The sequence below is a fragment of the Scophthalmus maximus genome, chromosome 20, assembly GCF_022379125.1.
Source record: "Scophthalmus maximus strain ysfricsl-2021 chromosome 20, ASM2237912v1, whole genome shotgun sequence".
In the NCBI taxonomy this organism is placed as follows: Eukaryota; Metazoa; Chordata; class Actinopteri; order Pleuronectiformes; family Scophthalmidae; genus Scophthalmus; species Scophthalmus maximus.
This window is the reverse complement of record NC_061534.1, coordinates 14635518-14760283: the sequence shown is the minus strand read 5'-3', so window position 1 is coordinate 14760283 and position 124766 is coordinate 14635518. Positions and strand designations below refer to the sequence as shown.

Below are 124766 nucleotides of genomic sequence, written 5' to 3'. Positions count from 1 at the left end.
GTAATAATCCATTCAAACACACAGTCTCAAACAGATAAGTGGGCCAACGTCAGCACACACTCTCCCACCACAAGCTGTGAAGTGACACTGAGGGATTGACATAGATGGAACCAGAGGCTCAGCTGCGAGATAAGAGTTAACCGCCTTGAGTTTCCTGATGGAGATGGAGAGCACGAGGTCGCTAAAACCATCGGCAACCTTTAAACTTCATGACTCTGGGAATCCTTTTCTATTACTCCCCCCCTCCTTTACGCTTTGACCCCCCCCCCCCCCCCCCCCCCCCCCCCACACACACACACACCCTTCAAGAATTACACACACAAAACGCACAAACAGAGATACTAAACAGAGAGAGTGAGTCACAAGTTCTGATTGGTCTGTGAAAGTGCAGACAGCCAATGGACCAAGACACTGATAAGGGCTGCTAGTGAAGCTGATGATCAATGGTCACACACACACACACACACACACACACACACACACAAACCATCTGTACAAGTGTGTGACTGGATGTTTGTGCTCCTGTTTAAACTCACTGCACTGATAAACTCCCACCCACAAAGTATCCACTTCATACAAGAACAATAATGAATGATGTTACTGGACGCATCTGATAAGTTGCAGAATGATAGCGCTGATATGCAGAGATCAGTGAAACTACAGAATTTCATTCTCTTTCCACTTTTGCTACTTCAGCATGCATGCTTACATTTTTTTTTTATAGTTATCACAGCCCTACACCCCCCCAACCTTACCCAAAGCCTCTCGGTTACATAAATCTAATCACATGGGGGTCTCTGGTGTCAAGTCCTGCTTTTTGTATTCCCACTGGTCACCCCGACATCCTACCTATGATTTGTGCAGTACAAAAATGCAACGTCTCCTAAAACATGCAGTGATCATAATCTAATTTCCTCCCAGAACATGATTGGCAGTAAGAATTAGGAGTATTATAAATGTTATTTAGGAAACGGGGTCATCAGACAGTCGCCCAATCATTAGATGGTTATTAAATCCATTAAAAGGGTGACGGGTAAATCACTGGCTAGGATGTAAAGCCACAGAAACTGATTTACACATTAGTGTAGGGACAAGGTTGTTCGGTTTAGCTCGGCTGGAGCCGAGTCAGGCGACAGCTGAGCAGCAGCTCAGTGACGGCGACATTCAAACTCACGTTAGGCCCCTTTGTGCCCAGGAGCCTCTGATGGCGCCTTTTCATGCAAGACCCCGGTTCATTTTTCAGCCTGATAAGTCCCTGTGCGCAGACTGACAGGCTCTCTGGGAAGACGGATGAGCCTGCAGAGACTTGTTAAGAGGGGGAACCTCACCGCACTCCTTTGGGCAGGGGCAGGAGGGGGGAGTCGCAGTGGGGATCATTGTCGTGGCCTTTTAAATCTTACCACCAGTCAGAAAGCGCAACATGTATTTATATAGTATAGACTCTTATAGGGAAACCTGAACTCATATTAGTGTGTGTGCTCATGTGCAAGCATGATTTAACCATGGTCCCCCCCCCCCCCCCCCCCCCCCAAATGGGATGTCAGCACTTCATTATGTTTTTCACTGAGAGCTTTGCTTCTTGGGAGATTGTGTTTTTCAGTGTATACATTACATGCTGGGAAATGGTGCAGATGGTGCCAACGACGGAGACCCGCGCGCGAGAGAATAATTAAGAGGTGGAGAGACAGAAACACGAACGTCTGCATCCATGGGGCAGGAAACCCAGTCATCGAGCTTGTCTTGTGTCCTTGAATGCAACCCGATCCCGACCCGGTGTGGTCGGGGAGGAACTGATTTTGTTTGTGTATTTATTTTAGTTCGATTCAAAAGTGCGACGACGGCAGGGTTGACCGGCACATCTGCGTACCTCCTGCAGTGAGTGTCGTCTCTCTTTCGCTCACTATGAGGCCTTGGCTCAACAGGTTACATGAACAATCGATGTGCAAAATGAACTCATGCAGAAGAAACAACAAAAGAGTATATTTTTTACACCTTTTAACTGTTATCAGAACATCTACAGGTCAGCAGGTGATGTTTCTGCCCAAACAGATCCCCCTCTCTGCCTATCTGCTCTTCTGTATCGCACCAGATTTCCAAGTCCACTCCTGCGTTGTGCGGCTTTTATCCCCGTCTCAGTCCGCCCTCCCCTCTCGTCCATCTCCCCATCTATCAGCCTGTGTTGTGACTCATGTATTATTGTAGCGTTAACACAGGGAAGCACCCGTTGACCGGAAGATCTGCTCCTGGAGATTGAGCCAGTAGCTAAACGACGCTTCCTGTCTCTACCGCTCCCTTTTCCCCCGTCTAATGTTGCCTAGAGAACCATTATATCAACATTAAAAGTCACATGCTATAGTTTTGCAAAATAATTTCTCGCCAATTGAAGGGCAGATTAGAGCCGTGTGCGTATATAACCGACACCCAAAACAATAATTAATTCTGTGCTGTAGCAAATATATCATACAGTCAACCAACTGGACCTGCTGGGATTGAAAATAAAACAGTGCTATTTTCCATTATGGGAACAGTCAAGGTTAGCATATTTTACTATATTTAAAAAAAGTACTTTACATGATGAACATTTGTCACATTCCAGTAAATCACCAAAAAATAAACAGTCGAGGGGAAAGCACTTGAGAACAGCAAATCCAATGTGAGACACTCTCCTTCAGCTCAGCCAAAGACATGTTGCTCACCGCATTTTGCCCACCGAGGTCCCTGCAGCAGAATGCCATATGAATCGAAAGGTCACAGGCCACAGAAGGTTTGCATTGAATCAAGCGCCAAATACACCCTGACACATGTTACAGATGTATCCTCCACTTCTCACCACCAATACATCTACATTTACGTCAAAGGGTCGGGGAGAGATTTAAGTTTGGGCCAAGCTGGGCGGATAATCACAACCAGGCCGGTTAGGCTAAAAGAATACGCGAAGGCCTCACGATGATGAGGATCAAAGAGGGGTAACGATTGGAAGTTGTTGCCTTGCTCGATGTCAAATGTGCGGGGGTAAACCGAACTGTGCATGGATAAAAAGGTTGGAGTGGCAAATCTGCCCGCCGTGTCCCATGCCGCTTTTTTTCTGGGCGCGGCCGAGCAAGTCTGCAGGATTGAGATAAATTCAGAGGGGAGTCGATAGGAAGTGCTATCACATCACTTCCTTGCTTTGTTTTAGCCGCTATTTTCAAGGCTCGGAATGTAGTTCCTGCAAGAGGTGAAAGAATTCAAAACAAGTTCATTAACCTCTGCGTAGGAGAGCGGCTGGGAAAGGACTCTGGGCGTGCGCGTTGTTGTTGTTGCCATGTTTGTGAATGAGTCTGCGTAGTATGGCAAGATTTTAGAGCATAAATTACATATCCTTGATATCAGACTTTAATTTCCTCCACTAGTTGGCTCTTTGTCAGAACTAGTTGGACACTTACTTGTACTAGTTGGACATTGTGTCATACTAGTTGAACAAAAACTCTTACTTGTCACATTTTCTCAGCAACTATTGGAACATTTGTCCAACTAGTTCCGGCAGAAGTCTTACTAGTGACGCAGGGCAGCTTACTAGTAGCACCAAAGTCCAAACTAGTCAGCTGTTTGACGCACTAGTGGTCCTTTGGACCGAACTAGTAACACTAAAAGTCCTACTAATTAACTAGTGAGCTGCAAAAGCGCTCACATGTTAACTAGTTAACGTGGATTCAGCTTACTGGTGAGCTACAGTTATCTGCACTAGATAACTAGTGAGAGACAAAATTGCTTACTAGTTAACTAGTGCAAGTCAAATGTTTACTTGTTAACATGTTGAAGCCTCTTCTGACTTTACAAGTTAACTAGTGGAGGAACCTGACGTCTGAGATCAAGTTTATGTAATATATGCTCAAAAGGCTTCCCATAGAGGAGAGGGCCTCTACAAGAGTGCGCGTGTTTCATTATTTCTGTTTTGCTTTTTCTGGGAACTTTTTCTGTCGTCGGTGTGAAGCAACCCAATCAAGTTCAACTGGAGTCTTCACAACTGTGTGTGTGTGTGTGTGTGTGTGTGGGTGTGTGTGTGGGTGTGTGTGTTGTGTGTCCTTAATGTGTCTCAGGATCTGTGGGAGAATGAGAAAACTCGAGCACCACACCCTCATCACATCCTGTGGCAGGCCTGTCCTTGTGTGTCTCAGGCTGGAGTCCAGAGACAAATCAAAGCCCCAGGACACCGATAGAAACACTGACCCTCAAAAGTGTGTATATGTATACCTATTTGTGTGTGTGTACATGTGTGTACTTGCAGGCTTATATGCCTGTGTTTAAACTATGTTATATTATCAAGTCACATGTCCAAACTAGACCAAAGCTCATTTGGCTCAAAAAATGAAGTATATTTCCATAGCTCCACACCTGTCATTTCCATTGTGCCGCATTTGTTAGACAGGATGTCAGTCATGTCTTTTATTAGTAAGTGTGTGTACATCTCTCTTGAGGATATCTCAATGCCCAATCCTCTGCCCACAGACATCCCAAAAGAAGGCCCCAGCCCCGCTATAATGACTCTCTAGGAAGCTGCAGTCAGCAGCAGAAGGATTTGGAGTAGAGTCCACCAAAATCCAGTTTGACGTCCTCTCAGAAATGTGAGAGGAATGAATTCCCCGACTTTTTGGCCCTGCTGCGCCAGTTAATACAATGCAATGTAATTCGGTATTGTTCTACAAACAGTCAAAACTACAGTAGACAGTTTTAGTTGTAGCTCCAAACAGCTCCTTGTTTTCCCTCCACACAACGCCCTTTTTGATGTATATCCGTACAAGTTTACTCATCGTGAATTGGCCCGTCTTCGAACCATGTTGACCACAAACTGGAGGGAAACATGAGCCATGATTGAGGCCGTGTTCCAGGCTCACAGCCTGATAAGAGATCACAACGTGATTGGTTGTACACTCTTCTTCGTTTTTAATTGTGGTTGGCAACCAGCATAAAAGGTACATTATCGGTACGTTCTGATCCGGAGTTTAACCTCACGCTATCCCGATTGAAGTTAAAAGCAGCATTTAAATGCCTTGAACGTGTAAAATCAGAGAAAATACATGGGATGTTACGTCATTGCCCGCCATCTTTGAGATTTGGGGAGAAGCGGTGGACCAATGAACAAGTTCATTCCGAACTCGTTGATGGTACCGTTTTGTCGGCCTCGGACATACCTCGGAAACGTTTATGACATCAGCTTTGATTTTTTGAGCTTTTGATATTTGAAAGTAGAAATATAGTCGGGGCAAACAGTTTTTCAAACAAGCGACACGTTCCTCGGCCCGTTCGCTGACGCACAGACATTTTCACTGGGAAACACAGAAACAATTTCGATGCAAACTCTCTCGCTTGCTCTTCCTCATCACTTCAAGTTAAGATCCCAGGTCGGGCAAAAGAAGAAAAAAAAAATCAATTAACCACATCAATGGGAATCGAGTTATAACCTGACCGAAAGAGCAGGGTGGGGGTCTCATACACACACAGAGCTGGATTCTCATAAACATCTCATCAGAACAGAGGAGTCGTGCTGCTCCTCCTCTGGCAGCAGTTCACTCTAAACGTACGCTCCTGCATGTTCCATCAGATGTTCTCTCCCACAACGCCAACACGAGAGGGGAAACCGAGACAGTGCTGCAGCGTGGTATCGAAGCAGAGCGGGGAAGGGACGCCTTCTTTCCGAGATTAAACCTCAAAAGTATATATGAGATGCAATCATGTTGCACAATCAATGTTCATGTCTTGGTTATGACAGTTGCAGATGAAGCAATAAATAACTATGACTCAGAAGTTGCTTTTAGTCTGGCAGGGTTAAATGCATGAAGTGTTTGTACTATGTTTTTTTTGTTTTTGACGACAGCTAGAGGAACCCATTGGGAAAAAAAGGAAAACCAGATACAAGCTTACAATTGTTTTGCTGACGGTTCTGTTTATCCCGCATGCGAGCTCAGCCTCCGTTCCCCTTGTTTTATCACCCTCCTTTGTCCACATTGATTTCATCGTGCCGTGCCATTCTTAATTTTTCCCCCTTCGCGGTCATCTCCTCTGTGTCGTCAGTGCTGTTGAACTGGAAACAGTTTGTTGACGGGGTATTGCCACTCACTCTTATGTGGGCATGTTAGGGCCCCCGTTGCTAATGTCTCTGACATAGTTATGGGAGCGCCTTGCCTCATAAAGCATGTGTGCAGCAGCGTGCAGTAGCTGGAAGCCCCACCGGAGAGAGCCTCCATTTGTCAGGCTATAGTCCGCTGACAGGCTAGTTTATGGAAACCAGTTGAACTGCATCATGCTGCTGTTTATTCTGGGCCCATCGAAGCATACAAGGGCTGTGATTTTTGTTTTCACGCTCTTATTAAAATGATTGACGCCGTTAGGGAAGCAATGCGAAACCCATGGGTGTATTTTGCGATCGTTTCCGATCTCCGGAGGTACAGGGTCTGATGCCCCGTGCGGGTTACCCCCTCAGCTCAGCAGGCACTTTCACAGAAATGCTGGACCAACATGTCACTTTTGATTTGCTCCGATTTGCACTCCGTAGCTACACTGAGTAATCACATTTATACTAAATGGACGTCAAGGACGGTGGAGCTTTGGATCTCGTGTACAACCGGAGACAGACAGCAGATCAAATAGCTGTAATGCTGAGATGGTTGCACAGTGAGCCCGGGGTTCAGCTGCGGTGGGACATAAATCGCCTCCAGAGTCTGTCGGATACACCGAAGCTGCTTCTTGGCCATCTGTGCTTAGTTAGCGAGCTAGATACCTTTTTAATGAACCCATCATTACAACGTTAGGACAAAGTGACGGCTTTGGGCTGGTATTCCTCCTCTGTGGTCCACTTATGGCTCCCCTACATACAACGATTCACAACAGCACTGTACTTCATTATAGAGCTGCATTGCAGGACCGGGTTCTCCGCACAAGCTGTACTACTCCAAGCTCGGGCAAAAGAAGAAAAAGGAAAGAAAAGAAAAAAATCAATTAACCACATCAATGGGAATCGAGTTATAACCTGACCGAAAAAGCAGGGTGGGGGTCTCATACACACACAGAGCTGGATTCTCATAAACATCTCATCAGAACAGAGGAGTCGTGCTGCTCCTCCTCTGGCAGCAGTTCACTCTAAACGTACGCTCCTGCATGTTCCATCAGATGTTCTCTCCCACAACGCCAACACGAGAGGGGAAACCGAGACAGTGCTGCAGCGTGGTATCGAAGCAGAGCGGGGAAGGGACGCCTTCTTTCCGAGATTAAACCTCAAAAGTATATATGAGATGCAATCATGTTGCACAATCAATGTTCATGTCTTGGTTATGACAGTTGCAGATTAGGCAATAAATAACTATGACTCAGAAGTTGTTTTTTTCTGAGAGGCAACATCCTGAAGACATTTTTTTAAATGATTTCACAGATGCAAAGAAAGGTTGCTCATTTTGTAAAAAAAAAAGGATGATTTTGGTTGGACTATAATGGGCCCCATGAGCAAAGACGGGTAAAAGGCCCCCCACCCTGCTGATAGGACCCCCCAGACTGAAAGAGACGAGGCGACTACAAACACCACAACCTCTTTATGGTCATATAGTGTCTCTTTGGGGTCGTTTTTATCTCCTCCGTGTCGTTTTGCGTGTCTGTGGTAATTTTACATCTCTGTGTGGTTGTTTTGTCTCTCTTTAACAGACAGTCACTTAATGCAGAGGTCAGGGGGGGCCCCCTTGTGCCTTGTAGATCCAATGGATAATCCAGCCGTGCCCCAAAGGAAGATTCAAACAGAGCTTGATACACTGGGAGGTTGTCATTTTAAGTGAATAGCTACCACTCAATTATTCATATACATGTTTATCATTTGAAACTGTGTGAGGCTCCGAAGGCAAAGAGCAGACGTTACACATCATCCTTCAGATCAGCAACGATTAAACTGGTGGATTATCAATAAACAATTCCACGATTGTGATCCTTCATTGATTGTTTAAAACTGCGAGAATCACAATGTCTGTCTTAAACAATTGATCATATGGATGCTTGGGTGTCAAAGGGGAGGGGCCTGAAGTGACTACCTAGCTGGTGAAGCCAGTGGTGCATTTTAAATAGTGGGATTTTGAAGGACATTTAAAGCAGGGTGAACATGAATGGAAATGTTAATGTGCTTTAAAAAAAACAGTTACTTGCAGCCCTAATAATGAACAACTTTGTAGCCAGAGCTAAACAGGCTCGTGAACAGTGATACTTCTGAGGAAAGAGCTGTGGATGCGTTGGGTGGTCTTGGTCTAAATGGACCAGGACTCTCCCTCCCTGAGGACGGCTCCGAGGCAGATGGCCGCCCGGCTGAACAGACACCGTCCCGCTCTCCGCTCCGCCCCGATGTCACTCAGCCCCACTTTGATGTAGGGAGTGGATGTGATAGTTGTGGCCGTCATCAGAGCTGCCCCAGCCTGGCAAGGATCAACACGCTAGGAAATCCTCTGGGCGATGCTCAGGTGCTTGCAGGAAGAGAATCGCCTGCGTCGTGCCTTGTAGTTAAAGCAGATTTACAACAACAAGTTTGTAGGTCATTTTATCAAGCACGCAAATGTTGCGCGTGGAGGAAAAACACATGGGTGGAAGCCAACGGGATGAATCTGTGAGAGCAGATGAAAACAGGATTGCAGGAAGTTCCGTGAAAAGTAATTAAAAAAGGATGATTCCTAATGTTTTGACCTGAACTCTACACCATGAAGTACAAACAATAAGGCGGCAGATGTACTTTCTGACAGAACTGTTCTTAATGGTTCCAGTGGAGCTTTGATGAGTCTTTTTAATTTACTGTATATTTCGTAGAGGTTCCGGCCTCTTTACAGGAACATTAACAGACCCATGGCAGTTTTTTTGACCCACAACACAACAATTACAATTCGCTTTGAGAAACAACAGAAAGCTTTGCCGGCAGGACGATAGAAAATCCTTTTTCAGCCACACTAACATTGCGTCTGTAGTGGTGGACAGGGTTAGTGGGTCAGTCCACCGCTTGGGTTCAGACTGAAATATCTCCAAAAACTATTGGATGGATGCTCTGAAATCTTGTAAGTTCATGGTCTCCAGAGGAGGAGCACGACTAACGTTATAGTCCCCTGATACTTCCCGTAGCTCCAATATTAGGTTTGCATAAAGTCTTATATAAATATCTTTGCCATCAAATTTGGTGCACACATTAATGCCCCCCTCAGGATGAAATGTAATCATAGCGGCGATCCCCTGACTTTTCATTCGGCTCCACTGTCGGGTCAACATTTACATTTTTGACCAAATACCTGCAAAACTATAGCCTGCATGAGACCCAGATGAATTCTGGGAGCTCATTTAAATTCACTCTGCCAGAACACGGTCTGGATCCCTTCCATTGGCAAAGTGATTTCCCCCGGCAGAAAACTTGCCGGTCCAATCACAACAAGATTATCTGCTAATGGGCGGGGTTTATACCATGACGAGGAGCGAAGCGAAGCAAAAAGTGCAGCACTGGTTGCCTCGCTCAACGGACGCCACATGATTCGCATGCGTCCGTTGGTGACGCCTCTTGGAAATCGAAAATGAGCCGAGAGGTCCCAGACTATTCGGCATTTGAGTATTAATCTGGCTACGCCAGGCTAGCAAAACTAATGACACCCACTAAGCATCATCATATCAGCATTATCATTATGAGCATGTTCATACACTGACCTGTCAACAAAACGGGCAAAGTTAATTACTATCCGATGAAATAATCTTCAAAACTAGAAAGGCGGTCGGAGAGCACAGACCTCTGTCACGGATAATGTATTATTCTGCCATGTTAAAGGAAGTGAAAAAATAGAAATCCTGGATCCACCTATTTATCCAGATCCACATTAATGGGTTTGGGGGTCATACGCACCCCTCCTTAGAAATCGGTTCAGCTGTTTTTTTTAGTAATCCTGCTGAAAGACAGACAAACAAACAGTGATGGAAACATAACCTCCTGGGCAGAGGTAATAAATTGGCACATTCATGGTTAAAGATGATGTATCCTGACTTTCCCTCTTCTTTTGAAAACATTTACGAGCACAGCTCTTTTATTTCAAAACACATTTGATTAGATGCTAACAGTTATTAAAACCTACGTGTTTCATGTCCCCTTAACCACTCTTGAAATTTATAATGTTCTCACGCTGGTATCATTTTTCCTGTTTAGTCTACCTCTGCAAAAGTTGGATTATAAACCACATGGGAAATCTAAGGATAACCCTCGTGGAAACAACACACAAGAAGAAAAGGAGGGGGAAAAAACCCAGCAGCATGCCTAGTGCTGCGGCTGACAAGCCATCATAAAAGCTGGCAACCCTATGACAAATTTTACAGCCAAGAAATATTATATTTCTTCTTGTAACAAAAACATTTGATCGCTCTGGAAGAGGCTGGAGAAAATATTTCAGGGATCATTGCGGCAGCGTGTTGAGTGTGTCCACACTTTACACTCTTGCAGCCTCAAAGAGAAACACATCTTGGGAGACTTTGGGACCGCGGTTGACATGGCCACTATTTCAAACTCTCGCCTCGGAGCGGGAGCATTTAATTACTGTGGTAAATCAGACTCACGTGCTTCTGAGACGCAGTTCGGTGGAATGTGTGTAACTCCCTAATCTCTCCGCACTGCTGATGACAGACTGACAAGGAGAGCCGGCAGCAGGGGGGGCGGCGGAAATACTGTTCGAAGGAGTTGGCCGTCAAAAGGGCCACCACGACATGGATTTGTGAAACGAAAACGAGCACTTGAGACAAAATTTGTCAGGGATATATTTGGTCTGTTAGGGTCTCCCAGAAGTCTACTGCAGGTTTGAATGATGTATTTTAAAATGACCAGTGGAACGCTGAAGTGGAGCACGGGAAGTGGTCTCATTTCCAGGAGGGCCGCGGACGAGTGTCTGGTGCGGAGGGTGACAGGGGAGTGAGGGTATGGTGGCAGGCCTTGGACAACAGGATGTCCTGTTTGGCTGCTCAGCATGGAAATCCTACGGAGCAGAGACACATATTACACCCGTCGTGTTGTTCCCCGGGTCACTTGTGAATCAGCAAAGTGGATGAACATCGGACATAGTGGTAGTTTGCCAGTGCAACATTTATTGTGAACAATAAAAAAGAGCACTTCACAGACACATTAGATGTGAGGAAAGGTCGGAATGTGGCTGCACAACTGCAGCGAGTATCCACGTTGTCATACACATACTTTACACTAAACCACAGTCTCTCCGCCTGGCTTCACTTCTCCAGACAGAAGTGCATGTTACAAAACCCATTAAAGTATCAAATCTCCAAAAAAGCTGCAGATATATAGAACACCGTTCCTCCTCCTCCTTCTACTACTACTGCTACAGCTGTTGTGCATATCTTTTTGGATATTGAACACACAGCATACAGACTTCCACACTCGGGGCAACAGCCGAGTGACAGCTCCGGGAGACGTGCCGTCAGCTCCTGAGGTGTCGCTGACGTGACTTAAGAAAAAGTCACATTGTTGATCTTAAAAAACATGAAAGGAGTGGTTTTCCAGCTCTCAATAAATCAACACATAGTTTGCTTTCGACTGTTGGTGATTTGACGATTCCAGGAAAATGGTTGTGCGTGTATTATTTGTTGAAATGGCATATTTCATGTTGCTCTTGGGCAACACAAATACTGTAAAACTGACAGTGTCCACAGGGGTGATAAATGAAAATTGAAAACATGCAAAGAAAGTGCAAATTGCTTCCTCCCTGCTATGGTATTTCATAGTCACCAGATTTTGGAAGGTCACGTTAGACAGCGCCCAACATGTTCAGAAACATCAGTATGTAGGTCGGAAGCTCTTGTTTGGATATATTCATGAAGAACAATGATATTTAATCTCTATTATGCTGCCTACCTCTTTATTCTCACTTTTCAAGAATTCCCATTATTGCTGCAGCTTTTATTTCCTCTTGTCATGAAACTTAACTGTGTTTATTGTAAAGACATCAGCTCCCCTCTGTGCTGTCACACAGATACACCCCATAATGATGCTAACATGTACTGTATGAACTTACATTTTTTTTTTTCAACCTTTTCAGCGTTATTGTTGCGGGCAGCTGCCCTCTTGTCCGTGCCGCGAGGGTCACCGCGACGGCCCTTTAGCGAAATCTGTCAGGCCCTCTTTGACGCAGATCCGTTTTCCTGTCAGAGTGAGATTTTTATTGTTCCACGGGTGCAGGCTGCACAATCTCGTTCCCCCAGCCTCTTCCCGTTTCCTCTTAAAGAGGAAGTTGCCGCTATGCTGCAGTTTTTTTTTCGTCTTTCTTCCCTCTCCCCCTCCCACATCTTCTCTGGGACAAATCTAGAACACTGACTGCAAAACTTTGCTTGTGTCAGCCAAGTCTTGATTTCAAAGAATGAAGAGAGTTCCTTAAAACACACACGTACACACACACACACACACATGCGCGCGCGCGTACACACACACACACACGGACTGTTGTATTCACAAACAGGCAAACACTGATATTGTATTCTATATTCTATTCTCTGAGGCTCGAAGGTGTGTGTTGGCTTGTGTTCACCTGAAGTGAAGTGTTCCCATGGTTCCTCGGCACGTAGCTCACACAAATAGCTCTCTGTGCGCAGGAAGGGCCATAACGATCACCTAACATCACACACTCTGTCGTTGCATAGAAAACAGAAACAAAATTGAAACTGAACGTGGAGTCGTTTCTCATCATCGGCGTGAGCAGAGAGGCAAAAGTCCGTGTTCTGGTTCGTGCCCTCTGAATCCTCAGCCACCGCAGCACAAGCACACGCTCGCGCACAAGTGAAAGGCTCTGCGTGAGTATGTGTGCACGCTCGCGGGCACATTTGACCGTGTGAGTATATTCGCCGTGGCCCTGCGCGTACTTAGAGTGACAAATGAGTCCTGGTTGTCAGACTTAGCTCAGTCGAGCTCTGCTTCCAGGCAGAGGAGGAGCAGCCTGTCTGACTTTGGTGCAGAGCGGCTGCAGCGACTGAAAGCTTTCAGCCTCTGCACATTAGGTACCTCATCTGAGCCTGGGTGGCCCGAGCCCTTCAGGACAAACGCCACAGCCCTTAACTAGACTGGGAAACATAAAAAGAGACCTGGTCTCATAGGAGGCCTGTTGCTCTGTCAACCCGAACAAGTTTGCATTGCTGAACTTCGACTAAGTGAGTGAGAACTACGGAAAAACCAGATAGCCTGAAGAGCCTAACGTCATTAATAAAGTTGTGTGCAGGACCATTTGTGGTTCCTCAACCACTGAATCACTAAGCTGTGCGGGGCCAAAAGATTGTCGGTTAATTAGTGAATCTGGAAAACGGCAGTGGAGGAAAAACAATCTCTCACACATGGTTCCTTGAGCAGCTGCTCTGTTCTGCTTGAAAAGCTCCAGAACCACTTTCACGGACCTCACTGTAAGACTATATATATATATATATATATATATATATATATATATATATATATATATGCCAATATCACAGACACGGCCTTTGCAATCCACAAAACCTGTCTCAGTGCGGTTGACTGACAGAATGTATATGACTGGGCTAAAACAGCAGCACACGAGGCGAGAGGGAGGGAAAAGAAAAACGGACTCCTTACCGTTTGGCTCTAACAAGCTGCAATTTCATAGATCTGATCTCACAGTGACCTTAACCTCTGTGAACACCAGCCTATACGAGCAGCCGGCTGATGGGCCGTCGGCTCGAGCATTTGAAACTACAGCAAGGTGTGTTGTTAAGCTCGGTGTAAGGCTCAGTAAATACAACCAAACTCCCGGCACTGTTGATTCCCGCGCTCCCCTCTGGACTGTGAAGGCAGCAGCAGGCCCTGAGGTGCCGAGGCCAGAGGCCAGAGGCTGGAGCCACTCGTTGACGACCCCCCCCCCCCCCCCCCCCCCCCCCCCCCCCCCCCCCACCACCACCTTCAAGATGTCTGCACCACAATGGAGGGAGGGGAGGGGTGGCAGAAAAAAAATGCTTCAAAATCAGATTCGCGAAGCGGTTTGAGCAGGATGGAGAGTGTTTGTGCAGGAGGGGGGTTTTATCAGCGGCGAACACTCACAGGAAGTCCGGTTTGGGATTGTCCGTCCAATTCCTGCATTCCACAGGAAGCGCTGCATAAAAAGCAAGTGAAAAACGCCCAAAGACATGTCATTTGTCGCCAGTCGACTCTCGGCGAGCACCTCGAATCGGCCCGCGAGAGCTTTTTCTGCATTTGCAAAACCGGCAAAAGCCGAGCTTTAAAAGACACTGGCACCATGGAAGAGCCCTCTAGTCCACCGGTCCGGCGGCTCGTGCCCATGGCCGCCGCCAAGCCAGCGTGCGCACGCGCTCCTGATGACCCCGTACTGCGAGGGTAAGATCTTCTATCTTTAAATGCATTCATTTATTTTTGTTCTGCACATTTATTCCACTGGCCCGTGTCCCCTGCCAGGCATACACGTGCCTTGCAATTGGAAAAGTTTATTTTCCTTTTCAAATAAATTTTCCAAGATGCAGGAGGTTTAATTTAAGATCTCAATCAATTCTAGTGACCGAATACTGTCTATTCATTGGCTCTCAAGACGCACAGAGAATAATCAGACATACCAATAATAACAAGCTAATACAATCAAAAATATGAACAACAAACTATCCAGATAGCTACAGCTCCGATACTGAGTGCTGTATATGTACAATATTTAAACCATCCTGTATGACAGTAAAATGGTCATTCTGTGCACGTTGCTGCACAGTGTGTGTGTTACACTGACATACAGTACAGTAAAAAGTATCGCTGTACCTTTCATTTTAAGGTATAAATCATACCACAATATTGTTAGTGATTTCCCCTCCCTCTTAAAACATGTAATTAACAATAAAGGCCTGTTCAACTGTCATAATTCACTTATGGGACTAATGGTCATGAAGTGTATTAGCAGTCTGCATTAGTGAACCAAAGCCTGTCATAAAAATAGACCTGACCTTCATCTTTTTGGCTGAAGATTGTTCTCGTTTGTTAATTTAAGCCTGTCAAATTTTAATTTGCTTTAAACATAATTTCGGAGGACAATGATTGGCCCCAGAAAAAAAACCAACAACATTTAATGACTCTAATTTCAAATGAAATTAACTTTGACAGATATGTGTTTCTTTTGCACACACGGGGCACAATCCACAGTGTGTGAAAAAACTTTTAAAAATGAAATGACGAGGTCTCAGCACATGCACTAACAGACGGGACCTCTGGAAGACGCTCACATCGGAAGCAGGGGTCTCTCCCTGCTCACTGTGGAGGCGAGGAATGGTCGCAGCGAACTCAAGGAGTCGTTTTTAACACAGACGTGGAAAAAAAATGTTTTCCCTTTAATTACACCAGATTGTTGGGTCTAAAAAGATGAAATCAAAGTGAAGTCGTGACGTCACAGACGGGTCCCCCCCCCCCCCCCCCCCCCCCCCCCCCCCCCCCCCCCCCCCCCGACAGCGGGGTGCAGTGTGAGCCGCGGGACACCCAGCTGGAGGAGAAGTAGTAGGAGGAGGTGCTTCCATCACCCCCCGCGCTCTCTGACACTCTTCGGAGCTCCAGGAGAAACCTGACGAGCAGCGGACTTTTTCTATCACCGGACCTCAGCGACTCGAGCAGCGGACTGTAGCGGCTCTCCACCTCCGGCACTGTGTACGACTGTGGTGTTTTTTGTTGTTGTTGTTGTTGCTGCTGCTGCTGCAGGGATTCATTTCTAGGAAAAGCTGATTGCTCATTTGCACGGTTTGTGATTATTAATGTATCAATGTGCATGATGCGCCCCCCCCCCTCCTGGCTACTGGCCCGCGTTGGCTTGTGCGTGCGTGTCCTGCAGCATCTCTTGGTGTTCAAGCGTAGGAATTTGGTTGTTGTTGTATTTCCCTCCTTTCGCGTGTATTTCTTCATTTGAGGACCCATTGGGCTCGCGTGTGCTCGTAGCTTAACTTTGCGTGCGCGTGTGTACGCGGGCTGGTGCTCGGGGGAGTGAAGCGTGTCGCCCTGCAAGCGCCGCTCCCCTGAGATGTGCAGCGCTGTGAAACGGCGCCCTCTTGTGGCGAGTGGAGGGCACGCGTCTGCTGAACTTGCTCTTTGTCCGCACGCCAGAAAATCTAATCATAATTTTTTTTTTTCAAATACACACACACACACACACACACGCACATAGAAACACACACGCACGCGCGCGCACACACACACACACACATAGAAACACACACGCACGCACACACACACACACACACACAAATGCAGATGCGATCACAATTGTCTTCTAGATTACAAGCACCATTTAGAATTCATTTTTATTTACTTAATTGTAATATTTTGTACATTTATTCTGTTGTTCAGTGACGTGTGAGTAATCACATGAGTTTTTGATATTTTAATTGCTATCCAGAACATCATGATATTAAAATGACATAACAGCCAAAGTTTTTTTGGGGATGTTACAACCAAACTTTTTGAGAAAAAGTTTTGCCCTGCAGCACCTTTTTATCACTCCCTATTCTCACACACACACAAACACACACACACACACACACACACACACACACACACACACACACACACGCTCTCTGTGGTGATTTGTGAATGAACTACGGCTTTAGATGTGCGTGTCCTGTCTCCAGGCTCCACGCCAGCAGGGGATCAGAGAGACATGCAAGCCGTCCACCGAGGCTCAGCATCCCCCTCCGGGACAAGTGAAGACTCCCCTGCAGGCTACACACCTGTAGCACTGCGATCACTCCCGGCTGGCTTTGAGGCCATGTTCGTGGGTTCCCCAGGGTTCAGTACGAGCCTCTGATGCAGGGTAGCATCAGAGCCGGTGGCAGGGCCAAGCTGACGCTCACGCACTCTGGAAACTCCTGCACTGTGACCCCTCTTCCTTCCTTACAGACAGATGGCTCAGCCCGTCTTTTAATCCTCTACAGTATGTTATAATCTAACACGGTGCGAAGGGATCAGAGCATTTCCCGTGAAAAGGCGAGCCCCCCAGTCTTTTCTGTCCTCGTCTTTTGTCTCTTTGAGTCCCGGAGTCTCTGCAGGTGCAGGTCAGCGAGAGTTCAGCCTCCCCTTTTGTCCACGAGAACTCATGACCGCCTCAAGTTCAGCCCGGAGAGCCACTAAAAGCCGAAAAACGTCCCGGTCCACATCATCTCGACTCCTGTGCCTGTTGCCAGGGACGAGGGCGCATCCAAACGAGTGCCTAGCAACAGGTTATCTAGTGCAGGAGTCCAGCTTTTTCAGTGTGTGTAGTCAGTGACCATTAACTTCACTCCAGAGATTAGTGCACAAAACAGATCTTTACTGCTGCCCGTAAAAGGGTTTTAGACTTGATGATGTAAGTGCAACTAAACATGTAACACACACACACACACACACACACATGCACACACTGCACTCAGTTTTCCGGCCTTTAAAATTGCTCACGAGGGAAAGACAAAATAAAATGTTGCAATATTGGGGGGAAAAGAAGTTAGAGCAAAAATTGTTATGGTTAACTATGTATCATTTAAAAAAAACAAAAAACTAAACATGACCAAAGCAGGAAACCATAGAGCATCCTCCTTCCTTCCTGTTCTTGACCACCCACCACACCACAGCGGCTCTCCTTCTCACACATATAGAACCACGTCGCACCGCTTCGAATCCATTCCTGGCCTCGCCGATGTGAGCACAGTTTTTCCATTTCGCTGTGTGGCGTGACGACTTCCGCCCCTTTCATGTGGGGGTTCAAGAGGAGAGGACCACGTCTGCGCTTTCTCACCCTCTTACCTCACCTGCCCTCGTCAGCCACTAATCGTAAATGACGGAGCTCCATATAGATGCTTTTTTTCCCCCTTTCTTTTTCTTCCCTAAACCCCAGATTTAATGTGCACTAATGCTTCTGAAAGGGCCCGGTCTGGTCTGGTCTGGTCGGGTCTCACAGACATGCCTCAGCTGACTCTTGACAAGTGCTGTGGGTCTGCCTCTTCAAAGGGAAGGAGTTTGGAAACTGTGGCTGCAGGGGAATTCACTTTTTTTTTCTAGTCCCACCTTCGGAATCCGTTCACACGGATTGACTGGACGCCAAACGGTGCCAGACGTCCATCTTAATTCATACTAATCTCACGTTTCCTCTCCTCACAGGTAGCTGGAGTGATCCTCCTGGAGGGAAAACGTACGCAGTCAGCGCGAGGAGACGTTAGCGTCGATCCAGGAGCTCCTCCTCTTCCTCCTCCTCCTCCTCCTCCTCCTCCTCCTCCTCCTCCCTCCAACGGGCACAGAGAAGAGTGTGAGAGACCGAGCGAGGGAACGTGGGAAAGAGGAGGACAATGTACCAAGCCCTGCTTCTCTCCTCCTCCCTCTTCATCCTTCATGTGATGGGCACTCCCCAGTTCTTCGCTCACCGCGGGTAACAGCTCACTTTAATCCTCTTCCTGTGTTTTGGTTATGGCCATTAGGGTAATTGAGGCTCTCGAGCGTCAGACGTCCACTCCACGCCGTCACTCAGGACCCGCTCGTTTCAGCGACTCGACTCTCTCACCCACTGGGAATGTGTACAGATTGGTGACATTTAAAAAAACCTTTGAGAGAGTGCACCCTGTCTGGACCCCAGCTCGGATCAGGGGGAGTCTGCAGGCCCATGCTGTCATTTTCACATGATTTGCGCAGACTCCAAAAATAAACCGAAAGCTAAATGAAAGGTCAAAGATCAGCTCTCAACTGTGACACATTTGACAAGTGCTTACGCGGGTTAGTCAGGAACAATTAGACCGCGTGCCAGCTTTTGGCAGGGGGCATATATATGTTAACACATATCTGTCACAGGCAGGAAATCGTCTTCATTTAAACCCAGATGCTGTTTGCAGCCCGAGGTCTCGAGTTCTCAGGTCAGGAGTTAATATTTGATTCGCACGTCGTCTCCCTCTCTGCAGGAGGAGGGTTTGTGGCCGAGACCTCCGCCACAGCGTTGTCACGGCGACAGAGTCCTACGTCCACGCGGTGCACAAGCCCTACATCGCCCTGTGTCAGGGCCATCGCCTCTGCAGCACCTACAAGTAAGACACTGTGTCCGCGTACACCAGGACGACAAGCACACACTGTGAACATCCTCGTCAGGCCCCCGGGTTCTACAGGCCTGTAGTTCTAATAAAGCCACGATAAGAGTTTTGTTTGATCAAGGGGTAAACAATGCTCGACATGTTTAGGAAGGGAAAGGGTTAGGAGCGCAGTCATAACTGGATCTTGACTTCCTCACACACGCACACACGCAGAGGGAGAACTGGGTCACGGTGGCACATATTTTGGGTGGAATCTAAATATCGAGTACTTTGTGTAACAACGGGAAATGAAGTGCCTGCCTGCTGAGACCGCGGTGGTGTTTATTTTGGACAGCGTCTGCCTCCATACTTTCACTCGACCTCTCTCCGGCTCCGATGCTTTCGATCCCCCCGCCCCCCTTCCCTCCCCTTCACATTCCCTCCAAACTTTCCTTTTTAACTCTTCCCTCACAAAACAAAGTTCAGTTTTACTATTAGATGTTTTGATTTTTTTTTACATTCTTGTGCTTATTATGTGAGCAAGGTCTCACACAATTACAGGGCCTCCGATCCCATGGCGACTCTCCTGGCTTTGATGAAACCATTTGCCTTAAGCACTCGGTCTGTCTCCCTGTGTCTGCCTTCACCAACCAAACATACCAGAGTCTCAGCAGCCTGCAGCGAAATCTCAAATTTGACATCTGACTGTGCATCTCGCCTCCTGCCTCCTGCCTCCTGCCTCCCGCTCCCTCCCCCTCCCTCTCCCTCCATCAACATCTCATCTCTTGAAACACTCTTGGAAGTCGGTGGTCCGTGGTTTTGATTCCACCAAATGCCCCGTTCTTTCATCAGCGCGCTGGCGGCCTGACAAGAGTGCCGGGGAAAGACTTGGAACGGCTCTCCGCCGCACACATGGCGGCGGTGACGGCGTGATTACCCAGAAAAGCCTATTAACTGCTGTGGGCGTCTGTGTTTGGTCTCCGCAGGACTGTGTACGCGGTGGCGTACCGGCAGGTGAGCAGAGTGACGCCTCCTTCCCATTCGTACCCAGAGTGTTGCCCGGGCTGGCGGAGATTTCACTCTCACAACTGCAACCGAGGTAACCTGGGCCAGGGGGTTAATCTTAGTTGAACATAAAGTCTGGGCGCAGGGGGAAACAGCTAGCCCAGTCCGATCTCAACATGAGACCAAAAACAGATTTTTTTTTTTGGTCTATACTGGCTTTGACCAGGTGATGAGCAAAACAATCTAGGAAGTCACTGCTTCCGGCCGAGAAATATTTCAGCACATAACAACACACAATGAAAGGAATGTAGGGAGTAAACAAAAAAAGAAAGATGAGCTTCCGACGTGCTCGTTGCCCAGCGACACACTCACTGTGGCTTCATCTTTAAAGGACACTCGGCCAACAAATCGTCACCCCACATGTCACAGCTCCCGATAAAAAAACAAAACCCCCACCACCACCCTGAGACTTGCCTCTGAATGTGTCTCCCAGCTCTGTGTGGAGACGCCTGCGTGAACGGAGGAACCTGCCTCCGCCCCGACCAGTGCGCCTGTCCGCCAGGATGGACGGGCCGCCGGTGCCAGTCAGGTGACCCGCGTTCACTTGCACAACCACTTATGGGCTCTGTGTGCGTGTTCACGCACACACACACACACACACACCAACAACCTGTGTCCTCGTCTCTCTCCCCCTCCTTGTCTTGTCAGATGTGGACGAGTGCAGCGAGCAGAGGCCGTGCGCCCAGGGCTGCGTGAACACGGCCGGCAGCTACCGCTGCACGTGCACTGGCGGCTTCGGGCCCGCCGGGGACGGCCGCTCATGTCAAAGGCTCCCCCCACCACCTCCTCCTCCTCCTCCTGCCACCACGCCGCCCGCGCCCCCCCAACCCCGTCAGACAGCAGTGGGTGGTCACTCCGATGCGGGTAAATGAGCGGCTCAGAAGTGTGCGTGTGTGTGTGTGTGTGTGTGTGTGTGTGGTGTGCGGTCATATGGTATATGTATATATTTGCGTGTGTGTTGCAGCAGCAGCAGATGGTTTCTGGAGCGCAGAAGAAAGGAACATAGCCAGCCTCGCGGTCCATTATTACTTTTGGTACGCGCTATGCCACTCTCAACTCGTACCGTGAGTAATAATGCACTGCGACTGGTGCCGACTCCAGACAGATGTGTCCCGCGGTCTGGGCCCCCGTGCAGCGAGGGCCCGGGACCGGTCCGACTTTGATAACGACTCAGTCGACTCGTCTGTGAGTCCTGTGAGTGAGTGAAGCAAAAAAAACATCTGACTCTAATAGAGCTCCAATGCCAATACAGACATATTTTTAGCCCGCACACACACACACGCTTATTAGTTTCCTTAAATATGTTGCAATGTTGTCTCTCACCGTGTATCTTAGCAACAAGATAAAACACAACCTCCCCCCCTCTTACATGTCTACAAATGTGGTTGTTGACCCCAAGATATTCTTCTTCTTCTTCTTTTTTAAATCCCTGTTCTCTTTCAGTATCATTGCTGTTTAGGGAAATTGATGTAGCGTGAAACCTAAAATGAGTCTTATCCTGATTTCTCTCAAACCTCTGGGGATTTTTTTTGGGGGGGGGGGGGGGGGGGGGGGGATCACTGCAAATCTGTCTGCGACACGGTCTCATGTACAAGAGTAATATATCTCAATAATAATGCGAGCTTGCCAAATTTCTCAGGCTCCGCTCCAAACCCCCTCCTATTAATAAGTGTTCCTCTCCGACCAAAAAAATACAAGAAAGTTTGCACAAAGTGAAGCTCCCGACTGTTCGCTCGCCCCCATGACTCGGAATGATGGGGGGTCTTGCGAGTATTGCCGAGTCATCAAAAACTTATAACAAAAAACACACAAGGAAAAGGGGGAAGTGGGTTCCAAATGACGACGGATATTTGTCCTCGGTGTTTCACTGCTCGGCTCTCATATGCAAAAATTCAAGGCCAGCAGAGATGGGGTTTTTTTTTTCTCGCATTTTGTTATCTGTTTCGTAGATGTGTTGTTAAGTAGATCATTGCTCTGACCCCGCCGAGCTGCCGTGGAGGAGTGTTGGACTACTCTCCCCCCCACACGTCTCCCTTTTTTTTTTCTCCTCTCTGCTCTTGGCCAGCACTTGTGTTCTCATTCCAGCTTCCATCAACCCTGTCTGCTGGGGGTCATCGCCGCTACACCCCTCCTTCTTTTCCCCTCCTCCTCCTCCTCCTCCTCCTCCTCCTCACCCTGTTTCTCAACTCCTTCTTGTCTCATTAATGGACCACATCTGGGAGAGATTGAGCTGCACTCGCTCTGTTTGCCGACGCGCAGCCAGAGAACGTGAGGGGGGGGGGGGGGGGGGGGGGGGGGGTTCCGAATTCGGCAACTGGGTCCCGCTTGCCCCGGGGACATTCCCCTTGCCCGGAGGCAGGCGGACACTTCCCCGTGCTGGTCTATTTCTAGTGACCCCCCCCCCCCCGGTGCCCTAAATTCCCCCTGACCTCCCTGCAGCTCTGCGGCCTTCGTCCTGGATTCTGCCACGAATCAGTTCGATGAGAGGGATTGATGAGAGCAGGGGGCTCCAGGGAATCTTTTTAGATTTAAACTTGAGATCTTATAAAAGACAAAAGAGAAAAGAGGATTAAACATACATCATTCTGCTGGTCTTAGATTTATGCCCTCGCAATAAACACAGCGCTTCCTGTCCTCTGATGTGCGTTTCTGTGTGTGTCTGGCTTCGCGCAGGTGGAGGCTTCAGCCTGGCGGAGAACGTGACGGAGGAGGTCCAGAGCCTGAGGGACCGAGTGGAGCTCCTGGAAAAGGTATGAAAGCATGAGCACATGGTGAGACGTAAAGGCCACCGACCCTGGTGCCCCCCAGCCGTGCTCACCATGAACACCTGTGGTCCTTCTTTGGCTGCTGTGATTTTAAATCATTGTTTTTCTTTTCTTTATTTTAATCCCCACGCCAAAGATCCGTGGAAATGCCAGCCCTTTTTAAAAAAGATTTCTATGCATTTGTGTGATTTGAGTGATGGTCCTGTTCTTTCCCCTCATCTCCTCTCCCCTCCCTCGCTCCGTGCAGAAGTTGCAGTTGGTCCTGGCCCCCTTCAGCAGCGTCTACCCGCTGTCGCTGGACGAGGGCGTGTCCGAGAAAACCACCCTGCTGTCCCACTCCTTCCAGCAGCTAGACCGCATCGACTCCCTGAGCGAGCAGATCGGCTTCCTGGAGGAGCGGCTGGGCACATGTGAGTGACCGCGGGGCTGACCTGTGACCACTGAGACCGAAAACTGAAAGAAAAGGGAAAAAATCCCACACGTGGTTGAACACCATCGAAAGCAGGAATTCCAACTTCCTCAAAAAAGATCAGAGACCCACATACTGTAAAAGGCCACATGCTACGGATGCCCGTAATTGAATAAAACCAACTGCAGTCAAGCTCATATTTATAGAAATCCAATAACATAATACAATCTGAGAGTGAAACGACACACTGCCGCTCAAAGTTTAACGTCATTAAGACATAAAAGATTGTTTTACATTTATTTGGCCATAAAAGAGAATAGTGGAGAAGTTTGACCCGACTGACTTCTGACAATTCGCCCCGAGGAGTCTGTGCGCTCCCGTCCAGTGGCTGGTGAGTCTGTCCCGCTACACCACAGATGTCGACCTCAGGGCGGCGCTGTGGGAGCAGCAGAGCATCATCGAAGTCACCCGACGTCACCGGGGAAACCGTGAATGTCTTGGAAAGTCCCACTTTCCCGTGAGACATCCTCACAACCCCACGTCTGATCGTCTCTGCACCAAAAGGCTTCGGCTTCAGATTTTCTCGGAGCTTGATCGCATTTGACTTTATTCCGTAATGTTCCAATTATTGGTATTTCGGGACCTTTGGATCATGAAGCTCCAAGCTTCGAAAGTCACAGAGGCCAGTAATCATTCGGTTTGAAAAAAATCCCTCTCAGTTATGATCACGTTTCATGTCAGTACTGGTGAACACCAAGGTGCAATTCTGCCTCCGGTGTTGAGCACCGTGCCGTGCGCATGGATGAATCATAGAAACCCTTGAATAGGTGTAACAGCCAGAGGACAGGAAATGAGTTTCTCCCCCCAAGTTTCACTTGTGTGCAATATTCCTCTCGTGACATACCATCATCGAGAGGTGTTTTCAGCTGAGCCTTGGAGCCGGATGGCATCGTGCCAGTCAGCTGCTGCCTGGTGCTCCTAAGACATCTGTTGTAGAAATGTCATGTGTCGCTCGGATGAGTCGGACTCATCGTGGCTTTAACCAGCCGTAGAGAATAATCGACAGTGCATATGAGCGTTCTCATTTAAAAAAATAAATAACTGACGAGTTATAGTGGTTTTATCTCATCTTGTTGTTTTCTTATAATTGCTATGGACCCTTTTGTGAGTCTTGAATGACGTTTGATTGAACGAGTATGAAATTCGTTCAATGGCCTTTGACAGAGAGTAACCTTTTCCTGCTCTCCGCTGCAGGCTCCTGCCAGGAGAACTAGCCGCAGGACGATGGCCATCATTAATTTCAGACGTCTCCCCCGTGAAGTCCGGAATGACACCAACCTGCCAGGGAGTGTTGCACACCAGAGCGACGCACACGGGCGCGCGTGTGTGAGAGGAATGGCAGAAAGCCGACAGCCTCGGCCCGTGGTACACTGTGACGCAATCACGACACTATTCCAAACACACGAGGGTCATTTTACTTTTCTCGTTGAATCACTGTCAAATTCTCAATTTCGTAACAGTACCTGCGGCACGCTCAGTTTCAGCCTGACGTCATCCCCGTAGCATCTGAATCAAACCGCCTGAGGGGTCAAAGGTTAAAACTGGCCTTTTTGTGTTTTTGTTTTGCATCAGTGCATGTGTGTCCTCTGTCTGAGCCCCCCGACCGTCCTGGGACAGGTGTGGACGTCTGTGATTATCTATTTAACTTATGATTACTTTCACTTATTTCTCAGACATTTTTTACCTTCTTTTGTAACTTTTTGTAATAAAAAGAAAAACTTAATCGAAACGTGTCGTGTTGTCTCTCTAATGTGAAAAAAGTTCACAGAATAACGTTTGCGAACAAATGATCACGTCTCCGCTGCTGATGGAAGATTATACAAACTACCCGTAAAGCTAATACAACACTGGAGGTCTACCGCTCACCTCTGCTATGCATGTTCTCTCATCGCTGGTGGACGTTTGAGGTGTTTAGTTTCTTTACTTAAGAGAAAGTAAGGACACTGCTGCAGAGGGAAATTACTTCAAAACAAGTACAAGTCCTGCATAACAGCTATGTTATTATAAATTGAGTCTTCTAAAAAATCTTCTAGCCTAGAAAAAAACTGGAAAAGACAAAACATGGCATCGCTGCTTTTAAAAGGTGGAAGAATTTTTAAGAAAAAGATCTCACCTTGTTCTTAAAAAAACAATAAAACTGACTTCTAAGTGAAAAAGGGTTCATTTGTCCTCAGTGCAATGGAAGATGTCTGGAAATGACTGGACAAACAAGTTAAGATTATGACTCCTGCAGTGTTCGCAATATGTAAAGCGTAATTCTACAATTCTTTTCCAAAAGACTCTTTCAGCTTCACTGTCACAAGGAGCGTTACAGGAAATCTCTCCTGCCACAAGACATTAGACTGTACCACACTTCACCTCTGTCTGACAGAGACACTCTGAACTCCGTTTAACACAAATCCCAGCTCATGTTACTAGGTTCCTATGCACATTTCTGGCAACCGATTGCACACACTGCACTATTTCATGCACTTTATTTATATTTATTTTCCTTGTTCTTTATGTTTTTGCAATTTGTATAATTTTTACATTTGTTCTTTGTATATATTGTATATTTCGTAACGTGTGTTGCGTGATACCTGCTGCTGTAACACCGGACATTCCCAGTTTGAGATCAATAAAGTACCCATCTTATCTTATCTCTTACAATCAAGCAAGCAGATAAATGTAATGTCTCCAAGTATGAAGTAGCAAAAAACACTCAAGTAAAGTAGCATTTCTTGAGTGAATTTATTTAGCATCTCTGATTTCTCCCCAGAATAACTGATTCAAGAACACTAGATCACACACACACACACACAAGCACGCACACGCACGCACGCACACGCACGCACACAGCAGGATGTTACCTCCGGTTCTCATATCCATTCTAAAGCGACCACCAATTACACTTTAATAGCTTTGGTGAAAATCAGAAAACTTGAAGTCCTTTTTGTTTTTCAACCCAAACTCAGCATGAAAACTGCTTTATTAAGGTTTAGAATACTTTGAATCGTTTTCACCCCAATATCTTACATATTAGTTTGTAAAATGGGGGAATAACAAAAATAAAAATAAACATAAAAATAGCAGGGTTATTGCAGAGCCTGTTGGCCGGCGGTTTGGTTCAAGGCCATGAAACAAATCACACATTTGTATTACAAAGTAACCAAGAAATGAACAGTTTAAAAAAAAATTATAATAATCAATGGTACAGTTCATAATTTTTTGGGATGAAACCAATTTGGTGAAGTACATTTTAAACATTCAAATGACTTGTTGCGAAGGTAAAAGCGGCTCTTACTGATAACAAAAAGTCAATAAATATATTTTAACTAAGAACAAATTACAGAATTTGTTCTATCATCATTAGTGTGAGTATGGGGGGGGGGGGGGGTTGTTATATTTTATACCAGCCTTGAACATGAATAAAGGTATCTGAAAAACTAGTGACGCGCTGAAATATGAACAGCAGTGTACAGGCTTCGAATAAAAGTTGCAATTGGTACAATAATCTATCTGAAATACATTCTCAGATGGTGTTTGACGGGCGAAAGAAGTGATTCTGAGAACCATGTAAAGGCAGCGGGTAAGACCTGGTTGTAAACTTAAAAAGCAATTCAGTCAATTCGGTGTGGACAGAGGTCGCCGTCCGTACAAATTACAAAAACAAAAAGTGATCATGAGCAAACAAGCCGAACAATCCAAAGTGCAGCAAAAACAACAACAACAACAACCACCAATCAAACTTAAGGCCAAAATTCCCATTATTATTAAAAAAATAATAATAATCAAAATTTTCTCTATGAGGTTAAGTAATAACTGAAACTGAAGATCACAACAAAAACAATGTTATTTACTTTCATATTAATTAAAAAAAAAACAACCTTAACATTTCCATTTAAAAATACATCTGATGTAATCACACTCTTCTGAGATGCAGAGTTGAGAATGTTTGGGTGTTAGTAATTAGTGAATCGTCAAGTACATCAACGAAATAATCAGACCAAGCGAAAACGATTCTTCAGATCTAAATAATTCCTCACCTCTTTCTTGCAGCGAGAACCACCTGATATAATCGGTAACACTAACTCTTTTCTTGGTAAATCGCCATCGTGATTCAGAAGGTCGCCGTCAGTCGGGAAGTAGGACTCGCATTGGAAACCTCCCAGAAACCACGTCGTCATGGCACAGCAGGTGGCTTGCACTTTGGAACAGTCATGTTAAAAAACATTGGACATTGCACTTCATGAAAAAAAAATTTTGTTGTTTTTTTTGACACATCTTAAAATAGGTTCACTTGTGAGTTTCCTCCGAGGAGCAGATCACATATAAAAAACAACTGACAAAACTATCTGACATGGAAATAAATAGAGAACAAAAAACACTGAATTCAGCCAAAAGACACTCGCTGCTTAATGCTGCACTCGGGTCATTTCCAATCCTTTGGAGAGACAAACTGAAAGAAAAAGCACAATGGTACATAGACAACGCTGAAAACCGATGGGTCCATTAATCCAGTACAGATGGGCGCCATTGTTTTTCCACTGCATCCCGTAACCTTGAATTCCTCGCCTTCCGGCATCATTAGGCGATGTCACGGAGCTATTGGTCGTAAGAGTTCAGAGAGCCGACGCGGAGACGGAGTTTAATTTACAGCGACAGAACTAAAGAAGTCCACGGCCGACTGGTGTCGACCCCTCACCTCCCCGCGCTCTCCGCTGCTCGGAGACCCCACTCATTTTGTCTTTAGGCAAGAAACTGGAATGCTGAAAGAGGGAAAGGAAGGAGATGGGGTATGTTGAACGTGTGTTTGTGTCCAAAGATAACTAAAACAAAGGCCGCATGAGAGAAACACATAAATAGCCTCTGACATTTATGAACGGGTTTATATGTTCGAAAGAAAGTAAGAGGAGCAAAAGAAAAAAAGGCCAAAAAAAAAGGAAAAGAAAAAGCAAATGGTGGTAAATTAAGAAAATAACTAAAACAGGCTTCCAAAGCAAGGTGGACGGTGGACAGAGCCGTCCAGAAGGCATGCATGAAGAACAATACACATCCATACTGTTGGGCTCGCCGTCCGTCACTCCGCTCACGGCTGCAGACAGTGAGGGTCGGGACGGCCTGTGCTGTATGGGGCAGGCCAAGATGCGGACTGGACCAGAAGAGATTTCATGACAAGAGACCTGCGTCATGTAGTTTCCTGGCCAGGTAAATGGGACCACCTGGGGGGGAGGGGGGGAGGTCTGGGGTGCGGGTCGGGTCTCAAATAGGTTCTCACATAGGAGAAAGAGAGGCCGGAGCGTGGTGAATGTTCAGTGCCTCAACGGCCCGTTGCTGTGGGTTACGGGGGCAGAGATGTCCCGGAAGGCAGAGAGCATCAGGTTGAAGGATTTGTCGGAGAGCGACGCCACGTCATCTGACGTCATCCCCTTCGTCTCGATCTTTGGAAGGATCTTCAATCGGATGGTCCCTGGGGAGGCACAAAAACGTTCACGAAGTCGCGCAGAAGAACTTAAAAGCGGCAGTTTGCACACAGATGTGGATTCGTCATACACGTTGGGAAAACACCACGTGCAGCGAGCCTGATTTACCTGATTTGAACTGCTTTTCTTTCCGTAGGTAGAAGTTGTTGTAGGAGGAGAAAACGATGGGAATGATGGGCGCCTGGAAAACAAGAAAGAGAAGTGGACTCACACACTGTCCCAAAATATGTACCATCCCCTCTTTATTTCCCAAGTCAAGAATAAAACTTTAAATGAATTCAATTCCTAGGCTAAATCCTAGCTCGTCCCATTTTAGTTTGAAAACTCCTGGGGCTGCATTGCAGTATGGACGGGCAAAAACAGACATTTGGGGACAATGACGCAGTAACCAGCATTCACCTCCTGATTGGTTCTCATCAGTCACAATTCAACTACCAGCCGTGAAGACAAAACATTGTAAATTCTTACTTTTAGTACTAGTTCCACCACGTCAAAGAGATCCCTGCTCTTACTTATCACCATTGTTGTTTCTCGATCATAGTATTTTAGTTTTTTAGCAGAGGAGACAATCTACTGCCTGTTTACACCGGCACGCACATGCTCAGTGTACAATTGTCACGCGATATATACGTTTTCAGATGTGTTAGTATGGACGGAGATCGTTTCAGTAGTAGTATGATGTACTGTAGCCCCAGACTTTACAATTTGACCGTAGTTTTTCTCCAAAGCATCTCAAGAGATGAGAAACAAACAGGCAGAAATGCTTCACTAAAGCAGTATCACATTCTCTCTCTCCCTCTCTCCTTCTCTCACATACACTCACACTCAGCATGACACAAAGAATCCCCATCTCCTTCAGTGCTACTAATAGAGGCCGAGTTGCTCTCTCGAGGCCCCGAGTGGCCCTTCAACGGGACTGAGCCAAACGTGGCCCCCCCTGGGGGCTGTCCCGCTTCCACTCGATCCGGGGCCGGCTGGGTACAAATGGAGAGGCTGCTGCACAGTAATTCGGCCGAGGCGAGTGTAACGCAGAGTCAACAGGGGAAGATCGACAACACGCACGGACCTCAAATTAAGTTATTCTGCCACCTTGTGCTGACGCGCACGTTCTGAAAAAGGGAGAGAGCAGGGCAAGAAGGGGCTGGGTGAATCAATGCTCTATGGTGAAAGAAGATTTTACTCATTTGATAAATTTAAAATGAATCAATATCAGTGTGGCCACAAACAAATCAATGTGAGAAACACAGAGAAGTATAAAGATAATTTCGGTTCACTATGAAACTGTAGCAGGTCAGAGGACGCTGGCTGAGTGCAGTAGGTCGGCCCTTCAAGGTGGCCCAGGATGCATTTGCATTCACACTGCTGAAAGAATGTGGTCACATGGGTCCCAGACCAGCTCCCAATGTGGTTGGAGTGATCGGATCTGGAATCCGTCCAGATGTGTTCTGGGTGCGTTCCCACCTCCACCCGGAGTCGCTCACCTGCGATCAAATCACCTGAGACTTGGCAGATGTTGTTGCCAGGTCTGTGTTTGCTAATGGGGAGCAGCAGGGTTTTTATTTTTGTAGCCTCTTAGACCTGGGGCATGTTTTAACCAAAGTGATATTCATCTTTAGCAGCAAATTACAACATAATGGCCTCACTATTCAAATACACACTTTTGCAGTGGGTGAAACAATTTGCAGTTCCTGGCCAGATCCCATTTAACAGTGTTTTTTGAAAAATTCATACCACCTGTCTGACCCAGAGTTTGCACTATGAAACATCAGCTGAAGAACAAAAAGGAGTTGGGGAATAAGTGACATCGCATAGAACGAACAACAATTCAGAAAATACTAAAACACAACCGTCAGGAAGAAAGCGCTCATAATTGGAAAGAAAGCGAAAACTAACAAAACTACTCAAAGCACTGAGTAGAGATTCAGTGCCATGTTTGCGTATTCTCATGTGTGTGTTACATGTGGCGAAATCCTGCTGTTGCCCTGGGTCATTTCAGGTTGCTAGCTCCCCCATGTGTCTAGAAGTGGCACAATGCAGAAAACACAACCCCCCTCGCTCTTGGGGGAGACAACGGTTGCCAGGAAACTCCTGAAATACAGCCAGTATCATCACGGCCCTTCTGAGGAGGAGCGTGCACAATTACAACTGATGAGATATTGACTTCACTCACACGTAGCTCTGGATACAGTTAGGACGGCTTGAACTCTCTCTCTCTCTCTCTCTCTCTCTCTCTCTCTCTCTCTCTCTCTCTCTCTCTCTCTCTCTCTCTCTCTCTCTCTCTCTCTCTCTCTCTCTCTCTCTCTCTCTCTCTCTCTCTCTCTCTCTCTCTCTCTCTCTCTCTCTCTCTCTCTGTCTGTCTGTATATAAAAAAGGGAAACGAAAGAAAGTGAAGTTGAAAGGAATGGGAGAAGAGCTACTTACTTGTGCCTGCACTGCCAGGTGGAAAGCACCTTTTTTAAAGGGCAGCAGGTCGCCTCTCTGGTTTCTCGTTCCTTCTGGGAACACCCACAGACGAATCTGTGAGGGTCAGAGGTGAGGTAGATTTACTCATTATGTATCATTATACATCGTCCCCCCATGAGACAAAAACTTGGGACAGATTCAGTAGTGAAACAAAAACCACTATATATGTTATATATACAACCATAATAGATGTCATATATAACAATATGATATCACTAAAACTCTGAATTTATAATTAATTTTATTCATCTGCAAATAAAAGACATTTAACAGTGTTTCAAAGTTAGGCTGTGCCGGTGAGATTCAAAAAGCACGTTGTAATGGTTTTGAAATGTGCTGTATAAAACAAGTTCATTTTATTATAATTATGATTTTTTCTCCCTTAAAAAGAGAAATCTAAAAATGAATTATCATCATATTATCACATTAGCACAACACACACAAGAACAATTAAACAAAAAAGTCAAGTCATAAGATACATAAGGAAAATGCAGAAAAATAAGTCAACTGTACAAGATGAATGAGGCGGCAGGATACAATATTCAAGTGGTCAGACTTTCCAAACGAGCTCCGGGCCGGAATGTTAAGTTTGTGAGAGGAGGTGGAGTATTGTGTTGCAACAAAATGGTATTTATTCCACAGCTGCCCTCCCCCTAAACTGAACACAATACTGACAGCGAGTTGTTCTAAATCTTGGAAGATGTACATCATGTCCACGTCTGGTATTATATGTGTATGTGTGTGTATGTGTGTGTATGAGTATGTGTGATTACTGAATTTGCCAGAAAATAATCTATTAACACACATCTGTAGTTAAAAATACATTTATAACAGAAGTAGAAAGAATATTTGATATCCAAACTGTAAACCGCTTTTGATTCTGCACTCTGTTGCATCTCCCACCATCATCACTGATTTAACTGCGACCCGTTTCGACAAGAGTCAGATTACCTGGTCGTCCAACATAGTTTTGGCAGCGTCAGCCATGACGCTCTTGGCGTCGCTCGTCTTCTTGCGGTTGATGAAGACGATGCCGCCCAGCCAGCAGATGAGGCCAACGGTACCAGCGTAGACTAACTCCTTCTTGGCAATCATGGTGCAGCGGTCTGGTAAGATCTCCATCAGGCCTGAGGTACACAGGAAAACAAAGTCAGTCGTTTTTTAACTTTTCAATTCAATTCAATTCAATTTTATTTGTATAGCGCCATATCACAACATTCATTGTCTCGAGGCACTTTAGATAGTGAGGTCAATATTACAATATTACAGGGAAAACCCAACAAATCCCACAATGAGCAAAGCACTTGGCGACGGTGGAGAGAAAAACTCCCTTTAACAGGAAGAAATCTCTGACAGAACCAGACTCAGTTGTGGGCGGTCATCTGTCTCGACCGGTTGGGGTGAGGAGAGAAATGAGGAAGAGAGAAGAGGTGGGCAGAAAGAGGGTGGGAGGAGAGACAGTAGGAGAGAATAGAGAGAGAGGACAGTTGTACAACCGCCGCTGTAATCTCTACCAGACTACTTTCAAACGTGTGAGGCGGACAGAGCTACTGTATGCAGACAACACTCTTTCAAACAACGTGTCAGAAGTGAGAACCACTAATGTCAATGTTCTAATACTTGTCCAATTTTAAAACGTTATCTGAAATAAAATTAAGCCAGAGTGAGTTCAGTTTGTGAACCAGAAGCCACTGAGAAATAAAGCAAAATTAATGAGGATGTTAAATACATTCTGCATTAAAAGTAGAAGTAGTAGAAGTAGTAACTATCAAGGATCATTTAAAATCTCCTTAGTTACAATTAATATCATGGCACCTTTTTGCTCTTTAAATTTATATTTCGGTACGTTCATAAACACTGCAACTTAAATGGTTTAACGGGACTCTAAAGAGCCAAACAAGATAAAAGAAATATGATATTCAACAGACTTCTCTACCTTTAATTGTAATTACAACATTTGATGGCATTTTTAACGCAAAAAGGAGCAATAAAAATTAAAGGATGAATGATCCGCAATTCTGTAATTTTGATTAGTATGACAAAATGGGAGCCATGCGAAATGTTGGCAAATCGTGTACTATAAGCCCGGTCCTATCCCCATCAAGCCTTGATTCGACAATGACTGGTTTAGTTTCTCCTCCTCTTTCTAGAATATAAGTATTGTCCACTGAATGAAGAAACAGCTTTCTTTTTTTTATCTCAGCCAGAGGAATCTTTTAGTATAATTATCCAGTTTGTAAAAGCTGCTCCAGCATTAGTGACACAAATGAAGAACACAAAGACAAATGGTGCCTGATGCAGGTGTGTCAAATGCGCTACACTCTGCACAAAGGACGACACAGTTGATTCACCACCTTTCAAAAGGTTTCAGGAAAAACTTAATATAACCTTCATGAAGGGAGGATTTAGTTACTGGCTGTTGCATTTATGCTGCATTAGTTGAATTGATACTTTGTGTTACCATAAAGTATAAGTCCTATCAGACAGAGTGCTTAAAAACAAGCCGTAAAGGTGAGAGGAGGATTTTAGCTCCTGCCGCTCTCATCACATCAGCTCCGGGATGAGCAGATATTAATGGCTGGGTGTAGCTGTCGGCATGGCAACTTGGACGCCGAATCGGGCTCCTGCAGAGTTTCCTCAGCACTAATTAGATGCTTCTCTCTCTCTCCCCCCCCCCCCTCCCTCCCTCCCTGCTGTCACCACCTTGGCCTTGAGCCTGGCCCCATCAACACACACTCTTTCCCTTCCCGGGCACCGATGGAGACAAAACATACCTCCGCTAATACGCTTAGTGTCATCAACATTGACATTTAAGACTGAGAGGAATGACGCCATGTTGAAAGTCATGCCCCACACTGGCACACAATCAAAACATGGGATATAATAAGAATCAAAACCGTACTACAACTTGCCGTTATTCAATCCACACTCATGTTAAATAGTGGCCAGTAAACTTAAAAAACAGCTTTTATCGCAGACTGGGTCCTCTGGGCCAGTGATGCATTCATTTTTTTAGTGGTGTGTGTATTGATCAGTGCGTTGCGTTCTATGATCTTCAGTGCCCAATCCAAACCACTTATTATAATGTTAAAATCATTTCTGTGGGTGCATGGTACTCTGTTGCACGTCGTTCTACATTTTGTCAGCACAAAGCTGGTACAATTTTACATTTGTCCCAGTTTTAGCAGGATTATTTACAAACATTGTCAACAATTTGATTTAGACACCAAAACCATCTTAGTTCTTAGAATAAGTTTAACGTTTGGACATGATTAACCTTTCTGTGCTGACCAGCCCTCACTGAACTTAGAGAGGTATAAAAGGGGCAGTAAGTTATTATAAAGCAATATACGTTTTGTAAAAATCAGCGAATATTTCCTCATGGTCAACTAGCTGTCGGTTCTAGTGCTGCGGTCACCCATACGTGAAGTTGCGGGGTTGCCGGCCAGAACAGTAAAAGCACACAACGACAAAGAGAGAAATTAGCTTTCTCCAAAATCACTTACTGCCCCTTTAAGTCTGGGATGTCTGCTCTTTTATGGTTTGGTGGCCAAGCCAATGAAATGCAGATGAAATTACTCAGTTGGCTATTAATTCTGTGGACCAGCAGTCAGGTTGTTAACCCTACAGTCACATACATCCAGGTCATCGGTCAGTTAACTGTTGTCTAAAGTGTGTGTGTGTGTGTGTGTGTGTGTGTGTGTGTGTGTGTGGGGGGGGGGGGGGGGGGGGGGGGGGGGGGGGGGGGGGGGGTTGTTTTACTGTGTCACAGTGTCAGTGAGCTCAGTGAGCTCATCCGGGTCAACAGTCAGCGCCACAAACAGAGTCTGTGGTCGTGGCTTTAACTCGCTGGGTCATTTGTCAGTTGTGGCCACACACACTTTGCAAACTGTCTGACGAGCCTCACACAGAATCAAGGCAGGACGTTAGCACTGAGCAGAATGAAAGGTCAGCTTAAAAAGTGACAAAATTCTTCCACTCTGTGACGTCGACATTCATTAGGAGCGCAATGGCCCTCCACTTGCATCCTTGATATGAAAACTGTCCAGGAAACATTCCCCTCCCCAGGTTTGCGTGAGGCGCAGAGCAGCAGTGAGAATAATCCTTGTTAGTTCCATTGAGCAGTAGCAGCTTGTCCATTACTTTAGGGATTTATGAATGAGCTCCAGAGTGCTCGTGTAGGGAATCTCCACTCCGTGGCCACAGTCTGAGCTTCGCCTGTGCTTTTGCTATGCTTCTTCCATCTGTGACTCCTGCATCAGACTGTGGCTGCTTCAACGGAAGTGTCCATCAGTGTCAGTTCTGGTGTCAAATCGTTGTGCTCAGGGTGAAGTGCTGAATGTACAAATCTCATCTTATTTAAGTCACTGAAGACCAAAGATAAACAAACAAACAAAAATAAAAACTACGGCTGAGGAAAAGCTGCCATCTGTGCAACCATCTTGCATCATCCCTCATTATCTGACGAAACATTTCAGTCAGTATTGAAAAATAGATGCAACGGGCTGCATTTCCAAACCTCTGCTCTAAAATTGGTTCAGACTCACTTGTAAACTAAAATAACTATGAAAATAAGTTAATTATAATCATGCAAGAAAACAAGGACAAGATTTTAAAAGTGTTGACGTCCACTTTATGTACTGCCTGAACAATCTAAGAATCATTGTGAGCCCTTTCTGTACATAGTCCCTTCATAGAGGATTTTAATAGGCTAAAATCAAAGCCTTAAAGTTAGAGTTTCATTTCAGATCAAATAAAACAGGAGCACCTGACACAAGAAAGAAAAACTCTGTGTAGAACTACAGTACCCACCCAGTACATCCAGGGAACTCTGATGGTTGGAGATGATGACATAGGGTCCCTCTGTCTGCAGATGCTCTGAACCGCTCACTTCAAACCGAAGACCTAGGAAGTACTTCACGTGGCGAACCAGGAACCGGACAATCCTGCAAGGGGGGGGGGGGGTAATTACAGTCGTGAATAAGTACAGGTTACCCTTCAGTCATGTGAGTGCAGCAGGAGACATTTTATCAACAAAAACCTTGACAGTAACACCCTACATTATAAGGATGCCAACTCAGATATTTTAAATTTGACCTTGGTCAGAATACATAGTCGTGAATGTCTTTTAGCGCAAGACATCTGGTAACCGAACCACGTGCAACATTGCAAACATCAGCTTTGTTTGCTTCGTGGTTGGTTGGTTAAATAATGGCCTGAAGTGAGTAAAACGCTCTCATAATCTTTGAGAACATCTGCCGGTCAGCTTTATGCATTTCCGTTCAGTGTCAGTGGCAAAGTTATGACATATTTTATACTAGTGTTAAATAGGGTTGGGAGTCATCAATCACGATGATGTGAGAAAAGGTGACCCCCCCCTTTACTATAAAAAAAGAAGACGTTAGAGCTGCTTTGATTGATTTGACTAGGGTGCATAAAAAAAACTTTTAATCAGGCTGTCAAATTTACGACCATCACCAGCTTATGTTGTTGCTAAGGGAAACAGCAGCCAACTTCTGCACAGTGTATAGCCGACAGGAAGCAATATTACCAATGTTGACAAGTCAATATTCACTCTACTGTTAGCCGTTTTATCCTCACCAACTCTATGATAGTAAAAAAGTATGTGGGACTTGAGCTTCTCAACTTCTTACCAGCCTGTTGGCAACTTTCTGGAGTCGAGCAGCGTAGTGTGCAGAAGGGTTTAATCAAAGCTTGTTTGTGGAGTACAGCTGTTGCAAAAGTTGTTTATATATAATTAAGAATATAATTTTTTAAAGGAGCACTATTTCCTGTTTACATCCTCTCTGGTCAGGGCTTCTATTTATCACTCAACCTTTATAGTGGTAGAGATAACATCTCTGAGTTGTGTTAAGACAAATCCGAGGGGAACTCAGCCCTGACAAGGTAAACTTTCATTGTAATGGTAAACATCACGCTGCAGGGTACATGCTTTTGAGCAGCGCTGTGGGACTCCAGCCACACTGGTACATTTCACTTTTAAAACGCATCATTGCTGCTATGCTACGAGTTTTTTCAAGTGCCTAAAAAAACGCAGCAGGCCTTATTTGGTAGAAGTTTGACTCTTATTCCTCTCTGAGCCAAAGGCAGTCATATCAGCAAAAGAAATGAAATGATTCCAAACTGTGTGTATGGCTGTATGTATCTTTAGATTTATCTATAAAATTATGGAATATTTGAACTTTGTGAAAGTAGGGAAAGAAACGTGTGTCACAATATTATGAATGATGTCTTCATTTAATTTATGTTTTTAGTATGCACCTAATTTACATCTGAATTATTCCTGAAGCTGCAGTTGAATACAGATTCCACAGCCACAGTTCATTCTGCGAGTGTAGAGCTACTCAAATGTACCAATCACAAATGTAATGCATTAGATTAGAAATCTTTAAAAAATAAATTGTAACTTTTTCATGAAGAAAAAAAACTTTGAAAATTGTTACTAAGAATACATATAAACTCAGAGCGAGTCTATAAGAGATCACATAATAAATAAAAACAAAAAAAGGATCACTTATATGTAGAATGCAACGATCTTTCATCCAAAACGCACTGTCCAAGCCGGGAGGGCAGGAAATTTTGCCATGCAAAAACTGAACCACCAATTTTGCATACCAACCAGCTGCTTGTCCTTGTGTAACTAACACTGGTCCCTGTTACGCCACCAACTTGAATGACCTTCCCTCAGAGTCACTCGGAGAGAAATCGTCACTTCAAAAAATAACTCATGTCCCTTCCTCATCAATGAATCATATCCTCTCTCAAACCTGTTCCCCCTCCTCCTGTTGTTGTTGTCCCGCGATGCCCTAGTTTTGAAGATGCCTTCTAACAATCTTCTTTTCAAGTTTATTTTCCCTGACACTTCTTCAGCAGTAATTCAGTTTTACGGTCGTCATCTTAGGAGCCACATTAAATTTCAAACTTGAGTGTCATGCATGCTGCTACCTATTTGCAACAGTCACACGTTTCCAATATCCTGTTGCGAATGAAAGGAAACGAACCGAGCGAGGTTTGGTAATTGTGTGTGGTTTTGCCTGCGATAATTACGGGAACGAAAACTGCAAAGAGCCACTTAGTACATTTCAATAGGCTTTTCACCCTGATGCCCGCCCTGATAATTTTTCACTCAATAAACGAGAGCAGACAGACAACACCTGAGAGCTTACGGCTAACAGAGTCCACTGTAAAGCTGTGTTGTCTGGAGGCAAGATATTAACATAATGACAACCAAACATGAAAAAGTCGTTTTGGGAATGAGCATAAATCTCACCATATGCGCACTAGAATTTAAATAAATTACTTGTTGAGAACTACCACCTCAAATCATCAGTTCTCCTTTAAAAAAAAACCTAATTTCTAACTATACATCAAATGATAAACATTCAACCAATCTCATTCCAAGCTTTAGGTTTGGGGCAACTAATGATGAGCTAGTTGGTGTAGAAAAACATGTTTATGTTTGATTGTATCCCTATAGTAATATAAAGTAACCTTTAAACCAGGATACGGTCTCTGGGTTATCTTGCAGAAGTACAGTGATAAAACACTCAGTGTAGTGCAAAAGCCACTGGTTATGCAATGACTCGGCCAGCGTTGCAGCAAATGCGAGATTGTTCAAGGGGAATTAAATGGTCTCGGTTGGATTCTTTTTATGACCAATCCACTGAGCTTTTCTTCTAGTTCATTCCATGATAAATCTCTAAATAATTTCCTTTTGAACCTACAAGTGCACACTGACATTTAGGTTGAGCTGATACCAGAACAGGTTTCACGCAACCTGGGCTTCTCACAGAAAAAAAATATGAGTCTGGCATAACATGCATACAAAATTTGTAGCGACAAACCAAGTGCTGAAGCTAAATTATGAGCTGAATGTTAGCGGGCTGGTCTGTAACAGGGGGCTAGTCGCTGGACCAGAATGACACAGCAGAGGATAGATTCACTCAGAATCACAGCGACAGCGGGTAGAAGATGTGAAATTTTCACAATGTAGGTTTTAAAAGGTCAGTTATCCAACGGTTACAACATGACTGCTAAGTAAAACAGACAGCAACACTGGTCGTCTCACACCGATGTTGGAAGTCACTACACAGAATGGCATCTGTGGAATCTCTCGACTGTGAGTGAGAGAACTATGTCTCTGTCCTTTATCTGTCGTCATGAGATCCTACCTGATAAATTACGTTTGGAGCCAAAAGCAGTTGTTCACAATAATGACAGATATACGCGTCTGCATATACAATAAATTGAAAACTAAAAAGAGTGTTTGGGGAAACGCCATCACAGCATTCACTGAAACTTGAATTCTTTGGATGCCTTTTGCCAACTGCACATGTAGAGGCTTATAACTTGGTGCCATTCTAGTTCTCAATGTCAGCTGTGTAGCAAGTAGTCAACCCCAGAATTCAGGCCATTGTGGACTGGGGAAATAAAAGAGCTTTGTGATTCATTAAGGAGAGGGCAGTCGGAGTCAGAGCCGGCTGGTGTGAAGAATGTGCATCCAAAACTCTATTCATTCCCTGTCCAAGGTCTGACCTCGGTGCAGTCACTTTGTCAGAGTCAACATGTGCCGATAACCTTTGAGCTGTCAGAATGGTACAGTGGTGCAACATGACACGACACGGTTCCCTCCAAAGAGCAGCGGAGGCAGCGAGCTCTGCTGTTGGGGCTGACGGGGCTGTCGCCAGCGGCTCAAGGGCAAGCGGGTTTGCGCCGAGGACGGGCCTCATGACAACTGTCCCAAGTAACCCAACTCGAATCAGTGGGAACTGATTACGGAAATGCGGTCGTTTGTGTTTGGCAATCCATCCACACAGTCTAGGTTTAACTACAACAATAAAAAGCCCACCCCCTCCGGCAACAAAGTGGACACTGACCCTAAAGGCACACTACATTTCCCAGGTATCACGTGACCGGGTCAGTGTGTGTGTGTGTGTGTCAAGTATACAATAACATATTTCCGCCAGTGATATGGCTGAGGGGTCCTTCCTATAGAGCAACTATACTCATCCAAGCCGTGTCACTGACTATTAGAGTTGTAGTTGTTGCTGTATTAAAAATGCATCAAATTTTTAAAGACATGTTTCCGATAATCTGCCCCCTTACATTTATGTAAGCGTGTGTATAACTATACATGAAGACATAGAGTTGTTATGACGACCACAGGGGAGAGGACGCTGGCACTGACCTTTGCCGCTTTTCCCTCTGAAATCCATTTGTTGCTCTTTTGTGTCTCTCTCTACACCCCTAGAAACCTTCTTTGATACCTAGTCATATTTTCTGATATCAACTTTGTGGAGTTTTTTGCACGGATTTGTACGGATGTTTGTAACCGACCTGTTGTCGCTGGGACCTTCCTCCTACACCGTCGCACTTTGACATTGCTTTTCGCAATGAAAAGTGCTCTATAAATAAAAAGCATTATTATCATTATAAAAGTAGGCTGATAAACACGTTTAAATTGCACCTATCACCGCCGCGATTGAAGCAAAAAAAAAAAATGCATAAGACACATAAAGACCAGATTTTTTGCAGGGGTGTTGTTATGATGGCTTCCACATCTGAGGGGTTGCACACGTGACAACTGCACGTCGCTAACACCTCTGCATCGTCTGAAGAGTTGCAACTCGCACGATCGCGATCGACGGCTCGTCAAGACAAAAACACAAAATGCAGCCGAGACGGTGATGTGGCGATGTGTGGTGTTGTGATGTTCGCCGGGCAGACGGACGAAGCGGCTTCTGACCGGGGGGGAAGTAGCGGGCATGCTTGTAGAGAAATCACGAGGAAGTTGAGGGTAGGCGTTTATCTAACACTGCTGCTGCTGCTGCTGCTGCGAATAACAACCAGAGCTAACACGAACGTAAACATGTTCGCTCCCCCGTCGTCAGCTAACACATTGCCCCTGCCAAGTTGTGTGTGTGTGTGTGTGTGTGGGGGGGGGGGGGGGGGGGGGGGGGGGGCTAACGTTAGCATGTGTGTGATTTTGGTTTTAACGAGCGTTTCGCCAGTTCTTACGATGTCTTGCCTTCCAACGCGAGACAGACGAGCCGAGCGGAGTGTGTCCCCGAGGCCGCAGAGGCATTAGACCGACGCGGGAGAAAGGGGAACATCTGCAACGAGAAAGGTGTTGCCAGCGAAGCCTTTTATGAATGTTTAATAAGCAACCGCGGCTGCTTCTGCCGCTAGCCAGCTAGCAAGCAAGCTAGCTAGCTAGCGGCGGCTAGCGGTTTTGGACGGCGCTGGCATGCGAGCGACATTTAATATGCACACACACACACACACACTCTCTCTCTCTCTCTCTCTCTCTCTCTCTCTCACACACACACACACACTCACAAACTCACCTCATGTTTTCTACGTCCCTGCCGCCGCTCTTCAGTATGCTCAGCGGGATGGCCACCAGGGCCAGGCACATCATCCAGGCGACGTAAAAGCACTTTTTGAAATAGAAAACGAACGCGCTGCTGGTCCACAGCAGCAGCGGGAGCAGCAGCAGCAGCGGCGCCATCCACAGCACGTCCATCGCGATCCGCCACAGAAAGTCGGGACACACGGGCAGGCTGGCTGGCGCACGAGCACGCGCGCGCGTGCGGGGGGTGGGGTTTGGTGGAGTGGGGGGCGGCGGGGGTCCGGCTACGGTGCGAGAGGGGAGGGGGGCGCCGACACGTTGACAAACATGACACGGTCTGACAGTGTCCGTCGGCGCTGGCTGCCCGAAAAAGAACATGTAGCGGCGCTCATCTGTTGCTAGCCGGCATCACGAGGAGGAGTCACATCGTCATCGGTTGTATATATTTTTTTTCTATTTCCGGTTGCTGGACCACTGGGTCTGATGTCACCAATCACAGACTATCAACGCTGGTATTGGTTCTGTCAACGCATTGGTCGTTTATTTATTTTTTTAATCTTGTAGGATACGTGACGTCATGGCCAAAACGACCGAACCCATGTGGATTCACTCTCTCGAAAAATGCAGACCAGATTGGCAGATTACATGTATAATTGGATTAGGAATGATAATCCAACCCTTGGCCATAATCTGACACTGTCCAGGCGTCTTGACTATGTTTCAGCCGTGGCGGAGAGCTCTACTTGACATGATTTGGAAAGATTAGGATCCACTGGTCCTTTATCCTGCACGTTGGCACATCAGGGTGCAGAGTACAATGTAGTAAACACCATATGTTGGTGATACCACTGGCCCAGGTGAGGTATGATCAAATGGTTGATTGCATGGAACTGACAATATGTTCATGTATTGTGTCTCTGCCAAGTTAAAAGGAGCTTTGACATATCTGACTGCATGGGGGTTTATTCGACCCTGATGGCAGTGTAAACTGTATGTGGTGGCAACATGAAGACATATATTTAACATACTCTTACATTTTGAGTAAGATTGTTTGAAATGTAATCAAAGATAACAAAGTTTATTTCATCTTCCCTGGCTTCATATTTCAGACATGCAGTAAGATCAAATACGATAAGATAAGGTAAGATAAGATAAGATCCCATAGGGAAATTCAAATCTGACACAGCGGCACTGAAGTGAAGCAGCACAAGGGGGAAAATGTAATAAGAAATAATGTAAGAATAGAAAACAGAATCTAGGGTAAATAACATAAAAAGAAATTGTGCAATACAAACATTAAGGTAAACTTCACTAACCATTCAGAATTGAAATCTAGATCCAGAATATCTAATTCATGCAGGAACCTTTTTTTTTAAGTTTTGAAAAAAGTTAAAGCTAAATTAAAACACTGATTTCCTCTAAAAAGATTTATCACAAAACAAATAGAGAAACTGATACTCTAGGTTCTGCAAGTCGCACCACTGTATTTACAATACATTACAACACAATCGCACTTTTTTACCTTAAAAACAATTAATTGGGTTGGTTATAATGTAATAAAAGTGGGAAAAGAACCTCCCGTAAAAACATTTTGATGCGTCCTGCATCAACAAATTATCACAGAGGGTTTGAAAAGAGAGAAGATCTGCACACCCAAAAGCTCCCGTTGAAGGATTTTATTTGCCGTAGTGACATTTCCAACACAAGTCTCTTCCTCAGACATGCATAAAAAAAATCCACAGATGGACGAAACTTGATGGACGGATACAGTTATAACAACCAGAACAGAGTTACATCAACCAGCATGGGGGAGCCTCTATTGCATATGAGTGTGTTTGTTTTGAACGTGGGCGTGTGCTTTCGGTTTATATGGCACGTGGGGTTGTGGTATATTTGTATCTTTGCTATGGGATGATTGCTAAGAGACAATGCATCAGTGCATCTAATGCGCTTGTATGCATTTTGGAGGATCATAGAAAATACACCCGGGGGATGTATTAACAAAAATGAACATGTCCACATGAATTTAGACGAATACATCTGACAGATTATTAGAAAATATGATCCAAGTTGCCGTTTCCTTTTTTTCTCACCACAAATGGAATCTGCTGTCACACTCTTTCACTTCTGCTTGTTTCGCATAAAACCACTGCCCGCGGAAGCTGGAAGCTTGCTGGAGGGAACAGGCCATTCAGTGAAAGTGTCCTGGGGAAATTAAGGAGATATATCAGATGAAACTACATTAACGCTACATTTGTGTTGTCATTGATATTTACTACATCAGCATTTCTGGTGAAAGATTTATGTAGCCCTCACCTCGCACAAGTCACTATCGGATAGCTTTGGCTGCCCATTATTGAAGTGTAAATGTGCAGTTTACTGAAATCCCGAACCACATCAGGTGGACCATCATTAAACCATTACGTTTCCTGATAACACGGTGTATTAGCATAGATTCATCTCTTCCTGACAGTTTACAGGTGTTCAACAGGGTAATCTGGAGCGGGATGCAGAGCTAAAGGCTTGTTTCAGGCTGCAGAACTCTGTGGATCAAGTGTATTCTCGAAAACTCTTGTACGAATTTGCTGTCAGAGTTAAGGCAACCCTGTTTTAACTTAAACTTCTGAATCCCCATAAAGCGAGCCAGGTGAAACCTGAGGGTGCACATGCTTGCTAGAAACTGGCAGTCTAAATGTGGAATAGAGCCTGTGCTAGTGGAGAGGATCCAGCTCTTGCGTGATAGATTGAGAGGTGGGGGTCATGGGGTCACAGAGGTGTAGAGTACTCAGCAGCCTTCAGTGCCCCTACAGGAAAACTCTGGAGAAACCCTGAGAGAAGTGACGAAGAGAAACAGGTTAGTCATGAACATGGCTTGTTGTGATTGGACATGTGTATGTGGGAGCCATTAACTGTTCAACCTGAACATCACACGGACACACAGGTGGATCCAAAAATGTATGATATCAGCAAAAATCTTGCGCCAAAGAGAGTTGTTTACTGATGACTAGTTAATTTGTTTGTGGTAGCATCTCAAAAATACTTTTGGGGTTTTGTGTTTGCAGACCTTGTGTTTGACATTGTCAGTGAAAGTCCTTGTGCACCACCTGTTGGTGAGACAAACACATTTCAAATGCTCCGACAGCCTTTGTCTGATGGCACCATCATCCAAATGAATGAATCCAAACCAAGAAAGGTTGGTCTAGTCCCGAAAAAGAAAAAGCTACAACTCCCAACGGCAGCCAAATAAAAGTGGTTTGTTATCTGTCAGAGATTCTTTTGTTGTTGTTCTTTTAATTCATTAATAGTTGTGGACACTATAGTAAAATAGTTTCAATCATCAACAGTTTTAAGAAAATCTCCAGCTACATATGCAAATACAGCTGCAACATATGTCGATATATTTGGATTGTGCTGTTAATGAACATTATTTCCACTTAAATTTCGGACTTCTTTGGTTTTACATGCGCTGCACATGTATATTAACTATAATGCTTTTATCTAGCAAAGCTGAACAGTTGAATACGTAAATTTTCTTGGCAGACATGTCAAAATGTCTGCCATGAAAAACTTACATGACCCGAAAACTTTTTACATACTTAGAAATTACCTACAGTTTTGTCAAGTTAAGTCTTGAAGATAATTCATTTTGTAGAGTTACTTCATGGAAACAAGTGGATTACAAGTGGAAAAGAGTATTTGATTTAGGACTTGGTCAGTAGCAATCTTACGTGAACATGATTTCTTGAAAATTAGCTAAATGTGCTCGAACGGGGCAGATTTTGAGTACAGTAGATTACAACTTTGCAATTTTGGAAGCAAAAACCATGAAGTCATTGCATATCTTTAATAATTTGGTCCCACTGAATAATTTCAAAAGAACCGCTTACTTTGAACTACATTTCTAAAATATTTTACCAAAATTGGGGCGGTTTATGTCTGTGGTTTATGTCCTTTATGAACGCTAGGCCTAAAACCAATGCTGGCACGCATTGGTATTTTTTTTAGCCACAAATGGTGCAACTATGCCACAACGCAGACAGTTGAATTGGATTCTGATGGATGTTAGTGTGTTTTTGCAAGCAGCTACCAAAAGCAGACATCCGCACTTCAGCACTGGTGTAAGTAGTGGAGTTAAATGTGGCACTGTTCCAACAAGCCACACTCAGTTCCATGGTATTTATTACACTTGTCTTGGACAAGTAAAAATACATCTTCTCCGAGACAGGACAGAGAAGCACATTACGCATGTACCACCAATACTAATGATTGATTGGTTAGTTATATCTGGGCATCCTGATCCCAATTATTATTATTATTATTAATATGAACCTTCCCCCCACACTCAGCGCCCCCCTCAGTGATGTCTCTGTTTTGTACAGGTCTAACCACTAGATGGTAGTGTTGTTGTACTAATAATACTGGTCATAGCGGTGGCCATAATTCATCATAATAAAAATGGAGGCCATGATGACTGCAGCTATGGTGAACGTATCACGTCTGGATGACATGTTGAGAAATATAAATACGGAACATTGGGGTATCTGATTATCGGGCCTTCTTCACATCAGACATTAGCCGGTGTCACTGGTAACATTAAAGATGGCTCAGAGTTGTGCGAGCCACGACAGGATGCACTGTACCATCGATTTTTATTATGTACACGTGTGCTTGTTCTACTGTGAGATTCCAAAATGCCTTCCTTGTATTTGCCATCACAACATATGAGAACTGAACATTTGCAAAGCCAGAGGACACTGTAGATATAGAAGACATATGTTTTCATAACCAGATTGACATTCAGTAGTGTATACAGTACCTCTGCCCAGGCCGAACAACTACACATGACTGTCTTGTTCTTACAGTTGCAATATAAAGGAAAAAAAGGGAAAGGAAAGGAAAATGGGTTCTTCCCAGGCCTAGACCTCACCCCTCCAGTGTTTTTCTGTGTAGACCTGCTATCAAACTAACCAACATACAGACACAGGTGAAAACATAACCTCCTTGGTGGAGGTAACAACAACTGAGTGCTGTTAGAGGATACAGGAACTCCTATCTATCTATCGATCTATCGATCTATATCTAAAGAAAAGAAGTAAACGCATGGAATAGGTTCATTTTTTATTAAATCTGGGGATGTCTCAAATTTTCCATGTTACTGCCGACATGTGGTCACAGCTCACTCTCTGCACCTTGCAACGCAACATCCTGTGTGCAAAGTGGAAGCTGGTGGCTGTTGTGTGGGTACAAGTTTCAAACTCCACTCTATTAGGGTGAGAGAGAGAGAGAGAGAGAGAGAGAGAGAGAGATTTTTGAAATCAACTTTATTAAGAGAGAGATTTTTGATTTTTAAAAAAACAATGTTTATTAAGATTTACCGGAGAACATCACGGTCCTCCACAAATGAAATGAAAAAAACAACAACACACAACAACAACAACACAAAACAAAAACAAATAACTGAAAAAAACGTAAATAAATCAGGTCATAAAAACAGAGTGAAAGACGAGCTCTCCCTCCTTCACTGCACACACAGCCGTGGTGAAACACCCCCTGCTTTTAGAGGAAAGAAAGAAGAAGAGCAAGTGGGACTGCTCACTTGTGAAGTTGGTGTGGAGCCCTGTGGGGCAGGGTGGTGACCCCCTTGTGAACCACCCACCGCCTCACCGGCAGTGAGCGAGTGAGTGAGTGAGCTGGGATCTTGGTAAAGGATTGACCGGACAACCCTGCACGGGACCCCCCCCCCCCCCCCCCCCCCCCCCCCCCCCCCCCCCCCCCCCCTCACCCCTTCCAACACCACCACCACCATCTACCCCTTCTCTGCCCCCCCTCTCGCCTGTGCGCGCGCATCGGCAGCTGTCACCGGGGTCCAGGCGGGTGCCCGCGCGCGGCGCTCACTCACAGCAGCGGAGAGAGAGAGAGAGAGAGAGAGAGAGAGAGAGACTCTCCTGTGTGAGGATCGTGCGCGCAGCTCCTGGCCATCTTGTACCAACCGGGCAGGATGCGACTCTGAGGGGAAGGGGTAGCTACACGAGCCGAAGAAGCGAGCCTGTTCCCGACACGCACGACGGCACCGACAGCGAACGGAGAAGAAAGGAAACGCGCGTCCGCCGCTGCGCGCCCAGCGGAAGAAAAAAACAACACCTCGACACGAGTTGTGGATTATTCCGAGGACGCCGCACTGAAACCATGAGCTGGGGGTCGGAGCTCTGGGTGAGTCTCGCACGCTGCGCTCGTAAGCGATCAGATGAGACGCGCTCCATTTCTTCCCTTTCCGTCATTTGCCGCTAAAACGACGTTGTGTGTTTGCGCCGCTCGGAGGATGGTCTGCCCCCCCGTGATGTTAGCCTGCAGGGGGCTAATGAGAGGCGGTTACGACCAGTGCTCGTGTATTTCAAATGTCTGATTCAAAAAAAATTAATATATAAATATACACACACACACACCACACCACACATATTTATGACCTCCCTTTAATGTCACCGTTGTAACACGGTGTTGTTAGCAAGAGGGGGTGTCGGCGAATGTCCGCAGTTTGCACATCCATTTTTACTGGAGCATTTCTAAACCACGCTTTGCACACACACACACACACACACACACAAACCCGCACACACACACCCACAAACCTGCACACACACACACACACGCACGCACACACACACACACACGCACACACACACACACACAGACCCCCCCCCACACACACACACCCAGACCCACACACACACTCACACTCACACACACACCAACACACCCACACACACACCCAGACCCGCCCCCCCCCCACACACACACACACTCTCACTCACACACACACACACACACACGCTCACACACACACACACGCTCACACACACTCACACACACACACACACACACACTCACACTCACACACACACACTCACACACACACTCTCACATACACACACACACACACCCGAGCACGTAACGTCGCTGCGCTGCGGCGGCTCCGTGCTCGTGTCGCAGTGACGCTCCGTGCGTCCGCTGCAACCGTCCGATCTGATCGTGGGTCTCATCTCGGCCTGGGGGAGGAAGTGGACGAGGAGGCTGAGTCCTCCCGTCGATCTGCACCACACACACACACACACACACACACACACGTGCTGTAACTCACCAGTCATCGACGACAACGCGAATGGCCTCGTCGTGTCTCTCCAGATGTTAGTCTCAGACCTTGGGAGACATCGTGTGTCGTCTTATGCCAAACATTTTCTTTTAAAATTTCACTAAATCAGGGGCTAATAAGCGTTTTGCATCTACACAGTAAGCCTCCAGTCATGTCACATGACAGGATTACCTCATATACCTATTTTCTTTAGTCTTGTTTGAATAGAAGTCATCAGGCAACCACAACCTACCACTCTTTGTGAGCAACACTAGAAGTTTAAGCATGGAGCTCTGTGACCTTACTGCAACAAATTCCTGTGCATTGATGTCACCTATTTCTCCTTCTTTAAATAACAAAAAATCCCACTTCCACTGCCTCTAAAGTGAAGCTGAGCTTATTAGAACAATGCAGTGTTTCCCCTACCATTGAATTGGGAGGGGCGCCCCGTATATGTTGGACTTTACACATGTCAAGCAGTAGTCATTTCAGGTCACTTTAATTAATTCACCTTATTCCACATTCCTGTACGAAAGATTGTGGATGAAACTTAATGTGATTTGTGAACCCTAACCCTAAGGAGCCCTAACCCTAACCCCCCCCCAAACCAGTAAACCTAGGGGAAACACTGCAATGTATTAGCCCCCATCAAACCCGCGACTGCATCAGTGCTTATCTCCCCCCCCCCCCCCCCCCCCCCCCCCCACACACACACACATTTAAAAGGCAGCTTGCTGTAAACTGCAGCACGGCAACAGTGAAGATTACAGGAGTGTGTCAAACTATTTTTACGACTCGATAATCAGCGGTTGTGTTGAGTGGAATTCCTGCTGTCAGGGTTTTGTTTCGGGCGGCTCGTGTTGTTGTTTTGTTGTGGAAATGATCCGCCGGGGAGGCCGGCGTCCTGCTGCCCCTGTGTGTGTGTGTGTGTGTGTGTGTGTGTGTCTGTGTGTGTGTGTGCTGACAAACAGAGGTGAACAGAAGGCAGATGCGCAGGCTTGTTGTCGCAGGACACGGCAGATTGGGACTGAATAGTTCCAATAGTGGGACTGTATGTTTAGTGCACATATACAGGTGCACACGTGTGTGAGTTACCACATGGAGTTGGCGTTCGAGCCTGCAGGAATGGACACATTGCATTTACTTAAACTTGTGTTAAGCCGCATATACATCAGGCAACAACATGTATTGAACTTGGTTTTGATCCGGACTCCACCGTCTCTGCACAACCACCGATCACAACACTTTTCTCTGATAAAACTGTGGCCCTACAGTCAATATTTTCTTTCAGCAAAAGGGGTCTGGAGAAAGTTCGAGTCAGGGATGTGTTTTCCTTTTCTGAGAACAAGAGGAGGGGGAGGTACTTCCCCGAACTCTCCGGTAATTTACCTGGTCCAAAGTTCACGGACAAAACCACCAGTGCTCCACATTCTTTGCATTTTCCCAGTGTTGTCGGCGGAGTTCGGCTTTACCGCTGCACTGCTCTACAGAGAAACACCCCTGCCCAGGTAGTCATGCGAAGCGAGCACACAGCCTGAAGGCACTTTGCGGGTGTACCTGAAGTCTGGAAAGGGTTTGCAAGTTTTTCTTTTTTTCAACAGAGCCTGAGCTTTTTTGCAGAGAATAATGTATTACAACCAGATGCTGTTTTTTTTTCTTTCTTTCCCTTTTGCGGGTTGAATGGAATCCAGACACTTGTTGCTTTAATCTCAGTCCCGTCTAAAGGGCAGCAGACAGAGCTGCTGAGCTGTGACTCTACAGGTGGCTGCTGCTGCTACTGGAGAATGCACAGCAGTTTATTTTCACGATGAATCAATTTGGGTCTGTGAAATGTCAAAAGAAAGTTCGTAGCAATGTGCAAAACCTAAAGAGATGTGTTTCACATTGATATGAAACGATATGAAGCAAATCTCCACATTTGAGGAGTAAAAAACACGTCTTTTTTTTTAGCATAAAACCGATCCTAATGGTTGCTGATGAATTCCTCTTATGCGTGTTTTAAGGGCAAGCGCCGGTATTTTGGACTTCAAATTCATTTTTACAGTGTTTATAGTCACTAAACACAAAAAAGTAGACGGTGCAACATGACAGACGGAGGGTGAGGCGCCACACATTTGATCGTGCTCGTCGTGTTGTTCCTCTCTGCCCACAGGAAAGTATGTCACGTTATTTCAGTTAGTGATGTCACATTTGAGCAGCGTTTCTCAACCGCTCACAAACACGACTGCTGTAAGTTGTGAGCTCATGTCATATTCTTCCCCTTTTGGTAAGTGAAAAGCCTGGAATGACAATTGTATTAACACATAACTCAATCCCATTATATTGACCAACGTGGATGAATATGGGGAAAGGAAACAGCTGGAAAAGCGTGTGTTCACATTCAGACAAACTAACAGGGTGAATAAATAAACAGAAATGAGTGCGCTGGACCTCTATTGTTTAGCCCTTGTGAGTCACCACGAGTAAATCACCACATTCAGCTGATAGACTCCAAAATGCCGAAATGCCTTTGGTGTTACATCATTGCACTGATCACAGACCTCACTGTGTTCTTAAAGAGAGACTCCGGGGATGTGTGCCGCCATGAAAATTATGACCATCACTGTCCTGTCCCTGTAGCATTAGCACAAAATTGTTCCAAAACATCATTGCACGTGAAGTTGTGTGTGCAGAGCCCTGAAGTGGTCCGGGGAGACAGCAGAGTTTGATCAGATTCTTAGGAAATGCAACCAGGAAGAAGGAGGTCGAATGTGACTGTTCCTTCGAAATGAATGAAATCATGAAAGATAGTTGTGTAATAGAGGCATTACACTTAGAATAACCATTCTACTAAATCAAGTTCAAATGTGTGTGAAGAAAGTCTGAGGAGAGGGGAGACCGTAACATCTCAGAAGTGTTTCCTTTTGGGGCATCGGTTTCAGCGCCAGAGCTGCTAGTGTGAGATGCAGAGGTGCCGCTCATCAGGCCAAACTGGTGTGGTGGAAGGAAAATCAGATAGGTGGTTGGACCCCAAACACACACACACACGCACACACTAGCTAACAATGAAAGTAAAACAACGTCATCTATGACACCTTGAAAGTCTCACTTCTCTTGTGTAAAATGTGGGAACTGGGTGTTAGGGGTTAGGATGTGTTTGCACATTTGCACACTCCAACTCTTCGTAGGCTGCAGGATGTCAAACTTGTCTTTTTCCTGCGACACAAATTATTGACGAAGCAACATGGACAAGGCTGACACTCTTCTCAAAGAACAGCTGCTGAAAGTGAGTTGAGCTACGCAGGGGCCGTCAGAATCGGCTCATGGGTGGTCCGTCGCTGAACCTACGTTGACAGATAGGCCGTTTGTTATTTGGTGGTGCTGTGAATATCTGTCTCGTCACAGGGGAGTCAATTGTTTAGTTTGTTTCGTCTTCATGATTGTAGGCACATGTCAATCTGTTGCCCATCGATCCCGATGTAATTGAGAAAGGGACAGTGGTATTGTCTGGAGACGCCTTTTTAAATGCCACTTGTTTTCTCTTGTGTCGTCAAGCGTGCATTTCCGACCTTGCCCGAGGGGGAACAGACACAGAAAAGTTCAGTCAAAAACCTCATAGTCTGGTCTGTGTGGATTTCAGCCATGCAGTGAGATGTCCAGGCCCATCTCCCAGTGTAGCGTCATTTTGAGCTTGAAACATCCCGGTGTTAGACGGAGATTTCCTTGCTTACGTATCTCATCTTGACTCAGACTCCCCCGGGGTCCTGCCTCTTCCCCCTGCTGCTCACTTGACATTCAGGCCACTTCCAAGGCTGAAACCTGAGCTAGTTTGTTTCCTTCTGTCAGTGTGTTGGACTGGGGGGGACTGAAACATTTGGCAGACTACTACAGACACCATTGCACCACAACCCCCCCTCCCACATTGAATCTCAGACTCACCACCACCCACCTGCTGACTCGGTGAAACCGCCCCAAGCCCATTTTCTCCTCAGCTCTTTCTTTGAGGCCCTTCGACGGTAAAATGCAGATGAATGGATCCACATTTGATCCGAACGACCCAGGCTGCACCCCGGGGAGTACTGGGCAGAGAGAAAGGAGAAAGAGAGGGGGTATGTGATGGGGGTACTCAAGCAGAGAAGGCTCACATTGACTAATGCGAGGCATTTATTGCTGCTTTTTTGTTTGAGGTATTTTGTCCCAGTGTAGTCACTCCACTTCCTCGAAACAGAATAGGGCAGGTCAGCTATTTTGTCATCCCGTCCATGAAAAGGTGACTCAACCCTTCCCACCACAGACTGCTGCAGCCTCTAATTTTTGTGTCATGGCCTCTTCTGCTATTTGTAAAGTCAGCCTCTAATCACCGCTGAGACGGCGGACATTATACCTCTGAAGGGCCTCAGTCACATGAGCTCTTACACACGTCACCTACTGTCACCTTCTTCTGATTACTGCTCTATTGCACTACATCCTGTAAGTGACATCGGTCTGTCGTTGTTTGTGTCCTTTAACAGAGTCATAGAGTAACGCTAGTATCCATATCGACATGTTACTGCTTTGTCGGCTGTTACATGGAAAAGTGGAGGATGCAGCATCCTCTCCTTTGAAACTACGCCTGCTCATTGTAGGAAGACCATGTAGGATATAAACACGTAGTAAATGCAGTGATAGCATGTGCGTAGCATGAGCGAAGTATTCAGCTACAGAAAAAAAAGGCAAAGAAGTCTCACTTGACCAAGATCAATGTCAGTCAAATGTGAGTCAGTGAAATTCCCTGTATGTGTTCACATACTTGGCCAATAAAGCCGATTCAGACTCTAATTTCAGTTTATTTTGCAAAAAAAAAGAACTATAATACTTGATGCCTTTCAAACAATCTCATCTCTTCATGTATAAAGTAACAAATGAGCAAGAAACACCCCAGTGTGCTTATGGAAATAATAAAAGAAATAACAAGACTGCACAGGTTTTGGTAAAAAAAGTAGCAGGCAAACACATGCACTGCAAATTTTTGTGTGTGTGTGTGTGTGTGTGTGTGTGTGTGTGTGTGCCAAAGTGCTAGAGATTATATCTCAAATTATTTCTCCATCTGTCATCTTTTGGTGTCATTAAGTCAGTGGACGTCTCTGAGGCCAAGAAACGGCAGGTTTGTGTCACAGCAAACGGTCTGATGCTTTGCTTCCTAAAAATACAGCAGATGTGGTCAATAGACGCGTCGTAGCTATGTTAAGGCTTGTAGTTGTTACTTTACGGCGTCTTGATGTGAAATGAGTCAAAGCCACAATCGAAAACTGGCTCAAGCAGCCAACACATATTATTATATCATATTTTCCACTGCTTGGAAATATTAACTGCTAAAGAGTGGTCCAGCGTTTACTGCAACCCCCTCATGCTCTCTGTTTACATCATGCAGACTCACTTGCTTCACTCCCCCCCCCCCCGGCTCTCTGAGACAGATGTTCACGGAGGGAGGAACTCAAGTCCTAATCTCTCTCTGGAGGAACTACTGGCATGTTAAAGGTGCAACGACGGCGAGAGGTGTAGTGTAGAAACAGCTATTAGGATCGGTTACATATGTATTTTTCGTCGAGCAGTACAAGTACAAGTACGGCACTGAAGGCGTTTCTCGATGGAAAAGATGTTTTCGCTCTTCTCGTGACTAGCTTTGGCGGCTGTGATAAACAGCGATAGACAGATGGTTCATCCAATCACCTGCCAAGTGATTTTTGCCTGCCCTTTTCCAAAAAAATTCTACCGATGCCTTCCCAGATGGTTCCATGTAACAAACCATCTGGTCACGTCAGGTTAGATTTTTCCTCTTGTAGTGGAGGAACAAGCTTCGCATTTTTGTAATCATTAAGAGGCTGTGTGAACTTTTGGAGGCCTCCTGGCAACATCATTGTGTTGCAGGTTGCAGACTATAATGTGTCAAAGTTTTTATTTGCTCTAGCTTGAATATCAAGCTTACTTTAGGAGTTATTTTAATAGGGACGTGGACGTGTATTAGTGGGTATGATGCCAGGCAGAGAGAGTGGAGGTGGTTGATTGTATTCAAAAATGGTTGTAGCAGTAAATGGCTTTTGAAATGATATCAATCACTTCCCTTAGTGAAGCCTGGCGACATATAGTAACAAACACAGCAAAAGGCAGCGGTTTTGAAACTGAGACCAAAACTGTGATATAAACGTCCACACTCTTACATTGTGATGAAGGGATACGAACCGTGATTGATGGATATTAACAATGAGACTACAGACCCCCGGGTGTGGGAACATTTTAATGGTTTTGCTTATTAAATAAAATGAGTTATGAACGGAACTGTGGCGCTGAAATCGAGGTCTGAACAGAACCGTGGTTTTGGAGAATAGTTACATCCCTCTTGATCTTTACTCATATCCTGTAGATGAGGCATGTCAGGGTGAAGTGAAAAGTGCTGCAACACATTTCAGAGAAGCAGCCTGAAAAAAAAAAATTGTCAGGGCTGGCAGCATAAAAAGGACCACACCGAAATGTGGGCGATACAGTGGATGTGCTTATGAATCCCAAGTCCTCCGAGGCCAACCCTCCCGCCCAAAAAAAGGATTGTAATTATTCTAGCATCGGCATAAACCTTTTTTGTTGTTTGCAATGGAGAACAGAGCTATGGTCTCCAAGTCCTTGTGGGGTGTTAGCAGGTTCAAATGTTAGCTTTTCATCCAGCAGAACAAAAGCAGCCGAGGAACTCAAATAGCAAACTCTATGTGGTGAAAGAGGAGGAGATCTGACATAATATCTTTGTCTATAGAGCCTTATTCTACAAAATCATTTCAGTTGTGTTGGCTTTACTATAGATTTGCCCAGTACACTGTCTATCACTTGTGCCGTCAACCACAGCAGCTACAGTATACATTTGGCAGTGTGAACTATACTAGCCATGACTTTGATCTTGACTCATGACATCGGTGTCTGAACTCAAAAAGCTAAATTAGGTAGATACAACAACAGCAAGACAAATAGAGTGCCACACTCTTGCTTTCCTGGAGTGTAAAACAAGTGGTTGGAGATTCAAAGAGAAATGTAATACATGGTTGGCACATGGCCGAATGAGTTCTACCGCAGTATGTGCTGTATGACGTGATCTTCATTTGACTCTTGTCATTTGAAGCTCAGTTATTAAGCCGTAGCCGTAGTGAGAAAAGAGCCACTGCAGGAAGAGATGTCGTATGTGTCACAGAAAAGTATCCAGCAGATCTATTTATGGACTGAAACTGTAAGGAAGACATACAGCAAGTGTAAAACACATACGTTTAATCTAGTCTCTCATTTAGCACCATCATGTGTGCCAACGCACCTAATTACAAGCTGCTGCTGTTTGAAATGTTGTTGTTTTTTTTTCTTCTTCTTCAAATTCCACAAGATCCACAACAGCTCTGATTACATTTATACACTGACACCTATTGGCAAGGAAGTCTAGTAATTATAAAGGCAGCAGTTTGACCAACTGCACAGGAACATGTACTTACTATGTTTGTCTGCATGGCAGCACATAGCATGAGTGCCTGGCCAAAAGTTTCACCGGCACCATGTATAGCATCTATACTATAAGTAGAGCAGCAGAGAAGGGGTGTCATTTACAGGAACGCTTAAGTCAGTGTTAACTCTCATCCCGCCATGTGTTAGCGTTTCCTGACTGGACGTTGATGTTATAGCCTGACTGATACTGGATATTTGAGGCCGATGTTAATATTTGGGGGAAAATATCAGAACAATGTAGATATACTTTTTAAAGAAAATTTACATAACTGACAATCTTGGTGTAGAAATAAAAAAAAAATATTGATTTGTGAGATACTGACTGATCATGACATATTACAATGTAAAAATCAACGTTGTCCAATGGTGGACAATTCATGTAACAGCTGCCGTCAGTGTTACTAAATTACCTTGTACCTTGTTTGGCAATTTCTTGTCACTCATCAGTAACATTGATACCAATATATCGGCAAAAAGTTTTTGATATTAGCTGAAGAACATGGGCTTGCAATCTAACTTCATCAGCTTGAAGGGTTGGGGTTAGTTCACTGCAGTTAACTCACACCGGCCATGTCAGCCGGTGTCACTACTGATATGGCTACCCTTCTCCACTAGGATCCCACTTGCCTTAACTGCCCCATCCCGATAATATTATCAATCTCATTAGCTCAGAAATGGCCTATCACAGGCAAATCTGGATTGCAGGCCAACGGCTCTGTGTATTTTAGAAGTTTAGTACAAAAAAAGTGTCATATTGGGCAAAGTTTTCCTCAATTTCAGGGCAAATGTTATATAACAAGTAGAGAGCTTTATCCTCCAAAAAGAACAAAATCAGGCAGCTTAACAGGAACAATGGCTAATGTGTGTTTGCTTGGCTGAGTAGGATTAGTCCACAGAGCAGCCCATTGGTCGGTAAAGGCCAGTTACAAGGGAGGTGTAGTAATCAGATTAATAATGGCGTCATTTAATCAGGTTTTGTGCTGGTTGAAGTATTTCTGTTGTTCCCTCTCAGCACACCTTGTATTCTGCCTGGACTCTGTGTGCTTCGAGTGATCAATATGTTCTTGGATTAGGTGTAACCAGGATATAGGATGTGTTTGGATGCAGCTTCTGCATTACTGTATACAGGATCTGTTAACTGTTCACGCTGTTCCGCTTGACCAAGACTTGTTTCTTCCCACTCTGAGATGGATTAACTTCCTTCTGGGCTCCTTTTTTTTCTTGCTTTTAAAAACACGACCATGTTGCGCCGAAGAAGTGAGTTTTTTGTTTTCATGGACAGCGTTCGTTCTGTGAAATCAGACCAGGAAGAGCAGAAGGAAGAGAACCCGCTGAGCCCTTATGAACAGTATCTGCAGGTGCTACTGCAGATGAAGATGACCAGTGATGTAAGTGAGCAGAGAAGTAAAATGATTCTTGATAATGTTGTTATTCAAATATACAGTATCACAATTAACCATGAGCAACAGTGGCTGTGTGCCAGTCTGTGGTGTGTGGGCTGCAGTGAGGAGAAGAAGATGAGGAAGAAGAGAGGTTCCACTTTGTATAATTAAGAGCTCATTACTCGCCAGCTAATTCAGTTCACAAGGGGCAGAGCCTGAAAGAGAAGCAGCAGTAAAAGTTTATTTTTGATGTGAATGAATGAGTTGATCACTCTTCCAGTCATTGTGACTCACAACTGAGAGGCAGCATATTTCATGTTGCTCACCTACCATTGGAAGGTTCGGTGGAGTGACCTGACGACTCGCGACTCTTTAAGTGACACCGGCAGGGGTGGAGGGATTAAATAGCAACTGGGGCCGTGTACAGGCAGGCACCGAGAAGAAACATTTTGAGGACACATGAGCGTGATGCGCGTATGCATACGACAACACGCATTCTTAAATTTCAGACAGGCAGAGGCGTTGTTTCTATAAATATCTGCATGGCATGCAAACAAGAGCTCTTACACATAAGGTCACCCACTGCCCCGGACAGCTGTTCACATCCTGCACAAAGTTTGTGAGCCTGTACATGTGGACATGGTATTTGCCTCCATGAGCACGTATGTGTGTGTGTGTTTTGTTCTTGCAGAGGAATATTTTTGCGTATCACTTAACACACAATATTTAGCAAAATTGCAGCCCTTAATTAGCTAATGGAAAAAAATACTGCAATCATCATAAAAATAGAACCTTACTGACATCAAAAAATCGGATATTGATATTTTGATATATTGGCCGATGTCCTTTCCAGGTTTATGTATTTCACAAACTAGTTTTCAACTTGCGTGACTTAACAATGGAGATCGAGCATGCTCTCCTGGAAAAATCTGTGATGATGTTTCTTAGATCTTTCGCATATCGCTACCAATATATCTTTGATAAGCCAATATTGGCTGATTAAATCTTTCCTTTTTACTCAAAACTCTCTTGCATCAGGATACATTTATTTGTTGTTGTTTGTAAATGAGCTATCAAGAAATAATTTGTTTGTATAATCCTCATTTGGGGTGGGTGGGCAAGTGGACGGTTGAGTCTTTAGCTGTTTTCAGACATGATCTTTCCAGAAATTTAGGTACGGACATTTTCCGAAGTTTGCGTTTCACATTTGTCAGACGCGTTCCCACCAACGTGAACATTTCTGGACCATTCTGTGTCATCTGGGTAAAACATGCAGGAGGCAGGACCCTTGCAGTGGAAAGCGGTGTTATTGTTAACAGTCGTTAACACCCCCACTCGCTCGCTGTGAATTTTCCGCAGATTTTCCTGCCGTATTCTCACATGGGCTTCTTACTCTGACATTTCTCGGAAAATGTCCGGACTTCAGTGCATGTCCGAAGGGCTCAACCTTTAATAACCTGAGGTTTGAAAAGCCGTGGGCGGCTATTCAGAGGTCCGGCACATCATCATCATCATCATCATCATCAGTCTTTGTTTGTGTGTGTGCACATGTGTTTGTGCTCACTGTCTCTTTTCCTGCGACTCGTCTCTGACACGGGGGTTACACCCGGCTATGGCTCCCTTGTTCCGCCCTCCCTTCCTTTGACAAAGCCCGTTGTGTGTCACAGAGAGGGCTTGGCATCTCCCCCAGATATTTGTTCTCGCTGCTCAACACCCACCGTTGCGGGATACAGTGAAGCGCCACAATGACCAACTCAAGGACGACAGCAGATCTCTGTGGTTCTGCTTCACTGAACGCAGAGCATCGAGCTTTGGAACATCACAAGGAGAACAACCCCAGAACTTTAAACTTTTCCTCCTCTTTGCGTTATCCGTCAAGGAAGAGAAATTTCTCCCCAGAACAATTCGGCTAGTTATTAGTATCTGACTTGGCGGGACCTTCACAGTCTAATGAACATTTTTTGGATGAACGCACTTTCTCGTTCTCACTGCAAAATAACTCATTCATTTTTACATTGCTAATTCTTTTAGACAAAAGTATTGAAACCAGAGACTAAAGAGAAAAGTTCAATTTTAATAGGAGTATGCTTGGGTATGAGGCAATCACCCCTACCATAGTTTTACGACACACCACTTTTTCTTCTTTCTCAAACGATTAAGTACATGTTCTGTGTGGGGTTTCTGTCCCCCGAAAAGAATTCCAGCTCAGTTGGAAAGAAGTGAGCTCTCCCACTAAGCTGTTTGTCAACCGCCCCCCTTAACCGAGCCAACTATCCTTGCTCCTTGCTCAAGACGCTGAAAAAGAAAAAGACAAAAGCATCTAGCGGCCCCTGTGCCCCATTGTCCTTCCTCCAGCAGAACATCTGTCCCCTCAGCCTCTGTGGATTAACCCCTGCTCTGGCGTGACGTCCGCTTTTCTTTGTCTCAACAGGTTTCCTGTCAGCGGTGAGATCTCATATTGTCACCACTGACGCAAACCGAGAGCTCGAAGCAAAGTTTGGAAAGTGTGACACTCTTTTTTTAAAGTCCTTTCATACTACTATGTCAAATAGTTAAAATTCGTACTTTTATTAATTTAAATACATGTTAACAGCGCATGTATACAAATGCAATTTCTTTAAATTATATGTTTGGTGTCTGGTGATAACTGTGTCATGCCTGTGCTCTTGTTCAGCCAGGCATCAATGAAATCCTCTGTACATCAATATAGGGCTGCAACAGTTAATCGATTAATCGATTAGTAATCGACTCCTAAATTAATCGCAACATTTTTTGGGGGTCACAAATCATGTTAAGTTTCATCCACTATCTTTTATACAGGAGCCCACAGGAATGAGGGATAAGGCGTATAGGGAGATTGACCTTAAATTACTATTTTTTGGGGGGGATGGGGGGGGGGGGGGGTTTCAGAGGGGGCTTCCTTTTCCTGTCATCTGTTCAATCCCCGCAGCCGACCAATGAAACGACTCCTTTTTCCCCCCTCTTCTCTTGGGTTTTTAATAGTGGTATTGATTTTTGCTCTGATCATCAGAGCAGCAAACCGACCCCCGCAGAGGTGGTGAGGCTGTGATAAAACAAGAAACGTCCCCTGGAGCATTTTGTTCAGAGGTTTTGAAACCAACGCAGTCCTTCTTGTTTTCTGACTTATCTGAATCAAACATCCAATTTCTGGATCTGTGTTTGGAAGTTCATTATCTTGCATTTGTCATCTTGATAGGAGGATTTTATCTTGTGCTCTCTCTCTCTCTCTCTCTTTCTCTCTCTCTTTCTCTCTCTCTCTCTCTCTCTCTCTCTCTCTCTCTCTCTCTCTATGCATGTCCTCTCTGTAACTGCTGCTGATGTTGAAGGAGTGTTGATGCTCTCTACTGCCCCCTGTGACAGAAAGGAGAAGAACAAGAAGAAGCTAGAAAACGATTTACCTGCTTTTACTGTGAAACTTAGATATGTTTTGTATTTGGTATCAAAAGCCTCACAACATTTTTCTGACAGTGAAAATTATCACAGACTGTTAAGGGGACTTAAGTATTGTATTATTCCCCATCATTTAGGATAAAATGTAAATAAAAGGAAAGTTAGACGCATTTCATTTCTAAACCCTAAACACCCTACTAGTCGGAATACTATATAACATATACCCAAAAAAATAAATATATAATGCTATATAATAGTATAATAGTATTTGTGTTATGATATATAATGCTATATATGATACATTTAGAACAACCTAGATAAATACATAATGTAAGGTTGTACCATTTTCCTAACTATTAAATCAGGCTGATGCTCAGCTTCCCAACTCAGATCTAAATATTTGTTTACCTGAAGATTTTAGAGGTTCACCAGCTTCTTTTTCCATGTGTCAAATATTAAAATTGATTTTCATGATTTTCACATCTTGTTAGCCTGTGGCTTCTTCACCACAAAATCCACCATCTGTTCCACCAGTTGAACTCTTTTATTGTGAAGCAGTGGCAGTGGGATCCTCTGTGTGCATCAACATGGTGCAGAGAGAGAGAACTCAGGGAGGCTGTTGGTTAATAATGCACTGGATTCTATGCTGCACACCAATCAGGGTATTGACTGATCAGATACTGTGTGAAGATGACCAGGACATGGGATTAATATGGGACTGTGTCTCCTCTGTCATTGTTAAGCAGAGAGAAAAGAGAAAACCCCCTGTGTTGTAGGGGATACGGGTCAATGGGCCCTATGGTATGTCCGAGATCTGGAATGGTGGCTAAATAATGTGCAGTAGTTCAGATTAACTGGCAGGCCAATACATTAAACTGCACCATAATCCACATCAGCTGTTGGGAAGGGTTGGAGGTCAGGAGGCTGATCCTTAAACAAACGTGTATTTGTGTTTTTCACAGCACACATGCAGCCTAAATATATGTAGTAACCATCAGGTGTCTCCTTTGTTCTCAGCTTGAGCCTGCTTTTTCCATATCCTGGATAACAAAAAAATGTTGAGCGAAGTAGTTGTATTTATTTTTCTTCATGTCCTACCACAACAGTACATCGCAGGGAGTGGGAGTGTGTCCTGAAATAACAAGCAGAGTGGGGCTGGGTCGTCCCCTGAAGGGGTCCCCCACTTCTTCCATCCTGCAGGAACAAGGTCAGGTGTCAGAGGCCCCCAGATGACGCAGTGGAAGTACGAGTCGGAGCAGAAGCGAGAATTATTCCTCTTCAGTACAGACACATAAATGAGGAGGTTAACAAAAAATGAATGTGCAGTTTGGACTTTGACTGTATCTACTCTAAAGTCTGATGCTGTACAATTTGCATGCAGTACACATGCTAACTAGAGTAATTGGAAAGAAGATTTAATATTTCCCTACTGGAAATATTTTTTCCAAAATAAAAGAGAATCCCGATTTTAACTGGAGCAACAACAGGAAAGAAAGTAGGGACATGGAATGTGTGGGAAATGATTTTGTCTGCTAGAAATGTTGAAGAGCTGCATCATAGCATTTGAAGGAATTCTTGTTTTCTTTTAGTAGTTTTCTTTACATTTGAACGTCTCTCATCATCACTTTCATCATTTCAACCTAGAATTTGTTGTTCAGCTACAATTTATTCCAGTATCCATTAATCTGCCGATTATTTTTCTCAGTGACAATTGACGAGGACATTTAGCAATTTTCACATTAAGAAAACATCTTTAACAAATATCAAAATGACAGTCGGCTAAAAGTTAGATTTTTCTTTCCATCCACCGTGTGCTTTGCCATGTTTCCTCACAGACCTATGTCCTAATGTCTCTGTCAGAGAAACGCATCAAGCGAATAGAGAAAGATGGTTCACAAGCCGGAGTTGCTCAGACGGTGTACGGCCCACGTCTGACACAGTTTCCCATAAGGTTTTGTTTTCTGCGATATTTCCTCTCACTCAGATTCATAATTAATTCATATCTGCGCTCTCTCTCTCTTGTTGCCGGGGGAAAATCTATGTGGGACGAATTCATTTTCCATTTCACCCGAGCACCTGCCTCCTCTGTCCCGTCTGATCTGAGCAAAGCTTCATGAGCCCAGTGACTCATCGTGTTGCACATCATAACCTTTTTATGCTGTCGTTTGATTTTCTGTATATTTATCACATTTGAAATATGGTACAGTGAAGGCGGCAGCAGAGTGTCTGAGGCCCCGGGCAGCATTGACCCCCCCGCCCCCCCCCCCTCTAAATGTAATCCCCTCCCATGTAATCCCGCCTCTTCTGTCATTTCTACTCCTTTCAAGCCCCCTCTCTCTATTTTTCCGCTCTCTCTCTCTTTCCCTCTCTCACTATCCTCCTTTCCCATCCCACTTATTCCACCTTACGCCTGATGGAGCATTAAGCACGAAAGCTGTGGGCAGCCGTGGCCTCAGATCCCGAGTGGTGTGTGTGTGTGTGTGTGAGTGAGTGAGTGAACCAGCGCTGCATCGCTTCCTCCCCTGCTCTCTGGGATCCTTCCTTCCTCCATACATTTCGGGATTTACTTGCTACAAACTGTACAGTGTCTTTGTTAGCGCGTGGGAGTGGAGGGGGTCAGCGGACATTGTTCCTCCGAACCCAAGCGCGCTCTCACCAAACTGCACTGGCGCCGCTTTGGATATAATACCTGGGGACTGGTCTTGTGGATGCCCTCTTGAAGCCAACGTCCGCCTTTCTTTGTTGCGCTGCTTCGGGAGGAGGACGAGTTGGATGGACTTTTTTCCGGCATTGGATGTTTCAAAAGGATACACATTCTGCGCCGAGACACATTGGAGAAAATGGTGCCCCTGCATAAAAGGGTAATCTGAGTTATGTGTGCGGAGGAGTGTGTGTGTGTTTGTGTGTCTGTTAGGGAGGGGAGGGTTTCATGCTTGTGCATGATGTGGCTGCAGTGACGTGTGGCAATTGTTGTGCGTTTTCTTCCTCGACTGGCTGCCCAGCCTAGTCATTATGAAGTAAATGCTGTTTGATTACTTTTCATCGGCCCGTGGCTCTGACGGTGAGCATGCTCTTGAGCATTGAAGGGGAAGAGATGCTTGTTGTAGAAACAAGAAACATAAGAAATAGGTGTCTGTAGGCTGAGAAACAGAAGAAAAAAACAGTGTGGAGACGTGACAAGGCTCAGGAGTGGCTTCACTGTTTGAGAAAAATGTCTTAATTGTTTGGTGTTATCTCGTCATTCTTCTGTTGAGTGGCTTGCTGATGAGTGATTGCTCATTGAAACTGACTAACAATGCTGGGACCCCCCCCCACTCCAAGCACTCTATTGTTTTTTTCTTGAGTACTTCAATTGGGAGTAGTTGAATTTGTGAATGCAGTTTCAACAGGAGATCTTACACTTCACAAGTCTGCAGTGCAATAGCGCATTTTAACACAAAAACACCGTCAGTTATAATTAAAAGCTCCCCGAAAGTGCTGCACTGCTGCAAAGGCTACGGTATACCTTTTCATCACCACAACCCAACCGCTTCCTGTGTCTCTGATACCAAAGTGCTTTTAGTGCAAAGATGCTTAAAGAAGCTACAGACTGCATCGCAGGGTCTGTTCAGAGAATCAGTCGAACAAAATTTCCGTGCGACACTTCTCACGCTTCTGCTGGTGGATCTGTTTGCCCGGGAAGAATCCAGACATGGTAGAAGAGAGGATGGGGGACTGTTGGAGCTACACCAAGGTCATTCTGTTTATGCTCCATCTTTAGAATTATATCAACACTGTCGTAGGAAAATTGTTAAGAAGAAACAATACGATTGTCTGTAAAATCATAGCAGTGTGTGTGTGTGTGTGTGTGTGTGTGTGTGTGTGTGTGTGTGTGTGTGTGTGTGTGTGTGTGTGTGTGTGTGTGTGTGTGTGTGTGTGTGTGTGTGTGTGTGTGTGTGTGTGTGTGTGTGTGTGTGTGTGTGTGTGTGTGTGTGTGTGTGTGTGTGTGTGTGTGTGTGTGGTAATTGATATTCCAGGTGAAATCCTGTCTCTTTCTGAACAGATGAATTTCAACACATCAGCCAACCAGTGGTTCATTTTTTCCCCCCACAAGTCATGAGCCGATCATGAACAATGAGTTCAAGCCTGAGCAGCTGTATTTGTTTATCAGAAGTGTGGGCTGTTGGTTAGTGACTGTGTGTCTGTGTTTGAGAACGCATATGTCTCCAGACATATTTCGGAACTTTCCTGCTGGGCCTAACTTTTCAGGAAAAAATTGAAGATTTACGGCGAGCAAGTGGGTGCTCCACCTAGACGCCACCCCTCGCCAAACACGGGGTCCTCCGTGGCAGACCTCACTTTATAAACATATGAAGGATTTCAAGAGAAAACTCACAGCAGTCGCTTGTATTGCTCACATCTTCATAGGGACAGTGTCGGTCTGAGGCTCAGCTCGCCACCTTTGAAGTTGTTGAATGACTGAACTGCAGCCAACACTGTGGCGCGCGTGTATATGCCTGATTGGTTTGGTTGACGGGAGCCAGATGAACAATATTTCCACCATACACGAGGCACAAAGCTGAAGCTCATTTTTAAGATTATTACAAATCTCCCTCTGTGATGCTCAATTAGCAGTTGATAGTATTTGATCAAAATTTGCGTAGACTCCCTGCGATGGACAACACAATGTGCTATGCGATGTGCTCATCAAGTTAATTGAATCTGTTCATGTGCTCTCTCTTGAATGCAAATGATGATAAACTGCCCTCTCCCTTGTACTTGAATGATTTAATCATAACGTTGTCTTCTTCTTCTTCTTCTTCTTCTCCGCAGGATCAGTTTGACAACTTGGAGAAGCACACACAGTGGGGGATCGAGTTCGTGGAGAAGTACACCAAATTTGTCAAGGAAAGATCGGAGATCGAAACCAACTATGCAAAACAAATTAGGTGAGCGCCCTAGCCGACTTTTGACGTTTAGGGTTTGCGGGGCAGTGTAGTTGCTGTGACCGTCTTCCACCCAGATGGCTTGGGTAAAGAAAGCAGGATCTGAACTACTGAAGTGTCCTTGAAACCAGAGACAGGATCCTCATCAGCTCATTATGTAGCTGACCGTGACCTCTGACCTCCCTCTGGAGGGGTGGTAACTGAAAACGAGAGTTCCCATATGGTCCATAGTGCTAAAAGAGATATGTTACTAATAAAAAAAAGAAAAGAAAATCATAGCAGCACTGCTGTTGCTCCGCAGTGAAGCAGAACTGATTCATGCAAGTGTAGAGGAAGGTAAACAAGCAGAAGTAGGACGTCTGCTCCCCCGTCCAACCTCCTCCCTTTTTTTTTGGTCTGTAGAGAATCTCCCTGTCGACCTCTGTCATGCGTGCGTGCTGTCTGTTTGTGTTGCTGGATTCTGCCTCAGACAAGGGGAAGTCAGGTTGTGGGGGGATGGGGTGGAGCTTGTGTTTCCATGGAGGCTAGAAGGTATCAGCATTATCAACCCCAGGTCTGACCCAGATTTCTCTCCCTTTTTTTCTCTTCTCCAACCACAAGTGTGCGCTCCACCCCCTCCCCCCCTCCAGTTCTCTCCGCGCACACTCTGTTTTGATCACATATTTTTGAAGGGAAGTGATGGGAGTGGGGGCAGCCGTCCCCCTCAGGCCTCCTTCATCCTGACACAGTGGGAGATACCAACAGATCCACAATCTTTATCTCTAAAGAGGCCACTGCAATATGGCTAATGCTCTAAGTATTGACCCCAACCCCCCATTTCATAGCGACGAGCCAATACCGATCAAGCATTCGCATAGCAACCCCCTGTAATGAATCCCCTGCAGTCCACTCCTCTTTTTGAGAATTAAGGCAGCTTGAGATAATGGGACTAGATGTCTGTGTTTACATGCATGCGTTGCCCTCGTACATCTGCACCCATGAACTCTTCACAAGTAGTCGCATATCAAACTGAAATATTTATTTTCTTACTGATATATGTGGATTGTTTTGACATATATATTTTTTTGATTCTTTTTTTGTCCTTCTATATGCATTTGAAACATCTGAACTAAGAGAAACAATGTCCAACTTATTAAAAGCAAATTAGAGTGATGAACAGAAAGTATTTAATTGCAGTCATTAAATTTGGATTTGTCCTCTGGATATTTTTGATAATTATTCTATCCTGAATACTTTGCCTAAAAAGCCGACAACCTCACAGATTTACCCTTGCATTTGAGCAAGCAAGCATACACGCACGCATGCACGCACACACACACACACACACACACACATGCACACACACACGTGCACACACACACACACACCATGATTTCATTAGTCAGCATCTGTCTACAGTGTGTTTGACAAAAGGACAGGGATAACCTCATCTTGCCATGGAAGGTTCGGCTTTTATTGAACCTCAGTCCACACAGATGGTGCGGATGTTTTCAGTCGCTGCGATTACACAGAGGACCCGCAGTCCAACTGGGGCTGTTATCTGGTAGACACACACACGCAGACACACACACAGTATGCCGCCATTAGGGCACTTTTCCGAAGAGGCTAAAATGAGGAAATCAGGACGTGTTGGCGGGATGGCGTGAGTCATAAGGTTTTTCCGGTGTTTCTCGCACACTATGCTTCTTTGTTGTTGTGCTACTTGGCCGTGCCTCAGGACTAATTATCCCTCGTAATCAACTTAGCTCATGGAATCAGGTTTAATGTAACGGGCTCACTCAGACCAAAAGAAACGCAGGGCCGCTGGACCTAATGAACCAATGGAATTGGCCCTTTGACTTAGTCCCCTTTTCTCTCGTCCACGTTGTCGGGAAGGTCATTTTAAAATATATCAAGCAATTTGTGATTTCAGTTTATTCCCTGTGAGGATTTGTTTCTTTTCATTGCCCAATAGGAAAGTAAATTCAATTTGAAGAAATTTGAAGATGTCTCACAGGGTCAGAGAGAGAGAGAAGGGCAGAGAGAGAAGGAGAGAGAGAGAATTATGAGAAATTGAGGTCTAACATTTAATACACCAAATGATTCATCAAGAAAATAGCTGCAGAACAGGTCTGGCTTGAGGACAGTAATTATTGATCACCAGCTGCATCGTTCAGCATTTTTCATACAATTGCAAAAAAAAAATTGTTTTTTAAACTATAGTGGTCCACATTCTTTGCCAATGTTTAATCAAATCTATGGCTGTAGCACTACTTTGTAGCATTCCTATCACCTCATGAACCACTCGCGGCACTAATCCATCAATAATCCTCTTCTGTTGCATTGGTGTAAACATGCACAATGCTTCGGTCAAGTCATCGCAGGGCCATGCAGTAATGCCTCCTCTTCCTCTTCCTCCTCCTCCTCCTCCTCCTCCCCCTCCTCCCGCCTCCTCCCCCAAATTCCAGTCTGGAATAATCCATAACTCAGTGGGAATAAGGCCCAGCTAACAAAAGAGACTGGGGTGAGGCTGTGGTCATACTGTCAACCAGTATTTATAGACATTTCCTATCAGGAAGTTTTTCAACAAGACATGGATTAATGTCGAATCATCAGATACATAACCAGCCTCACGTTCACAACTTGTAATCACAGTTAAATGCAAAACTGCAACAGTCATTTTCAATACGTACAGTTCAATACTGTACGTGGTTAAAGTGAGCAGCCTGATACAATCTGACAGTTGGCATGTGACTGTGAGTGGATGAATGAGTGAGTGGGAACCAGGACTATAATTAGAGATGGGCTGAGAAGGACATGGAGTGAGATACTGTAGACAGATAGATCTACCTAGCAACAGTGCAAACACCATCACGGAGGAGAGGCGTGTGTGTGTGAGAGAAGGGGTGCGGGCAGGGAGAGTTGGATGGAGTGCACATAGACATTACATTACATTTTTTTAAAACACATGCATAATTTATTCCAGCAGCACTTAAGCATGCCTGTTAACATCATGTACAATTTAGATTCCATCAGTGAGTGAGGGGCTCAAACAACAAGGCAACTTCCCCCGACTGTTACTAGCTCTTTGAAAGTAATTAACACTTTATAATATTTTTTATGGTAATATGAAATATGGATAGTGGAATAATGCATTTTGAAAGATATTTGAACATCCGTCCATCCCTTATCTGTACCTTATTTGGTACAGGCCTCAGATCTCAGTTAGAATATGATATATTTGTTTTTTTCTTGTTAGCGTGGGTTGTTTTGTGTGTGTGTGTGTGTGTGTGTGTGTGTGTGTGTGTGTGTGTGTGTGTGTGTGTGTGTGTGTGTGTGTGTGTGTGTGTGTGTGTGTGTGTGTGTGTGTGTGTGTGTGTGTGTGTGTGTGTGTGTGTGTGTGTGTGTGTGTGTGTGTGTGTGTGTGTGTGTGTGTGCGTTCGTAACCACATTTAATTTTGAAATTGACAACAATGGTCTTCATTTACACAAAGGACCCTGGAGGCATATATGTACACAATGTGCACTCAAATCCATCAGAGCATGGTGCTTATTATTATTATTATTATTATTATTATTATTATTATTATAATTATGTGTTGCTGACAGAGATGCACTGTCATGATGAAACTAACGTGACATGCTCAGCTGTAGCCACCCAGACAACACAACAGTTGCCGGGCTGCGAGAAGGAATAGCACAGGGTGATATTTTCTTTCATCCATACACAACTCTCTCCAGCATACAAGTCACTTCCCCCCCGTCTCCTCCTCATACTGCACTCATCTCATGCCACTAACACACACACAGCCAGAGTCAAAACGAGGGCAACGGCCGCATAAGAAAAGCACAAGTTGCTTCTGGTGACTGGTTCTGCATGCATACTCCTGGGGTGGGGGGCCGATGATTCATGACCTGAGGAGAGAGGGGAATGGAGGGGCAGCAGCAGAAAGCACTCTGCTGGATTGAATGGTTGTGCTGGATGATCCTTTGGCAGGTCCATAAGGGCAGTGTCCGGGAAATATAATGGGAACGGTGCACTAACCATCTGTGGGCTGGGGCTCTTTAGGAAAAGAGACTGTAAGAAAAAACGTCTGACAACGCTGAACTCTTTGTGCCTACAGGAATTTATCAAAGAAGTATCAACCCAAGAAGAACCCACGAGAAGAGGAGGAGAGCAAGTGAGTCAAAGAGACCCGGCACACAAAATATATATATTTTTAAAAAGGATCAATACCACTCTCATATCCGTCTGTTAAGTAGAAATGACAATCAACAGTCGATTAGTTTAGCACATTAAGAACAATATATATATGATAATCAATAAAAGTATAATATATAAATATATAAATATAAATATATATATATATATTTTGACCGATGTATCGGTATCTGGAATCTTGTACTCCCAAATGGCATCGGCCCCAAAAAATCCATATCGGTCGGTGTTATTACTTGACAAGAATAAATTGAATAAATTTGAACAAACACAAAACAAATGATAATACAACTATGCAGCTAATTAAAAATTGTAGACCCAGATAAGTTGGAGTAAATGGAGCTTTTAGTGGCCCCTGGGCAGTTGCCCGGTTGAATCTAGTCTTGGTACACACCTTAGGACCATATTCATTTGACGTTTTTCGACCATTTTTTTCAACCAGACACAACTTGATGATTAGTGGGTGTAGCCGTGTATTTAATGGACATACGAGAGTTGTGTCGACCATCTCATTCTACTCCTGAAAGCAAGTCATTAAAAACCAAATTGTAACTACTACTACTCCTGCTATTATTACTACAATTGCTGAACAAAATGATTGTATTGGCGACCAATGCTGTCTTTCCTCTCACACCCCTTCCTGTGTCCCACCAGGTACACCTTCTGTCGAGCCTTCCTGACGACGCTTAATGAGTTAAACGACTATGCGGGTCAACACGAGGTCATAGCGGAGAACCTGACATCGCAAATCATCACCGAGCTTTCGCGCTACCTGCAGGAAATCAAGACCGAGAGAAAATCGGTGAGGCGCCTTTATTTAATAATATATCTCTGTTGGAGTTGCACTCTTTACATATCCAGTGTTTTTTTTTTCCTAACTGTCTGAATTCTGTCTACATCATCTCGTCATTTTCGCCCATTTAAGTGCTTTAAGTTAAATATTTTGTTAAGACGGCAGTGCGTGGATTCTGTTAAGGAAACGGACACACTGGCATACAAGACATTAAGTAGCCCGCTGCCTCCATCCTCTCCATTCTCCCTCCACTGAGGTCATCGCTGAGTAAATATAGATGCACCCAGAGGCCTTGCCAGGAGTGCAGAACGTGACTGAATGAGTCTTTCTCGTGGAACAAAGTCTCTCTATCATTACAGCCTTAATATATCCTTTTTAAGCCAACTTACAAAAATAAAAAGGAAATTGGTGCACCACGCGCTATTCCTAAAAGGTTGAAGTCACTTTCCTTCCTCGTCATTAGAAAGGGATTTGGAAGAGAGGTCGACCCGCATGTGCATGGTTCATAGATAACAGCGTAGTGCCCATGACATCCCACAGAGCTGGTGAAGGAGCAGACAGAAAGCTGCTCAGCTGGGAGGGAAAAAAAGTACAGAGCTGAAAAATGTGTCATGGACTCTTGTGTCACAGAAGTCCAGCTGAGGGAACTGGAGTGGAAAACCAAAAAACCAGAGGGCTCAAAGGCACAGTGACCTTTAAAAAAAAAAAAAGAAGGTCTGAGTATATGTTCAAGTGCACAGCTGGTGACATCTCTGCCTCAACACAGGAAGCCCTGGGTCACATTATTAGTGATCAGTTTTGATTTGAAGCTGGGTGTTAGTTGCAGTAAACGCATGAGAAACGGGGGGGATTTCCAATGCTTCTGAAGGGGGATGGGGGGACTTCTGGCTGTAGTTTGGCTTGGCTCGGTTTGGCCTGAGATAACAGCCGTCTCTGTCTACTGTCCAGATTCGTCTCTTGTCATTAGGAGGGTCATCGGACAGACCGCCGCTGTCCGGAGGCTGCAGGATGTCACTCTGACACCCCTCTTCCTCCTCACTTCTCTGCACTCGTCCTCTTCTCTTCCTCTGCTCCGTTCATCCACGTCTCTTCTGTTCCCCTCCCCTCCGTCCTCCTCATTATACCCACATAGTTGTCTCCGTCACAAATGTCGCACTCCCTTGTTTTCTCAGTACTCTCAGCAGTTTTTTTGTTGAAGCTGATATTGTGAATAGCTCGTCATGTGTCTCGGCTAGAGAAGACCACAACAGTGTTCATTCTGTTAGACAGTGTAGGGGGTGGGGGTGATTATGACCCCATAAATTACAGTATATTGTGTGAACAGAGGATTCTTTCATCTGATTGCATTGAGCAAATGGTGTCTCTGACATATTCAGAATAGTGTCCTTGTTGGGTAAATATATCCCATGAAGCTTTTATTTTTTTTCCCACTTGTGCATGAAGGGAACTCTCATGATGTCCAAGGCTACTGGGAATAGCAGCAACCCCAAGCTACAAAGAACAAGACCTTCGTGAAAGCTGGTCTTTATTTATAAAAAAAAACATTATGGTTCAGAGCAGTTCGCACTGTTGACTAGGCCTGTCATGATAGCTATTTTTTGTTGTACGATGTATCGTCCCAGAAATTATTGCGATGAATGATATTATCGTCATTTTAAGACAATTTTTTGATACTGAATTGTGTGAGCTTGCAGTGTAGGCCCATTGGTTGTTGGAAGTCCTACGCGATTTGTGTTGCTGCTGAGAGAAAGTTTGGACTTGAGTTTTGGCCTCAGACAAAACTAGCAATTTTGAAGACATGGTACCTTTAGAAAAATACTAAGAAATCCCTGTTTTCTGACATTTTATGGACCAAACCAGGAAATTGATTCATCATACGACGAAAATAGATGAGATACACTTGATGAGATAGAAGGCCTACTGTTGACTTTATTCTTCACCCGATCTCCTTCACTTTGTCTTACTGAACATATTTAGCACCTAATGCTTCCTTCAAGGTGTCCTATTGCACTGGAGCTCAATTGTTTTGTAAGTTGCTTTAGATCATAGTAAATGTAAAAGGTTTCATAGCAGATCTGTCTATAATAATACTGTTACAGAGAGCGTGGTATGATATTCTGTAAGGCGATTGCGATGCGGTCATGCCTCATGACTTCCGAAGCCTCCTTTCATTATTTCCCCGCCGGTTTCATTCACATGCATTTTTAAGCACCCACTCATTTTGTTTAAAGTTTTTTCGGTTGTAGCTTTTTTCATTCGCGTCTATGTCAGACACAGTTATGCAGGCAAACCCAGACGGCGGGATTAGAAGGAGGGCCCGGGCCTCCTGGGTTTTATCGAGAGCTTATCGGACAGGTACAGTCCACTCTGCAAATCCAGAATGGGGGAAGAAAACAATAATACCTCATTAGTTTCCCATGTGGGCTTTTTGTAACCCTCCCTCGCCTCCCTTCGCTGTTTCCCCCAAGTGAACCTCTCGCTGAGCTCGGCCTGGGGTGGCACGGGAGGTGAGGCCAAGAATGTTGACTTAAACGATTTCATTTCAGAGCGCATACACTTGTTTTTTTACAAAAGTGGAAGCTGGTTTTATAAGAGATTTATGTGTTATGCATGTTTTATTATAGAAAATAGATTATTTCCTATCAAAAATATATACATTCTCATATGCTGTGCATTGCTTGTTTATACTGTACTTAATATTATAATGAGTGAGCATTAAGAGCAGGCAGAGTTAATATGGGATGAAGAGCCTGAGTCTCATTGGACTGTGATTGTGCAGAGGAGTCATATTAAGGTGTTAGCTCTGCATACTGATACCCTTAAACAATCTGTAAGACCCCCCATGACCACACATTTGCTGTAACACTTGTAACATGAATGTCACTACACAATATTTACTGTGTGTATCAGCGTGTGTTATCGGAGAAGTCCATGTTCAGCCACAGCACAGGAGCACATAGTGATACAGTATCTTCTCCCTCTCCTCTCCTCTGTTCAACCATCCCCAGCTCAGGCGCTCGTCCGGCTGCTCCCGGCCCCGAGAAAAAAAATGAAGCGCTGCATTTACAGGGAAAAGTCAGCTGAGAAACCATAATGCGCTGTAAAATAACCGTCGGTGGGTTTTTGGCTGAGGATACTGTCTCGTTTGTCTCTTTGAGAAGCGGAAAAGAAAAGATACAGGCGCTGTGTGAGAACAAAGCGTCTCTCTGGAGTGGCCTCACATGCCTTCTTGTGTTGAGAGTGGAAAGACAAATAGGAAGCTGAGAGGAAGAACTGAGCGTTGGATCCTCCCATAGCCGCCGAATGCACACGCCAATCAAAATAATGACTTCGGTATGAATAACTAATGCAATATCGCTCAGTTTGAATCATCACCTAATAGTCGAAACACGAGGAGAAACGTCTCGCCGGAGCTTTCATGAGGTTTCATCGTCTCTTTTGTCTCTAGATCTCAGATGAGTTGTGGCTATATTTCTGGTGCCTTATGATTATGTGTGTTGAAGTCTGCACAGGACGTCAGGTGCACATTCCTCTGAACCAAGTCACGTCGGCGAACGACTAACAGACCCTGCTCGTTTAGGGTTTGTGCGCGCAGATGCACAAAACAAAAAAACTTTACACGTGTGCAAAGGTTTTGTTCCTCTCTTATTTTTCAGACACTTGACTCGAGGATGTTTGTTTCTTTTACCTCTTGTCTTTGTTTGGACCAAAGTGTGGTTTACACCTATCTTCGTAGGGTCAGCAACTTGTGGTTGGATCAATATTACTACGTTTTTGTTTTAAAAACGCATAAACTGTTGCTACGGTTACGCCTGCCGTCCACACTACGCCTTCGTTTTAGAGTTTTAGTATTACAGTCACCCGCACTGCTTCCTGGTTCTTATCAGTCACAACTCAGCTACCAGTGATGAAGGCAAAACGTTGCAAATATCCACTGTCAGTAACAGTTCCACCTCGTCGTCACTCCAACGGAAGAAATCCCTCATTTTACACTCATTATTGTTGTTTAGCAAGCAACTCTGCAGTAAGCGACTATGTTTTCAGGTGTGTCAGTATAGACGGTGGGTTCAAACTGATGCTGAGTTAAAATCGACACGTTTGTGTGTTGTAAAACGCCATTTAAAAAAGAAAAAGTAGTAGTATCGATGTAGCCCGTGGAGTCCCACAGGGTGTATGTCCCACTCAGCCCCACCAGAGCACGTCTTTCCCACCTCAGCTCAGTCTGGCACAAGGATGACGCTGAAAAGTAGCAAGGCAGACGCGGTGGGGAGTAGACCAGGGAGACGGGAGACCATGCTGGAGACACTGATTCACTCACACTCGGAATAGGAACAACGTTTGTGTTTGTGTGTGAACAGCAGGATTCTGTTTGTGGTGTTGAATTACGTTGACTGAAACCTGTCAGAATGAGATTCTACAAAATCACAGTTTTATGTTACTTCATCGTTTTTTAACTTTTTAGCCTTTATCCCCTTGCCTTAACTAGCATGCACTGGACTTACCTTTTTTCATTCTTCTTCTTCTTCTCTCGCTCTAACGAAACCCAATTTCCCGCATGGATCAATATCTGATTCTGGTTCATTACCACATCTATGTTCTTTGTATTCACACATGACGTGGTTCTGTTTCGAGGCGTTTGGTACCCGGTGCACACAGTGCCTGACTGCAGGGCCTTGGCTTGAAGAACTCCTTATGTCCATGAAGATGTGTAGTCACAGCACACAGGGCATGGCCTGCTTCATGCTATTAAGCAAATATTACATCTGCCGGGTCTGATCTAATGTGTTTGGACCGATAACGATCATATTTTTTCCAATCCCACTTTTATAGATTGATTTGGTTAAAGTTTGGAGTCAAGCATGTGAAAGTGTGATAAGGCTATAGAGTTGTTTTTTTGTCCTCTCGCTGTCTTTTAACTGGGTAAGTGAGAGTGGCAGCTCCGGGTCACCTGTTGAAGGAACCCAGACGTCCCTGACAGCGTCGGCAGCCGCTCGCCGTTACTGAGAGGGATGAGTGGAAGACAGACAGGGGGTGTCTTTTCTCTCTTTTCTATTGCCGAGCCAAGTGCTGTCTGAGAATTCAAACACAGCGAGACCAACGCTGCGGAACATCTGCTGCATTTAAACCTACATCCCAGATGGCCGATGACTCTGTTTGAACCTGAACGAGCTCCCGCTCTCTTAGGTCCGGTTTGGTCACAGCAAACAACGACGTGGTCAGGAGAAGCTGAATGTGATGGGCCTGTTCGGGTGAAGGGTGTCAGCCGAGTTTGTTTATCTTCGTCGTGATGGAACGCTTGTTGATGCAGACGGAAGGAGACTTGGAGATTTTTCAGATATGTTGTTATGGAGACAAATATTTGGTCGAAACAAGAATGCTTCACAGTAACAATGATGTCAACCCTGTCTGGTGCGGTGTGTGTGTGTGTGTGTGTGTGTGTGTATGGTGAAAGGGTTTTGTGGCATCTTCGCTGCGTCTTATCATTGACATTTTTAGAGTTCGTCATTGAAACGGTTGCACCTATCTCACAGGAATTCGAAGGTCAGGGTCTTCGCAGCAGTTAAAATAAAAAGGAAGAAGAAGCTGCTCTCGATTGGTTTGACAGGACGTCGCCTGCTCCACACTGTTACGTTTTCTGTTCGAGCTCAAATACTTCCTCCGAAACACTGGAGCACTTCCTAATTTTACTCAGCTTCCCTCTGAAACAATTGGGAAATGAGAAGTGCGACTACACTTGAGGTAAACCCATGAGCACATTCTCACTAACCGCTCTCAGGTCCAGTGTTCAGGTGAGATTTTCCTCGAGGCCTCCTGCATCAGTCTTCCTTTCACATCTCCGTGTGTGAGTTCATACGCAGAATACTAAGGAGGTCCTTGTGCCGTCCGAGCACTGAAGCACAAGCAAACCGCTTTCTGTTCTCTCTAATGGTTCTTCATAAAAGGCTTGGGTCCGTTAATTCATCGATATTCAGCTCAGGTTGTGTAACCAGGGGATACTTCATTAATATTCAGGTGTCATTTGCTGTGGTTCTTTTTTGGATTTTTTTTTTTAGCTGATTAACTTGACAGCAGGCAACAGAGGAATTGTTTGCATGTGTTATAAGCAATCACAACTCTGATTTGAACCAACAAAGCTTTGGAATTAGCACTCTGTGTTTGAACATCCAGGGGATCGGGCTGTGGAGGGATGTGCTCTGCCTCCGGGCCGAGAGTCCTCTGCTCTCCTGGAGTGTAACAGGCCAACCGAGGCCTGTTACAAAACCACATGGCGTATGTGTGCATGTGTTCAGATCAGCTGCTGCCACCTAGCCATGTCACAGTTTATATATTCCAGAATCCGCTGTGGCCTGCCGTCCTCCCTGTATAGTTTACTGTAGCTGGCTCCTCATGCACCTCCATGTTTTATCTGGTGGTATGTTTACAGTGAGCTTCTTGTTTCATGTCCAGCCACTGTTCATACTCTTACCAGTTAGTTTCACTGTTACTTATTCTACCTTCATACGTTCTCAGTCTAATGATGACTGTGGAGCAGAAAGTCCCGGGGATCACCAGTGGTTGTTGAAACTTTTACCACAAATGTCAATCTCATTGTGGCCCTTAAGAGAAAACGTTTTGGGAACTCCAAACTTGTCATACCATAGAACCATTACCACCTTTTGCACTGAAGCTATTATGTGTATTTATGTGTTTATATTTTTGTATTTACCATTATTGACTGCTATCTGTAAGCCAAATCGTTCCTTTTAGGACACTGAAGACGTATTTTTACTTAACTATTTAAAGAATTGCATAGATTCCATTGATGTTACTTATACTGATATCATGTAATTACTGAAATGTACCTTGAATCAATGGCACGACAAAAACCTAGGCTCCATGCTCTTTACAGGACATGTGATTTTTATAGCTTCATAAAACAGCGTACGCTCTCTGTCTCTAACTGTTTCCCTTGGTCACCGTTGTTACCTCATCTCCGGTACGTTTGACCTTTTTGATTTTGGTGGAATCTTTTCACTTGGTGTCTTCTTTCAGTGGTTTTTTTTTTAATGCGTGTTAGTTTTAAACACAGCCCTTCTGCACCTGTGTTGAACCGGTGGGATCTAATCTGGTTGCTCTTTAATCAAACGGACGTATATATCCATCTGCTGGTGCCTGTACAAATCTCTGGGCGTTAAGCCTGCAGGGTTATGCCTTCAGGATTTTTAATATAGTCACAGCATAGTATTTATTTGGTTTTATCCTACTTCCCCAGTTCACATTAATACCTTCCTGTCACAGCGTGAGTAATATTCTTGGTGTTTAACGGTACGGTTGAGACTCTCTTCCCCACTTGCTTTAATTTATCACCCTGACTATGTCAAGGTCAAGTTCACCTGCTTTTTAAATCCCTCTCAGCTTGTAAAGGGACTGTTAATATTTCTGTGTTCTCTTTCCCCTTCTCCAGCACTTCCACGATGGGCGCAAGGCACAGCAGCACGTGGAGAGCTCGTGGAAACAGCTGGAGTCGGTGAGTGTGTTAATGTGCAGTGTGCAGCATCACAGTGGTTCATAAGTCGCTCCAGAAACACAAAATCAAGAAAAGGCGACAAGGCTAACTGCCCCTTCATTTTTAGTGGAATGTTTTAAAAATTACTTTTTTTAAATTTAAATGATTTGCCACACTTACTTAAGATAGGTTCAATCTATATCAATACATTTAATTTAAGAGGTACTAAAAATATGTGTTTTTTGTCCACTCACCAAAGATATTTTGTTTACTGGCATAGAGGAGCAAAGAGACCAGAAATGTTCAAATTTAAAACATATTTTTTCTATTATCAAAATAGTTGGCGATTAATTTTGTACCAATTACTTATCGATTATTCAATTAACTGTTGCAGCTCTAATATAAATCCAGGAACTTAGTCATTAACTTTTAAAGTTAATAAGTCAACCAAAGACGATATAATCTGCTGCCGGTGATATGTTGGCCGGCTAAAGACGAGAGGCTCGCTAACCTGAAAGTTTTCTGCATTGTTGTTTGGCATTAAAAAAGAAGGATGAGAGGTAAAACATTTGATGTCTAACTTTGTTAGCTCAGATGACTGTGGGTGTTTTGCCTTTTTTTCCAAAGTGAAACCAGCTATCAGAACCCAAACCTAGTTATGAAATAAAAAGTGGTATAACATTGTATTCAAAGAGAACGCTATACACAAGACCACGGTAATTACATTTTCAACATATTAGTAGTAGCTTTCAGTTACTGTAAGTATTCATCAAATTAATATATCAAACACATCAAGGCCCACCACTGCACGATAACATAATATAAACCTACAGAATATATAAAACTGTGCAGAGATGATCTATTGACCTTTCTCGCTCAAGGCCTTATCTTCATCAACATCAGTGGCGTGTAATTCAAAAGCACATGATATAACAGGGAGGAGCCCAGTCTTTATGAAGTATAATATAATCAAAAAATAAGGGGGAACGGTCTGTAAATGGAAAAAAAGAGAGGGCTGTGTACAGAGCCCTGAGGGACGTCCTGTTCTGTCCTCAACTTCGAACTGTGTTTCCTTTCTTTTCGTTGAAATGGAGGCAGAGCAGACTTTTAGACGTGTATGACTAATACACACAACCGGCATGACATGAAGATGAAATTATAGAATATGAATACGGTTTAGATGAAGCTACAACTAACTTTTAGGGCATGTGTTATCGCATAATGTATGTTTTCCGATGACCGAGGTAAATGCGGATTGAAAGACAAAGCTTCCCTGAAAATCAGTTGAATCATTCGTTGCAGATCAAACTCTGTTTGATATTACTGTATATACTACTACATCTACTACTAAGAACTAGATAAGAGCAGGCCCCGGAGAGTTTGTCATGTGTTTTAGCGGTGGAGCTAAAAGAGAGATTGCAAAGAACACCAGCTCTTATCTCCGCCTGCCCCCATTTGGTGGGGAGAGAAAGAGTGCCAGAGAGACGCAGGACCGCCTCGTCCTGCAACTTCTCTGCGCGTTCAATGATCCCATTGTGTGTGCACGAGGCAGATAGGCACAGTTCAGAGTGCACACCGGCCCAACAAATACTGATTGTTCGGTTTCAAGGGGTCGAAAGAGGGTTGGATGAATGCTTGTTTTTCCGCGCACAGATGACCACTATGAACATTTGTTTAATGTGCAGACAGCAGACTTTGACAGACCCCGCGGTTGTGTCGGTGACATAAACTACCCCTCTGTCGCTCATAGAGCTGGGCATGAAATGTATATGACGTATGCATACATGTTATGACGTCTATCACAATGCTTGTGTAAAGGTCAATTATATGGTGCTTACTGCTACAGCTCATGGCAGGATTCTACTGATTTAATATCTGTGATCACATTAAATCTGGTTCTCCCTCCTTTTTTTTAGTGTAAAAGACGATTCGAGAGGGACTGCAAAGAGGCCGACAGAGCACAGCAATACTTTGAGAAGATGGACGCTGACATTAACGTGACTAAGGCTGACGTGGAGAAGGTATGTGTCATCTCACGCCTGTGCAGCGGCCACCGATCACAAGAGCTTGTCCCATACTTGCTTAAAAACAGAGCTTCCCTGTCGATTGCCTGGCCTCCCTCACTCACTCACTCTCCCAATCAGCACCCTCCACAAGCTTTTTCCATCTCTTCCCCCTTCCACCCTCCCCCCCAGGCCTGATTCCTGTTTCCACTGAGCTTCGAAAGACAGTGAAGATTGAGTGACCGTGCGTTCGATGCCAGGGCCTGTGTGTGTGTAAAAAGCTGACATTGTCTCAGCAGCGCAGTGATCTGCTGCTTTACAAAGCTGATAGCGGCACCGAGTCCTCATTATCACTGTGGCGCAGCCACCAGAACACTTTGTGGGCCTTAGCAACAAAGAGGAAAAGAGGACAGTGTGTTCATGGTGGTGCTTGTGTGTGTTTATGTGGATATGCATTGTACCGATACACTTCGGCTTTGCTTTCTCTCTATCTCGGTCCGTTTTTTGATGTTTTTTTGCGGCGATACGTCCCCTTCGATAAATCAACGCACGCAGCGAACAACTCTTAAGACTCGTACACCAGAGCCCCTAGGGGCCCCGTAGCTGACGTCACTTCCTGTTGTCACAGCCACTACGAGCGCTCAAAATCTCCTTTAACCCACACAGCTCCCACGCCCGCAAGGCATCATGGGTCAGTGGCGCGTGCTCCCGCTGCCTCATCAGCTGCTGGAGCAGAGCTCGGGCTCCGAGTTGACACAGTTCAGACCCGATTATTATGCAAATGCAGGCTTGAATAAAGAGCCTTTCTGCGCCCTGGACTTGCAGCCAGAGAGCTACAGTAGGCTCAGGCGAACACTGAACTCGACTCGAAAGAACTCGACACAGCAGCTCAGAATCAAAACAAAAAAAAGGTCTCGGAACAAGAGTCGTGTTGTCTCTGATTACAGTTGTTCCATTTATTGAAGCATGAAAGACTCACACTTCTCAAGAATTCTGCAAAAGGAAGAGAAACAACATCTGCATTTTTTTTTGTTCTCATTTACTTAGTGTCACTGTTTGTGTAAAGTGATCGTGTAAACAACTCTTTAATATGCTGGATGCGTCGCTGAAAACTCTCAAGGACCATACTGGTACTTTAGGTTTGTTAACGCCAAAATGGGCATTCATCACATTTCTATTGAATTAAATGACCCCGTTATTTTTCCTTTTTTTCTTTCTGTGCCATTCTGACCACTGGTTATAATAATTTGCACTCCATTCCTTTGGTGTGGAGAAGTAGAGTTGGAAAAGAAAAGACTCAGAGAAAAGCTCTTGATATTATTTAAGTAAGATTTAAGTTGAGTCGTTCGCAAATCTGCATAATGAAGGTGATAAAGTTATGACCCATAGCGAGAGTGTGGCTGAAAAATGCCCAGGCTGGACATTTTCACAAATGTCCTCTTAAAGGTGACATATTATGCAAAAATCCCTTTTTTAGTATTTTTCTGCACATACATGTGTTTTTCTCTGGAGCCTTCCGGCTCACAAACGTGTGAAAAAAGACCACCCTGTCATTTTTTTGTGAGCTGGATAAAACCTTACAGTCGGGCTCTGAACAACTGGTTCAGATTTCTCTCCCGCTCTGATGTCACAGTTGGACTCTTTGGGGTAACTCCGCCTGCAATCTGAGAATCTACACTTCTCTGTTGTGACACTTCCTACAGGTTTTGAAAGCGGTGAACCAATCACAACAGACTGGGCCAGCTGGCCAATCAGAGCAGACTGGGGTTTATCGGGAGGCGGGGCTAAAATAAATCCAGGCGTTTTAGACAGAGGGTGAAAAAAGGACCTGCAAAAATGGACAGTATGAGAACACTTTCCCCTTTTCTGAACATTAGAGCATGTAAACCTTTTCAAGTGTTGACCCAAATTTAAAGTATGAACCTGAATATGAGCATAATATGTCACCTTTAAGGTTTGAGCGACAGAATAGTGGTGGTCAATGATGTGATATCTTACTCTCCGATAAGCCTCTGATTGATCCTAGAAAAAACTCAATTCTTCAAAAAACATTTTTTACAAACAATAAAGGTGACAAAAAGTCAAATATTAGCTTCCTCAGTTGTTATTCCTTTCTGTGTGGGCGTGTTGACCGACCTCAGCTCTCCTTTTTCGCCCACTCGCATTTCCATTGTTCAGAAATGAACAACTCCAAACAGAAAAGACTGAATCCATCTCATATCAGTCTCTGTGGCATAATGATTAAATTGTTGTCCAACACACAAAATTATGTCTTTCTGACGTTTTCCCCTGGTTGTATTTGTTAGTATCAGTTCTAAAGACTGTGTGCTCAGTGTTAAAGGTTACTTTATATATGTAGCATATAGACTGTATACTGTAGATGTACAGTGCCATTGTTGCTTCCTCATGTTTACATTTAAACAATGTTAATAGTCACGTGCTCCGATGTTTCCCTTCGCAGAGATGTATTCCGGCACCTCTTTTACAGCACCTCTGAGTATTTAAATGTAACAACCTCAGCTGAGTTCGTATGGTGGTCATAGTTAAAGCCTCAGGATGTGAGTAGGTCTGGGGCAGACAGATTATATGCATGATGGGAGAAAAAAAGAAGAGAAGAAAACATTGTTTACACATGATTATGGGCATAGTTGTGTGTGTGGCATTCTGCAGCTGAAGGCCACTTAAGAATTTGATGAGTAACAAGTGAAGAAATAACTTCCTTTAACCATCTCCCCATATGTACTTGTCACTGACAATTAACAAGAAACAGCCAATACAGATTTATTTTTTCCAGGAGTTTATTTTACATGCGGCGATGTGATGAGGTCTCCCGTTTTAATGCAGAAGAGCTGCTGTTTGTTGAGCTGAGGTCTTGTGGTTTTACCTCCTCCGCTGCTTCAACGGTTGCCTCTTCACTTCTGGCAAACAGAATCCCTCAATTTGGGGTTTGGATTCACAGCCCAGATATCCACAAAGCCTGCTCCACTTCTTTGAGGGACCCCCCTGGCCCACACACGATACACACACTAATGCACACTTGACAGATTCCACAATTGTGGAGACCCTTAGTCATAAAGCAGTAGAAAAATAACACTCTTCTGCATTTACTCAAAGCACAAGGCAGCGTTTCTTTCTTTTTTTATACCAGTCATTTTATGTTTAGTTACTGTGTTTGTTAACCCAGATACCAGCTTCCCCTTTTCACTGACGACAGGCCCGGGGGTTCAGGAAGTGCTTCTATGGCAACTTCTTGTTTAGCTAACAAACTTTTTTTTGTTTGTTTGTGTGTGTGTGTTTCTATATTTATTTTGTGCCATGCCTTGAAGCGAAGTTCCCTCAAGGTAGGTCCAGCGGACGGCGAGCCTGTTATGTCTGTGGGGTCGCTCACTGTGTCTCACTGGGTCTCTACCCAGCCTCAACCAGATCCCTGTAAAAACACGCCCTGTCCTGTCTGCCCGTTATCAGTGGCTTGCCTCTCTGTCTCCGTGTCACCCCGAGGTTTCTATGTGCGGTGTGAAGAAGAATTAGACGGGCGAAATGCTGATAGACAGAGTAGGCGCGAGTAGCAGCGGAACGGGTCGTATCCAGGAAATGAAAACAGGATGTGATGCGGCCGCAGGCGCGTCAGCTCGACTCAAGTCTTCGTTTGCCGCCAGGTTACCATAGCGATGTTTCTTTATCCTTTATCATTTCTCAACAAACTCAGAGCACTTTGCACGCACCTACACCAGTGCAGCACATCATCCACGTTTTGCATGCTCACAGGGCTGCAAGATTTTAAAACAGCTGGACTTGCACACGTGCTTTTTAGCTTTCCCCTGGATCCCTTTTCTTTTTTTCGTAGGCTGTGACTCTTATTTTCCACCGAGGTATTATCTGTCATCCCTGCCAGATGTAATGTTCCTTTGTGTCTGAGGAGCATCTAGGCTCTGATCTCCTATTTTTTCTTCTAATATATAATTTATTACTTACCCATATGTGTGTGTGAGTGCGAGTGTGAGAGACTTAACTCTTGCCTCAGCTGTGTGGAAGCCCTTGGATGAAGTCCTTTAAATGTTCCCCCCCCCCAGGACTATGACAGACCGGGGTTATGTCCCCTCTCTTCTGCCCCTTGCAGTTATTTGACTCCAGGTTTATTACATTTTTTTTTTATTCATCTGCATCCGGCAGACCAAATGCTGATTGCAATCACAGGTTCATAAGGTGACTCTTTGTTATAGACGAACCTATGAAAGGGCGATTTATATGTGGACCGGCCTCAGATCTAATGGAAAAGGGAAACAGATATGAGTACTCAGCTACATGAACACACACACACACGCACACGAAAAGGCACACACACGCTGTCTCGCTGAGATAATCTCATCTCCATCTGTTTGCCGGGGATCTGTAATAGGCTTCTCCTGCTGCGTTTCTGACCGCCCGCCTTCCCTCCTTTAGACGCAACTAGCTTAAAATAATCAACATTATCAACAGTAAAGATGGGCTAGACTGGGCGGGCTATCCAAATCCAAATCCCTCCTCTCCGCCGCCAGTGCAGGCTGTAATCTATCGTTTTATACCTTTCATGTTCTGGCCTACTTATAGTCCAACGCCAAAGGCCGTTGCTGCCGGCCCGACTCGGATGCGTAGCTGTGACGTGCGCGAGCTCTGTGTTTATGTGTGTACATCAGCATGCATGAACACTCGTATGAACAAATGTGTCAACACATGTAGGATGTTATGCTCTAGCTGTGCGTGTGTGTGTGTGTGTGTGTGTGTGTGTGTGTGTGTGTGTGTGTGTGTGTGTGTGTGTGTGTGTGTATAACCCATGTGTGTGTGTGTTAACCAGGGGAACACTGAGGTATAGTGAGCAGAGCGTGTGTGTGTGATGCGCATGTTTGTGTGATTTGTTTCTCTCCAGGCACGGCAGCAAGCTCAGATGAGACACCAGATGGCTGGTGACAGTAAGAGCGAGTATTCCTCCTACCTGCAAAAGTTCAACCAGGAGCAGAATGACCATTACTACACCATTATCCCCAACATATTCCAGGTGAATGCAGCCGCATCGCAAACAAATGACGCGCTTCAACCGATACGGCTGTTTCTGGGCGGATTTTTACATTTCTTTCTTTCAAAACTCTGTGCAAATCTATCCGAAAGTGCCGACTGTTAAACAGTTGGCCAGAAAGGTGCATTCATGTGTAATCATTAGTTAGCTTGTGAATTCCGCGCTGTTTGCTGCCCCCCCCCCCCCCCCCCCCAACCTCTGAGCCAAACTACTAAAAATACATTCTCAAAATCTGAGAAACACTGAGGCCAACATTATAAAGAAAGCAGCTATTTTGTGTGTTGTTCATTTTGACAGATTGTGAACTTGGAATCACAGAGTCAAGTGATTAAGGAAATAAAAAACAGACAGAAAAGAGATTTACCAGATGCTCATTATCAATAGCTCTTGTTATTCCACAGTGAGTGTATCAAGTCGTGCCCACTCAAACTTCATCCTATTACTCTTTTGTTTTACGTGTGGAAACTTGTGTGCCCCCGTTTCGATGCAGAAACTTCAAGACATGGAGGAGAAAAGAATTGAGCGGATAGGAGTGTGCATGAAGACGTTTGCAGACGTGGACCGCCAAGTGCTGCCCATCGTAGGGAAGTGTTTAGATGGCATGACGAAAGCCGCCGAGTGCATCGAGCCCAAGACGGTGAGTAAACTGAATGAGATAAAAGTGCACACACCAGCGCGCACACACACACACCAGCATATTAGTCACTCAACGAAGCCGTCAGTCACAACCCACACACCGCTGATTAGGCTTTCACTTAGGCAACAAATGTGCTGGAGGGTCGCTACCAGGCCCGGACTGGCCATTGGGAGCACCGGGAAGTTTCCCGGCTGCCTGGCCCGCTGGCCTGAGTTTTTTTTAAGTAAATCTTGTGAACGCAACGCAGATATGACTGACAGTGAGTCTGAAAATTCACTTAATTTCTTTGAAGAACACAAAACATTATAGTGGAAATTAAAGGAAAATAATAATAAAGAGCGTTTATAAAAGTTAATAAAATAGAAGCTACTAAGTAGAAATAGAAGCTGCTAAAAGTTTTCAATGGAAACTTCTTTCCTCTTTTATGTAAATGTGGGTGGTGGTCAGTGTCCATACAACACATATATAGGTTGTAAAGATATTAATAGTGTTTAAGATTTAATTCTTTACTACAGCACACAATTGTTTACTAGTATAGTATAAATATCTAGCCTCCTAAATGTATATCAAAGTTCACCAGATTGATGGATTTTACTTTGAAATGTACAAAATGTTCTTCTAGGGGAGCATGCCCCCGGACCCCCGACAGGGTCTGACATCCACCCACATTAGTCTCTCACAATCCTTTGGGAAACACTTATGGACTGTTAGCTTTAACAAAACTACAGATTTCTCTGAGTTTGAACATTGTTGGAAAGATATGTCATCTAATTTCTTTCTTTTTAAATGATTAAATGTGTTTGGGATTGAGGTATGAAGGACTAAATCTGCCAAAATAGATTATAAAAAGGGCCCCCACTTAAAAAGTGGCCTGGCTGGGGCTATTTTTCCCGGACCAATGATTGTCCCAGTCCGGGCCCCGGTCGGTACACCTGTGAACAACACAGTGGCGTGGGAGGGCAGTTAGTTTGGTGGCTGAGAGAATTCAATTTATGTTGACTTCCCTTTATAGTAAGAAAATCAATGTGCTGCGAACTCACTGCATTTCCCCCATGACATACTGTCAGAGCTTTGTGTTACTGAAGCAAACACACTCAATAGTTCCCCCCTTAAAGGGACGTTCCACAGATTTTACAGGAAGTTCAGTTAACTGGTGTTTTCACTCGGTGTGTGAAAACAGTCGCATGATGTCTCCTGCTGGCCCTAAGAGAGATTTACGAAAACTGAAAAAAAAAGAAAAAATATTGATGATGAAATCAGGGTTATCTCAGTTTGAGATTTAAAACTTTTGAAGAAGCCCAGAGTTACAAACTGGAGGTGTGGGGGTTGAAAGATATATATTATATAAAGATAGATATATAGAGTATATTTTAGCCAGTGCTGTATACTCTGATGCATCATGGGAAAGGATGGAAAAGCTCTTTTGAACGTAGGAAGAAAGGGTTGGAATATCCCCAAAAACAAGGAAAAGTTTCTGATTGTAGCTTCATATGACTCAATCAGTGATTACACACACACTCAGCTTCCTCAGAGTTGCTTCCTCTTCAGGGCTTATCAACAAGATCATAGCTGCATCAGATTATCGCCCCGAAATGATGCGGAAGGTCTGAGGCAAACAGCTGAAACTAAGGAGGGTTAACCTAATCACATATAGGCTGCGATGGCCTTCCTCCAAAGGACTTTTTGCTCTTGATACACTCTTGATACACACACACATACACACACACACACACACACACACACACACACACACACACACACAGGGATACCCAGGGCAGTGCACTCAAGCGTGGTTCGCTGCAGTCCATTAAACTTGAGCATTATAGTTTGATATTTTGGGAAATGCCCTTACTCACTTTCTGACAGAGAGCTGAGAAAATATAACACCACTCCCTACAACGTCTCCTGCGAGCAGTCTGCTAACGTAGCTTAGCACAAAGAAACGGGGGGGGGGGGCAGCACGTCTGGATCTGTTCAGTGGTTTGCTGTCTTACTACGTCATGCGTGCTTTGTTCAACCCATATGGAAACCAAACTGTAAAAAACACAACTTTCAATATTAATATAAAGTTATTGGCATACTATGGTCTGTCCCGTGGCTTCTTGTTCATAATATGGTTTCTGAGAAAAAAAGCCTAATTTGCTTATGATATAGAGAAAAATGGGGGGGAAATAATCAGTGTGATTTATTGAGATGTGACATGCTGGCTGCCTGTTGTATGACAAAAAAATGAGATTAGCCCCAGGGATCACATGTGTGTGTGTGTGTGTGTGTGTGTGTGTGTGTGTGTGTGTGTGTGTGTGTGTGTGTGTGTGTGTGTGTGTGTGTGTGTGTGTGTGTGTGTGTGTGTGTGTGTGTGTGTGTGTGTGCGCGCGGCTCCATGGCTCGGCTCCAGGGAGATGACTCCAGCCTGTGACTGTCTGCAGCTGTAAACAACAGCAGTGAAATAACACATCACATGCTCCTCTCTCCTCCGTATCTCTCCTTCTTTTCCCATGTCTCATGCGCACAGTGCACGACAGCGGATCTATGAACCCCTCTGATCCTAACTCTGACCAGACCCTCCGCCCTTATCGGTGCAGGTCTAGGTCGACGCTCACTGTACTTGATTAATGTGCCTCTTCCTGTGTCTGACGAGCCCGGTCGCGTCCCCGACCTTCGGCGTTTTGTCATAACTCTTGCCCCGACAGATTTAGGTCTTTTCCCGTTTTCATCTGCGGCCCCCGAACTAAACAACAAGAGCCCCTCTCCTACACTTACAAACTGTTATCAGCAGACCACTATTGTGTTGCATCTTATCTCCAGACCTGCTGATGAGCCGGACAGGCTTCTGAAAAAACGAAGATCTTTTAAACATTGCTTGCATTTAAAAGTTTTTAAAAGATAGTGTGATATGTTTTAAATGTATCAGGAATAAGTCCGTCACTGACTGCCCCCCCGTTCCCTCACCAGGACTCGAAGCAGGTGGTGGAGTCCTACAAGTCTGGGTTCGAGCCCCCAGGGGATGTGGAGTTCGAGGACTACGGCCAGGCCATGAAGAGGACGGCGTCCGACACCAGTCTGTCCAACTCCAGAGAGGCCAAGGAGAGGCCTACCGGCAAGAGCAAGGGCAAACTGTGGCCTTTCATTAAGAACAAGAACAAGGTAACACGTGAATGCACGCACACGACCCAGAGCCACATTTACACCGGCCTCACAACGCCTCACCGGCCGCAGTGAATTTCACTTTGCACATCTGGTCACATTGGGGAGATTTTTATGGGGCAGGAGGGCTGGGTGGATGTTTTAGGTTATGTTACTTTATGTTGGTTATGTCTCGTGATATAGTGGCTATAAAATGTGTTCAGCGTAGTATCTGTTGCATTGCTTTTATTATCCTTTGACTTTGGTTGACTTCTGTTGAGGTCTCTCTTTAGTGTTGCCACTTTTTGTTGTTATTTTTTGCTGCCCCCCTTTTCCTCCTCCCCCGGCAAATCACCCTCGCCGATTACGGAGCCGCCCTTCTGTAACACACACTAATGTATTTCTTACCTTCAACTCGTGGACGGACTCATCTGGCAGATATTAACTTGACCTAAAGTAACAGTCTCTCCTTCACCGTCCCCCCCCCCCCCCCATCAACTTGGTGATCGGCACCGAGTCGCCTCCTTCAGTTTCCTGCTTCTGAACAGCAAAACTGATCTCTGACTGCTTCATGGGCTGGTGGCACTGTTGATTCTGGATTAAATTAGAGTGTGTGTGTGTGTGTGTGTGTGTGTGTGTGTGTGTGTGTGTGTGTGTGTGTGTGTGTGTGTGTGTGTGTGTGTGTGTGTGTGTGTGTGTGTGTGTGTGTGTGTGTGTGTGTGTGTGTGTGTGTGTGTGTGTGTGTGTGTGTGTGTGTGTGTGTGTGTGTGTGTGTGTGTGTGTGTGTGTGTGTGTGTGTGTGTGTGTGTGTGCGTGCGTGCGTGCGTGCGGAAGAGGGAGATGAAGGATGGAAGCAAGGGTGTGTAATTCTAGCGTACTGACAGAAAATGGTGTGCGTAAACTCCCAAATATAAAGTTTACTTATTCAGAACAGTGTGTTTCTATTATCTGTGCTTGATGCCACACACACAAACACACATGGAACCTATGCTGTGCATTCACACACCTGCATGCAAGCATAACAGATCACTTGCATAAATACAAAACTGACATTTCAGTATAAAAGCACCATAAATGTTCTGAAAGAACCAAGTCATAGAGGCATTTTTTTATAAATGCCCATGCATGTGCATCGTGTGGTAGCGTCAAACGTGTCACTGCTTCTCTCTCTTAACCGCTTAACTGCAGTCAGATGTTTCAGGACAGCCATAAGAAATTAGCTTTCTCTGATGAGGGTGACCTCACACTCAGCTGTCGACTCTTCTGGGATGTAGTGAACTTCTCGTCCCAGCTGGCATGTTTCAAAGTCGGGAAAGAAAATGAAAAAACTAAAGAAAGGAAAAGGGATTTCTCTAAAACGGACGCCTGCATGTGCTTTGACTGAAACTCTTTGCTGTTCGCTTCGTCGCAGCCGTCGCTTGCTCTAACACAATTTAAGCTGCCACGCTCACTCTGGTCGTTTTTCCTCTTTTTAACTGTTTTTTTGTTTTGTTTTATGTGTTTGAGTTTTTCCACAACATAACTTACTGAAACACTAGGTTTGATATTCCTTCAGTTGTCTTTTACTTTGTGTTTGGGTTTTCTTTTGTGTGATTATTTTTTAATATTTGTGGGAGGCTTATTTATTTCGTTTTGTGTTCCCTCCTCCTTTTCCTCCTTTTGTCTTTTTTCGTTGGTTTCTCGCCCCTCTTGTGCTTCTTCTTCCTCCTCCTCCATGTTTTTCCTCCTCCTCTCCGTCACGGCTCCCCATCTTACTGGTAGCTTATGTCCCTGTTAACGTCCCCCCACCAGCCCCCACCTGCCCCCCCAGCCTCATCCCCGCCCTCACCCTCTGCTGTTCCCAACGACCCCCAGTCTCCCAAGCAGCAAAAGGAGCCCCTCTCCCACCGCCTCAACGACTTCATGAGCTCCAAACCCAAAATGCACTGCCTCCGGAGCCTGAGGCGAGGGGTAAGTGTGTGTGTGTTGTGTGTGTCCGGCAGGCTTTGTTGTGCATGTTAGTCTGTATGAGCACAGAGCTGTGAACCTGCTGCACTGTCTGGGCGAAATAGTGGATGACTGAACATTACCTGTTAATTACACTTATGTAATCTAAATTGATGCAATTATTAAAAACGACTAAAGAAAAATAGAATAAAGTTAGAACAACAGGCCCGTCCCCTTCACTCACACAGTGCTCAGGCTTTGTGCTTCTCTAGCATGCTTCCGTAGCGCATAGCTGTGAATCCATCGTACTTGTCTGACTCACCAGCAGTATCTCCATCTTGTCCCTTCACTCTTCATATTAACCGTGCTCACAATGACAATCACAATGTCCCTCCCACCCGCCTTACCCTCCTTCTTGACAGAAATTAGCAAGACCCCCTGAGCATGGAGATGCCATTTGCTCCCCGCGCACTTCTCTGCAGTCTGTGCTGCAGGCAGATATTTGGGTTTTTTTGCATTTCATACAAGGAAAAGAACAGAAAGAGAAGGATTAAATATCACAATAAAGAATCGAGTCAAGGGTTGTGGGTGTGGCCGCAGGTGGTTACTTCTGTGTGGAGTGAGATGGCCGGGAGAGTCCAAGAAGGCTTCCTGGAGGGCGACTGTGTCAGCCCAAGCGCAGTGTCCTGCTGGGTGTCTTCACCCGTTCCTCCTCTAGAGTCCAGAGTGTGTACAAACAGGGGCGGCTGGGCTGGGGCAGGTCATAGCATTCCTTCCCGTCATGCGCCTCGCCCTCCAGCTCCCCCCTGACCTCAGGAACGGGCGGCTGCTCACGTGTTCCTTCCGGACCCCCACACAAATATAGTTTTTTGTTTGTTTACATTCGTATTTTTGAAAGGGTAGAAAAACACTGGTGTGAATTGATGCTCATGTGACGTCTGAAAAAAGGCTACCGGACAATAAAGTGCCCCAGTGCAGTGTGTGTGAGCGTATCGTAAAGGAAACGATTGAAGGTCAGCAGAAAAAAGGGGAAGTGTGTGTTTTCTCAAGCGCCAGATGAATCTAGCAGGAAGTGCCCCGTTTTTCTCAAAGCGGAAGTGCTGCGACAACTCTCGAGAAGAGCGATAAAGAAAGAAGAAAATGTTCAAAGTTAAATCGGACGCATTGTTTTCGACGGTGAATACATTCAAAAGCTTGAAGTTTGACCTTACTGTAACATTTCACAGCACAAGTAAAAGGATGAATGGTGTTTTTAAAGGCCATGAGGTCAGCAGCTGTATCATAGTAGAAAGCTCTAGTTTAGTATTTCCATATATCATAACAATACATTTGATCAGTGTGTACTCCTTTGCATGTCTCACAGTTTCCTGTTTGCTTTTCATGTATATAGATGTTGTATGATTTAGAGTTCATTTGATAAATCTACCATATATTACAGGTAAATCAAAGGCGACAGAAGGTGCACGGTAAATCCAGTGAAATGACAAAGAGGTCCTTTAGTGACACCGGCCCCCACTGCTTCACTGGCACAGACAGTTTGGGCTAAAGCCTCTGAACAACTGCAGGTAGAGGGCGGGGCAGGGCTCCACCTCCATCTGGTCAAATCAAGCTTACTAGCCCCAACACTTTATCCCCAGTACCACAGACTCTTTTGTTCTTCATTGAAGGAGCTTATTCTTGAACGGGGTATCTGCAGGTCTTACTGACTTTGTGAGGAATTTAGAGTATCTTCATTTAAATTCACAAAGGTCTTAAAGGGGCAGTACGCGATTGTAAAGCAATACCCGTTTTGGACAAATCAGCGAATATTTCCTCACTGTCCACTAGCTGTCGCGTTTATGTGTGCGCCGGAACAAAAAATCTGGGCCCAGCCCAGGGTCTGTAAATCGTCTCACAACACTGCGAGTGCAGCTGGTAAACATCACTGTCGACGCCTCAAGAGACGTGCTGGCGGGTGGCGCTGCAACTCCGCGGTTTTTTCCTAGTGGTTAGTGCTCCAGACTCCCAATACCGGAGGGCGGTAGACAACAAGCTCTCTCCAAAATTGCTTACTGACCCTCACATTATGTTAGTTATCAAGTCTTTTTCTGATCTGATTGCAGACTGTGATATCACATTCTACATGTAGTTAATCCAAGTAGGATTGTTGTGGCCTCCAAGAACCGGTGGCAAACTCAGACCTGTGGTAAACTCTGTCACTACTGCTAGCAACAGTGGCTTGGAAGCCAATTGACTCCTAATGGGCAATTTTAGCAGTGATCATTAATCATCATCAGGCAGGAAAATAAAGACGATACTAAAGTTTCCCCTCTTCTACCTGCTGCAAGGAGAACGCGGTATCACATCAGGGATTAGAGTCGTTTTACTGGTGGTGATATTGTGGCTTGTCTCTCTGCACGGTGGAACGTTGTCTACCTCTGCAGGAGAGCCTTTGTGTGTTCCACATTAGCTGTGTAATCCATCCACAGTCACTGTGTACAGTATGTGCGCGCGCGTGTGTGTATCAGTGTTTTTGGGAGTCGAATTTCCGACGACCTGCAGTGTTAAAACTTTAAGACGTCAGTTGCTGTTGTCTGAGTTCTCACTGACGAAGCTGTGTTCTCTCCGACGACCACCACAGCAGCAATCCCCGCGCTCGCTCAGTTGTCACAAAGAGCTCATGAAGAGGACTTTGGGCCGGCCCACGTATGCTTTCGAAGCCAGGCAATATGTTGTAAGTGTGTGTGTGATGGGTGTCCGTGAGTACCAGCGTGGGGGGTGTGTGTGTGTGTGTGTGTGTGTGTGTGTGTGTGTGTGTGTGTGTGTGTGTGTCCCGAAGTATGGATGAACATTAAGTGTGTGTGGACATGTGTGATTAGTAAAATCCATGAACAACACAGACAGTAGCCTCATCGATAACAATTTGTTGTGTTTGTTTGTCACAATTAATTAGGAAACTTTTCCTCACAATGGAAGCTAGTGTCTGTGTCTGGCTCACTACTGATCACGTGGCCCCCGACACATGCAAAAAACAGAAGCGAATGATCGGAGAAGACGGCGACTTCATCCCATCATCACATGTATCAGCTTGAGGTTTCCTGTTGCTCGATGCGTCCCGCAGCATTTTCAGGGCCAAGGGGTCAATTCACAAAGTGTCACGAGCACCTGTGGGACGTGGGGAATTACGGATCAATCGTCCCCCCCCCCCCCCTCCGACTAAACCTCACCGTCAGGTGTGTTATAACATTAGGCGAGGTGTTGGTCACACTTTGGATCTGGGTTCAGCCTACAGTACCCAGAATTCACCCCTCCATGGCTTTCTATGTGCTGGTGTGTCATAGAGCAGCACCGCTATCTGTCTGTAAGTAACTCAATATACCTGTTTATCTCTGTGAGTCTGGGTGGTTGGGACGAGCTCTGGTTTTTTATTGTATTTATTCAACTTTGAAGAAGCGCATGTCAACAGATGAGGAGAGATTTATTCTACTGAGAGTTTATAATAAAGGTACTTATCATGTGACTTACTCATGCTTACAACCACACGCAGCTTTCAAGTGATTGCATGATTCATTACGTTTAGAGCAGGCAGCCACTCAGAGACGAGGATTTGCTCAGCATCTGCAGCAATCATTGTTTTTTTTTTAATAAGGGTCAATTTATTTGTGTGAAATGACAAATGCGAGACGATCAAAAATATAGGTTCAGAAGACATACATACATAAATAGGGATGAAATAGTTGGAAATGGAAACTAAAAAGGATATTAAGCTAGACCATGAAAGAAATTTGGTTGCAGGTAGATGAGGTACAATTTTTTATATATATATTTAAAGTGGTATTGCATCCTATCCAATGTAGGCAAATTGTATGATCAAACAACCCCATTTTGATATTTATTCTTAGGTTGATATGTAGGAAGAATTTTTTTTTACTTTTTCCTTTTATTTCCATTTAGGTCCAAAAACGTTTATAGGTAGAGATTAATTTCTTCCAGTTTTTTTTTAATTCCAGGATTTTAAGCGTAGATTATCAGAATTGCTCTAACACACAGGGTCATTACAACATCCAGTCCACATCTCTGACCCTGTCCAACAATGTTTGATTACCGATACAGAAAGTATTCAGGAATTGGCTCAGATCATGCGAGAGAGATGTATTAGCGGGGAGGTGAGTTGGCGTCATAGTGAGGACTCGAAGAGGCCCTTTTTCCAGGTGGATGATTTGATTAGTGGGCCAAAGGGAGTGGAGCTCCCCAGTGCACCGGGCTGTGAGCTTCTAACAGGATTACAAGTCATCCGCTCCAGCTCTACCAGCAAGTGGTCGTTAACCTTCTCCCTCCTCTCGTTCTTTGTGTCCAAAACACCAGCGCGTCCTCTCGGGACGTCCATTCAGGCCATAATGATTCAACACTTCTGACAAACTCCTTTTCTTCGTTTTTTTACACTATTTTAGTCTCGACGGCTTCTTTACCTTCACTCAGCTGCTTTCATCTGAAGTGTATCATAGAACTGGATGTGTAGATTTCTTAACATTAACAAGGGAGTGTTTTTTTGTTTTGATTGTTCAGGTTTTTCAAATTGTCTCTGCAGTTTGTCTGTGCTCAGTATCCGCCTCCATGTCAACGTATGGGAACTGCTGATTTGATATGTGCTTTTGGCGCCCCCTGCCGCCACTCGCGTGCCATTGTAACGGCAGCATGGCAGGGATGGAAAAGCAAAGGGTGCATCCATCGCTGTCGCAGCGCCCATATCCCTCCACGTCTTCCCCCTCCACATTTATTTTCACCCGTCGTCCCCTTAATTGTTTTCATACTTTACTCCACTTGCTTGTGCATTAGGTTGGTCCCTTATTGCCAACTTATTTCTCATTTTTCATTCATTCATCGCGTAAGAGATGCCAAACTTCACCACAGTAGAGAAGAGGTGGGGGCGCTCTATTCTTGACATTGCAACACAACAAGCCTTTAAGGTTGGGCTGCAACAGTCAATCAATTACTAAATTAATTGCCAACTGTTTTGATAATCGATTAATCGTTTCAAGTAGTTTTTATGAAAAAAAAAGGTTCAAACATCTCTGATATCAGCTTCTTAAATGTGAATTTCTTTGTTCCTCTATGACAGTAAAACTGAATATCTTTGGTTTATGGACCAAACAACTTATCAATCAATTATTCGAGAAAATAATCAACAGATTAATGGAAAATGAAAAGAATCGTTAGTTGCAGCCCCGCTTTAAGAGCTTATACCCTCTTTGACTTCAATGGTGAAGTTTGGCAAAGCGATATCATGAAATACATGTTAACAATTTGTGTTGAAAGGACAATGAAAACAAAATGCTCATGAGTTTCTCCTGATATATTATTTGACTTGTGTCTGTTGTCTCTTTCTCTCTCCTGCTCCTCGCCATTTCTATCTCCTCTCCTCCCCCCCCCACATGAAGCTTTCTCTCAAGCTGGTAAGCATGACCGTGTAACCGCACGAACCCGTAGCGGCATGAACAACAGCAGCACGTCACGTCACGTCCTCCCAGTAACACATTGTTAATAACGTTCTGTACGCCGTTATTGTTTTTGTTGTGCTCTCATTATTTTGGGGATTTGAGATGATGATCTAATTCTTGCGATGGACGCCCAAACTCATGTCGTTGTCTCATTTTTTGTGCTATTATTTTATTTTTGTTTGGTTTGTGTGGTTTTGGTTTTGTGTTCGTGTTCATGTTCTCGTCATGTCTCTCCCAAAACTGTGTCCGTGGTCTCTGTGGTGCAGATCACGCTCAATTCCCACGTCCGGAATCTCATCGAGGTGATCACATTTACTCTGTGTCTTATCTCCGTCCGTCTCGTAGCCTTGTCTGGTAGTCCCTACTGTCCCCCGCAAATTCTTTGTCTGTGTAACAAATACTAATCTGATCTTACGTAGAGGTCGCTCACTCGTGTCCTTACACTGCATGCCAGATTTCAATCAATGCCGTTCTCATCGAAGAGTGATGATATTTTAACAACACACTTTGAAGTATTTAAGTCTCAAATGATTTGACATTTTGGGAAGTTCACTTCTTCCAAAGGTAGCTAGCGCTCTCATGTCAGCGCAGTAAACATGAAGCTTCTTCCAACAAACAGTCACCTTATCTTAGCACGAACACTGAAGCTAAGGAAATCCTCCAACTTCAACACTTCATCAACACGTCCTGTCTCGTTTGATTAAAACATGTAAAAAACCAAAGTGGCGTGACCAGTTGGAGACCGTGAGCAGGGAGTCACTGCTGCTGGCTGAGCAATGGTTCCCCTGCGGAAACAGCCAGGCTAGCTGTTTTCTTGCTAGCCCTAGCCGCCGGTGTTTGTGCTAAGCTAAGCTAACGGCCTGCTGGCTCTAGCTTCACATTAGCTGTACTGGCACGAGAGCAAATCGCGGCAGCAAAGTGGGAAAGCGCATTTCACAAAATGTGGAATATTAAGCCTTTTCGTGATTTGTGTCACTTTTGTTTTTTTGTGTTACAATTTAGAACATTAAAACAAAAACAAAAAATCTTACAAATTTAAAAATAGATTTAGAACCTTAATCCATGCTTGATTCAATACACAACCATAAATGTACGATTTCGTATCCATCCTAAATGTATTATTCTACACACAACAGATGACGTAATGCCTTGTCCATAGTTTTAGCTTTGATTGTGTAGATTCGACGTAAGCTACATGAAGAAAACAAACACTAACACGTGACTTGTAAATGAGTATGAAGCATGTCCCTGCATGACAATCTGACAGATCTTTGTTGTGTTGCATGCCTGGTAAGTGTTGCGTGCTGATGCAGGGTGAAAGGGTAAGGTCGCCACGGTAACCTGGCTGCTGTGACCCTTTGACCTGGCTCATGTGCAGTGAATCCTGACCACAAGTCCGTAGCTCCAGCAATTATAACCCGTGAGGTCCAACCGCAGACTTTGACCTATTCAGTCCACACACAAGCGATACAGTGTTCGATACCAGAGTCCCAATGGGAACCATATTGCATAAAATGAATAAATATGAGTCAATATTTTTTTTCAGAAGTATGAAAACAATAGTATTATAATAATTACAGGGTTTTATTAGAGCTCATTTGTATAAAAAAAAAGTTAAACTTTTCTCTCAGGTAAAAGTCCCCGCCCCCTCAACCATCAGCCAATCACATGTTCCCAGCAGGCTTACCAACTGCCCTCCCTATTTAGGACTTTAGGTCCTATCAGCTACATGAGACACAGTCATGGATGTTTCCCATAGAAAATACCAGGGAAGACACTGAGGGAGGGTCCTTATTTGAGTCGGGGAAGTTCAAACGAACACTGTTAGGCTCATGATGAGTAGAGATTTACTGATACAATAGTTCACAATTCAATGGTTCATGAAAAACCTTGAAAAAGCATTGAAAAAGGACCAACCTGCGCCATGGCAGCGTGACTCACCAGTTCAGAGTTAGAGCCTGGAAACTTTCTCATCAGGAGATATGAACCATTAGGCAGCCCCCCACCTCTCAATCACCCAGCCTCCGGTTTAAGACGCATTAGCCGACTGAAACACTTAAAAGCAATAAAAGCAATAAAAGGATGCAGCTAATACAATATAACATTTCCGATGCATCTGCAGAGAGCAGTAGGTGAGGTGTGGCGGCTGAATAGGTGAAAGGCCTCGAGTCAATGTGCAGAAAAACATCCCGGCGCTCTGTGAGTGTGTTAGAGAGCGGCTGCAGTATCTCCTTCAGGTGGAATAATGTGCCGAGAGCATAACAAGTTGTTGTCCATCCATCCCTGATTTCACTGGGTTTAACAGCAAAGGGAGATACTGCACCTTACTAGATACGATCCCTGTCAAAACAAGCAACACTACAAATCCTGGATTATAAAGTTACGTTTCTTTTTATCTCACCATTTCTCCATTTTTGGTTTCCCTTCCTGCCTTTTTTTTTTCTCTTCTCCTTCCTCTCAGGGTTCTGGACCGGAGGACTTCAGCCACCTGCCACCAGAGCAGAGGAGGAAGAAGCTCCAGAGCAAGATAGACGACTTAAATAAAGACATTCAAAAGGAGATGGACCAGAGGTATCCTCATGTTTACATTTAGCACAACATAAACTGGTCCCCTCCACGCGTGACAGGCAGTGTTTATGTTCACCTCTTGATTCTGCAAAATACCGACTGTTGTCATTTGCTCTCACAGGGACGCGCTAACCAAGATGAAAGACGTATATGTGAAGAACCCTCAGATGGGAGACCCCGCCAGCGTCGACCCCCGGCTATCGGAAATAGGCCAGAACATCGAGAAGTTCCAGTTTGAAGTGCAGAAGTTTGAGGTCAGTCCGGTGCCAGTCGCAGCTCTCGTTTCTGTGAATGTTAGTGTTGGCAAAGTTATCTTGTTTAGTTAATCCGAGACTGTAAATAGCGAGGAGTTCTAGCACGCGCACACACACACGCACGCCTGCCGCTGGTGTCGTTCCAAAGAAGACTGCTGCTCATCCATATTAGGAGAAGATGTGTAGCAGCTGGAGGAGCCGACCGGCTGCATGTTTCACCTTTTCTTTCCACAAGGAGAGAAGAGTCCAAGAACAAAGGCCTTGTTTCACCCTGTAAATAAATGGCAAACGAGGAGGAGTGAAAAACAGAGGTGTTCTTCCTCTGAGGCTTATTTCCAAACGATAAATACCATCCGATTCCTGGATAAATAATTCCATTAGGCTTGAAATGAGTTTCAAGTCATCCTGTAGGAAGAAGACCGATCAGCTGCAGCCGACGCATCATTGTTGCGTGTGTTTCAGGGCTGGTTGGCGGAGGTGGAGGAGAAGATGCCATCCAAGAGCGACACACACCGGAGAAGTGGCATCTATGAGACCCAGAACAGCACAGCAGTGAGCAACAACTGTGCGCAGGACAGAGAGAGGTATGGTATACTCTGACAAACGCCCCCCTAAAAACCTGTCCCCCAGACCCCAGACCCCTCCGGAGTTGTTGCACATTGTCTTCGTTCGAAAGAAAACTATGTATGTTTTCACAGTACATTTACTGTGTGTGTTGGCCCTTGAGCAGCCCGGATGGCAGCTACACGGAGGAGCAGAATTCAGAGACTCAGGTCAAAGCCAACACCCACCCGGTCCCCACGTCCTCCACGCCGGAGTTCGACGACGAGTTTGACGACGAGGATACCCTGCCCACCATCGGCACCTGCAAAGCCTTGTACCCCTTCGAAGGTAACTCCAACTCCAAATGTTTAAATCAAAAAACAAATAAACCCAAACAGACTCATGTTCTGATTTATCCAAGAATGAAGCTTGCTTGTCGGTTGGGCGCCACACACACACTCTGTGGTTGGGCTGCTGGTAAGGTCTTGTTGTTTTTTTGGGGAAACAGACTTAAAGGGGCAGTTAGCGATTCCAAAGCAAAACACCTTTTGTGAAAATCAGCAAATATTTCCTCGCGGTCAGCTACCTGTCGGTTCTGTTTGCGTGCAGGAAAAAAGTCTGTGTTTGTGCCGCAGACCTGGCTCTGTAAATCGAAAAACCCCAAAAAACTCCCACATTCCCCCGGACAGAACACTGCGAGTGCAGTTTGTAAACGTCACTCGTCAACACCTTAAGATACCTGCTAGTGATTTGCGCATCAGGTTCGCAGTCCGGTCACAGCAGGAATATCACAACATCAACAACAAAGAGAGAGACAAGCTTTCTCCAAAATCGTTTACTGCCCCTTTAACCGGGCCCTGGCTCCTGTGGATGCAGTTGTGGAGGAATTCGATTTAGATTCTTTCGAAATGCAGTGTGGGTGTGACCTTTCTGAGGAAATATGTTGAGGAGGAAAGTAGACGCACTATTTTGAAATTTCGAATTCTCAAAGGATGTCGCATGTAGTGCTGGGTGCAAATCAGCGTGAGATAAAGTCAAGAGCCCGGATTAATTAGAGGGTATGATGATGATGATGATAACTGCTGGTAAACATCTGAAAAAACAGATAACTAGTTGTAGTTGAACATGTATCATAAACAATGACCTCACTATCAAGTTTTAATTTACCATCGTACATTTTGGCTGTAGAGGTTGTCCTTATTTAAATTTTAGTAAATCTAGTCTTGCACACAATGGGAGAACATAAATTTAGTGACTTTTTTTGGGTTTCACAAAACCTCTATATGTTCTTCATGATGATTGTTTTACAGTACACTATTTTATGAAGTTTTATCACAAATTCATTTCTGGGCCCCAGGGAACCACTGGTCTAATGCATTAATTTAGTATTATCATAAAATCCAGGAGTTACTAACTCATAATTTGAAATATCAACACATGCTTATAACCACTTTTGTTTGGAGCTTCCACCTGCAAAAAGTTTGAAAGAGCAAAAATATAAAGAATGGTTATGGAAAGATGAAGTGAAGGAGATGAAGTAAACGTGCAGGACAGATTGGGGATAATTTACATGAAGTTAGTTGAAGGCCGTTCCTGTTCTCTTACTATCTCTCTTTTTTTTCTTTTCTTTTCCCGTCCACTTTGTGCAGGTCACAACGAAGGCACCATCTGCGTGACCGAGGGCGAGCTGTTGTACGTCATAGAGGAAGACAAAGGCGACGGGTGGACGCGGGTGCGCAGGAACGAGGACGAGGAGGGATACGTGCCCACGTCCTACGTCGAGGTCTTTTTGGAAACGAATGCCAAAGGTGCTATGACATACATATAACTCCGCAAGTGTGTTTATTATGTTCCTGAAGTTTCCAGTGATTAGTGATTGTTCCTGGATAGCTCAGATAAGAGAATCCCCTCCCTCACACACACACGTGGCCGTTCTCTATCCCAGGGAGGGACCAATCAGATTTGTCCATTGTGCCTAGTTAAAGTTGGGACAGTCATGGCAGACCGTGCGAGTGTGTGTCACTGTGTCACTAATTCATGAGCAGTGAACAAAACACACACCGATGTGCAGGAAGTGACGCCGAGCTTCTTCGTGTCGAAGAAGTGTGTTTGATGAGAAGCTTGTTGCTCCTCACCTCTTAGTCTCTACACTGCCACCTAGTGGTCACACATAAAATATGACACGCACACCCTGCCAGAGCTCAGCATGACAGGACAAATCACTGACAATGATCATATGCACATTTTAAACACTGTACTTGATTTTTTTTTGGTATGTTTTTTTTTGTTTTGTTTGTTTGTTTTAAGATGTAAAATGTCAGAAGACCTGCTTTTAATCAAGTCAGATCCACAACCTCTTACGGATATTTGAGCGTGAACGTTGAATCGTCGCGCAGGTCACATGTTGGACTGTGAAGAAAAAGCATGAGCTCCGTGTGCAACCATACAACTGTAATTTAAATCTGCTGTAAAATATGAAAACAGATATTTTTGTAGGATCAGAACAGAAAAAAAGTGTTGCATGCTGTAGATTAATCATAATGCCTTTGCAAAATGAAGCATTGTGAAAGCAAGTATTCTCTCCCTGTAAGGGTTAATTTTAATGAAATGAATTATTGGATTAGCAACTAATCATCCCCTTCAGATTTTTTATTTTCTTTTTTTTCCGACTCCATGGTGAGACCTGGCTGAGATGTGGAGCTGTGAAAACTCTGTGGTTTTTCTTGCATGGGCCTCTGAGCAGCACCTCTGTGCATTCACTGTTAAAAGCATGGTGTGTGTACGGCCTCTGTGTCATTTCTAGGGATGCACCGAAATATAAAATTGTTGGACGAAACCAAACATAATGAAACACGTGGCCTAAATGTGCTATTTACTTTTTTGTCTTGATTTTCAAGGAAAAAAATAATTACAAAGTTAATAAATATTTATAAAGCACTAAACTTATTTTTTTACATTCCAGCAGACATTATACCAACTAAAACAGAAATATAACCTAAAAAATATATTTAAATTAGAACAAAATAAAAAACTTTTATCTTTTGATTTATTAACCCTCCCTTGTCAGCTGCTCAAAGGGGGCGAGTAGAGAGAGACGTGGATTAACACCCGCTGGTTGGCGGTGAATGTCGCGGGCAGGTCAGAAGCTATTTTTGTGTCATTCTCTGACATTTTCAATGCTTCCACACTGCCGACATGTTGTTTTGCGGTCGTGTCGTTAAAAACATTGTTCGGTAAAAATTATTGGGCCCTTTTCACAAATAGTCGGCGGCCGGACATTAGGTGCATCCCTGGTCGTTTCACTTCTAATGAGACTGTCCTTCTCCTGTACGACACTCAAAGATCATCTCTTTCATCACACGCGCCTCTCTTTTACTCACACTTCAGTTTCTGGCAACAGCATGAGGATATTAAAGTGCAGCGTGTCTGTGCTGTAAATACAAATTTCACAGACTGTCATTTTTTATTTTTTATTGTGGAGCATTTGAAAAGTGCTGCATGTTGCAGTATTGTCAAGATTCCAGCATGTTGTGAGTGACCAGGTCGAGTGGCTGCATCCCAACATGCATTCGAGCCAGATGTAGACTGTAGTGGAACAAGCTGAAAGGTTCTCCGTTAAACAGATCAGTCAAGGTGTTTCGACATATTCAGTATTTGCAGATTGTACTCCAGTTTATAGTAGTTTTTCATCATGACGACTTTCTTCCTCCTTCCCGTGTCTGATTCACCGGGTTGCTGTCTTTTGCTCGATTTTTTTTTCTTCCTTGAGCGCAATCTAACTTTTCTTTTTGTCATTTTTTTTTTTCCTTCTCCCCGTTTGTTTGTATTTCCTTTTTTGAATTGCAGATTCCTAAAAGTGTGAGACTGGCTGAGGGACGGCAGGGCAAGCAAGCCTCGGGAGACACCACCACGTTCCTCACACGCGCTCACAGGGTCTGAGAGAAAAAAGTGAAAGACGACCCGAGTCTAAAAGAGAGAGAGAGAGAGAGACGGCAGATGTTAAGGCTAAAAGATAAACTTATCAGCAGTGTTGCGCCTCCTCTGCGACGTGAAGCGAGGCTAAGAGAATCTCAACAAAATTTTTGGCGCTCATAACCTTTTCCATTCTTAACGCCCATTCAGCAGTCGCAACCACAGCACAGTTTTCTTTGTGTTGTTTTCGGCTAAGCTTCGCTTCTTAATGTCACTAACTCCGCTTGCACCGCGCGCGCTCATGGGATTGGCTGTTGGCTTCCTCAGACTGAACGCCACCCCTCCTTCTTTCCCCTTACCTTTGCCCCGTTGCAAACACACACACACACACACACACACACACACGGCAGAGGGTGTGGTCAGAGAGACGACGGAGACCAACATGAGCCCACGGACAAAAGACCAGCAGCAGAAATCATGGCCCCCCTTCATCCTCACTCACTCATCGACTTCGGAGATAATCATCCACCTACATACATCGTGCAATACACACTGTCACACCCCCCTCCCACTAAAGTCAACTCCATATTTGCAGGTTTCACCAGCCTGGAAACAGAGGAGGTGAAGTCGCTGATCATCTGTTTGATCTGAGTGATGCTTGTATGTATGTTTATTTAAAAAAAGAAGGAAAAAAAAAAGGGTTTTGTGTGTCGATGTTTCCAATCTTCTCTACACCACAGTCACTCCCGCATCTCCCCCCCCCCCCCCCCGGACCAGCTGGAGGGAAAACGGACGGGTTTCGGGGGATCATTCACCATCACGCTCATCCACCGGTTTCCCCCGTCCCCGTCACTGGTGCCTGTTCTTCTCTCTGACCACCCCCCCCCCCCCCCACCCCCCCATCACTTCCAAGGCCCCCCTCCCCTTCTCGGGCAGCTCAGGCTATCCCTCGGCTGCTTTGAGTCCCTGAACCACCCACCCACCGCTTCCCTTCTTCCCACCGCTCAGGGGCGTTGTGGTGTGCTGCATGCTTGCCCTGTCTTCCTCCTCGCCCCTCTGCTGGCAGCCCGGCAGGAGAGGTGGTCTGGTCAGCTTAAGCCCCGCCCCCCCCCCCCCCCTGCCTCCAGCCTTTCTGTTCAGTTAACCCTCATTGCCTGGTCGATCTGTTTGAATTAACCTGAATGCTACTGTTTGGGTTCGGTGCCTGTGTTTTTTTTTGTTTTAGTGTTTTTTTTTCTTCACCTCTCTTCTGTTTTCTGTGCAGAAAGCATGTTTCCTTGGTTTCTGGACAGCGAGTGAGTGAGCGAGCGATCGCCTCCTCCCACTGTTCCCAGGTTCAATCTCTAAACTGCCATTGGGACCTGAAATGTTTGTTTTCTGAATGATGTCATGCGTCAGTAGGTCACGGAAGTCTTGTGCATTTTGTTTTTACTGTAAGTCCACAGTACAGTATGTATGTAACAATGTTAGTGTTGTATGTTTTGATCTGAGTGTCTAACGCGAGTTGTTGTTAGTTTACAGTTAGTCACCTTGTGGCAAAAGGTCACTTGGTCCACGCAGCAGTCGACCCAAAAACGAAAAAACCCACGACGATATGATTCACACCCTGATGTTTTTTAACGACGGTCCACTTACCGTCGACCGTATATGAAAATATACGGTGATTCATCACTTCCCTGTGAACTTGTGTCTGAAAGTGTGACGGAGTCGCCCGTTCACCGCGGGTTTTTGTGTTCAATCACTGGGAGAGAGAATGATGCGGATGTTCACCGTGACACGGTTGAAAGAATCATTAATAATGTGATTATCTTTTTAAAAAGTTATGGGGGCGCAAATTTCAGAGAGTTTTTGTAATCACGAGGAATTATGCCCCTCGCCAACCCCCTCCCCCCTCTGCTCAATGGCACATAATGTATGTGATTTTTTTTTTTTAAGATTTTGTTTTCTATTTTAATGATCTTAAGTGGAGATTCTGCTTTCTGTTTTTATGTTGAGCTGGAAAGTTGTTGTTGCTTTTTTTCTTTTCTTTTTTCTTTTCTCCGGCCTGAAGGGGACTGAAATCCCTTAAACAGTTCCATGGTCTGCGTTTTTGGATGAAGCCATCACTGAATATTCATCTGCTGCAGAACGTAATATATCAACACATCCTGGACGGACGAGTGATGGACACAATGGACTCTTGATGAAATCGAATCCCTGCTGAATCCAGCTTCAAAAAAGTACCACGTTCGCTTTTACGCCACCCGTTTCAAAATATCACAATATCAAACGAGACCTTTAGTTTTGTTTTATTTAAGTGATACATCATAAGCCAATGGAGGTCAAGACCACCACAAATCGTTTAGTCGGTTCCCCCCTGAATAACCTACGCCTGTACAGTGGAAATGGCGCGATGGAATTAGAGAGAATATATATGAATATATAAATAAAGTTTAAAAAGGAGAACATCTATTTTAACTATGGAGAGTCTTACCGTTACTTTATCTGCTTTGCAAAGTGAGACCTCGTTTCCTTCGTGAGGCCTACCAAATGGTGTGTTTTTGCACTTTTTTCGTTTGTGTTCCATTTGGTAGCCCCCTGCTTGTGTTTCGGAGCACTGAATACTTTGTATTGTGTTTACTGTGCCAATTAAATATGCCTGGTAAGTAAATGAGGGGTTGTGATTTTTACTATTTCTTCCTCTTGGGAGACGGACACTATCAACGGCCAAAAATCTGTTAATAACAGCAGCTTTAACCATCCTGGACTTGGCCCGTCACGATAATTAGTTTTTGTTGCACGATATATTGTCGCCCAAATGATTGCGATAAACAATATCGTAATTTTAAGACCTTTTTTTTATACATACTGAATCATGTGAGCTTGCAGTAGAGGCCTTTTGGTCGTTACTCGGGTAAGTCCTGATTTGTGTTGCTGCTGAGAGAAATGTTATCCAAAGTAAAGTTGTTGGTTTTTTTGCTCCAATTTATTTATATTTACATTATAGCACTCAAGAGCGCAGACCGCTGTTCCTCCATCAGATAATTTGACCAGGACCCCTCCTCAAAATTGATCACCTGTTACCATCCCCATGACCTACTTTAGATTAATATTCATGCAGGTACTTTTTGAGTAATCCTGCTAACAAACATTTGCAGTTGTCAACGGTCTAAGTAATGATCAACACTGATTTGTGTAGAACTTCACTGGCTGTCTAACTTGTTTACTTATATAACTAAAACATTTGAACAAACCATGTTTGGATGTTTCCCACTCTTGGCCACCAGAGGGTAGTCACGTTCCATCAACATTTGGTGAGTTGGCAACAAAAGTTGTGTTTTACAGTTTGTTCTCTCTCTCTCTCTCTGTCTGGATTCTGTTTGCTTTTCCTTTAGCCCCGCCCCTTTGTCAATTTGATTTATCAATATACATAAATATACAAACTCTTATTACCCTTCCTAACTCCTGGTCTGCTCTTGGATTGCATTTGCCGAGCAGACAGTACAGCGGTCACATGTATTGATCTGGCCCACGGACATTTCTGGTTTGCCAGTTGACTCTGGTCCACGGAGCTGCAGCTGTGATCAGTCGTCCCCTTCAAAACACTCACAAACAATGTAATCGGCCTTTTTCTGCCGAAAACCCAACACACTGCACTAAAGGAAATGAATTGTTGAATCGAGTTCCCCTTTCCAACATGATTCAGTACTTCGTAATAGGTTTATTCGACAGGGGCGTCCAACTCATTGATTCATATCATTTGCAGGAGCTCCAGAACGATTCTCATGTGTTCAGATTATCTGAAGCAAAATGCGGGAACAATCCACGTACGTCGTCTTTGAGTGCATTCAAAGAGCCAAAAATAGATGTCAAAGACAAGTCCGGATCAGTAGGAGGGAGAGGAAAATATAAAAGAGACTAACACGCAGGCATGTAGACTAAATTTGAGCTGGCAAAATAAACAGCTGGCACCAATTCAACCGATTCTTTCAAGTCCTACGCCTTGAGTGGTTTGGTGACTGCCTTCATCTTGTCTGTGCGAAGATGAACAGTTCATCCCGAACTGCAACAACCCACCTCCACACTGGCCCACTGCCTTCAACTTCACAGTCGGGATTGATCCAGCCGGCTTCAGACAAATCTTCCATCTGTCTTCAGATCAGAGAACACTCTCTACAGACTTATGAGTGCGTATCGGTCAGTCGCTGATGGATCATCCACATCTTTGCTGGAGTTTGCTTATTTTTTAACAAATAGTGGACCCCATTCATTATTCTAATGTCGTGACTTGAGCCAGGTATAAATACAAATGAATCATCGTCTGCCATTATTCCGAGTACGATTCTGGCTTCACGTAAAACCGCTTCAGTACATCACACACGCTCGCTCTCTCATTGGTTAACACAAACGTCTCGTCACCTCCTCGTCATCAGCTCCTGTCGCCTCCGACTAACGGCAGCTCACAGTTATCGTCCCATTCTCTGTGTGCTGGGAGGGCCAGCGCGGGTTAAAGAGGCCTTTTGTACTGTGGAGCCTAAACAACTGGCAGACGACGGCGAGAGAGAGAGAGAGAGAGAGAGAGGGAGGGAGGGGGACACACTGACCTCCACCTGCGTTCACCTGCAGTAGACTCAAGGTGTTCGGAGCTTCATGGTGCTGACGGCCATCTTTGTCCTAACGCCCGTCGGTTGGTTGGTCCGTCTTCCCACCTGTCTCCACAACACCTGGATGGATTAGTGCGACGAAAATATGTTGTGTCAACATTCATGGTTCATGTATCCTGACGCTTTAAACCTTAGAATCCGTTACGATGACCTTTGTGACCCCCTGGATATCCAAAAGATCAAAATGTGAACTGTTTCTTTTTCTCCAGCAGACGTTAGGGAAAGTCCTGTTTGTAGCCTGTACAGGCGTGTCTCTGCACAGTTCCTGTCTGACAGTTACCGCCGTGATCTTGACTTGTGAATTGTTGATTCATTCGATTTCACAGGTCCCCTGCACATCTGCGATCGACAAATGTGACCATTTTATCAAACAGTTTTTTGTGCTTGATTTAATAATCAAGTAAAGCCGATAATGTACGTTGCATTAGCTCTCTGCGTGCAGATGGTAACTTCGGTGTTGAGTTTCATTACCACACGCCACAGTTACAGATTTGACGCTGAAATCCAGAAAATCCAAAAGAGACTCAACTGCGACTTTCAAAGTTAACACAACTTTCATTTGACTTGGGCTTCACAACAAGATTTCACTGATCAAAAGACAAAATACAAAAAAAATATTTTAAAAAGCTCAATATTTGCATCAGCTTCACTTCAAAACTGCTCAGTCTCACTGGAGTTAACACTGTATGCTACTGTTTTCAATGTTCATCTTAGTCAGTGAATAAATAATAAAGCCGTATGGTGTATGAATTGTCTGCTCTGTTTTTTTGGTAATAATAGTTTTTTTTGGCTGGTCACCGTGGGTGTGTTATACCTGCTGCCGGTTTCATTACTGCCATGTTCCTGTCTGGCCTGACGTGAGAGCGCTCCGCCTGATGGGGAAAGCACACCTCTGGAGATCGGCCCAGTCCGTCTGTCCCGCCAGTAAGGAGCGGTGGGTGCTGCTGTCTGTCTGTCTGTCTGTCTGTCTGTCTGTCTGTCCGTCTGTCCGTCTGTCTGCCTGTCTGTCTGTCTCTCTGTCCGTCTGTCTGTCTCTCTGTCTGTCTGTCTCTCTGTCTCTCTGTCCGTCTGTCTGCCTGTCTCTCTGTCTGTCTGCCTGTCTCTCTGTCCGTCTGTCCGTCTGTCTGCCTGTCTGTCTGTCCGTCCGTCTGTCCGTCCGTCCGTCCGTCCGTCCGTCTGTCTGTCTGTCTGTCTGTCTGTCTGTCTGTCTGTCTGTCCGTCCGTCCGTTCGTCTGTCCGTCTGTCCGTCCGTCTGTCCGCCTGTCCGTCTGTCCGTCTGTCTGCCTCTCCGTCTGTCTGTCTGTCTGTCCGTCTGTCTGTCTGTCTGTCCGTCTGTCCGTCTGTCCGTCTGTCTGTCTGTGAAACAAATACCGGCCATCACCTCATGCCCTGTATGTATGTATGTGTGTGTTTATGTGTGTTTAGTACCTCTGGAACTTGCTTTGTTGTCCTGGACTAAATTTAAGATTTAACGACTTTAAATTCCAGAGTTTTGTGTTCTTTTGTTTTTTTAAACCTATTTTTGTGCGTGTCCATTTTGTATGTTAACCTCCTGTCACCCCACGTGATAAAACTGTATCACTGATTATGATTGATAGGACAGTGTGAGGCAGAAGACCCTGAGGGCCTCGCGGACCTCCTTCCTCATGAAGGTCCGAGCCTGGACGCGGCGCAGGTGTGCAGCGGGATGAGTAACAGTATTATTCACAGTCTCTGTAATGGCAAACGTCAAGATGAAGTCTGGAACGAGTAAACATCTTTCAATGCTGAACAGAACTCAGCTGCCGGCCTGCTGCGGCTTGGTCCTCTACACTGAAACGTTCAGAGCCAAAATATGTTGAATCCCAACGGTATAAAAATATACAAAGAGGAGGAGGACAGAAAACCACCGGTTAACAAAAGGCACAGTCACTTGTCCACCCCCCCCGGACCGCCTGGACGCCTGCTGGGCTGCGTGTCACAGTTGCAGACGTGCCAGTATCGGGGCCATACTTTGATTTCTTTTAGAGACAAAGACAGTGGCCTCCGCAGAAGCATATTCCCAAAAAGAAACCTCAGACGATTTGCCAGTGTAACGAAGAAGGCCTCTGCCAACCGAGAAAAATGAGAAAAGAAAGAGGTCAGAGGGAAGCTGGTTCCTCCATTTGGGGCAGATATGCTCTCGGCAGGCTGGGACCTGAGCCGAGCTGTGATAATACTGGAGTTTTCTCCAATATGCTGCACACTGTGACCAAATTTAGCGACGTCCCATCTCCTCACACCCACAGAAAGTAACCGTCTTAGGCCGCCGTATGTTAACAAGTCAACACGTGAGCACAAGGGTCGATTCAGGGCACGCAGTGATTTCAGCGGTCACGCCGAAACAGGCGGGAGGTTAAAGCACCACTGATGTTGGTGAGGTTTACGCTCGGCCCGGGGGGGGGGGCGGGGGGGGGGGGGGGGGGGGGGGGGGGGGGGGGGGCGTGTCGGCCGATCCCTTTCACTTTCCCCACAGCGAGCCTGGCCACACATCCCTGCTCTTTCATTAGCCGCTGCTAATTAGAGACATGGACGTGCAACTGTGGGTCAGAGACCATAAAACACCTCACTATCTAATCTCTCTCTCTCTCTCTCTCCCTCCCTCTCTCGCTCCGTTTGCCCTCTCACTTTCCCCCCTTTCCCCTTCAGTCCCTCTCTCCAGGCATCGGCCAAACGATGATGGGGCCCATTTATCCTCTGGCGCGGTAGTGGAAAATATGCTGCCGCTGAGCGGGGAAAAGTTGAGCCTATCCGAGCTCCCCACCAGAAGTGGCACGCTGAGCACTGCTGCCTTCATGTTCATGTGAAATTTAAAGTTTGTTTTTTTTCTTTCCTTTTTGAATGCACTGTCGACAGAAGCCTGTCCTTTGGAAGACATGTAGTAAACATGATGTCACTGGGGGGAAACCAAGCGTGAGGCACAGACCCAGAATATGCCCCACATGCCGTGTTTGTTCTGGTTCCAGAGGAGCAGTGACGTGATGATCCCCGTGTTTCCATTCAAAGCTCACTGGACGTCAAGTCCTCTCTCGGCGGGCGGTTTTTTGGAGAACTGTGCGCTAGGGAGCTGCTGTGAGGAAGAAGGCAACCGCGAGCTAGCGGTCGCCTTTAAAAGAAACCCCCACCACAAAAACCCCAAAACAACTCAAAGAACAAGACCGGCCAACAATGAAATAACTCCACTGACCTCTGCACCTTGAGTTGTACTCCGGTCTCCACAGTGGCCCCGAGCCACGAGGACAGATTGCAGTGTGACATTTTCTTTTTTAACCAGGGGGATGGTTCATATGGAATTCTCAGCATCATCATCCTCTTTTTTGATCCCACAGTAAATCACACACACACACACACACACACACGCACACGCACGCACGCACACGCACGCACGCACAGCAGCAGCTATGGAAAATGACATTTGGAAACAGACCTATTCACAGTGAATACCGCAGCGCATGAGTGTGAGGAATGCCTCCACCGCAGGACAAAGGAACGTCTGTTGCCCCAGCCGCTCTTTGTAAGCTTTGGACAATTTCATGAGGCCTTCTTTTTTTTTTTTTTTTTTACCCATCCCGGTGTGACTGCAGCTGCGGCGCACGTCCAGACCATTCGACCACCTCTGACTCCGTGCAGCCGAGCCGCAGAAAACTCGTCTCTCGACCAGAGATGGCCTCAAACTGCGCTCGCAGTTTGGAGCCAGCGGTGACCCCGGGGCCATCAGGTGCACGGATCCTCCCGCCGAAACCCTGCCGGAACCGAGGACATGGATACGAGGCAGACAGGCGAGGCCCTAACGGACGAGGCTTGTCAACAAACGATTAGCCTCCCCTCCGTGGAAGTTCCTCCCACATCCTTTGAAAACCGATTCAAAAATTCGATTCAGTCAGCATCCTCTCTGACAGTTTATGCTACAGATTATGCAACACACTGGATGACGTCACATTCCACAGGTGCTCACATTGTGTCCTCTCCTTAAATAATGCAGTTTTTCTGCCAAAGAAAAGACAGTTCACAAGCCTGGTGGGTTTTCCATATTCAGGCGTCCCATGAGAAATTACATTGGCGAAACAAAATAGTCAAAATGACCAAATAAGAGCATTCAGAGATTATCCGGGATTGCTGTTATGAATCATAAAGTATTAAATCTGGATGCTGGTCCAGCTTCTGAGGGAGAGTCTGTCTTCTGTACTGAAGATGGACTCCACCCTGGATGACCCAAAGAAAAGGCTTTAATTTAGAGGCCTCGTCACCGACGAAATCCCAGGACAGCAGATCTCTTTCTTTCTGGTTAATTCATGAGATGACTGTTACCGCAGGCTTGTCTCATTTGTGAACCAAGTATCAATCAGGGAAAGGGTTCCCCAAGCTCCGCTGATTAAAATCTGGCTGAAACCGTGCAAGTACGCGCATTTTAAATTGAGGAACACAGCACCCTTTGATCACTCGCTGGTAACAGTGTGAAGTGAAATTGAATAATGAAGTTGAAAAATGATTAGCAACTCTCAAACTATAATTTTGCACTGTACCCTGTACACTGGCACCAATAACATTCTTTCTGGTTCCTACTGATACCTTATCCCTGTAGCCCTGTTGTCCTCCATCATAGCTGCATTCAGGCACCAGCAGGAATCAGAGAGAATATGAATTCATGCAGCAAAATTACACTGTGAGTTCACAGTTTGCATTTTAAAGTGTTACAAGCTTCAGGTTAATATCGGACGGATATTTAGCCCCACCAAAGTCATGGCTAACATGTCAACAAACAGTTGCCTAGTTACATGTTCAGCAGACTTCAAGCTATTTTTCTTCTAGACACATCTTTCTCACCACGTGGCAAATACATATTCACAAGTCACTTTTCTTTTTGGTCTATTTTGGTCTCCACCTATGAAGGAAATAAGTGGCTCTGCAAAATCTTCCTCTATGCTCACAAGGTAGTTGGTAAATTGTTGGTAATTTTTTTTTCTTTTCTGAAGATCTGCTTGTAACTGATGATGATACAGTTGCCTGACTAGAAATCCAGAAAACTTTGCGCAAAGATGCCACAATGCTTCGTAGAACTCCAACTGTTGCGCATACAATAGAAACAAAGTCATGGATGGGCTTTGAATTTCCGCAAGAGGGGCACAATGATTTTAAACGTATTATTAACTTCTGGTGTTGTGTGTGTAATGGAAAGGGCCCTCCCTCTTAAGAACTTAAAACAAGAGCACAGACTGAAACGCATAGATCTTTGGAGCATCTATCCATTTATTTACATCAGCTAAACAAAGCAGGTATCAGTTGGACACTTCTGTCAACAACAGCATGGCCTACCTGCACTATAACCACACTGTCAGAGACTGACCTTTTTTTCTTTTTTTTAAAAAAGCACGGCTGGCTGCAGCCTGCAGCACGAGCTACCACCATCTGAATCATTGACATCACGTATGAAAGAGAAGAGACCTGTGGAAATTATGCCTACAGGCCACTCACAGATTATTGATACAAAGCACACAAGAGGAATGTCTTCTCACTGAATATATTCCGACAGAAGACATTTGTAGAGCAGCATGGCAGTTACGCAATACATTAGGGGAGATGGAGGACCCATCCAGGGCGCCCTCAGGCGGCTGAGGGGGCATGGCCCGGACCCCAAAGTACCCATCTCTGTCATAGGCTGGTGGCTAATGACTTAATGACTTTGCTCTACTTTAACTCTATGGCGTTGAAAAACACACTTAAAGGGATAGTTCAGAGTTCCTTGTGCATAGTTGATATGTCACCTTATGGAGATGGTGATCAGTGATGTAATTTAACGGAGTTTGGAGGAGAAGTGGAAGTAGCGCAAGTCTCAGTCCCACTGTTGCAGAGGGGACCACCGAAAAAAAGTTGTAGGCGGGAGGACGGATTTTTTCACTGCTTTAGAGAGTTGGTGCAGTAAATACCTGGCGGAAGAACGCTTGAAAAGAAAGTGCAAACTGAAACGGCTGTCTGGCGGAAAACTGAAACGTCCTTCAGCGTACAATTGAACGGATATGTTTTTTTAAGGTAAGCATTTAAAAATGTGGTGAAAAAGAGCTTTTCCGGTGGTCCCCTCTGCAACAGTGGGACTGAGACTTACGCTACTTCCACTACTCCTCAAACTCCGTTATATGACATCGCTGATCAACATCTCCATAAGGAAACATATTAACTATGCATTAGTAACTCATACAACCCCACTTCAAAATCACTGAACTATCCCTCCAATGTGAGACATGTTTGAAGTTTCCAGCTAGCGGTCCCATATTCATCTTGCTCTCAGTCTGGTTGACTTGTGTCTTTAACGCAACTAACGCAAAAAGAATCTTCGGGAATGTAGCAAATACCCCCCTTTTTGGCCAGTACAGAAATATTATATAAAGCGTTTCTCTGGTTTTGAATACACACACTGTTGCCTTCACAGGCATCCTGTTGAAATAATATAACCTCATCTTCAGTAAAATTCATCTTCTTATTGGTTGATTTTTTTTGGTGGTAATGCTTACTCTACATCCTTCTGTCATTTTTATCATTATCATCATCAAAATGGATGGCGTTCTCTTGCATTCCTATGCAGACGACACATGGTTTTACACAGAAATACATATTGGGCAGCCAAATAACCTAGTCTCTCATTTTGCGACCTCAAAACATAAATCAGAATGTCCTCTCTCTTAATGCAGGTGAGCTTTTACTGGCTTCTTTTCCCCTGCATTTCCTCTCTTTCTTTTTTCCCGTCTGGGAAGCGTCTCCGGGATTACACATCTCGTCTTCTTCACTGACCCAGAAAAACAGCTTCCGGTGCAGTGTTTTGTGGCTCAGCTTTCTTCTATGTCAGAAATGTCACATCTAGTCAGGATTGATAGCATTGCGATGTTACTCACTCGCTCGGGAAACAAGAACACATTTCTCCGTATCTGCAGTAAGAACTATTTAAATCAGAGGGTTGCAACAAGAAATCCCCCTCGTCTTCCCCCTCACCTGGCAACAATATCCCTGAGTCTGGCTCCCTGCCGTCCTTTCTTGTCTTGTGTCTCCTGCCGAGCCTTGTACTTTTGTCTGGCGGCTTAATTCATCGACAACGACATGTCCCATAATAAACGGGTTTTGAGCACAAAGTGGCAAAATTGTCCATCAAAATTATAGCATCCATTTCATTTGAGATTGATTCATGGTTGCCAACTAATTTGACTCCTGTTGGCAAACATCACTTGTTCAGATCAAGAGTGCAAGGCACGTAACTGTATCTGCTTTATCCTTATTTGCCCTTCACACTGCTCACCGGGATTCTACAGTATATAGTGGTGGTGGTGTCCCAGAAAAAAACAAAAAAACACCTTTGATTATGTTCATGGGAAGTTTAAAGAGGCAACCCGTAGATTCATTCTTATCATATATCTAATATTTACTTTCACCGGAATGCCCCGTGTGTATTCTTGCGGTTTAACAGAAATGATGAATACATTTCCTTGCTCCTAAACAGTTTGCACAGGAGATGTTTTGGTGCATATTTTGGATCCAGCAGTGTTTATGTCAATGTTTATTTGGTAGCAGCAGTATTCTTCTTCGACTCCTTTTGCTGAATGGAATAGCACGAAACCCATTTGATCTACAGCTAAATTAAACCCACTCTAAAACATATCTCTGTACTAGTAAAGAGCATTTCATTTTTAATCCAGCTGAAATACCTAGTTGCAGTGAATGAATGAATGAATGAAGGAAAATATGAATTTGTATTTGATGTAGGGACGATTCTATTTACATAGTTCACAGTACAAAGCCTGAAACTGATGTGTTGCAAGAAGAATTTATAGCTATAGCTATAACGTGCCCAACTAGCACGTGTCCCTAGTCTGACCTCAACTTATACAATATAAAAGTAAATATCATTCAACATAAAAACTATTATTATATAATGATTATGGAGACGATGATATAAATAATAATGTCTTGATGAGAAATAACAAAACAAAAACAGATCCACATCATTTTAAAGGTTTCGTTTTAGCGGGACTCAGTATATGTACATAAGTGAAGACAACGTTTTTAATAAAACAATTTGTTCACAGTTTAGAACTGGAACTGGTGACTGTCATTAAAAATGGACTCTATGGGTTGCAAAAATAAGTTTCAGCTTTCAGCTTCAACATTTTCCTGACAAGTTTTATGGTCTCTATCTCAAAGATAGGGCCGTAGCTCAGGTGCGCAGGTGAGTTGGCGGGAAACCACTCCGCAGCCAGCCACACACACAAACAAACACATACAAACGCCAAAGATGGACACGAAACGCACACAGGCGAGAGGAAAAAGCAGTTATCTTCCATACTAACGTCTTATCTTATGTACTGTTTCTGGGTCTGTAGAAAGATTCAAGATTTCCTAAAATCTAGATAATGTGTTGTAATTTACTTGAAAATATTAGGGGAGGCTACAAGACGTTAACCCAACAGAACCCCCCCCCCCCCCAGAATAGGACTGTAACACTCGTGAATGCTGCAAATGTAACACTACACTTACAATGTGTGATGAACGTTACTCAAGTGGAAATATCAACAACATCATAATTGAGCAGAATGTAATGTGAGCAAGGCCAACGTTTGTGGTTGAAATATCTAATAGAGAAGAACAAAAAAATCATTCCATCAGGTCTGAGCCCTCTGGAAAAAGTTAATGTGTGAACTATTGACATTGGCCCGTGCCGCGAAACTGTCGGAGCAAAATGGCTGGCTTTCTACTTTACGAAACGGGTTTCTTTCCCTCTAAAAATACATGCAAGTGTTATTAAATGGAGCGAGACTGGCTACCTGAGAAGGTTTGAAAAGATTTCAAATGGCTTCTCGATGATATATCACTGACACTATGTGGAGCTTGCTGGGATTGTGTTTGCTTAAAGGAATCATGGTGAAAGTCGTCCCCCCCCGGCGCGCCCCTGCGGCTCTCCAGCTCATGGTTGATGCAATCACCAGTGTAAGAGTGATTTTTTCATGAGGATTGGAACTTAAAAGGCAGATTTTGGATGGTATTTGAATTCTACTATTCACCAACGCAGAAAACTAAAGGCAGATGTGATTCTCACTCTTTTCATCTCCTCAACAAAGCAGCCCACTGTCACACTATGATTACATCTTAAATCAACTAAAATGCCACAATATCATTTGATTATGAGATGTAGCTGAGAATAACAGAGCACCCGAAAGGTGCCACTCGGATCAGCACAGATTAGCCTCATGCGGGAAATCCGTCCCCCTGCCTTTGTAGTGAAACCATGCAGCGGGGGAAAACAGAGAGGGGATTTGGACTTAGGGGGAATGGAGCCAAGATTTGGTCTTATTCTTAACACTTCTCACAACAGAGAATCAAACGCAATTGTCTGTGGGACTGGCTCGACCAATTGCTTTGAGTTTTGTGCGCTCGCAAGATCTTTCCGTCGAAAAAAACGGAGGAGAGTCACACATACGCACCGAGGCTGAGTGGTACGTGGGTGGGCCGGGGATGTAATCTGATTAAAGTCAGCGATTAGCTGCTACATTGATCCGCTCAACGCCACTTTAAACACTTTGCGATAGTGGGCACATGAATCATGTGCCGGTGCAGCATTATATGGTGAAGAAAAAAAGAAAGTGGCCAAGTTGGACTTGTGGTGGGGTGACATTAATGACCCCTCTGTTCCATTAGGTGTCCCAGTCAAACCAGTGAGTCATCTCGCAGAGTGCCACAGCCATGGAAGTGGGGAGGGATTGTAGCCATTGCAATAGTATTAGTTTCACCAAATATCCAATGTGAAAGGTCTATTTGTTTTTATTGTCCCAATATCATTTGTGTAGAGTTTTGTAGTATTTGCCTTTTCATTTCTGCTGCCACATTTGTAAATATCAGTGGGGGCAGTGAGTTGCATGGGCGGAGCCAACGGGTGGTCGGGGGCAGAGCCGTTGAGAGAGAGAGTAGCGACAACTCCGTTCACTCCGATGGACCATCTTTTTTCATCATGGGGCCTCTCAATAGTTCCCGGAAGTGAGCAGCAGCGCATTAGAGTAGCATGGAGGCAATGGAGTCGACGGACCGTCTGTGTTGCACTTATGAAGGCTAAGACTTTTAAATAATCCGATTGTATATTATCAGCACATCTGAATCAAATCAACATGTGCATTAAAGCATTCAATTATTAATTAAATTTTACTTTAAAAAAACGTATTGACTCACTACATAGAGTAACTACATATATGTCGGTCAGCTTTATTGTAAATCGATACATTTATTGACTACTAATTACCAAAAATCGCAGTTCTGTCGCTCTGAATTATGGATTCTGATTGCTAAAAGATCTTCCGGGGAACTATCTGAAGTCCACATGAGTCACGTGACGTGCAAGCATCTTGGAGTTCCGATGTCGCGACTCTCTTTCTCAACGGCTCTGGTCCGGGGTGGCATGGGCCAGAATCTCAGTGGCCACCCCAAGTGCCACTCCCCCCAGAGTGGAATGTAATAGGTCATTGGGCTTGTCAGTATTTTGTTCACCAAAACTAACATTTTACAGCGCTTAGGTGTTGGCCAAATTATTTCCATTGGACTTTTTGGCAGCTAGGAGAGCACCTGACGTTAAACTAGAGCAACCACTACACCAGCGACATGTTGTTACTTGAGTTAATGGGGAGCACACCCTTAGTAGATTTAACTTTATAGCTGAGAATCCCTCAGCTAAAATCATTTGGACGTTTTCTTTTAATTGTTTTACTATGTTATTTAAATTTGCCACCCTTTTATATGTCCGTATTAATGCTAAAAAGGCCGCCGATTTCATTGCATGGCCAATTTTCAGTTTTGTACAGTCTGCAGCATTTTCTCTACTGTCCAATTTTTTTGCTTTTGGTGTGTGACAGGATAGTAGGTGAGTCTCTTCCTTCCTGCTGATGTCTGAGGCCCAGATTCCAGTCCAGCTGGGGCGTGTAACTGGGTTAGGGGCAGATCATGTTATCCCTCACTGGTCACCCCCCCCCCCCCCCCCCCCCCCCCCTTTTCACGATCTCCGCAGACAGATCGCAGACAGGTCTCAGACTGCGGACCAGAGTTTACATGGCCATTCTTCCTCTCTTGCAACTTATTTACAGTGCAGTCGTCTAGCAACCACCACAACACTCACCATCTCCTCCTCCTCCTCCTCCTCCTCCTCTTCCCTCTGTCTTATTGGTAGTTAACCCTTTTGCACAACGCCACATCTGCTGCAGACTGTTGGTCACATGTTTTGGGATGTTCGAGGACGATTGGTAATGCAAGACATACAAACGCAGACCCAACTTTCCATGGGCTGCAGGGTCAGACGGTGGATAACCCTGGTGGGACTTTCGATGACAAACAGGCTGTGACTCAGAAAAACCCTCCCACTCGACTAATCAGAGGGAGATAGCTCTGCTTTGAGCACTGGCCACTCACAGTGTTGTCTGGGAACTTATCGAGGCTTCGCCTCGTGCTCTGTTGTCTGCGCTGACTTTTCTGGAGGAAAAAGACAGGGATCAGAGTCCAGTGCCTCCAGTCTGCCATGACATCATCCCTGCACACATCTGGAAACTGCTAGAGCTTGTGTGTGTGTGTGTGTGTGTGTGTGTGTGTGTGTGTGCGTGTGTGTGTGTGTGTGTGAGAGAGAGAGAGAGAGAGAGAGAGAGAGAGAGAAGGGGGAGCTGCAGAAGAATAGGGGGGCTGACACATCAGCAGTATGGAGGAAAAAAAGGGGGGAAGAGCAAAAGGAAAGGAGAGGAAAAATATTGTTTATCTTCGGAACATAGACAAAGTTGAGATGTATAACCAAATTGTGTAAACACTTTTTTTCTGCCAGAGCACTAATAAATCAGAAATTAAGACCTATGCACAAGAACTCAAAGCTAAACAAGATGTTTTTCTTCCAGAAAGTGCTTCAAGGAGAATTGGAAATTAAAATGGATTTCCAATCTCCAGCCGCATTTGAAAGATTTACTGTCAAGCAACATGTTGCCTGCACAAAAAGAGGAGCGCCAACTCATTCATTGATCTGTTTTGTGTTTACTTTGCTGTTTGTCGAGGTGCAAGCCTTTTCCCTGTTGTCTGTTTACGTGTTTTGCTTCTGGAAATTGTGTGATAAGGTGAAAACAATGAGAGGAGATTTGGCGCTGTCATGATTCTGTTTGCCCTTCTCACCACTAGAGGGAGGGGGCAGCATTTCACTCCCCGGGCTGTGAATTCCTGCCTGGGATCTGAAATCAGTTGAGTGACAGCTTGTCAAATCATGGGAACTGGACCCCTTTTTATGACCGTGACTGCTGAAAGAGAGAGAGATCTGACATTAATCTGACTCCTCAATTGATGCTGTCACCGTGCCGTGTGTGTTTGACGAGTACATTCATCGGGCACGTGCATATATGTCGGATGAAGGCAGATAAAAGGGGAGCGGCCCAATAGACAGCACATGTGCAGTTCGACAAAAAAACTTCCACTCCACATTCGTACAGAACTGAAATGTTGAGAGAGAGAGAGAGTGAAAAAAGGAAATTCAAGAAAGACAAGATGGAGGAGTCAGTGGTTGGAGGGATGAGGAGAAAGCTGTGTGCCAGATGTTTGTTGCAGCACTGCAACGAGTCCGGACAAACACACTTTAAGCCTAACCTCTCATTCGGTGTTTTATGATCAACTTTGACCCTCCCTTGAAGAAAGTCTCTCAAACTGACTTTCAAACTTTCAAGTTACCCTCAGCCCCAGTCAAAACAACGCATTATTTCTTAGTTTTGTCCCCCCGCAATTGTCTGGCTTCGGGCTGCAATTTAATGACTGACACGGAAGGAGGGGAGGAAATCGACTAAAGTTCAGTTGATGTGAAAGAGGAAGGAGGAAAGGCAGCAATTTGTCGGAGAGCGTCCAAATTTATCGCACGACGGAAACGTGAATTGGAAGGTCAGAGGGGAAACACAAAGGAGGGAGGCAGGGAGAGCATGTCTTCAGAGCCCACGTGTCCTGTAAGTTCACTACATGGTAAACTCTCTCTCTCTCTGTCTCTGTAAGAAAAGAGCAGTGCTGTGTGACCCACTAATCCGGCCACAAGAGCCTGCTCTGTTGTTGTCTCCAGCAGGGCCCGTGGAGCACAGCGGACCACAGCAAAGCGGTGCTCTCCAGATCCCTGATCCTGAACTCTGTTACCACCAGAGCCACAGACTCTGCCCTGCCACACGACCAGTCTATCAGGCTGTCAGGCGCTCCCTCCTCCTCGTCCTCCTCCTCCGCCACTTCTTTCTGTCTTGTTTTGGGAACCGCTAACCGTTAACTGGCCACTATGACAAACGTGTCTACAATGTCCACGTGGAGAGTTGTACTATCTTTCATTTCCATGAGCATCATCTTCCACACTTGGATTGTATGAGTCGTCACCCCACCCCCCATCCAACAGTCAGAACAAGGCCTCCACCCCCGCGGGGTTATCCTTCCTTCAGTCTGGAAGAGTGGAAAAGGGTCTGACTCACAAGGTGATAAATTCCTTTCCTATGTTGAAGGATTCCCCAAGGAAACCATTACTGGCATGCGTTACCACAAGTTGCAAGAACTTATGAGTTGAAATGAATAAAATCCAGCTTTCATGCAACACTTTAATTAAACTCGATGATCAGCAAATGTCACCTAATGATATCTTTGCTGTGGGCATAATTCCATTTTGTTGTTTTAGTGCACAAAGATGAAGAACGTCGTTTGATTTGGCACTAAAACGTATGCATTCACGTTGTTTATCGCCTGTTTGAAATTCAGAGACGTCCCATATTTTCCATGTTACTGGATTTGATTTTTTTTTTGAATTATTGCTCTTCAGTCTGTGTTGTAGGATGTGAAACACTTGCATCAGAGCGTGGCAGAGGCAGGGGCTTTACACAGTTGTGTCATGGTAGACTGTGGCACGATTCTTCATGTTACATGGCTTGAACTTCCACTTGGAGGTGCAACTTGTTGATGGCAACTGACCTGCACTGATGTGCATCATATCAAGTCTTTGTAATTGTCCATCCATGCTCTGTCCATCCAAAATGAAACAGGCGAGCACGTTATACACACAGCTGTGAGTTTATAAATCATCTGAGAATATCAGCAAAGGCTGAGAAACACAATGATTCTCAGCTGCGGTCAGCCTTAACTTCCCCTGTCCTCAAAACATCACTGTAATGAAGACCAAAAAGCTGTTTTCAATCAAACAGCACAATCTGCACTTTGCCTCCGCCTTTATGCTATTATTTCCTGCTCTTTTCCACTCCTCTGTTCACATGGGGTTATTGTGAGTTGTAAAAAGTTAGTTATTGATGGAGGGAGAAAATGTGCAGAGACTGTCTGGTGTTGAAGGTTGAGTCATGCCCACATTCAGTGCCACGAGAGAGGGGTCTGCTGAGACTCACAAGGTGACGCAATCGGCCTTGGCAGACCTCTAAGTGTGAAGGTCCATTACTGCTGTTTGGACCAATAGCACACCCCCTAAATCATGAAGGAGGATTTTTTAATGCTAGCTTGTCTTTTTTGCTCACAAATATTATTAAAATCATTCAGTTTAGCAGTGGCAAGTTCCCGAATTGTCAAGGGCTTGATCATATGACAGATCTTATAATGCAAATCTCTTTGGCTAGATTTGGAATTTTAAGATGCTAAAAAGGATGTGCCTGCCTAGGGGGCAGTGCTCTTAGATCACTATAAATTAACAGAAAGTAAATTAAAATATATTATGGGCAACATAGTAGAAAAACATTGGTGGGAAAAAGTTAAAAGCAAGCTCAGTGTTTGACTGACTCAGACTCCCCCTGAAATAATTGCTTTTTTTCCCCCATAGGAACAATTAAACTCTCCCTTTAATAAGCAAATTAATCTTATTCAGACAGCCGCCGTCTCAAAGAAGCACAAGTTTCTGGTTAGCTCTGAACACCAACAGGCTTGGGGAGAAGACAACCTCCACAAACTGCAGCGAATCTCTTTGGTTTTCAGTCCTGGTACTTGGAGCCCTGGTGGTTTTCATTTCAAGTATCACATCAGGGGCTGATATGTAGATTTCAGTGTCATCAGCGTAGAAGCGAAAGTGATTATATCTTTGATGCACTCTGCCAAGGGGGGCATGTAAATATAAAATATGAAAGGGCATTGAATCATGTGCATTTACAGAAGTCATAGGAAGTTTGAAGACAACCAAAATCTGAATTTTTTTATGGTAATTGGTCACAATCAACAATGTAGGTATCATTAGCCTTACAGTGACAACTGACATAAATCCAGAGAATTTTGGAAGGAGGTAAATATTGCCAACATGTAAGGTATATTATTAACTTGGGCATGCTATATTTAAGCGATAGCTCACGACAGGCCGTGGTATATGCTAATTTTATCATGGTTAAGGGTCGTTGTTCTGGTGACCCCCTTAACTGTGATATAATGGGCGTATACCACGGCCTGAAGTGAGCTTTTTCTTTTATGAAAATGTTGCAAGTATTGCGAAATGAAAGAAATATTTTTTTTTGTGAATATAAAAAAGTAGTCCCTCCTGGCTGCCTGCACAGTGCACGGTGGTTGTTATGCAACACACTGTAGCGTTCCTCAGAAACAAGGCTACGAGACGGTAGCCGGGTTCGCCGGCAATTTAAGTTTGCAGGCTACTGTGGACTGCAGCCCACGCCAAAACTACACCCACTCCACCTCACCGTGTGCTTGGATCTCTCCTAAGTTTCCTCAACTTCACTCCGTCGCTACTCACGTCTACTTACGTCTACTCACGTCTACTTACGTCTACTCACGTCTACTTACGTCTACTCCCGTCTACTAACATCTACTCACGTCTACTTACGACGTTACTTTCTTAGTAGCGGAGTGATAAGGACCTGTGCAAACTGATTCTATGTCTTAGCTGTTGTATACGCTCATTATGACCTTGCTATGAACCAATCAGATCGCTTGATTTGAGCTACCCGATTTATTAGTATCAATTATCTCTATATTCTTTTCTGGACTCAAGACATCCAGGGCAAATGTGTGATTGGCCCTCAAAGGAGTTGTTAAACATTTATTGAATATACACGTATTCACATTCTGGTGCAAGATGAGAAGGTTGATCCCACTCTCATATCTGCGAGTGCAACACAACAGCAAGTTGCGGGTTAGCCTAGCTTAGCATTAAGTCGGGAAACAAGGGCAACAAGCAAGTGTGG

The 124766-nt window shown here is 44.7% G+C and overlaps 3 protein-coding genes across 26 annotated transcripts; 2 read left to right on the top strand and 1 right to left on the bottom strand.

The window, feature by feature from the left end:
* The first annotated feature begins 14142 nt into the window (after positions 1 to 14142).
* Positions 14143 to 25048, top strand: egfl7 (EGF-like-domain, multiple 7). 3 transcript variants are annotated; one of them, XM_047329415.1, is made up of 9 exons: positions 14144 to 14359; positions 18134 to 18398; positions 18922 to 19044; positions 20013 to 20125; positions 20525 to 20620; positions 20740 to 20955; positions 22765 to 22841; positions 23104 to 23266; positions 24520 to 25048. In XM_047329415.1, the coding sequence occupies exons 2-9, from the start codon at positions 18319 to 18321 to the stop codon at positions 24537 to 24539; spliced, it is 888 nt and encodes a 295-aa protein (XP_047185371.1). In that variant the 5' UTR covers positions 14144 to 14359; positions 18134 to 18318; the 3' UTR covers positions 24540 to 25048. The 3 variants fall into 3 exon arrangements, with proteins under 3 accessions (XP_047185373.1, XP_047185371.1, XP_047185372.1); XM_047329416.1 differs by lacking the exon at positions 14144 to 14359 and adding an exon at positions 15513 to 15658; XM_047329417.1 differs by lacking the exon at positions 20525 to 20620 and having other exon boundaries at positions 14143 to 14359.
* A 1206-nt stretch (positions 25049 to 26254) lies between these two features.
* Positions 26255 to 42011, bottom strand: agpat2 (1-acylglycerol-3-phosphate O-acyltransferase 2 (lysophosphatidic acid acyltransferase, beta)). The gene is made up of 6 exons (XM_035607814.2): positions 41618 to 42011; positions 36063 to 36196; positions 32202 to 32377; positions 31209 to 31304; positions 28896 to 28968; positions 26255 to 28774 (listed from the first exon to the last, which is right to left on the bottom strand). The coding sequence occupies exons 1-6, from the start codon at positions 41998 to 42000 to the stop codon at positions 28617 to 28619; spliced, it is 1020 nt and encodes a 339-aa protein (XP_035463707.1). The 5' UTR covers positions 42001 to 42011; the 3' UTR covers positions 26255 to 28616.
* Positions 42012 to 47442: 5431 nt separating this feature from the next.
* On the top strand, positions 47443 to 106574 carry LOC118284711 (formin-binding protein 1). 22 transcript variants are annotated; one of them, XM_035607654.2, is made up of 18 exons: positions 64610 to 64762; positions 65842 to 65957; positions 70058 to 70114; positions 70807 to 70954; positions 78390 to 78452; positions 80348 to 80452; positions 85338 to 85466; positions 85975 to 86121; positions 89074 to 89265; positions 91006 to 91194; positions 96588 to 96602; positions 96914 to 96949; positions 99109 to 99218; positions 99337 to 99469; positions 99932 to 100053; positions 100188 to 100360; positions 101662 to 101820; positions 103859 to 106574. In XM_035607654.2, exons 1-18 carry the CDS (start codon positions 64721 to 64723, stop codon positions 103864 to 103866), a joined length of 1944 nt encoding a protein of 647 aa, XP_035463547.1. In that variant the 5' UTR covers positions 64610 to 64720; the 3' UTR covers positions 103867 to 106574. The 22 variants fall into 22 exon arrangements, with proteins under 22 accessions (XP_035463550.1, XP_035463546.1, XP_035463551.1 ...); XM_035607657.2 differs by lacking the exons at positions 64610 to 64762; positions 103859 to 106574 and adding an exon at positions 47443 to 47832 and having other exon boundaries at positions 101662 to 103850; XM_035607653.2 differs by lacking the exons at positions 64610 to 64762; positions 103859 to 106574 and adding an exon at positions 51881 to 52013 and having other exon boundaries at positions 101662 to 103850.
* The last annotated feature ends 18192 nt before the right edge of the window (positions 106575 to 124766 follow it).

Excerpts from the sequence above, each read along its gene's own strand:
- LOC118284711 (XM_035607653.2), top strand. The coding sequence starts at position 51,972 with ATGGACAAGGCTGACACTCTTCTCAAAGAACAGCTGCTGAAA. Across the intron at positions 80,453-85,337 it reads CTAAGGCTGACGTGGAGAAG|GCACGGCAGCAAGCTCAGAT; the intron begins GTATGTGTCATC and ends GTTTCTCTCCAG. Across the intron at positions 96,950-99,108 it reads ACGTCCGGAATCTCATCGAG|GGTTCTGGACCGGAGGACTT; the intron begins GTGATCACATTT and ends CCTTCCTCTCAG.
- egfl7 (XM_047329415.1), top strand. The coding sequence starts at position 18,319 with ATGTACCAAGCCCTGCTTCTCTCCTCCTCCCTCTTCATCCTTCATGTG. Across the intron at positions 20,621-20,739 it reads GGGCCGCCGGTGCCAGTCAG|ATGTGGACGAGTGCAGCGAG; the intron begins GTGACCCGCGTT and ends TTGTCTTGTCAG. Across the intron at positions 22,842-23,103 it reads GAGTGGAGCTCCTGGAAAAG|AAGTTGCAGTTGGTCCTGGC; the intron begins GTATGAAAGCAT and ends CGCTCCGTGCAG.
- agpat2 (XM_035607814.2), bottom strand. The coding sequence starts at position 42,000 with ATGTTCTTTTTCGGGCAGCCAGCGCCGACGGACACTGTCAGACCGTGT. Across the intron at positions 36,197-41,617 it reads AGGGACGTAGAAAACATGAG|GATTGTCCGGTTCCTGGTTC; the intron begins GTGAGTTTGTGA and ends CCCCCCTTGCAG. Across the intron at positions 32,378-36,062 it reads GAGTTCCCTGGATGTACTGG|GCCTGATGGAGATCTTACCA; the intron begins GTGGGTACTGTA and ends TGTGTACCTCAG.